Here is a 102,933-nt window from a genome sequence, read left to right as displayed (position 1 = left end):
ATAAAAATTATTAATATAAATATATTTTATATAAATTATTAATTAATTTCATAATAATAATAATAATAAGTTTGAGATGAATTTTAATATTTTAGAGTAAACTATAATTGAATTTGAAATTGATTTAAATATTTATTATATTAATTAAGATTTAGATTTAGGTTTGAATATGTGAATTTTTACAGATATATTATTCATTTACATTCTGATTCATAATCTCTAATTAGTCGATTTAATATTTGATTTTGTAATTATGTTTATCTTTTTGGAGTTTTTAGTGGTCGGTTTAGCATGCTAGACTAAAAGAAATCAGAGGCTGCTTTCTCCCTAGCCCATTGGATATTAGGGCTCTTTGTTTCTGGAGTGGATTTAAGCTTGCTAGGCTCAATCATGCATGGATTTGATATAGGAGGTTGCAATCTATCATCAGAATGTTTCTGGTGGTTGGCTATAATTCAACGTGATTCATCTAAAGGCTTCTGCTTCACCATTTCGCTTTACACCTATTTGCAAAAATTTTAGGAAGGAGGAAAAAAAAAAAAGGAGGAAAATATTTATTTTTCTTTATTTGAAAAGTGATAAAGTGGAAGGAAAATAATTAATCGTTATAAAATTTACTATTGCACCTTTATTATTTATTTTGAGATATATACGTAATTTGAATAAAAAGTACATTTCTTTTTTATTTTCATTTCCTTCTTTATTTTCTCTACACTTCCAAACAAAAAAAAAAAATCTCATTATTTTACTTAATTACTTTTCACATACCTAAACATAGTATTATAGTTTGGCCCCACGAGTTTTGGATTTGATATTTTGAACCTATTGCTTAGTACGATTGAAGTTATCTTTATGACCATACATTTCATCTTTTTACATTTTATTTGAGTGGAGATAAAGTAAAGTATTTTAATATATAATTTTATAAGGTAAAATTTTTATAGTTTTTAAATTTTAATAATTTTTTATTATTTAAAAATAAAAATAAAATATTTAAAAAATTTTTAAGAAAAAATATTTTTAAATCCGCCAATTTAATGGGTTAAAATGAAAGATTTTTAAGAATTTCAAGAAATTTAACTTTAAAAATATTTACTCTCTTAAATACAAGTTCAATATTTTTAAATTTTAATTTTTTTATTATCTTTAAAAATATCGTTCCAAATAGAGTGTTAATTATTTGCATAGTGAGTAATAAAATTTTACAGTTTAGAATATATATATATATATATATATATATATAAATATATATAAATTGTTAAATAAAAAAATTAAATAAGAAAACTATGACATAAAACCATGTAAAATTTGTATTAGGATATTTACATTTATTTAATTTAAACTAGATATCTAAACAACAGGATCGAAATTGACCTCAACTGTGTTTTTTCAAAATTATTTTAATATTAAATTATGAAAAATTTATTATTTAATTTTCATATTATAAAAATATTAATTAATGGATTTTTTATAAATATAAAAAATCATTTAATAATTTTTTTTAAATTATAAGAATTAAATAATAAAATATTTAATATATTTAAAATTAACTGAATGATTTATTAATAAAATTTTAAAAATATTTTAATTTTTTTTAAAATCAAGCGATAATTAATAAATTCATTTATAACATATAGAGATTAAAGGTAAATTTTTTTGAATTATTTTCTCATACAGTACGGCAACGTTTTATTTCTAAAGTTTAGTAGTCACCCGTTACTCTCCGCCCTCTCAAGCCTCTGCTTAACGGACTCTCAGTCTCTTTCTACGTCTTTATCTTATCTTCCTAGGGCCCGGTACCGTTTAATTTCTCCCTCCGCTGTTCTCCGCTTCCGGCCGTTGAACTACAGCTGCGTTACCACCTCACCGGCGAAGAAGCCTCTACACCGACGTCCTTTATTTCCTTCAATACTCTCCATTGCAGAGGTTAACCCTTCCCTCACTTCTCTCTATTCCTATTTTCTCTTAGTGCAGTGTCTAACACACTCAGCTAGTGCTGGAGTATTGTAGCTTAAATGCTGCTTATTGCTTATTTAAATTTTTTCGAGTTCGAACGCGATTCTGATTGGTTTATCTTCACCTTGCTTGAATTGAGGTCGAGCTTGAGCTTTTTCATTTGATTAAGCTAGTCAAATTCAGAATTACTTCAAAATAGTAGAAAATTAATGCAGAAATTTCTACAAACTGAACAATTTTAGCAGACATTCGCTTATAAAGCAGTCCGTTAGTTATTTTTTCCTAATGACGTGTAATTTTAGAAACCATATTATAAATAATACTAGTTTAATTCAAAATAATGTGTTATTTTAATTGGAAGTAAAAAAGAAAAGCAAGTTAATCATCTGTAGTGTAAGTAATTTGTAAATTTATCTATTAATTTCTATAAAGAAATTTATAAAACAAAATTCAAAAAATGAAAAGATAGGTTTTGCTAAGTGTATGACTTCTGTATCTGTATATTTACAATGTACTAGCTTCCAATGGCTATAAAAGGGCTTATTGACAATCCAGAATCAATCTATAAATGAGCTGGTAAGATTAAACAAGGATTACCAACTAGCTTAAATTGCTCCTCTATAAGACTGTTAGAAATACAATTGAGCTTGGATCATTAACATACTGAACAAGTTCAAGTGGGCATTTACAAATAAGCTAAAACAAACAACTTCATTTCGGCTTATTAGCCTTAATAAACAACGTTAGCAAACTGTTATTGAGCTAAGCTCTAAGTGGCTAGCAAGCTGCTCAGCTTACTTGCAGGTTTAAGTGAACCTTGATTCCTTATGTTGTAATGAAGTCTTTGAGAAATGGGAGCAGGTAGTTGTATTTTCTTTCGACTTTATTTTTCTTAGTGTTTATATAATTTCATCACCTTCTCAGGTACAGAAAAGTGTTGATTTATTAGTATCATCTGTATTCAAAGAACAGTTCAGATGATGGTCTATCCAGTTTGTTCAGTTCTCTTACAAGATTGTTTGAAGGACTTCACTCGATTGGCATTCTGGTGAGTTAAAGCGCCAAAATAAATGTTTACATAAGCGTGCAATAAGGATAACAAATATGGATTCTTGCAATACACATTTTAAAAATAGTTATTCCAATTATGATTATAAAATCTGGATCTTTATGTTAAAAGTGTGAAGTTTCTGTCACCATCTATCAGGAGATTGTCTATTTATCCATCCAGCTACCATGTACCAAACCCTGTTTTATTGCCGACTTTGGGTTATGTGGTGGAGTACACAAACTTCGAAGCAAATATTGTTCGGTCAAATTGTCAAACATCAGTTATGAAGAGAGTATGTCCCTCATTTGATTCTTTCAATTCCTTATCAAGAGCTCACCATCCTGGAGCATTGGAAATCAGAGTTAATGTTGAAGAGGCATCAAATTATTTCCATTTTAAACTTAGTCAGGATTCAGCTGAGATTGAAACTTTGAATGAGGAGGTTCTGCTTGACAATTACCCTGACTGTTCCAAAAATCCCAGTGGCAATAAGGAGAGGCAAAAAAGCAGAAAGAGAACACATGGTAATAAGGGGAAGGTACCTTGGAACAGAGGCAGAAAACATACTGCAGGTAACTCCCTTTTGAATGTAAATTAATTAATCACTTGTGTTTGTTATACAGTAAGTTACTTCTGTTTGTAAATTCTATATTGTGCATTATATGGTTATGGTTTTCAATATTTTGTAGAGACACGTGCACTTATCAAGCAGAGAACAATAGGGGCCTTGAGAGATCCCCAGGTGAAGTCATGTAAGAAATAGTTAGTTTTGACTTAGTGTAGGTTCTACATAGGCATGTTTAGAATGATGATGAATTCTACCGTCTGGCATAACTGCATATCTTTTTCCAAATTTAACATATTCATTGATGTAACATGGTCACTGTTATGCCAGCTTTTGAAATAATAAGTGAAAATTTCATCCCATATGTATTAGTTTTTATTACTTATTAGAGAAAATACAAACCTTTCATGTCATTTTCCTGCTTTAATTAATCTTTACTTGCTATGGATTCATAAACACTGTCTTTAGATATCTCTACTCTTTTTATACTTCCTCCAATATCTTCTTAATTTCCTTACTGGACACTTTCAATTGCAGGTTAGAAAGAAAATGTCTGAGCATCCTCATTCCCATAGGTAATCTTTAGATGACCTTGTCACTATCTTCAAAGTTATGTCAAATAGTATTATGAAACACACAGCATTGTTTGTTGAGCATTCAAATTTCAAACCTATAATCATAGTTGGGATAATGGGATCATTCATGCAATAGTTTTACCACCAAGCATAAAATAATTATATTTCAAGTATATAAGCAGCTAGGCACATTATATCAACATGTGCTAGGAAGATACAAGGATATAGACCATGACATGAATATCAGAAAATTATTTCTATTTTTCATGCAAGATTCATTCAGTTGGGAGTTGGTTACAATACATTGGCTTGTTTGGAATTAACTCCAACAGATAATGATAATCAGCAAATAATTTCACATAACCTACTCTTATTATTATTAAGCAAACATTTTCTCGGGTCAATAGAGGATAAATGTTTAATATGAGCCATCTTAGCTATAAGTTTTAGATCTTCAGCCTGAATATTTGAGTTGCGACAGTCATACTAATGTGTCCCAATTTATTTTTGACTCTGAAAATTGCAATTCAAAACACTATTGCAGTGATGAGATCAAATTAAAAATAGGTTCTTCACTTAGACGGATTTGGGCCAAGCGTTTGAAATGGAAAAGGCTAAGAGAGAAGTTCTTCCTGTCATGGAGTAAAAGCATAGCAGAAGCAGCTCGGAAAGGAGGGATTGACCAACAAGAGCTAGATTGGGATAGCTATGACAAGATAAAAGAAGAAGTAACCCTAAAACAGCTTCAGCGTGCCAAAGACAAGGAAAAGGCAAAGGAGCTTGCAAAGATAACAGCTGAGAGAGCAGCACAGGCAAAAGCAGAAAAGATAGCAAAGTTTGCTCAGAAGAGAAAAGAGCGAGAAGAGAAAGCAAAAGCAAGAGAAGCAAAGAAAAAGGCTTCCAGAAGATCAAAGAAAAAAGCACGTAAGCTGTCATTTGTCCAGGAGTTGACACTTAAACAGAGATTAACAAAGGTAACTTAAAGAGTAACACAAATATAAACCCCATCAGTTTTACAAATACCGTGGGTCACTGATTTAAGTGTGTAAATGATTGGAAATGAGTATTGATTTTTAATAACTGTTGACAAAATCACATCTAGAAGTTAGCGTTTTGTTCAATTTAGAGGAGATGTTTCAAGGTCCTTTTTGCAATAGCATACTCTATTAGTGTAAGTATGGATTTAACTAGCATAAGGTTGTCTTCGTTGTATTATAGAAAAAAAAGAAAGAACAAAATTTAATCTGTTGGAGTGAAGAAAAGAAGTCAAAGACTTTTGAACTTCTTCTTTTCTTAAGCCAATCAGGCAATTTGCTTCTTAATATTCTCTTTTATCTGTCTGCAATTGCTTGGTTTAGAATAATTAATGGTGGAAGTCTGAGAAGATGGATTCTTATCTTGGAGCTAGTTCTTGTCAGATTTTTAATAAATCAAACTATCATCATTAGTGCCCTGTTAATTCCTTGTCTTAACCCTCTGTTGTTTCCTGGTGAAAGCAATGATCCAATTGCTAATTCTTGGTTGGTGCATTTGACATGAATGAAGCATTTCATGCATGACAAAGCTGTGCTTAATAAATTCGCAACATCTAGCTGGTTTTATATAAATTTCCTTCTTAGGTCCTTTTCCAATGTTGTTTTGTTGTGACAATGCCTTAAATCGTCTTTTATATAGATTCGCAAAAAGAAATCCATAAATAGTCAGGTGATTACCCAAGGGGAGCTATCAGTTTCTCATAGTCCAGCTTGGAAGAAATTGGATGTGGAACTTATGAAGAAAGGAAAAGTTCAAAAAGAAGTCTCACTTGCAGATCAGATCCAAGCTGCCAAAAACAAAAGAACTGAACCCATGGACAGGGAAGCATTGGAAGAATCATCTACTGATCATTTATTCACATGAAGTCCTGAGTTTCATTATCCATGGCAACATAAAAAATGACAAGTATTGAGGGAAAGGTACAAATTACTTGCTACCTTACTATGGCCGCTTATGCAATTGAACAAATTTTGGATCACAAGCAGTGAATTGAAATGGATGAAACCTTGGACTCTACAATTTTGATATTACCTGAATATATATACATTATCAATTTCTCTCTCGCTCTCTGATGATTTATTCAATTTTGCAATTTCTTAGATAGTCAAATGGACTTTTAGATTTTAAACTTTGCTGTTTGGGGTTCTGAGAAATGCTCAATTGATGAGCTTTTCAAATATATATATATATAGTGACTCAAATGGAGAACAGATAGTAACAAAAGTAGTTTCAGAATTCCAGAGGTAGTGAGGCAAAAAGGAAGAAGAAAAAGAAGAAGAGGAGACGGTTGTAGTTAGATGCATATTGACTTGCTGCCAACAGGCCCCAGGATAATTTTCCATCTACTCCTGTTAGAAATTTTGCAATTTTGAACGGCAGTGACTCAATTGTAGATGCAACTGATGTAGAATAAATTAATTTTAACAACTTGAAATTTCATTATCAACCTGGAAACTAGTGCAGATTTTAGCGAAACTTCAGCGGTCTGTTTATAAATTTTCATTTATTTTGTTATTCTTCTACTTGCTATTTTCTTAATTGTGGAACTGTTATATCTACTTGCAGGCAAAACCAGGCCAGTTGGGAAACATCCCTTTTATGAAATGTTTATATATATGTTCAATTAGTTTGTTATTCTTCCACTTGCTCTTGTCTTAATTGTGGAACTGTCACATCTAATTGCGGGTAAAACCAGGCCAGTTGGGCAACACCCCTATTTTGAAATCAGATTCGAAGTGCCAATAAAGTTCACTAACCATTTTAGAAAATATTTCAAGAAACAAATTTTCAGCAGTTTCATCTGATCTGATCACCAAATGCCTGCAGGGGTGAATTATTGAACAAGTGCGAGACATTGCAGGGAGAGTGGTGGTTTGGAGATGATTGAATTGTTGTATACAGTCAAGTTAGTACCATGCAACTTGGTCCCTGGTTAAAATTTTTTTTCTTTCAAGTTGTGTAATACCTTTGCTCTGCTTCGTCTTAGGCTCGATAGATGTTCTTCAAGCTGTTTAGTGTGCAACACCTTTTCCTGGAAATTTTTACATGTTCACTTGCTAGGCAAATGTTGAAGACCCTGAAAATGAATGTAAATTGGAGCGCTCTGAAGGCAAGGACAATAGAAGCTGTGGAATTTGGGAGATTATTATATGCTTTCAGTGCGGTAGAAATAATGCTCCTTCCATAAAAATGGACCTTTCCTAAATCATAGAAGATGAACTTAAATATGTGAATTCATCTATCCTGACATGGCTTCTTCTGCATGTACTTTTTTATTTACTTTGAAGAGCAACAGTAATAGTGTTTGGTGGGGAGGAAACTTTGATATAGGAAGGAAAGAGGAGTTGGAGACCAACAATGGATTTGCAAACTCTCATCTCGCAACTCATTGTTTTTCTTATTTTAATTAATAGTAGTTTTCATTTTAAGTTTAAAGAATAAGATAAGCTTTTGATTGCAGGTCTCGCGGTACTTAGAATAGCTTGTATTCATGATTGGACATAATTTTTTATTTTTGTTAAAGATAATTTAGCATAAGGAGAAAAATTTTGAGCTTGATTTGATGGTATCTACGGCAGAGACAGTACTGGAAAAACTGAAAGCTGATGGCAAAATGTTGGCATGCACAGTTCAATACATAAAACTCAAAACTCCTCACATGTACTGTTTAAAAGATTTGATCGGATCTCCGTAACCACAAAATTTCAGTTTGCTATCATCTCCAACTTGAGAGATGATATCTTGAATAGTGTGAGATATCTGAAGATGATTGACAAGCAACTAATTACTTGCACCAACATGCAAAGCAAAAGCTGTGGCTTGCTATAATGCTTGTCTAGCTATCTATCGACCATGGACTATTGGCAAGTCTTGTATTGGTAAATTGCTTGCCTAAAAAAAGTCTCCACTAGATGTAGATGTTGACGTTGATGTTGATGAGTGATGATAAAGCCTTGTTTTGTGCGTTCCACCTTCGGCCAATAGGTGTAGTTTTACATTTGATAGTGATGTACTGGGATACTCTTTTTATTTTTTATGTGTGCACGCTGGGCGTGTGTACGCTGGGCGTGTGTAATTAAACAGCTTCTTTCACCCATATGATAACTAAAGAAGAGATCAAAATTGATCACAAAAAATAGGGTAAATTCCAAATTTGAAAAAAGTTCAAAATGTTTGGGCGATTAAACCTTTAATAATACAAATATGATTGCAAAATTTGAGAAAATAAATTTCTCCTTTTGTTGTCAGCTATTTTTTCATTGATATATTTAGTTTTATTTGGAGTAATTCAATTAAAAAATTTTGAATTTTTTTAAAAAATATTAAAATTCTGTCTATTTAATTGATGTATTTTCTTAATTTTTTAGGTAGTGAAAGTTTTTTTTTAGTGTAGGGGAAATAATTTATTTTTTTAACATATTTAAGTTAAGTTGATTACTAAAAAGTGAACCGTCTAGAATATAATTTATTTGAACCAAATAAAATTTTAGCTCGTATATACAGTGAGATTTAGAAAAATTAATTTTTAGAGTATATATATTTATGTGTTCAACGGTTATTTATTTATAATTTCATGTATATGTATAATTTTCTATATAAAATCATGGTGATACAATGTAATTACTTGTTTATAACTTATAGTGAACAATGCTTTGTAAATTGCTAAAATCATGAATTCTCAACCTCATTATTGAATTTTTTATGAGATTAAGAGTTGATGTATATAAACAGTTTCATTACTATTGACATTACCATCGACAGCAAGAGTCAATTACGATAACGGACAATATTATATATTATTTTCAACGAACATAAAAATGATTAATTAAGCTTTTATTACCTTGGATTTTTTTTTCTGTCTGATTTGACTTAATTAGCATTATACTCAACATTTTTTCTATTTTATCATGTTATTTTTCTTCCATGAAATTTAGAGATTTTCTAAGGACACTGCATGGTTTGTAAGTACCATCAGCTACATTCTTTTAAGAAAATTTCCAATTTATATAAAGACTTAGTGTGAATATTTATGGTGAACTTCACTTCATTAATGCGGGAAAAAGCTTAAGACTTCTCGCACATAATGATATTTCCATGCATGTAGTAAAGTTTATACTATATCTTTAGCTCTTCATTAAGAATAGAACACATCCAAAAGAAAGATACATAAAATAGTAATAATAATACAAATGTCATTTCAAGCTTTTCACTAGTTGGATTCTTTTCTCTTTTTTCCCCCCTTAATCACATATGCGATGTTTTGCTCAAATTAAGGTTAAATCCGCAACAAAAACACACTAAAGACAGGTTTAAGGAAGGCCTTATCTATCAAAAACACAATAAAAATTTGTACTTATGTCCCGTCGTGTTCAGTGCACTTCCCAACATGACACGTTACCACCATTCGTTAGCCCATCTTTAAACTCTCATCTCACAAATATAGCAACCACTCTTAGTTACAAAACAATCCACTTTTCCTCTACCTCTACCGATATAGAAACCTCACTTTTTCTTCTTCATTTTCTTTCCATCTTCCATTCTCTTTCCCCTTCAACAAGGTCTATGCACTTCAGCCCTCGTCTCCGATCAGATCTCACCGTGGGTAACTGGAGTTTCGTATCGCTGGGAAGAAAGAAAACATGGGTCGTGGAAAGATCGAGATCAAGAGGATTGAGAACGCTACTAACAGGCAGGTCACCTACTCCAAGCGAAGAAATGGTATTTTCAAGAAAGCACAAGAACTCACTGTTCTTTGTGATGCTAAGGTTTCTCTTATCATGTTCTCTAACACTGGAAAATTCCATGAGTTCATTAGCCCCACCACAACGTACGTAAACAGATAAAGTTTCTTTCTTTTTCTTCTGTGTGTGTGTTGCTGTGCTTGAGAACGTAAGGTTTGAAATTTAAATACTAATGGGGTTGGTGGGTTTTGTTTGTTGATAACCTGCAGGACGAAGAAGGTGTTTGATCAATATCAGGAGACGTTAGGGATAGATCTGTGGAAGACGCATTATGAGGTTGAATCTCTCTTTTATTGCTTGAACTACGAGCTTTATAAAGCTGCTGAATATGGATTATGTGCTTAATGATGAGGAAAATTTGCAGAGAATGCAAGAGCACCTAAGAAAGCTGAGAGAGATCAACAATAAGCTGAGAAGAGACATCAGGTAATCAACTTCAAACAAAAAAAAAAATCAAGATCTTTGCTTCTTTTTGTTTTTCTTAGATTTTTTTTTTTTCAAAAAAAAATTGTTGCCTAGCAGGCAGAGGATGGGTGAGGATTTAGATGATCTGAGCATGGATGAGCTGTTCGTTCTTGAGCAAAGGATGGATTCTGCATTGGAGCTAATACGTGACAGGAAGGTTAGATTTTCTCTGTTTTTAATTGGATCTCCATGTTCTGGTATATCTATCAACATGAAAAACTTCACTTGTGGTATTTTGTAAAATGCTATCAGCATTGTCAACAAAAAAAAAAAAAAAATTAACGAACAAAATTTAAAATTTTTCTAAATTTTGAGTTTTATCTATAAATTGCACCCAATTTCAATATTTGAGATCTCTGATACAAAATTAGAGTTTTTGGTTAAAATTACAGATTACCACAAACATTATGTCAGTTATATTCAATAAGCCTCTGATAGTGAAGTGCTTTTATATTTCTATTTTTTTTAACAAAAAATTCGTATTTTTTAAAACCATTTAAATACTTGAAATTTATTTAATTCAATTTCATCTTAAAAAAAATATAAATTTTTTGAATAAAAGTCGATTCTACAATAAGTTATAACTAAAATAATTTCATATCAAATTTAACAAAGTTTTAAATGAATTTCAAAAAATTTACATTAACAATTTCTTTGGATTAATCAAAATAAATGGAGAGCACAAATTGAGTTGCTATTATTTAATATTTGTATATATGTATAGACAATTATATAATACATTCTATTTTTATTCTAACTTCATAATATTTAAACTTAATGCATTTATAATTAATACATTATATAAATCTGATTTTATTTTATATTTGTTAATAAATTATTAATAAGGTTATATATTTGGTAGTTGCTATAAATGAATTTTTATGCATGAGACTTTTTGAAAGAGTAGAATATTATTATTTAATTTTACTCTTGATAATTTTGAAGATCAGGAATGAATCGCAACATCAAACCAAATATAAAATAGATTCTATTTAATTTAATTCAACTACACAAAATTTTATGAAATGAAATTATCAGAGACTTTATTAAATTGCTTAAATGATATCTTTAAATAATTTTATTAACTCATTATTTTTAAGTTGATTTACAAGTTAAAAAATATATTTTAAATGAAAAAATTAAAAATATTTAGTTACCTCTGTATAATTATGCACTCTAAAAATAAATTTTATATATAGAGAGAGATTGTTTGAACAATATAAATTGTTAATATAAATTTGCATTTTTAATTGTTAATAATAATATTTTTTTTTTAATTATGCAGCATTTTACTTGTTTTTTACTGTTTTTTTTTTCTCAGACGGCTGATTGATTACTTTAATTATTTCAAATCACTAAATTAAAAGATCAAATCAAGAAATTAAAGAGATGCATATCTTCAATTTAAAAGCTCAGTAGTAGAAGCACACACATATTCTTTTAATTGAGCTCAAATTATTAAAAATAAATAAATACTTATTTAAATTGGGTTTACATATTTTTATTATCTGTAATTTTACTGACTATTGAGCATTTCCAGTACCATGTGATCAAAACACAGACAGAAACCTGCAAGAAGAAGGTAAAAAATTTGGAGGAAAGACATGGAGACCTCCTGCTAGAATATGTAAGAATCTACGTTTTTTTTTATTATTATTTATTTAATATCTGTAATTAATTGTGAAATAAAAAGGTAGGTTTATAACATTAATTAATTTTCTGTTTGAAATTTAAGGAGGCAAAATATGAGGATCCACAATATGGGTTAGTGGAGAATGAAGGAGATTATGAGTCTGCAATTGCACTTGCTAATGGGGCATCTAACCTCTATGCTTTCCGCCTGCACCACGGCCATCCGCCGACTAACTTCCACCATGGAGGAGGCTTTGGATCTCATGATCTCCGCCTCGCTTAAATGGTTGTAGGAGCCATTCAATTAATTTCTCGTCATAAACATCTGCTTAATCTAAATCTAAACATGTCCTAAGAAACGCAACCTCTGATTGAATAACATCTTAGCGTTCAAGATTACTTGGTGGAGCATTTTAAGCTAGCTAGATTGATATTGATTAAACTGCTAATTTTTTATAAAAATATTTTTCAATCAAATATATATATTTTTTTACTAATTTTAAATTTTTGTTTTATAAATTTCTATCAGTTCGTTGAATGCTAAACAATTTACAAATACATAGACTTGTTGTCATGGAGAGTCGACCTAGGTGAGCATTCAGTCGGTTCAGTTTAAAATTGAATCGAACCGAATAAATTGAAAATTAAAATTTTAGTATTTATAAAAATCAAACGGAATTGATTTTGGTTAGAAATTAAATCGAATCAAATCGAATTGAATCGGTCTGATTTAATTTGATTTGATTCAATTTGATCGATTTGAATTTTTAATAAATTTTTATTTTTACAATTTATTTTTAGTATTTTAAAATTTAATTAAAATATTTTAATATTAATATAATTTAATCTCTATATTATTAAAAATAATATATTATTATTACTAATCGGTTTGATTTGATTTTTTTAAATATTTTTTATTAAAATTAAATCAAGCCGAAATAAATAAAAACCAAACTGAATTTATAAATTAATTCAATTTAATCGATTTTTTCGATTTAAATCAAATATTGCCAACTCGCGTAATCAAATCAATATAGTGACAGGCGTGTATAATTTTTTAGAATACTAACTTATAAGGTTTAGTGATTATTATATTTACTATAAATATTTAATTTAATAAAAATTTGCATTGAGCTTATATTAGAATTATTTTATATTCAATAATATAATTAGAAAAAATATGTTTTATATTATTAATTAAAAAACACATTTTTCGTATATCCTAAACAATTGAAAACTTCAAAAAAAACATTGAAAACGTTTTTCTTTTTTAGCATCAAAATTAAATAATAAATAATTAAAATATCTAAAAAATGTTTTCTATATATAAAATTCACTCACGTATAAAATTTCTATGTGAAGTGATAGCATTTTTTCTAAAAAAGTAAAACTACTTATTATATTAATAAAATTTCATCAAATAGAGAGACGATAATGTCTAATAGAATTTTTAGTCAAAATATGAGCAGTTAGAGTGGCATGACGATAAACTCATTTAATAGAAATATCAGTTCTAGAGTCTAATAAAGATTTACAATCATTCAAAATCAAACGCAGTTCAGAAATGTCTAAATGTGTAGACTGAATAGCTTGAATTATCTGCAAACAGTCCATAAGCATGCAGCCATTAAAAGGTAAAAATTCCGTCGCAAAGAGCAAATAGTGACGGAGAGCTAAAGTTTCAACAATTACCGGCGCACCATTACCTTCTGAGAAACTAAAAACACCACGTTGAAATATACCCTCAGAGTTTTTCATAACAAAACTGTAGCCAATAAAATCTTAAGCTTGAAATAAAATCCCATCAACTTAACAAAACCAATTGAAATTGTCCATGCTTGAAGATGACACACGAATTGGGAGAGGAATGGCTTCAGGATCACGAGCAGTGTTAGAGGAATAAAACAAGTTTTTGCCTTTATATAAAGTAGCAGTGGTATTTTCATGCAAAGCACCAGCACGTTGAGCAGCTTTCCAATCCAAAATATGATGCATGATGTCTTCCACAAGGTGAGTTGCTAAATTTTGCACCTGGTTCCATAATAATGAGTTCCCTGCTAACTATAATCTCCATGCACAGACCATTATAAAAGTTTTTCGAGCCTTGTCTTGGGACTTCAAAATCTGCAATAAAAATTAAAAAAATTATCATTAGGCTGCAAATCTCTCACTCCCCCTAACCTCCAAACTTCTTTGGACACAGGACAATAAAACAAAATATGATTGACATTTTCAACTTCATGACACCAAGGACATCTAGCATCCACATCCACACCCTTCTGCCTTAAGTTATTATTTGTAGGCAATACATTTCTATAAGCTCTCCAACAGAAATCCTTCACTTTTGAAGGGACCAAAACATTCCACAAACTAGTCTACAACTCACCCCCACATTAAAAGATGATTTTCCTAGCAAGTCCATACATACAAAGTATGCTGACTTTAACGTATACACACCTCTTTTATCAAAGTGTCATAAGAAGGAAACTTCCTTATTGGTAATACTAATAGGAATACTAAAAATAGCCCTGATATCTCTTGAAGAAAAAAGTTCCATTAAAAGAGTAATATTTCAAACCCTCCCATTACTTCAAAAAGATCATAAACACGCAAATGTGGTTCAATAAAATCGGGGCCATCATCCGCAAAAAAGGTATCCTCCTTAGGAATTCAGTGAGCTGAAGCCACTAAAATCTTCTCTCCATTACCCAGCCTCCACCTTGTACCCCTTCAAATCAACTTCTTTGATGCTATCACACTTTTTCAAACAAAACTAGCACCATTACTTACATTGGCGGAAAATAAATCACAATTTGGGAAGTACTTTGCTTTAAACACTCTATAACAAAGAGTATTAGGATTTGTTAAGAATCTCTACAGTTGTTTGCCAAGTAAAGACAAATTAAAATTCCTAAAGTCCCGAAATCCCGTACTCCCTCCTTCTTTCTACTACACATCTTCTCCCACGCTAGCCAATTAATACCTCTCTGCCTTTCTCTTTTATCCCCTCACCAAAAACCATTGACCATTCTATGCATTTCATTCAAAATAATAATGAGAATCAAAAAAATATTCATGCAATATGCAGGTATAGCCTACAATACAGATTTTATGAGAACCTCCCTGCCTGCTCTAGATAGGAATCTGTTGCTCCATTAATTAATCCTCTTCCACATTCTTTCTTTCAGAAAATCAAAAATTGCTTTTTTGTTCCTCCCAATAAGAGAAGGTAACCTCAGATAGGCACTATGACTCAATGGTGAATGAACATATAGGATATTACTGATATTAGACCTTATAGAGGAGACCACATTGGGACTGAAGAAAATGCAAGATTTGTTAAAGTTCACCACTTGACCAGAAGTAGCCGCATAGGTATTGAGAATAGATTTAATACTATTTGCTTCCTCCAATCTAGCATTAAAAAATATCAGAGAATCATCTGCAAAAAATAAATGTGAGATCTTTGGGCATCTAGCACCTGCCCTACAGCCCTGCAACCAGCCCCTAGATTCAACATCTTTAAGTAGTAACGATAAGCCTTCCGCACACACTAAATAGAGATACAGAGAAATAGGATCCCCCTGTCGAAGACCTCTACCAGACACAATAGGACCAATCCAATCACCACTAAAATTGATATTGTAAGAAACTTCCGAAAAGCATATAGTCAACCACCTAATCCATTGAGTAGAAAAACCAAATCGTTCCAGCATGCCTTTTAGAAACTCCCACTTTACCATATCATAAGCCTTAGAAATATCAATTTTAAGTGCACAATTACCATCATTTCTACCCTTATTAATTTTTATATTGTGTATTATTTCAAAGGCAACCATAACATTATTGGTAATCAACCGATGAGGGATAAAGGCAGACTGATTCTCAGAGATAATCATAGGAATGACCCTTTTAAATCTGTTCGCCAAAGCTTTAGCCACAATCTTATATAACACATTACATAACGCAATTGGATGAAAGTTTTTAACAGTTTCAGGGCTATCCAATTTAGGGATCAAAACAATCAATATTTCAGTAAGAGAAGAAGGAAAAAAACTTATTGAAGCCATAGGCGACAACCATCGAAAACATCATTGCCAATCAAGTGCCAAAATCTCTAGTAAAATGCAGGATTTAACCCATCCGGCCCAGGTGCCTTGTCTGGATGCATCTGAAAAATTGCAGCTCTAAATTCCTCATTCGAAAAGGGAGTACAAAGATCAGCATTATCGGCATCACTAATCAAGGGCACACCAACTCAAAAACCCATTTACAATCCACAGAACTACCATAAAAAATAGACTGGAAATAATGCAGAATATGATTTTTAATTTCCTGCTCATCCTCAATCCAGGTACCCGACGACTCCTTTAATTTAGTAATACGGTTCATTCTTTGTCTACCATTAATTTGTGCATGAAAAAATTTTGTATTTCGGTCCCTATTTTTAAGCCAAAAGCACTTTGCCTTCTGTTTAAGTCTAGCTTCTTCCTGCTCAAGGAGACGATTCCAATATTCCTTTAAAGAGGCATGAGAAACAGTACTGTGCCCATTATCCAATAATCTCTGTATAGTCTTCTTCTTTTGCCAAAACTATCTATTTCTACTCCTACCCCCACAACGAAAGAGCAGAAACTAAATCATCACATTTCATCAAAAGGTTGCATGGTATAGAATTAACCCAAACGCCTTTAACAACCTCAGCCAGACCCTCATCACATAACCATGCATTATCAAATCGAAATCTCCTTCTATCTCCCCTATTATCCTTAGGAGCTGTATTAATCACCAACGGTTTGTGATCCGATCTAGGAACATAAACAATTGAGCAGACAATATTAGTGAATTTACGAGCCCAGTTTTCAGTAGCAAGGGCTCTATCAAGCTTCTCTCTAACCAGATTATTCGACTCCCTGCCCTTCTCCCATGTGAAGAAAGAGCCAACAGTGGGTATTTGAACAAGATTACTGTCCTCGAGTGCCTGTTTAAACCCCTACATAAGATAATTTGGCAAAATTGCTCCTCATTCTTTCTCATCTCTCAAGTATAAATCATTAAAGTCTCCCGAACAAAACTACAGAAGAGAGCTTCTACGAGATAAAGCTCGAATAAGGTTCCAAAACTGACGTCGTCGTTGCGATTCTGAAAATCCATAATAACCAGTAAACCTCCATTGGATATTACCTTGCGAAACAACCGAATCAATAAAATTTGAAAAAAAGCCACTCACAGAAACAGACACATGACTCTTCCACATTAACGAAATGTCTCTTCCCAATCATTGTTTATTGACCGAGAAGCAACCATCAAAATGTAAAAACTACGAAAAAATTCCATACGGGAATTAAGAGCTTTTGTTTCCATAAAAAATAAAATGTGTGACTTGTAACTAATAACCAAATCTTTTAATGCATTAACTATCCGAGGATTGCCGAATCCTCGGCAGTTCCATTATAGGACGATCATTGCTTTCGGTTATCATGATTTTTGACAGGATGAGCCACTTCGATAGTCAATTGAAACAGATCGTTTTCCATAGGAAAAAAAAAAAAAAAGAAGTTAAATTTAAGAAGGGGAAAATGAGAGAATATCGAGCCATGTAAGGAAACTTTATAATTTTAAATTACTAATTCTAACATTTATCTATAAATAGATTAAGCTCTTTAAAACCAAAAACACCATTCTTACGTGTGAATTTTTTCTATTTCTTACTAAAATTATCAATCCAAATATCTGAAGCCTCATTTGTGGGCTTGCATTTTCAATGTAATTTTAGAAAGACGACAAAATAGATATTTTCCAGATCCAGCAACTTCTGGTGCTGATGATGTTTTCTTTAAACAGAAGGAAAGAGTTGAACTGAACGCAAAAGCTGGCCCTCTAAACAACTTGTCTTAATTGTAGAGAAATGAAGTGTCTTAAATTTTGGAGTTGGGAAATTAAGCGTCTGAAACTTAGAGTTATTACGTTAATTTTAGTCTCTTTAATAAAAAAAAATTATTTAAATTCAGTTTATTGTAATTTAATTAATTATAAAATATAAATAAATGGAAATAGAATTTATATATTTATATTTTAAAATTAACCGTAATAAATCAAATCATTTAAGAATTTCCTAGAATGAAAAGCCATGCATTAATTTTGGTTTTTATATTTGTCTATCATGCACTTCTCATTTCATTTCAATTATATTCATATCCAATTATCATTAAAGAGAGAGTTGGCAAGTACACCTCACCCCTTAAAAATTTAATAAACTCGTTTTCAGAAAGCTACAAAAGCTTTTGTTTTAGTGGTTTAATTAAAATTATAAAAAATAATTTGTTTTAACTTTGAAATTTCTTTATGCTGTTGAGCTAACCACATCAATTATATTCTCTTTTTTTTTTTAACTTATTGGAGAAAACTGTTTTTGATAAATTTTTTATAGTATAAAAATAAGTTTGCCTAATCTATAGGTTACTCTTTTTTTTTTTAAATTAATTAGAGTATAACTTTTATGCATACAGAAATTTTCCTGAGAAAATGACAAGACTGCAGAAATTTATGTTAGCGAGCGATGATAGAGCTATCTAACAAAAGCACTTAAATGAAGTGTTGAATCAACTAATTATATTAAATTTTTACTATAGCTTTGCTGAATTTTCACAGGGGTGGCATGTGTGGCAGCATTGTTATATCTAAAATGTAGTAAAAGAAAAATTAGTGACATTAATAATTCGGTGAGAGTTTTTTCTATTTTTAATAGAGGATTGGGTATGAAAATTCAAATCGGTTCCATTTATAAAATTTTTAAGTGACGTCATTGTGTTATACCTGAAATGCACCAGATGTTATTAATGATATTACTATTTCACCTAATTTAGTACTTTAATGGATAATTAATTAATTAAAATATATTAATAGAGGTAAATTTATTTACCAATACAGTCAATAATTTTTTTTTAAAAAAAAAGCTTATTTTCAGATTTTTTATCTATTTTTTAAAATTTTATTCACTTTTTTTATAATATAATTAGTGTATAGATTAATTATTATAATCTTATTTAATATTATCTTAATTTCAATACAATCTCTCATTATTTATTATTTTTTTAAATAAAAATAAAAATTATCTTTTAATCTCTATTTATTTATAAAAAATAATTATTTTACATAAAAAAATATTCTTTATATAAAATATTTTAAAATAATTTATTTTTATTGTCTAACTTTTCATAAAATAATTTAATTTTTTATTTTAATAAAAAATATTAATTAATTTTTTGAGTGTTGAAAATATTAAAAATATATAAAAGATATTTTTCTGTAAAATAAACAGAGCCTAATATATTAATATTAATTTAAAAATTTTTTAGAAATTAAATAATAATGTTTTTAATAATGATTTTATTTTTTCAATAAAATTTAATATTTTTATTATATTTAAATATGAATATAATTTGAAGTTATAAGTAAAAATTTATTATTTAACTATAATAATAATTATTATTTTAATATATATAAAAAATAAAATAGAGAAATAATTAGGACCAATGAAATACTAAATTTATATAATGAATTATTTTATAAGAAAAAAAAATTAAATGAATTTTTATAAAATTATTTATGATTTTATTTTTTATATATTATGTTAATTTTTTAATTTAAAAAATTTGAATTTTTTAATTTAAAAAATTTGAATTTTTTAATTTAAAAAATTTGAATTTTTTAATTTAAAAAATTTGAATTTTTTATTTTAAATAAAATTTTTGTAAAACAAAATTTAATTAAATTAAATTTTTATAAAATTTTTTATTTCAAACATAGGATAACGATATTAATAAAAAATTTTAAAATTAAAAAAAAAGATTTTGTTTTATGAGAAAAGAAATATGAAAAATATAAAAATATTTTCAGTTAAATAAATGGATGCTACTGATTCAACATAAACTGCCAAGCTGTTGCTTTATTTGGTGATGGGCCAACTTTCACAAAGTCGACCGTAAAGGCATTTAATGATGCTACCCAACAGTATGGGATAGAGAAAGAAATTAATATAGGATACCAGAGCTATATCTTAACCACTTCCATTGCCTATTTTCATCAGCTACATAACTCAGCTAATTAGCCAGCAATGGATCTGAACATGGTAGACAAAAGTATAGCTGTGCTTAGAGAAACATTCTCAACTGGCAAAACCAGAAGCCTTGCGTGGAGGAAAACGCAGCTCAGGGCCTTGATCAAGCTTGTCCGTGACAACGAAGAGGAAATTTTTAAAGCACTTCATCAAGATCTGGGAAAGCACCCTGTGGAAGCTTACAGGGATGAGGTATGTGTGTTTTTTTTATAAGGAAAATTTTATTATATTGAAAACAAAAGAAGACTTTTAATATGGCAAGACAAACTATATCCCTCCCAAGCCAAAGGAAAGATCCCAACTTAAGCATTACCATGCTCAGACATACATGGAAAACAATAAAGCAAAATCCCAACAAACGGGTTCAAATCAATACAATCCCTATCAACAACCAAACAAGAACTACAGAACCTGGAACCACCAAAACCAAAAGATAAAAAAGGCAACACAAACAAAACAACAAAAAACCTTACCGTAAAATTCTTCGCAAAAAAATCCATGCTTAGCTACTATGTATTGAGAGAATAACTAAGGCCTTGAATTTCTTATGATTTGGTGTGTTTCTGTTGCAGGTTGGAGTGGTGCTAAAATCAGCTGACTATTCTTTGAACCGCGTGCAGAAATGGATGGCTCCTAGGAAGGTTGGCATCTTGTTTTTATAAATATGGGTCTTTATCATATTAAAAAATAAGCAAGAAACAAGAAAGAATCACGCTTTTTCTTTGATAGAACTGAGAAATTTAATATAAAGTTAGATGATTTTGCATAAGCTGTACAAGAACTGACCTGATAAGAGCATGCAAGAACATGAGGTCCTCTGTGTTAATTACTCGAAATCTGCTACGAACAGCTGCAAACCCTGAATCAACGTTTTGTTGTTTATGATATTTTTGGACTATGGCAGGGTGATATACCTCTTCTTTTCTTCCCTGCAAATGGAGAAGTGATGCCAGAGCCATTTGGCGTAGTTCTGATTTTCGTGTCTTGGAATTTCCCTATCTGTGAGTCCAATCTATTGCCTGCCACCACTGTTCTGATTTTTTTTTTTCTCGAAGTAGTTGATTCTTCAAAAAATGGATTCATTCTTATGGCCCCGTATATCCAATACAGGGTATTGTGTGAAAAAATAATCAGTATATTTTAAATATATAAGCTATAAGAACAAGCAGGTGGAAGACACTAAACTGATGCGAATGATCTTTTGATTGCAGCACTCGCATTGGATCCTTTAATAGGAGCAATATCTGCTGGGAACACTGTGATTGTGAAACCTTCAGAGATAGCACAAAACTGCTCTTCTTTTCTGGCTAATACCATCCCAAAATACTTGGATACTGAAGCCATTAAAGTTATTGAGGGTGGAGTAGATGTTTCCGAACAGCTTCTGCAGCAGAAGTGGGACAAGATTTTCTTTACTGGTATCTCTTCCTAATACCTGTAAAGGGATTTTTTTTTTTTTTTTCCGGTACCTTGGAAATTTCTTACATGGGATTTTTATTTAACTGCAATGCATTTTCAGGTAGTCAACGCGTAGGGCGCATTGTATTGACAGCAGCTGCAAAGCATTTAACACCAGTTACTCTGGAGTTGGGCGGGAAATGTCCTGCAATCCTGGACGCCAAGTCCATTTCTTCCGATATGAAGGTTACTTTGATTTACTAGACTCTAAATATTCTAAGGGCTTGTAATATTTGCGACTACATTGACTTGTCCTGATCAAATACATTTTGGATTCAAGGTGGTAGCTAAAAGAATTGCAGGAGGGAAGTGGGGGCCCTGCTGTGGACAGGCATGCATTAGCATAGATTATGTGCTTGTAGAAGACAACTACTCTGAATATTTGGTAACAAAGAAAAAGTTCCCTTGATAAATTTTTACCATATATTTATACAGGAACTATATTGGTCTGACAAAGAAGTCGGGTGACTTTCAGATAGACTCGTTGAGAAGGATTATCAGAAAATTTTATGGTGAAAAACCAGAAGAATCAATAAGCCTAAGCAGAATTGTGAACAGGAACAATTTTGACAGGTTATCCAGACTTATGAGCGATCCTCTTGTTGCAAATTCCATTGTTCATGGCGGTTCAACAAATGAAGAAAAACTGTGAGTTTCTTTCTGATAACCGAACAATAATACTCGAAGCAGTGCCTGATCCTCTCAACCGAAACCTTGCAGGTTCATCGAACCAACGCTCCTGTTAAATCCTCCACTGGATTCAGAGATCATGACAGAAGAAATCTTCGGCCCCTTGCTTCCAATTATCACAGTAATTAAGAATAACCTCCATTACTTTTCTGTCTGATTTCAGAATGAAATAAACTCTTTTACTCTAACCTGCAGTTGAAGAACATTCAAGAAAGCATCGGATTCATAAAATCCAGGCCAAAACCTCTAGTGATTTATGCCTTCACCCAGAATGAAACATTCAAGAAACAAATTTTAACAGAGACATCCTCAGGAGGGGTGGTTTTCAACGACACAATGATTCATGTAATGCACTAATTTCTGTTTATTTATTGTGTTTCCTGTTTAATTACTTGCAGATTCATGAACAGAAAAACAGAGTTTTTATTTCAAACATCTTCTGTGCATTGGCAGTTTATATGTGATGATCTGCCATTTGGAGGCGTTGGGCAAAGTGGATTGGGAAGGTACCATGGGAAGTATTCATTTGAGACTTTCAGCCATGAAAAAGCAGTTCTGCATAGAAGGTTCTTCCCTGAGATAGAGCCAAGGTATCCTCCATGGAATAGTTTTAAGCTTCAATTTCTCAAAGCGGCTTACAGCTTTAACTATTTTGGAATTTTGTTGATGCTGCTTGGACTTAAAAAGGAGAATTAGCGTCACATTCACGGTGCTTTTCTCTACTTTATTTATTACTCGAATGATGTTTCCAAGGAAAAGGAAACGGTGATATTAATGTTTTCATGGTGACAACACTCTTGTTTGGAAAACTCGTGAAGAACGAAATAATGAATATTTTCCTGCTTTATTTTATTTACTTCTTTTTTTAAAAAAAAATTAATTTATAATATATATATATATTTTATCATTCTAATAATAAATAATTCAAACTCTTAAAATTTTATTATAGTAATAAATCATTATTATATTAAAATAATAATTTAATCTTTCAAATTTATTTTTTTATAATAATTTAACTATTTTAATTTTAATAATTTATAATAATTCAATTTTTTTAATTTAATTAGTAGTTGATTATGGTAAAATTAAAGAAACATAAATTAGAAAATATTTTTAAAATTAAAAAAAATTACAAATTTTCGTATTATATATTCTATCAAATTATTTTTTTATAATTTTATTAGATTATTATTAACAATTTTAATATTTTATTTTATTAATTAAATTTATTTCTTTTAAAATACACATTCATTCAATTAATTTATAAAATATAATTTTATTTTATTTTATTATTATAAAAAATATTATTTAATTCTTATAATATTTGTTCAAAAAAAATTCTTATAATATAAAAACAATAATTAATTTTTTAATTTTAAAAAAATATATTAAAATATTTTTAAGATTTTAAACTATCTATTAATTAATCATTTTTATTAATTTTTTTATTATTTAATTTTTATAATATGTTAATCTATTAATTTTATAAATATATCTATTAATTATTCTTTCTATAACAAGTAAATTTAAAATCTTTTTTAAAAAAAATTACTTTTCATTTTTTATAATATTAAAAAATTTATTAATTAATTACTTGATTTTAAAAAATATATTAAAATATTTTTAAAATATTAAATAATATACTAATTAATTTTATTTAATTTATATAAAAAATTATTAATTAATTTTTAAATTTTAGAAAATATCTATTGATTATTTTATCATATTTAATAATTAAAATTAATAAAAAAAATTAATTATTATATTTTTTAAAATTAATTAATAAATAATTAATTTTTTATAGTACATAGATTAAATAATAATTTTTTATTTTAACAACATTTAAATCATTAAATTTAAAATAGAAATTAATTACTAAATTTTTTAAAAATTTAGAAATATATTAATATATTTTTTAAAATCGATAAATTAATCAATAAATTTTATTTATATTATAGGGCCAAATAATATTTTTTATTATAATATTATATATTTTATAAAAATAATTTATTATTCATTTTTATATATAATTATTAATAAAATTATTTATATTTTTATTTATTATTAAAAACGATATTAAAACATATGTTACTGTTTATTTTTATACAAATAATTTTAAGAAAATAATTTTTAAAAAGTAAATGAAAAAAATAAAAAAATATCAAACTCACTCTATATAATTTATGATATTAAAAATGTTTTTGTTTTAATAAACATTGATTTTACTATATTATTTTATCTTATTTTTCATCACTATTAAATTTAACTTTTTGGTTAAATTCAAAAAAGAAAAGAGTAAGAAAAATACTATTCCAAAAATACTAACTCCCATTTTCACTTTTATATATATTAATTATAAATTATAAATACTTATATGTATTGTAATATAGTATTACAAATCAATTATTTTGAATAATATTAATTAAATTAACTATAATATAATATAATTTTGCAGTTAATTTATTAATTTTATAAACAACAGATAGGATTATATTATTTTGTTTATTAATATTATAATAAACAACTTTAAAAATGTCTTTATTTTTTTTTAGTTAAATTTTGCGCACTTTTTCAATATATGGTTTCCTGTTTTCAATTTTTTTTAATATAAAGATTCTTTTTATTATTTTTAAAAAATTATTTATAATTTTCAAACTTATTATTTTATAGAATGAAAATTTTTTTTAACAATATTAAACTATAATTAACTGTCGTAATTACCAACATCGTTTTTCGATAGCCTAAACTCCAAGCTAACCTGACCCCTCTAAATTATGTTTCCTCGTTTTCTATGTTTTTTTAATATAAGGTTTTTTTTTTTATTTTTAGAAATAATTTGTAATTTTCAAACTTACTATTTATAGAATTATTATTTTTATTATAATAATACTAAACTATCAAAAATATCATTCAAAATTCTAATATTCTCCTATTTTAGGTTATAAATAATATTTTAAGCTTTTTATATTTTACCTTTTTATTTTAGATTAGATTAAACTGAAGTTTTAATTTAAATAAATAATTAAAATAAATTAAATGAAATATTTTTAATAAATACAATAATCAAATTAAGTCTTAAGCCTATGGAAATTAGGCCAAGAAGAATCAAACTCATGTCATCTCAGCTTAATTTGGTTCCTAAAGTTGAGTGATTAGGTGGTTAAAGTGTGTTTTTGAAATTTGACAGAAATAAATTGGAGCCTTCATTCTAAAATCCTGATGATCTTTGAAAATTAAGAGATGAAATTCAAGAAAATCTTGGGATCCTGCGTATATAGTGGAGAGTTTGTTCACATAAAATAATAAGGGTGGTGAATTATTTTAGATTATCCAATGATGAGGGCAGACAACACTTCTTTTGTTGGAGAAAGTGAAGACACGTGTGAAGCTTGCAAAAGCCTCAACATCAACATGGACGGACCCTCACCCTACTGCACGGAACCTTTTGCTTATCCCCATTTTTGAGCTTTGTTTTGTCGGAAAATTAGGGTTTATAATACCATAATACTGCATTTGGAATATGTTTTTGCTCTTTCAGACAACATTATTACATTCCCAATTGTCCGTCTTCTCCACTGAAGGCCATTACTTTATTTGGAGAAAGGAAAAAGACCATTTATTGTTTCTTATAAATAGAAAATTCATTTCCTTTGTACAAATTATCATATTATTTTTATAATAATAAAAATAATAATTAACAATATTGAAAAAAGAAAAAGAGACACAAATGCAGCGAAGAATATCACCATGATCCATGATTGAAGAAACAATTAATTAAGAGTCATGGAGAATGGAGCTTGCTTGCTGCTTTATTTATATGGCAATGTGAGAAAAAGCCAAACGTAGCCTGTACCAGGACAATTGCTTGCAGCTTGAAAAAACGAGACTTTATTACCAAAAGGTTGCAAATTTTAAGTTGTGCTTAAGAGAGAGTTATTATCTATACATGGTTAGCTTCTATGGTAGAATTGGACTTTGCACAAAAAGCCTAAAGGTTTGGTTACTGTCAGTATAGAATTATAAGTATCTAGTGTTAGATGTATTTTTTCTTTTCCCCTTTTATCTGTTTAGTGTTCGGATTGATTTAATAACTATCCCAAAAGCTCTTAAGTTAATTTTTGCAATTTTTATTTTTATCAATGAGATATAGCTCATTGGTTATAAAATTATTTCCAAGAATATAACTTCTAAGATCTAAGTTCTAGTCTGAGCAGTTTATTAAAAAAAAAAAAAAATTGGCGAATTCAATTAATGCCTCGACAAGGAGTTTATATTTGTTGATACTTGCCGTGAATCTGACTAGAACTCAATTATCCAAGAGACAGAGAGAGAGAGAACTTGCAGTCTTGCAGGCTTTAAATTTCTAAAATGTAGTTGTAGAGTGAAGGTCAATGCTTCCCAGTAGGCCATACAGTCTGTCTGCTGCTTTCTCACAAGTGGAATAGGGCTCTCTTAACGGTAAAGTTTGAGAAATGGAAAAAAAAAAAAAAAGAGCAATCTTTATCTTTGAGCAGAAGAAGATTTTTCACTAATTGGACTCTTTGTCGTTTGGGACCACACCAGTACTGTAATGCATTATAGTACTGTACACTCCACCTTCTCAAATTTGCCTTAACCATAAACCCTATATTCATTAACAAACCCTACTCTTATATATTCTGTTGCCTTGGTTTACACAAAATTAATCTCTTTTATCTCTCTCCCTCTCTCTCTCTCTCCTGTCTCTGACTGAGTAGCTAGATTGTGGATATCTAGTCCCATTTTTAGCATACTTCCAAATCAGAAACGGCCAAAAGTTATATACATTGCGGTAACCCAATCACTTTTCTCGCTTCTATTCTTGCCCATGTAAGGTCTATAAAGAGTAATGGCAGAACTCCGGTGAAGAAGCAAAACTTCTTGGGTTTCAAAAATGCCAGACCCTTTGTCTATTGCAAGGATGGTAATGTGGTCGTTCTCCCTCTACCCTCTAGTGAATTTTACTTTATTTTCAAGGCATGCTTCCAAAATTCTCTTCACTTCCTTGAATTTTGAGGCAAGCTGGTTTAAATTTCTGCCTTATACATGTTAGATGCATAAGAGATACGGTATATCTTTCATTTGTGTTGATAAAGAAAACATGAGAATCCGAGAAAAGTGGAAGTTCCAGAGGACGGACATTATTTGCATATCAGGTCATTCTCATAATCAACATCTGTGTGAAAGATGTGGGAATATTTTTGGCATTGGGAAAGGGATATGACACCCAAATTCTTAGAGTTTGATTGGTTAGCTTTAGTATATTGGATTTGATTTCTGGCTTTGTACAGCTACGCTGCTGCTATATAAGGGATCCAATAGACATACTTCCTATTCATTTTGAACCCATAAAAAAAAGGGGGAAAAATAAAAGCTATCTATCAATCAAGCATAACTCATCACCATCTCAACATTGTAATTCATTATTGCAATGTGTATCTTTCACACTTCCTGTGGAAAATGACTTGCACTGCAATATTGATTGAGACCTGATGATGGTTGAATTAGGTGAACCAACTTGTTAAATCGTACCTTTTTTTAGTACAATTGATTCCGACTAGACTAGAAGTTGAGACATTACAGTCTCAGATACAACTCTAACACCACTAAACTAAAGCTCATTAGTCAATCATAATCAAAATACAGTAAAAAATAATTTAAGCGATGGATTAATATTTGAATTGTAAGATTAAAAACATTATAAAGTGAACCGACAATTTTCTTGCAATCACTCACAAACCATATGAATTCCCAACCCCAAGAATTAGTCTCAGAACATCTAATCTTTACCAAAAAGACTTTAAGCTTCATGATCCTGTATGCACTTTAAAAATGCAAACTTAGGTTTATTAATAATTTGACCATGCTGCTTACTTTCAAGGATGCTGGCCTTCCATGCCGTGGATATATACCACAGAAAAACGCATCTACATTTTCTAGAAAGTTTTTCTCGAGAATATATGTTTGAGAGACTAAAATACGCTAACCAAGTGGAAGGCATATACTAGAAATAGATAGAGCAAGGAAAATTCTGCATGTGAAGACTATCAACTGAGGATATTATATAAGAAGAAGGGAAAAAAATCCCAATGTCTAAGTAATACAAGCTCCAGATGAAAGGGGGAAAAAAAGAAGAAGAGATTATTCATTGTCATTGTGGTTTTTGCATCAGTTCATCACCATGCTTTGTAGCACTTCGTTTTCTTGTATAAATGCCAAAAAATATAGATGCATATAAACAAATTTAAAAGCAAATTGCATCAAATGATTTTCTTAATGTTGTTATGTTGCATAACATTGATGTTATATGCTAAGACATGCTTCTTGTTTTGTTCTTTTCTAATTCAAACCTTTTTCCTTCCTATGTATCAGGGGGCAGATCAATAATATATTTACTTATTTAATTCAATGGGGCCATGCTGATGGGCTTTACTGAATTTCTACATACTTCTAAATCAAAAAGAGGAAAAAGAGAAAATGTAGAAGATGCCTATTAATGCAGATAAACAGTGCAACCAATAATTTCTCATACCTGACAATCATTATATGAACACTAAAGCTAAAAACACACACCCACACAGACACAAATACACTTGTCCATGAGTGTGTTTTTATTCCTACACAAAACTATGAGACAAACCTCTAAATAACTCAGAAAAAAAAAAAATCATAAGAGACAACACATCTTCACAATCCATCTATTTGTTTTGATAGCAACATTAGCCTTATAGTAGCATAAGTAAGCTCAATTCAGCTTTATGTAAAATTCCAAAACCCTGTCCATTACTTTCCCCCAACATTAATAAGAGAGAACATCTTCTATAGTAGCTATTTTACATTTATCACTAATTGTAATTGTACATGCATTCATTTTAGCAACATTAATCACGTACCATCAAAATTATTAATTTAAACTGAATATTTTCTTGTAAGACTAGATCATTAAGATATGTACGCAAACTTGTCATGCAATGCTTAATACTTTGTTTTTTCCCTAGCTAACTTCATCGTCAGTCTCTACACAAAAACCATCTTCTTTTCTAAAAGTTTTCAGCCCAAGTAAGAATGACAAAAACACTAAGTAGGCAATGTACCATGCTATTTACAGAAAAAACAACAACACTGCACTCTGAATACTTCACACAGCATGAACATTTAAGATAACAAATAGGTGCTTCCAGAAATTTTCCATCGAGAGTATGTTCCACTGAAATTCAAGCTTAGATTACAAATTTACATATAATATTAGAAATTTCATTTCCACTTACAACACCTAGCCAAAATAACTTTGTAATTTATCTTAACTTTCCAAAGGAGGGTAACAAAAAATTTCAAGAGAGCTTATTCTTTTAGTGCTTGTCCTTAAAGAACTTCCCTTGTAGACCCAAAATTACAAAAACTGAACAAATATTTAGCAGATAATTCATAATCAACAGCTAATATCGAACGTATAACACCTCACTTTACATTTGGTATAAAATTGTCTTCCAAGGTTCTTGGAACCATTTCTATTTTATTACCCCAGTTCATCATAACTATTTTTATGCTGATGATTAACATTTAACATCACAAGCCCTTACCATGAGATTATGTGAAGATTTTAGTAAAGCAACTCCTTTCATTAAGAAAGCCTGTAGGATTACATGTGGAAAATGAACGTAGTACATGTATTTTAAATAAATAATTTATTCACTAAAAGTAACATGGCGGTTGCCTATCAAAAAAGGATCCAACTGTATCATTTCCTTATGTTCTTGAGGGAACCAGTTTACTAATTGTCTAGTCTACACAAAAACGAAGAGATCGTAGACTTCTGATTCTTAAATCAAAAGAAAATTTCCATCTAGGTTAGAGATAAAGCTTTTGGTTAATATTTGATCTTAGTTGATGCTGTAGACAAACACTGCAACGTGAAGTTAGATTTAATAGCAAAAGTACAGAACGGCTGCACATAGTCTCATTAGGTGTTGGCATTATTGAAAACAAAGTATTTTCGTCCAAAAACGATGTAGTAGAGGAAACAAGAAACCAATTTTCAGGAACAAATACCTTTTTTTGCTTATTGGGAAGAGAGAAATACTTTTAAGTGCAGAGGGCATATTATGTATGTAGTGATAAAAAGAAGAGGACATGATTTGGCTCAGAAGGTTTTGTACATTAAGGAAAGCTTCTCAATCTTTCAGTTTCTTTCACTTGATCCAAATCATTTGGAAATGATCCTATTTGTGTAAAATATGTAACAGTATGTGTATATATAAATATCTTGCTACAGGTGCATTAAACAATGGAAGCTGATAAGTAAAAATTTTAGGGATGGCAACGGATAGGGTATTTACGGGTACTCGATCCGACCGAACCCTAATAGGACAGGTTTGACCAAATTCTAATAGAATATGTTTGAGTAGTTATAATCAGATTTAGGACGGGTTCGGATTAAAAAAAAATACCCATTACAGGTTTGGATAAAGTTTAGATTTTATATATAGGTACCCACAATCGAACCGGTTTATATAAATAATTAATTTAATATAAAAAAATATATTTTATAATAATATTTATAATTTTTTTATATATATATTTTCATTTAAAAATTAAATTTAAATATTTTTTAGAAATATTAGATTTTTTAAATGAAAATTATTAATGAAAAACATTTTTTATATAAATTATTAATAAAAATATATAAAATTCAGATAATAATAATAATAATGAGGCTCGGAATAGGTTCGAATAGTTTAGATTAAAAATTAATTTTTCGGCGTATACCTTACCCATTTAGTTCCCATAATATATTTCCCATTTTATCTTCGAAGTCACATCTATGCATGTCTAATCTAATTAGAAACTCAGAGAGGAAAAAAAAAGTGATTAATATCACATGAAGATGTTATTATATATGTATGAATATTATATTCCCTTAGCTTTTGAACTTGAATGTTCTCATGCATGGCTGGACAAAGCCCATACCGCGTTAAGAAAAAATGATGTTGTCTTTGTAGTTTGTCCAACCATAGAAGAAACCATTTCAAACCGGCAAAGTTACGGGTAAACAGGGAAAAGGCAGCTTGCAAGTCCAAAGTCGCTAGTGCAATGCAAATTCAATCCCCCCAAGATGAAAATAATATAATAAATAATAACAAGAAACAGCCACATACTGCACTATATGCTACTTGCTGATGCTGAGCATCTTGTACTGACACAACTTTAGATTTCACTGAGAGATCTAAGAAAGGAAAATCTAGAGATCAATAAAAATAAAGAGAAAAAAGAGAGAAAAGAATTACTTAGGCATTTCAAATTTGCAATAAGGACAAGATGTTCCTGATAATTTGCTTTTAGGTCGATCTCTCTTTCTTTTTTTCCTTTTTTTTTTCTTTTCTTTACTCATTTGCTTTCTTTTCATTATTTTCTTCAGTTTAGGTAGTTATACTTCAATGAACTTGTCAAATGAACTTCTCTTCTACAGCATTTATCATCATCAATGTAAACTACTTGCCAATAGACAGTGAAAAAAGGTGGAAATATGGAAGAGACAGAAAGACAATGAAATGGGGTAGTTTCCATTTCATGATCTTGGGTTTGGGAAGAATGGCGTACCAGCAATGTAAGTGTTCAGTGGAGTTGGGTATAGAGAGGAAGGATCAATAAATGCTGCTGCTGCACTTGATGAGGCAGACGTTATGCCTCCACCACCACCGGTGGGAGAGATTACAGCGGAGGCAGTGGCAGCTGTGATTAAGTTGAGCTGTTGAACTCCACCACTAGCATCAGCGGAGGAGGTTTCAGTAGCAGGCATATAGGTGCTTTCAGGACCATGATCATAAAGAATACCCTTGAACAAATGGCCTCCAATGTTGACAGCCGTTTGATAGGCGTATTGATCATCATCTTTCTCCATGCCACTCACTCTTACGCAGCGAAATACAGCAGGAGAGCTAACTTCTGCAGGGAAATTTCCAAGTTCTAACCCTAAACCGTTAGAAGAAAGATCAGCTCAGATTAAACAAGCATTGAGAGAAGAAAAATAGGATTTTTATTAAATTATTTTATGTAATATGAAAGGCCAGACGAAAAGCATAAACACAGATATCCAAAAAAAACCACACTCGCACGCAAAGAGGAGAAAAAATTGTTTCTTCCCTGTCAATCCACTCGTCAGGAATACTAGAAAACAATATCAGGAAAAGTAAAAGGGAAGAAAAAGAAAAGAAAAGCTGATGTTTTTACTATGAAGGTCGATTTCGTTACACGCAATAGATATGGTCTCTAGATACTCTGTTGATGTGCCTCTACATTCTTATAGAGTCAATCACTGAACTTTGAGTTGTTGGAGAAGGAAAATATCTTTTTTAAAAAAAAAAAAAAAAAAAGAGGAAGAAATATATTAAGCAACTTTATGTTGTGTATATACCTGCATCTGAGGCGCTGTTGGGTAAGCGAATGCAGGCAAGTGAGGAAGAACATGGATTCTCACTTAGTCTTTTGGGATTCTCTCCGCGAAGTTGCTGTTGCTGCAAAGCATTGAGTTGCTGCTGCCTTTCTCGGCGTTTGGAAGCAGGAACCCATGTGCTTTTGACATGGGTTGGGCAGTCTAATCCTCGGCTCCTGCAACAAGTCCTACACCGCATGTGTATACAATCTTTCTTGGCTTGGTTGCCACAATCTTGGCAGCTCACGCCTACTCCACTGCTGGACCTCATCATCATGAAGGCTGATCTCGACGAAGACTCATCAGAGACGTTGATTGAGCTCCTGCTTGGGCCTACCCCTAACCCAGCAGCCGAAGAGTAAAGATGTTGCTGTGGATTTTGATGGCGTTGATAGAGAAATTCCTGTTGTTGCCATAGCTCAAAACCCTTGTAAGGAATATCTTCATTTTTGTACCAGTACCAGCTTTCTTGTGGGATTTCAGTTGGTGGGTGGTCATGTTGGTCGTCTTGGTTACTTCCTCTACCTCCTCCTCCTCCACCACCACTACCACCACCTAATGAGAACAGCCCAGCCATTGTTCCTCCTCTAAGCCTGACCCAAACCCCAATTTTGAGAGAAAATCCATATCAGAAGCTACCTCTCTGGTTTTTGGCTTGTGAAAAGAGCCCAGATATGAAATGGTTAGTCTCTTGAATTTTGGGTCTTGAGTGGGAGAGAATTTTTCTTACAATTTGTTTGTGCTTCGTATTTTGCGTCGTATACGTGTATTGCCTCCGTGATTGTCTCTCTCTCCTCACTTTATCTGGTCTGTAAACAGCCGCGTAGCTGGTGATTAGTTTTGTTCTTGTTCTTGTTGTTGAGTAGTTGTTGTTGGTGGCGGTGGAGTGGTGGTTTGGATGGTAATTTCGACAGCCTACGAATAGTAATTCGGCAACTTTTGGAGGATGGAGAGCTGAGGAGAGGAGCAGTGTTAATCGCGCCTTCAATTCCTCCTTTGTTTCCTTCGGTTTGGTTTCCTTTTACTTTTAGTTGACAGTGTTGGAATTGAGAAGACTCATTTAATTCCAAGACACAGAATTACAGCTGCCGCTGCTGCTTCTGCTGCTCTTCTCTCTCTGCAACGCCGCCATAGCCATTCTCTCTCCTCTGCTACTCCAATTTAATTCTCTCACACCATCTCCCTCTCTCTCTCTCTCTCTCTCTCTCTGATTCTTGCAGTGCTGAGCCTTTTAACTTCTCTGAGCAATGCCTCGTGTCTCTATAACAAAACTACTCTCTCTCTCTTCTTCTTCTTCTCTAAACTGTGTCCCTCTCTCCTCATTGGCCATGGACGTCATGATCTCATCTCTCTCTCAATGAGAACGATCTATCTCGTGCTAATCCAACGGTTGATTATGCTTACACGTGGCGCCACACCAGCTTTTGCTCTTCTTTTTCACCGGAAAACCCGCTGCTTTTTTTTCCTTGTGACCTTCCCTTTATATTTTCCCGTTTATTCTATTGTTTTTTCATGTGCACAATTTCCTTACAAATTTAAAAGAAAAGAATTTTGTTTTCATAATTATAATTAGTTTTTTCTTAACCTCATTTAATGACCTGAAAACGTCAAAATAATAATAACATTACTCGCAGGTGTAGCTGTAAAGCATAGTCTCGTCCATTATTTGATATCCATGTGTCTGCATTTAGGGTCACTTTTGTCATTGTGTGTTGCCATGCAAATTTATCCCACGCCAAATTCTTATATATTATATAATTGAGGCAAATAGATTTGGGCAGTGAAAAAGAGGCGTATTCTTATTGATTTTTAAAAATGTTTAAAAATAATAGTTATCACGCCTTGTATGGTCTTGTGCCTGTGCTGGGGGACACAGCGCCACCTCCTCGTACTTTTTAAATATTCTCTAATTTATTTTTTCTGCAAATATTCTTTAATTTAGTTCTATAACTAAGTGCAATAATTTTAAATTTTTTAATTAATTTGACAGACTATTTGTTTATTTGGAGACATTGTTTTTTTTAATTTATAAATTAATACATTGTATAACTGTTTAAAAAAATAAATTTTATATAAAAAATAATAATTTTAAAAGAGCAATTATTAAATAGTAAAATATTTATCAGATAAATAACAACTTTATTTAGGGACATTGTTAACAAATAATATATAATGGATTTGAAAAATTAATATTATAATGAGAGAAACGAAAAACAATAGCAAAAATTTTGTGAATACAATTTTGATAGCCGATGAAGAGTCGGTCTGTTTTCTTTGCTTGTGGATATATAATTCTAAAATATTTGAGGGTTTTTAAGTCTTAATCCTTTTGGAGAGGTTATTGCTTTTAAGATGTGGATATATATATAGAGAGAGAGAATGTTTTAATGACTTTGAGTTTCACTTTTCTTATGGTTGGGCATCAACAGTAAACTATAATAGACTGGAAATACTATAGGCCACGTTGGTGCGACCTTAGAAACTGGATGGTGCTTTTGAGTTTTGTGGTTTCTTTAGGCGTCACAGCTAGATTGTGGGTTATTTGATGGTTTAGGCAGTTTACATGTGGGGTTATAGGTGGTTTTTCTAGCGGTTGAGAGTTGTTGGATGGTTGGACGTGTTCCTTCTCTGGTCTGGCTGTTGTGGATGGTGCAGAGGCGGTGTTGATCGACCTTCCAATTTATTCTAGTGGATGGAGTTGTTGTGTCCTTGTTTGGGTAACCCTGTTCTTCATGCTTGATTATTTGCTCCTTATTAGGCTTGTAATTTTTCCCATTATTATTGGCATTTTAGTTGCAATCTCCTTTGCCTGATTTTTCCCCATACAAAACTCTTTTCACTCATTTTTATCTCTCACTTTTGAAAAGTTTATTTCTTGAAAATCATTTTAATAAGACTAAACAACTATTAACTAATTTCTTTTAATTTTATCTTTATAACTACTTTTACAATTTCCTAAAACATATATTATTATCATTTTTTTTTTTCATCTCATTTAACTATCCCAGTTTTTATTAATAGATCAATATAAAGAGAAATCATTGACATTAGAGTAATTATGTAATATAAAGGGTAATTTAGTCAAATAAATAATTATTTTGCTACGATTTTTTTTTATCACCAAGTAAAAATTTTAAATTACAAATAAAAGTGAATGGATGGAGTATGCATTACCAAAATAAATCTTAAAACTTAATGAAATAATATAAGTGGATGGTATATATTAGTAAAGATAATATAAAATTTATTATTTTTAATTGTATTAATTAATTTTTCTTAATTCAGTAAAAAATATGTAATTTTTTTAAATGATAAAGTATTTAAATTAATAAAATTTATTGTTTCAATATATATCAAAAAAGTAAATTTGATATTAAATAATTTTGATAGTGAACGATGTTTATTTTTCTAGTATTTTTATCTTTGATTGAGAATAAATTGATAAGTAAATTCAATTTAATTTATTTTTTAAATAGTTATATTATTTGAAATAAGAGAATTTAATTCCTTATAATTTAAGATATTTTCAACTTATTAGAAATTTTATATAGTTTTATAAAAATTTATTTGAATAAATCCTATCATATAAAGTATCAAACTTGAGGGAAAAGTGGAGGAATTTTTGAAAATTACAAAAATATAACCAATATTTTGTATGTTATTTTTGAAAATTTAAGGACACAATTATAATTTGTCATTAAAAAACTACTTTCCTTTGTAACATTTTCATTTTATTATACAGGGCTAAAATAAAATTACTTTTTTATCCAATCATAATGCCGTTTTGAGCATCGAGGATTCTTCGTTCTGATCCTAAGCCATTCAATCAAATTATAGAAACTAAAAAAACTCATATTCGATTGTACATGTAAATCCAATTATAATAGTTAATTAATTAGATTAATCTAAATTAAATGTTGCTGTCGGCTGTAGCCTACAGATAACTTGTTGTATGATAAGCTATCAGGTAGGGCCTACGCTCTCGTCCACTACCAAACCTTAGCCACTTTCTCAATCTTGTTAGTTAGTACTTAGTTGGGACCCACTATATTCTTCAGTTTCCTATTTTTATTGAAAATTTTTTACACTCAAGACAATAAATAAATATTAAATAAACTAAAATCACGATAATTTTTACATTTAATTATATCTCAGAAAGACAAGTATTATGATTTTCCTTTATGAAAATCTTACCTGTCATGATATAGATGGATGCTTCACATTTCATCCCATTAAGAAAATAAACTTAAAATATAATATTATTTACCATAATTAAAATGTTTTTTATTTATAAAATTTTTGATTCATTTAAGTCCGCTAATTTTTAGAAAAAAAAAAGCTACTATATTTATCTGGTAGCTTGCAAATAATGAACGGTTTTCTTTTGATATATAGATATATTTATTTATTTTTTTAATTTAATTATGATAGTATATTTGGAGAAAATAGTAAATATACCTGCTATTTGTATTTTTTAAAAAATTAAAATACTTTTAAATAAAAAAGATAATTAATTTCCGCCACACCATTAGAATAAAATATCAACAAATTTTCGTTTCTATCTAAAGACAACTAATTAGAGATTTGGAAGGGTCGTTGACCCCCTTTTAGAAATTTTCAATAATTTTATTTAGAAATTTTAATATTTTTATGATAAGAAATGTTAAACTATTTATGAACATGTATTAATTATTCACGAAAAAAATAAAAAAATAAATCAAAATATTAGAAATTATTTGAACTATTAAAAATACTGAAATATTATTCTTCAAAGTAAACATGTATTAATTATTTAAAAAACATAATTTTTTTATTTATTTCATTAATTGAAAAATTAATAAATGTCGAATTTTATTATGATTTTGGATTGTGATAATTCATTCTATTTAATTTCAAAAAATTAAAATGAAATATAGTTTTAATATTAATTCACATGAGTTTAAGACAACGTATATAAAAATATTATATGGCCACAAAAAACAAAAGTATATCATACTCATGCCAACTCACATCACAAATCAAACAGTAGGCTACGGTTCTGCTGCTTGCTGAATTTTAACTTATAATATTTTAAATTTTCAAAATTACTTATAATTATAATTTATATTATATTAAATTTAACTCATTTTAAAATTTAATTAAAAAAATATTTAAAATATTTATAAAAAAAATATATTTTTTACTTAAACTGATATAAAATTGAATATTATACGTTTAGATTACACTCCTTTACAGGTATTATTGTATTCATCCGTAAAATAAAACGTTTGCAACGAGCATCACAAGATCTGATCGTAATCCATATTTAAATTCAAAATATTATTATTTGAAAATTATTATTAAATTATTCTAAATTTCAAAAAGAATTATTTTCCATTGCAAGGATTTGAAATTTAAAAAAAAAAAAAAAATAGAGAGAGAAGTGAATGGTGCGTGTACGAGTCCCAATAATTGAGTATACTTATCTGTTACTTATGATCTCGAGCCCTGTGTTTGTTCCCATGGTCGACTCACCGCCACCTTTCTGCCTTACTTTATTTCAATTTCTCAATCCATTTTTTTTTCTACAGTGGGAATATTGATGCAAATTCTCTTTATTCATCTCTGCCAATCATAATTACTCATTAACAGTTACTGTTGGTTTCATTTGTTTATTTGAATTGAATTGAAATATGTATATATTTTTTTCATCAAAATTGAAATAGGGTTGTTTAATATTTTTATTTTATTAATTAAAAAACTAATAAATAATTAAATTATGGGAGCATATGATTGCTTTCCTAGAGAGCAGCTTTTAGAGGGAAACGATATTTCATGTAAAAAATATATATAAAACAGGCAGAGATATAAAAAAAAACTATAGAACAAAACCCATAAATGAGAAAGCCACAGATCCCAAAGCTAACGAACTATTTGGGTAGCAATAAGCTGCAGCAATTTCACGCTTTTATCAAACTTCCATTTTGGGCAAACCCACATATACAGCTTATATACAGGTATCCCATCTCAGTTGGTGAATACTGAAGAAAAAAAAAACTCTCTTGGGGATGACAGAAGGTGTTGGTGGTGACAAAAAATATTCTTGATTTGTTTGCATTGTGGCATTGGGAGTAGCCGAGTACGAGTCGAAAGAGAAAAAGGGGGATTTGGGATTGTGAAGTGTGATCTGAATTGAAGAGGCCTGAGGCTGAGAGAGCCTTAAAGTCGCTATCAAAACATTAAATGGGCAGCTGATGGAAACAAGGAAGCATGTGATATGGATATGGAAATGGAAGGCAAGTGAAAAAGCAAAAAGCTTTGGGTTTTGGCCATTGCCGATTCCAACTAAATATAAACAGTAGCTTAATAATTTTGAACCAGAAACGAAGGAGATCCAAAGAGCCATTACAACATTCTTTCAACAAGTAATAGGAGGACTTGGGGGACTCCAACTCCAAGAGAGAGTACCTCTCGCATGCATTCTTGTCTTTTTCTTGGCCCACCATTTCTCGTTTTATATTGAATTTTTTCCCCTAGGGTAGGACCCTTTCTATTTAGGGTTTTGGTCCCATTCATTCTCTATTTTTTTTTTATTTTTTTTATCACTTTCTCAATAAAACTTCATTCACAAACATTTCTCGTATTCAATTATCAAGAAAGGGATGGAAAAAAGGGCAACAGGTTTGATCATTGAAATTGTTTCTGTATGAAATTAGTAAGTTCAATGGTGAAAATATGTGTTTTTTTTAATGAATTATAGAAATAACAGAGCAAGAAATGAGTTCCTTATCTCCATCATCATCTTGTAAGAGAATCGGAAAAATGGAGGAGTTTCTGTTCTATAATTATAAACAAAATTAAAGAGACTGAGAATTTATCAAAAGAAAAAAAAAAGTCAAATTTGCTAATAAATATGAAAAATATAAAATCTGAAAATGACCTTTAATAAATAAATAAATAAAGAGAAAAAGAACGAAAATGACACAAGTAAAGTCCAGTTAAGATCTAATTGGAAATGAGTGACAGATTCCACGATTTGAATTGGGACTCAAACGACAAGACTGGAATATTACACTCTATGATCACTTCCCACAAACCATGCCAAAAGTTTAGCTACTTATTCAACGAATTCTTAAACTAATAATTTTCTATACTTTATGACATCACATTTTTACATTTATAAAACTAATATCTATTTAAAAATTTCAACATTAAATATTAAAAATTCAGCAAAAACTAATTTTTTTTTTTCAAACTTAAATGTGAGTTTGAAAAATGCAATGAGATGAAGGATTATATCTATAGTGACAAGTTTTCACATGAAAGTGTAAAGTTTGCTTTTAAGAAGTGGCTTCTCACTTTCTCTGCTGCCCCTACGTGCTACCACTTTGACATGGAGCTAAGCTAGCAAAGGGGAAGTGTTTTAGGACCACCATTTTTTAACCTAATTTTTCTCAAAAGAAAAAAAAAAAACTTTTAGGCCTAATTTTACTTAATGGGTTATGGTAGTCTACTCAATGCTAATGTCAATTTGCATTTAATTTCGTTGATCATTTAAAATATTATATATCTTTGAGGAAACAAAACAGAAGTCTCTAAGAAGGTAATTCAGTTAAGTTAAATATTTGCTAAATATATTAACGATATATTTACTTATCAATGAAAATATTTTAATATTATTTTTAAAATAAAAAAAATAATTATATTATAAAAAGTGAATAGTAATTTATCCTCGTTATTATCACCCTTTTCACTTGTCTAATTAATTGCTACCTCTCAACTCAATCACCAGTCTTTTCCATACTATAATTTCTCAACCTTTATTATTAAATAAATTTAATTTTAATTCTTCTAAGAAAGTAATTTTAACTAAATAACTCATTTTAAGGGTTCAAAAAACAGAGGAATATTTTTCTAATTTAATTTTAATTAAAATTACAAGAACTGAGATCTAATAAAACTAAACAGAAATTACAGATTATTTTAGCTACAACGTTCTGATTATGCAAATTAAATGCGATTATATTATATGTTGTGATATTATTTTTTTAAACAAATACATTAATTACTGATTTTCTTATCTATTCACCACAAATTCAATGCTTGCCCACTTGTTTCCATATATAATTTAGGAAATTTAATAATCAACTAATAAAATATAAAATTAGACGCGGTTTGTTTTCAAAAATAATTTATATATATAAAAAAATTATATTTTAATATTCGGATTGTAGTGTAAAGAATAAAGAATATTATAGAAAAATTGATAATATTAATAAAAATTTCAAAATTCAAAAAATCATTTTTAGTTAATCACTTTTATATAAAATTCCTCCAAAATAAAAAGATAAAAAAAATATTTTTTTGAAAATAAATGTTTTCCAGCCTCAATCATCTACTCCTTTTGATCTCTTTCAATGATTTCAATTTTTTTATAAAAAAAAAGGAGTATAATCAAAGTTGAGTAAATTTTAATATGCTCTGCTGTTTGAACTTTTAAATTTGTAAAAATAAAATTATATTTACTCTATATATATATATGTATCTGATTGTGAAGAGCTTAGTGCTTCTTGCCGGAAATTGAGAATAACAATCATGTCTACCTCTAATTACCTTAAAGTTAATAAAGTATCATGAAAAGCGACGGACTTAAATTTCATTACTAACAAAAATCCTTTTCTAATGTTCTAAATCTCAATTAAAAGTCATAATTTTGAAGATTGCCTCAATTAGAGAAGCACAACATAAATACCATCCAATTTTTATTTATACAATCTTTCTCGCAGTGGATGGTGAAACTGATGCACCGCCCAAAATGCTAGCATGTTCACATCCTGCTCTTTTTTTTTTTTTTTCTTATATTATATAAAATGCTGAAACAATGCCACCATCAATGTGTCTTCTCATAGCGGAGGGATCAATTATTTATAATGTTCACTAATACTCCATTCTCCATTGTCTATTTTCAATTCACATTTGGAGGACTAAAACTTCACATGAATTGCCGCCAAACTATAAACATATATCCCTCTCTAACCTTTTTGAGGGACAATTTCATCCCTTCTTTATTTATTTATTTTTTTTCTAGAACATTCAGTGTTATTGTTCTTTTCTGCCTTTCTAGAGTAGACAGCCAGATCTTTCTCCCTAATCCAATGTTGGTCTATTCTCTCCATAACCGAATTCAGTGTATAGTTGCATTCCTTTCTTTCTTTTTTTAAATGTTTTGTGGTAGCTGAAGTTTTCATACGATGGTTTTCTACAGCTGCCAACTCTTTGTTGTGGGGTTGATTTCTGCGTTTACTCGTTTAAGTTTTCTGTAAGTTAGCATCCTCTTGATCAAGTCTTCCATTTTTTTTTTGGCAAAATGAGATTGGTGGTAGCTCACGGAGCTGGATCTCCAAAAGTCACCGAAGAGCACATCTCCGCTCACTCTTGCTAACTCCTTTTGATATGGGGCGAGTTTCCTTTAAAGAGTTGATTCTACCATTTTTTCTGCGGACTTCAGTGGGCATTTTAACTCCAACCCTTGGCTGTTTACAGTGAGAGAGTTTTTATCGCCGTGATTGCCACCAATTGTGGTAGCTCGAGCTTCCACAGTTTGGGTACAACATTTCTCTTGCTTTCAAGCAGATCTAAACCATATTTCTGATTTTTAAGGATTTTTTTTTTTTTTTTATGGGCTTATTTTCATCTTATAGCCTAAAGACCCCTTGATGTAGAAACCGCTTCTCGAGGCTTGACCTCCTTTTTCGTGCTCTTGTCAATTAGGGCTTGTAATGTTTGTGGTGTTTAGTGAAATCAATATTATCTAATAAGAAAAAAAAGGACACATTTCTTTCGAATGCAATTAACGGGAAATGGTTCTGTCCGAATTTTGATTGCCTCGGATCACGATAACCCCTTTTGTTTATCTTATATTTTTGGATTCCGCCAAGGATGGTCCTGCCTATCCTTTCAGCTGACAGCCTACGACTCGTTAACAAGAAGTCATTTAGCTTAACAACACATCTTTTTTTGCATAAAAACAAGACGACGGTCCTTTTGAAGACATGGGTGTGTGAGACGCAAATATCCTTCGATAAAATATGAAATTAAAACTTGAGACAGTAAAACGATGAGAGCTCTAACCATGCTTCTCGTATTCCAGACTTTGCGCATTTTGAGAAAGGATCATGCCAAACAGGTGCTCATAAGGCTTCCAATTATGTCTCAAATTCTAATAAGATCTCTCCAAAGGCAACGTCAGAGGCCAACAGAATTTGTATAAGTTTAAATCTAAAAAATCCTAAAAACCATATGAAGCTCAACCCAGAGACTTTCACAATGTTAGTTCCAAAATTTACCATACTATAAAATCCTCTCTGATCTATACATGGTCTAGTAATTTTTTACTCCGATGATCTGAAGTCAACCTCTTCATGCCGCGACTTCCTTCGATGCCGGTTATCATTAATTTCAGAAAAACAGCGAGTATGAATTGCAGTTCTCACCGAGGACCAGATGAAGATCGCGGTTTTCCCTTCATGGAGTTCAAGTGTTGAGTTACAAAGATGACTCCCATCACAATCAGAAGGCAACCAACCAGTGTGCTGAAGAAGAGGGCACCCGGTGTCCTTGTCTGTACAAAGCCATAGACCCCATTGGATGTCACAACAATAAGGTCAGTAAGCCCATCATTTGAGAAGTCTTCACATATCAAGGCATGAGTGGGTGGCGCAGGAAGGTCAATTGATGTTTGGATGCTTCCTCCAGGAGATATCACTACTGCCTCTTGATCTCCTGCTGCAAGAACCATCTGCTGATTGTCATGCAATCGCAAAGAAAATGCCTTAAGCGTGGGGACCACCATGCCACCCTCCATCATCCCTGAAGGAGAAGGAAGATTTGACCATGTAGCGTCTGTCAATAGTTGCCACTGCCAGATAGCATCATGGCCATGTAAGCCAGGAGAGTATGAAGTGACCTGAAAGATGTGGTACCTCAATGAGTCGCTGCAAAGATTAACAGCTACATACAGACAAGGTTGAATCCAACTAACTGCCAATAGGGGCGTCAAATCTCACCCAGTTCAGTCTTTTGCTCTAATTACTGAGGCAGACATGAGAAAATTAGACCAACATTGATCCAATTGGATACCCCATATTAGGAGACAAATTTCCCTTCATGGGAATGACCAGTTTGAAGATCATATTGTTTCTCCAATGATGTAAAAAGAGGAAATTACTGGTTAGCATACGAGCATGCTCTCACTAGAAACAAATTGTTGCAAGAGCCACCCCCAGCACACTAAGTTTCTATGAGCATCACTCCCAACCTAACTAATACTTCCAAACTATAATAACAAACAAATAAAATAATTTTCTTATCAGATTGTAATTTAGCTATAATAAGAAACTAGGCACGGAGTACAGCATACCTCACCGCGATTTGTCAAGAAGACAACATCACCATGACTCCCCTTGCGATGCTTGTGACCGTCAGCTCTTGGGATGAGAATAGGTGTTGCTACCTCTAATGAAGATACATCAGATGTACGACCAAAATTTCTGGAGAACTCTCCATGTTGGAACAAGTTAAATGGGGAATGATGACATATAGATGCATTGAAGAGTTGCTCTCGTACTGGTACACCAGAAGTTGCAACCGCCCAACAAGGTCGCAGCACTTCCATTGATCCACTAACAACAGTCTGCTCAGCTCCATTTCCCCCAACAGCCTGAAGAGAATGATTAGGATTCTATTCCAGTTTAACACCCATTTATAATGTCCCACTAATTAATAACACTATACCCAACACAAATTTACCCGAGGATCAGATTTATCTGCAATAGCCAATTCAGTGTAACAAAACATTTACATGAACATAAAATGTTTAAAAATTAGAAGTGCACAAAAAAGTGAAACTTAAAACAGAAATTACCATGCTTATCAATCGAGGAAAACGAGCTCATGCACTTTGCTCATTCAAGTAAAGTTAGCAATGGACATATCTAAACACATCAACAACCAGCAACATCGACACATGGCAGACGGGCATTATTGCAACATTTCAACCAAAAAAAAGCTAAGATATGGATGCAACAAACATTAAATCAACACCTAGTATAAAGTTCTTGTTACTAGAAATAAGATAAGCATAAAAAAGGAGAGTTGCAAGACCAAACACACCTGGACATGGTCCAGGACACCATCCCCGTTAATGTCAGCATGAAGGCCACCTTCTTGGAGATGAAGCTGATGAAATTAATAATTTTCATTAAACTTGTTAGAAACTATATAACAAATGAAAAGTACATGCATAGCTATAACAATATTCATGAATACAACCCATCCAAATTTCATGTGTGCAAATATGTATCAGCGAGATAAACCCACTTAGAAATAAACATAGATTGAATATACAAAATGAAAAAGAGGCTTCATTCTTCCTGCAACTGAAAAATCTAATTATGGAAGTTAAGGTTGGCAGCTTGAAAAAGAACCACTAAGCAGTTGTACATTTGCCAATTAAACTTTCATAATATAATATACTCTACCTGAAACTTGAAAAAGAACCACTTAACAGCTGCACATTTCCCAATGAAAATTTCCTTTGATATAAAATACTCTACCTGAAACTATGTCATGAGTTCAACATTTACCTTACAAACGGTGCGACCAGATGGCAAGTGAACAGCTTCTATCCCTTCTTTTTGATGAGCAACAACAACATTCGGAACCCACCAAAGCTGAGTGTAGTTTGTTATGGTTGGAATATAAGGTAATGGCTGCATCCACGAAGTGTAATGGACTTGAGAAGAGGATGATGTTTATAAGGTAAACTACCCAGATGAAAAATTTGGTGATGGATACTCTCATGCATGCAAGTTATAAGATCACAAATGCAACAGAAGAAAATAGTACTCATTAGTACAATCCATAAGGGTCTACTCAACTTTTTTACTTTCCTAATGTTTCCTAGTAGGTAATTGATCTAATTGATCGAACAGGTATACATCTCACCAGTTTTATATTATAGGCAATATTCAGCATCCTGCTGTAATATTGGATGCTTAACAATATTCTAGTAAGAAGAGATAAAACAGATGAAGCTCCTCAATTCACAAACTTCAGCCACAAAAACCCAATTCCGCAATGGAAGAGTTAGATCCAGACTTAATATTTAAAAAATTCCACTTGCAATAATGCAACTAATTCAGAAGGATACAAGTAATCTGTCCAAAGAATTTACGACCGGACAGTAGAAAATTTGTAATAGAATACATTTCAAGAAAGTTCAAGTTGATATCCTGTTCACAAATATTTAGAAAAGAAGTCAAAGGTAGTTGAATGTGCAAAGGATTGTCTTATTATGTAAATAATTAAATAAAAAAATATAGAAGTTGGAATGTGCAAAGGGCATAAAGGCATACAATTCTACTTGATTGACATATGATGGAGAAATTGATTAAGTATAGAAGAACCTAGAAACAATAACTCTTCTATGACATCCTCCCTCTTTTGTAAGGTGTTATGGCACCACCATAGAACTTCCATAATATCCCAACTTCATAATATCCACAAACATGAAAATTTTTTTAATTTAGAGTAGGTTATCACTCGTACCTACGTAATTTGCTTTTAAAAGGGGTCAGTTTGCTGCTAGATGCAAAACAAGAATGAAATTGAAGTAAAAAATAAGGAATTCTCAGTTTGGCAAAGATTAGCAGTCACATACAACCATTGAATCAGCAACAGGCCTCACCTTCTTAGACTTTGCTGACCCAGCATAATCCGCTGCTTTTCCAATGATATTAGAAATTCTTTTTGTTGAGTCCTTCCCAGGAGGATGATTTTCCTCAGGCTTGTGAAAAGGATAGTTTGAAGTCTTTCCAGGAACCTTTTTCAAAGCTTTCCTTTTGTGACGCCTGAAATGCGATAACTTCAACCGGGTATCTTCCCTCCTATCCTGATACAAACATAAATATAATATGTGATTTGAGACCCTCCTAAAGAACATCATAAACAAACTATGCAAACAAAAAACATCTAATGAGCTCACCCAGTGATGTGGCATAACTCCAAGAATTGATTCTCGAAATTCCCTGCATTCATACTAAGACACAAGATATTCCTCAGCACGCCAATAGAAAGGGAGTAAAAATTATTTTGGAAATTAAGAAAAGTGAAAGGGAAGAAAATGGGATTTTTCTTTTAAAAAAACATTATTTTTTGGGTTTGTCTTGGTTTGAGGCTTCAAAATTTGTTAACAGAAGCATATTCAGGCTGATTTCAACTTGAAACAATAATGAAAAGTGAAAGGAAAAAAAGGATTTCTTTCAAAGAACATTATTTTGGTTGTGACTTGGTTTGAGGCTTCAGAATTTATTAACAGAAGCATGTTCAGGCCGATTTCAACTTGAAACAATAATGAAAAGTGAAAGGATTAAAGGAAAGAAAATGGGACTTCTCTTTATTTGGGCTTGTCTCGGTATGAGGCTTAAAAATTTGTTAAGAGAAGCATATTCAGGCTGATGTCAACTTGAAACAATAAGTCTGAAAAGCTTAAACTAATGCAATGTCAAAAACTTAACAAGCACAACTGTTCTAATTACTCATTAATTACTTCCCCTGGGAAGGATTATAAGAACAAAAATTAACTCAATGTGCTAGTGTCAAACATCGAATCATGGTTCATATAAGAATTCAGTGATTACAATTCAGAGCAATAAGTTATTCAGAATGGCTCCAGGGCATACCTCTCCAGGATGACGGCTATTCAGAGCATGAACGTCAAGCTTGTAGTTATGTTGGGGAATTAGTTGGGACGCATCTGAAGATTGTGGTTCTATATTCTAAACAAAAAAATGATGACATCATTAATTGAAAAGGGATAATGTACATTATACAAAAGAACCATAGCATAAATACCAATAAGATGTTGTATAAATGATAGTTTGCTAATTAAAATATAAAATTACTATTCAAATTGGTTGTAACTTTACATTTGCCATTTTATCATTACAAAGGAATGGCATAAATAACAAATATATATTTTTTACAAAAAAGGAAGAGAAATTTGATTGGCAGTACAATAAAAATTAAAAGTGCACTGCTCTTCCACTCTAGAAATCATTGCTACAGGAGAACAGAAAAACCCATATCAATGCTCATAGTCATAGGCATTTTCAAGTTTTGTCTTGAGCATTGTAATATAATGCACCATAATTTCTTTTTAAATTATAGTTGACAAAAAAATCCATTTTTCAAAAGTTTGTTGTCAAATAAATTCTCAATGCTTTTAAATCGGAAAGTCCCTGTGCTCAATACACAAAGGAATTAATGCACAAATCTTGAAAAATTTTAAATGTGTTTTCATTCTTAAATTAGAGTTACACATGGGAAGCACATGCATCTTAAAGAAAATTGGATTCTCAATGTGACAAAATCATAGTGCAAAACTTAAATTTAGTTAATTACCAAGGCATGAACTGCACATCTTCCAAAGAGAAGAAAACAAGGACTTAAGAGTCATCATGGCAGTTCGCTATGACAAAAAGACGCAAACTATGATACTAGAAATAACTAAGAAGACATCAATAATTGATAAATAGGTAACCTCATTCTTTCTACTCCATCGAAGCGCACCAGTTCGACCAGCAAATGCATAAAATGCAAAATGGCGCAAATTCATGGACCCAGAGTTCTCTGAAGCCTACAAAGGAAATAAGTCATCAAATATCATCACCCTTGGAATGTTGGCAAACCTTATATCCAAGTCTAATAATTATAGTAATAGTATGGTTGACAAATAATTAGTCTACTCACAAAATTGAGTAAATCCCATATACATAATAACCAATGAATAGAAAGAAAACGAGTATTTAATGTATGTCCATGCATACCTCCTTCTCACTAGCACTTCTTCTATGTTGCTCGGCATTTCTCTCGGCAATCCCAATTTCTTCAAAAGGATCCAAGTACATCTGGATATATGGTAATTAAAGATGCCACATGAGAACATTGAACATATAATATTATTTAGTTCAAACAAGGATCCATATAGCCGATCCCAACCACTTAGATCAAGGCTTAGTTTTTGTTGTTGCATTAATTCAAACAATAGTATAGCATCTCTGTGAAACTATGCAACGCTAGCTAGTTAACAAGTTTATAGGAAGTGTCTCCAACTTATATCTGGACAAATTATAAAGGTAAAGAATTATGATCTGAAAGCAAAGCTTGCATGAATGCATAGAAAATTGAAAATTGAAGCAGCAAGAATCACTGAAGAAAGTAAGCACAAACTCAGAGAAAATGGAAAAAAATGATAAAGCGACTCCAACAGTGGAACATATTTCAGACTTGTACAAGGGAACACAAGATTACATCAGAATTCCAGATCCAATTTCTTTATTATTTAAGGTTCTAACCTGTAAAAAAAGATATCAGTTTCGGTATACAACGGATAGCCCCAGTTGAAGTAATAAAAGTGAGCAGGCTACAAATGCCCATGTCTAAACTCTGAGTTTAATGCTTGAAGAACTACCCCTTGCCTCCCATCCAAAAAAGTTTGTTTTTAAAAAAAAAAAAAACTACCTACCTAACCAACCCCTGTAAACAAAGTCGCAATAAGGAAAAACACAAACAAAAAACTGTTGCCTAAAATTACAACATACATGTGGCTGCATTTCCATCCTTCCACCAACAATAACCAATCCTGTATCCCCATGCTTCACAGTATAATTACTTATCGAGATTGCTATCTCCCTGTGGTGAGCATTATGTGGAAAATCTTCCTGTGAAAAAAAAAAAAAGCAAAGTATTTGTAAACTAGAAAGTACGAATAACAAAAGCACAACAAAGTTGCAAACCTGCAGGTTCGTTTCCCATAGCTTTTTTAGGTTGTGATCAAAGCACATAACTGACCACCCGGAAGTAACCACCACCAACACCTGCTTCAGTGGTTGGCCCTGCTTGTAAGTTTTGTCAATAACACCAGAAGCCATAGCTACTGCCCTCCTACCAGATGCAACACGAATTTTGTCAGGCAATAGGGAGACCTCCGCAAGCACTCTGGCTTCACTGAACCCCTCGTCCACCCGCCTAGAATGGGGCTCCAATACCTAATACAAAATCACATCACACAATCAAATCTACCAAAATCCACAAATCCTCCACTGCCAAGGTCAGGGAAAATTAGAGAGCAGAGTCTTCAATACGGGAGCATAAGAACCTGAATTTTCGCATCATGAGTAGCGACAAGTACTTCCTTCTTGCCGTCACCGTTTAGATCGGCGACAACAGGCGGTGGAAGACGATCAGCTTCGTATTTAATAGGGTATTCATCGGAAAGATGAAACCATGCCTCTCTAAACGAGAAATCACCCTCATGCTACAAAACAATTATTAATTACAAAGATCACCATAAAAATCAACTGGAATGTACAAAAACCAAAAAAGATTAGAAAAGCAGCAGAAAGGAAAAGAAGTTTAGGGTTTTGCGATTACCTGAAGTGAGAAGAATATAGCGAAAGCAGAGAGCATCAGAATGGCCAAATCTCGCTTCCTCATGTTGCTTTCAGATCACCTTCCCAGCATTCAATATTTTCCAATAGCTCGCAATACCACTAGCTATTGCTCTCTCTCCCGCAACCTTATATTTCACTTGGGTCATTACAACGCTGTTACTCAACCCTGTACGATTCACCTCATGCCTTTAATCTATTTATTTTATTATTACTCTAATTACTCATTTAGTTTTTACTCTATTTATTCATATAATTTTTAGTTATAAATAATTTAATTTCATAATCATTATTTACTCGTATTATATAAATTAAATTATTTTACATGTTAAAAATTAAAAATGTATTATGCTATTTTGGTATTGTAGATATTATTTTATTTATATTTTAAAAATTAATTAAATCAATAAGATAAATTTTTTTAAAAAGGTTTTTTAATTTTTTTATAAAATGATTAAAAAGAAAACTATACATTCTAATTCAAATAAACTAATAAACTAATAAATTAAATTTAATAATTTTTTGAGAATTATATAATTTAATTCTATAAATATTTTTTAAATATATTTTCACTGTATTATTTTATTAGAAATGAAACAATTTATATCTTTAAAATATTTTTCAATTTATTAAATTTTATTAATTGATATATATTATTTTATAAGAGAGAACATCTGCAAATTAAGATAAATAAATAAAATGGAACAAAAGGAGTATCCATTACTATTAACTTTGACTTCAGATATATTTATAAGACCATCAAGAAAAAAATACACCCAGAGCAATGAATGGAGTACTTGTAGGTATATGATTGGACCAAATTTTAATAGAATGAATTGAAATAATTATAATTGAATTAGATTGATAGTTATAATCGAATTAGAATAAATTTAAATTTTTTAAAAAATAGTGTTATAAATTTGAATCAAATTCGAATTTTAAATAATTAATTTAATATAAAAATATATTTTATAATAATATTTATAATTTTTTTATATATTTTTACTTAAAAATTAAAATTTAAATATCTTTTAAAAATATTAAATTGTTTTAAATGAAAATTATTAATAAAAAAAAATTTTTTATATAAATTATTAATTAAAATATATAAAATTAAATGAATTCAAATTTTATTCAAATAATAACAAGATAAATTCGAATAGTTTAAATTAATTTTTAATTAAATTTAAAATAAATTTAAATATTATTGATATTAAATCGAATTTAAATAATTTAATTTTCACAATTAATCAGTCATTTAAAATTAGAAACAGTACTATATTTATGAAAATTATTCCATTAAAATTTTGAATCTTAAATAATAATTTAATATGAATTTTATTATTTTAAATATTAAAGTAACTATTTTTTTGTATTTTAACAAATAATTTACATAAACAAATATTTTTATTAGTACTTTAAATTTTAAAAATTAAATAATTTTATTAAATGTTTAAGTTTCATTTATTTAAAATTAATAATATAAAAAATTGTAGATATAATAGAAAACTACGTTTGATTATTTGTAATCAAATTTAGAATATAATTCAATGTAAATTTAATATGAATATCATTTTTAAAGTTTAATTCACTAAAAATTTAATTATTTTGATTTTAATCCACCTAATATATTTTTAAGCACATAAGAGGAACCATAAAGATTAAAAAAACAACGCAGAAGACAAAAAAAGTAATTTGTTTTGATTAACAATAAAATGCAAAGCAGACATTTTCAAAGCAAAAATTATCTTCATACCGGAAAGACACAAAAGCATAAAAAGCTATAAAAACGGTAGAGCGAAATTGTAATTAGCTAACTGAAGTATAGGATGAAAGTGCAACAATTATATAATTAAAGGGTAAGTCGATAAAAGCACACCAATTGCCATTGGAATTTCAATTTCACTGTTGAAGGCAACCTCCTTTTATTATATGGCTGTTAATTAGATAAGAGTATCAATCCTTTGCTAACCATACCCAATGTGAATATGTCCCCTGATGGGCCGTGCCACATGGAAACACGTTGAATGTTTTTATGTAATTAGGATTATGCTGTATTAATTTTTTTTTTTTGTATTGTCGTTTGTTGTTTACCGAGTACTTTTGTTGTTTCTATACATTGGAGCGGCCAAAACCACCGTCATATCTCTCTCACATACTAGAAAAGTAGGTACCAACTAACCAACTGAACTTGACCTATTTCCACAAAAGATTAACTGTTAAAAGTTTCTGATAACAGGAGTTGGAAGTTCTCTAATAATAATATAACTATTTCAAACTCGATTTTTTTAGTTAGTGATTCTTGTAAGATCATCAGTTCGGCGTTGTTTGTAGCTTGCCCACCTCAAGGCGTAAAGATTAGCATTATGAAACTTTCTCAGTTTGTCGTTTCGTCATCTTTTGCTTCCTTTTAGTCTCCAAGTGCGCAGCAAGTTGAGCGCGCTTCCTCTTTTCCTGCTCCAACTCCCTCTCTAATTCAGTTACCTAATTATTTGACCATCAATCACACAATCGTATCTCATCATTATCTTGAACATTTAGCAAATTTTGCTAAAGCTCATAGTTGTTAGCTTCAAGATACATACCATTTGTTTTAACTCCATCTCCTTCTGCCTGAATTCCTCACACCTGTAGAAGATAGTAATCAATACACTTCAGCAATAACAGCCTAATAACAAGCAAACCAACCTTCATAAAAAATAAAATAAAATAAATTCAGCCAGCAAAAAGAAATAATACAAAATCATAGGAGATGTCAGTACGGCATAAAGTGAAAAGAAAGGTTTAAACCTCTCAACCTGCCATTCTATATTTGTATCTAAAACATGAACAAGGAAAAATAATTTGATCAGCATCTACTGACAATAATACGAGGTAGGAGCATAAGCAAATTAGCCTGATGGCCACAATACGAATTAACATGTCCTTTCATTTCATTGAACCAAAAGCCAAACTTGAAGCCAAGGGGGTAGGGGGGAAAGAAAAAGAAAAAAAAAAATTCTTACTCTCAGGCTTCTCAGTAAATTTGTTGACACTCACAATTCAGATATTTTAGTTTCACAGAAAGAAAAAACAAATTGAAATGTTTTCTGCAATTTTGACTTTTGAAAAGCTCATTGGTCAATGATAAATATTTGCCTGCCCAAAGTAGCTTCCACTTCCCAAAACAAGAAAACATTTTTCCAAACTCAACACAATATTGATCCCCAAAATATTCCTGGTTATCCTTGGCTGTCATTGAATGACAGCTTGTTTCTCTCTTCTTTTCCCTTCACTCTGCTCCTAGTTCTCCTTTCCTTAGTTGCAAAGGTTACTGTTCAACAGAGCTACTGTAGCTTCCAAGTTCTTCTCTTTTCTAAAAAACCCTTAACCTATTTCAATCAATTTCTAATACTAAACTCCCTTGTTCCTTGAACTTATCAATTACATGAGCTGTGCCCACCATAAAAGAATTTGTAGGCTGGTGCATTAAACTGTCTTACTCAGATACCTAAAACTGTCTTACAACAATTCAATTTTTTTTCCATTCTCAACAAACTATTCCTCTTTCACAAAATTTAAAAAAATCCCAGATAGTCAATTAGTCCCAACTATCTGATACTGATCCTGCACTACACTCTGCCATTCCTTTGCCGCTGCTGCCTGAGTGCAAAAACGTTTCTCTTCCTTCTAAAACAGGCACATTAAACTTTTGAACTGGAACATTGCTAGAACAGAAGTTCCACAAACAAGCACACAAATTCTAGTAATTATAAAGAGAGAACAACAAATGGACAATAATTTAGAACCACAACATTGAAAATGAAAAATAGTATACCTCATAAAAAGTTGTATATTCTCTTCACAAATCTGATCAACAGATATTGCCTCTTGACCATCTTCGTTTACAACTTCATTATGTGCCTACAAAAAGAAAAGGCTTTCAGCCATGGTTTTTAATTAGTAATATCATTTACAGAATACAGATACAAAGGTGAAGCAGCAGTATTTCTCATCCATAAAAATATCAACATTGATGTTTGTAAAAAAAACAAAAAGAAGGCACCATCAAAATATTGAAATACAGAGAACAGGCATTTTGATTCCTATAGGCATAGCTCAAGTTGTAATTATGAGTTTGCCACCAAGCCTGTCTAAGAGAGATAAACTCACATCTATAGTTCTTTGTTTAGCTATTATGGTAATAGGAGATCGATCTAGTATGTAATTTTATTTTCCTGTAGTGTTGTTACTTGTTATGCAATTTTCTGTTCTCCTTTTCTTTATAAGGCCGTAACATCTGAACAGCCAAACTTGGTTTTTGACATTCTAGATGTGGGAAACCGGCTTCTACATCTCAGTTTCTGCCTATGAAGTATGAACCATAAATGCTTCAATTTATATTCTAGTCCCATTAACTTCTGGTTTAACTTTTAGCTAGTCTCACAACATAGTAGCTTGTCAATATACTCATTTTTCATAGAACTTCTGCTTCAACCTTATGCTAGTATCAGGTTGCTATCTAGGGTCTCCACACTCATCCAATATAGCTATGCCTCTGGCAGAGATTTTGAGGATTAGAATTAGACTCAATAACTGCAGCTGGCTCATGACTGAAGGATCAAATTGGCTCAAATGCAATAAGAAAGGAAAGCTTGTATCACTTACATCTGCAAAACCAGTAGTTGGAATTTCCACAGGCAAATTAAATCGGCCACCATTTCCAAGTAGTCCATTGTTCGTATGTGGTAAGCAAGTATGAGGATCATTAACATGTTGATCTAGATGCACTTCTTCTTCAGGCATCTGCTTCTGTGATTTAGCACTATCTTTCTTTTCTGTGTTTTGCGCTCTAAAACCAGGAGGTTGATAGCCAACTAAATGGCAGTGGTGGTTCCTGTCAAAAAGAGTAATATACTTTAGCTTCAAAAAGCTAGATATGCATTCATAACAGTTCATAAGAACTGCATTAAGCATCCTATATTTTATAATTGGCAATAAAATGAATAGTTATAATTAAAAAAACAAAAACAATATACTATGCTTAAACAGTACACTAACTGTAACAATGCAAAGTGTTGAATAAAGCTAAACAGAAAAATAACCATGACAACTTCCTATCATCCAAGAATGTCCACAATTTCCATCTATTTAGTTATTATCATGCTTGTATATTTGAATCAGTGGTAATAATAGCAAATGCTAAAATTGCATTGCACATCTGGTGTCACTTAAGGCATTCTGCTGAGAGATTTATGGTATTGAGTCACCAATTTAACATAGTAAACAATGTCAACTTTAGCTAAAGAGAAAAGCACAGTAAAGAAGGAAAAATAGCAGGTTGTTAAGCAAATTCCATAGAATTAAGCTTAAATGAAGAGTAGAAAAAAAAAAACTCTTATCACTAAGAAGAAAATACAGATTAGAGAATATGCACAAACATAAAACTCTACAAAAAAATAAAATAAAATAAAAAATCCAAATCAAAACTTGAAAAAAGCATGCCAAATAGTAACGGACCAGTAATCCACGAGTATTTGTTTCAGCTTAGCTTCCAGTCGGATAAAAAGTGAAGACCTCTCAAAATCTTGCTTATCATGTGCTGGTTCTATAAAATTTGCTTCAAGAACTCCTGCGAAATATCAGTGAAGTTCTAATCACTGAGATTCAAGGAATATTATACAGTATAACTATAGAGGAAAGTAGAAATACCAACAACACCATTCCCTTTAGAAGAACCTTCAGCAGTAACTTTCCAGAAGGGCTACAAAAATGCAAACCCAATAGTTAGTCATAGAACAATGTGCTATTCTCTGCAAAAAAGGTATATTTAACTTTCTAACTGACCATAGTGGTTTTAAATCAAATTTTAAACAAAATGCATTGGCTGTAACACACAAGTTAAATTCTATGCATGGATATCAAAAGGCATGAAAGGAAATATTAAATTTTACCATTGCATACCCTGATAAGCCGATTTTTATGATATACATTGAATCCACAAACTCCAAGAGCAGGTGACTCTTTTATGAAACCAATAGTTGTTTCAACAGCAGCAACCTAAAACCGACCAAATCCCCGTTAAAACATACAATAATAACTTTACAAGAGTGCCAAAGGCACATGCTGTTTAATCAAATAATCCAGTAAAGATCCGCCCTCCCAGAAAAAACCCTACTAAATGGTCATGATTTATCTAAAAGCTGCACTTTCAAACCTACAAACTAATCATCATCCAAAAAGAAATTCATGAGTTGGTAGCTTTAGATATAAATTACTACCCTTCTTTTCATTGCTTTCCACATGGATCTAAAGCTTCATCACTTTCTCACAGGCCTAATTTTGTCATTATTGGAGGTCACCAGTTTCAGATCCGCTAATCTTGTTAGACATGAGATCTAATACATATATATTTTTCCTTCTTTTCGATAAGGAAATCAATTTCAACCTGACAATTTGGCTTTTCATTTTTCTTTTCCTTTTTGGATCAGCATTAGGCAAGCAACTACAAATATCACAAACACTTTGTAAATTGACTTATCATGAATTTATTTAATGGCAACCATGCAAGTTTCGCCAAAAGGAAAAGCGCTATAGTTGGAACATGATTTGGAGAACTCTTGATGTAGAAGGGAGAGAGTAGTTATAATTGTTTGAAAGCACTCGTTACATAATGGTTGGGTTTGCTATAGTGACAACTGACAAGGATTAATGGTGATGAAGGAGATGAAAGAAACAGTATCATTTGGTAGTTGATACAGGTGAGATGTGAGAAAAAGAGAAATAGAAGGCAAAAGTTTTGACTCGTTTCTTAGACCTAAAAGCATAAACTATGAACTAGTTTTTGGTTTGTTGAACAGACCCTGAAGGATACATATTGCTTGACATTTGCTCTTATAATGTAGTCGTACATGATAGAATGTATGAATTTTAGGAACAAATTGTTAAGTGATCATTCACAATAACATTTATTTTCATAGGCAAGTTTCCACAAGAAAAATTTTGCACAAGTCTATAAACTAGCTGGCTTTAGGGTCCAAATAAGCTGAGATCACCCAGTTCAAGTTCACTTGTGTATTACTTGAACTTGCTTATTCAATGCCATAATAAGCATATGACAAGAAACCCAAGAAAAATAAAATTAGAAGACTCAAGGAAACTTAGAATTAGGGTCAAGACAAGAACTATAAATGTCAAATTGGGTTTATTTGCAATATTATATAACACTTTCTAGTCCTTCTATATTCTTATTTATATGTCTATTTGAATAAAGTAGCTGCTGGTCCAATACTTTAAATCTCAGATAATTTGCAAAATTCCAGATTTGCCAGAAAATCTGCCGAGATGTCTTTAGGCGTTTACATTGTCATTTTATAGAACTAATTTAAGTCCTTAAGATGATACCATTCCTTCTATTTTTCATTCTGAGTTACAAACCCTTGGATGCCTCAGGCTAGTTTTCCAGTCCTTTACCTTAAGGTTTACAATTATTTTGAGTTGATAAATAAGTATAATTTTAGATCTTAATATTCAATATTCAGTATATAAAAAAGTACTAGCAAAATGCATCCTCAAATTGTGTTACGCCCAAGTATAGTTGTGAAGCCTTGTATCCTATAATTTTACTGCTCATACAAACTAACTGGCACTGCAAATAGCCCCACATCATTTTTGTTTAATTCTGCTTCTCAAACCTATTCCTCTACAAGCCATATTATCCACCTGAATTCCAACTCATTCTGAGAAATAAATCCCAAGTCTACCATCAATAATAAGCCCAGCAAACTGTTATATGTCAACTAATCACTTAAAGGCTTTGAGGGAACTTCTAGTAGATTTAGTCTTACCTCAAGATATTCTTAGTTCAATACAACAAGCCTTTTTCTTTTAAATCCCATCATAACCAATAACAATTCCTATATTGTGTTTGAGAGTATAGCTAGTGCCATACGAAATGGTTTTTGTTTCATTGAACAGTTTCCAGCCATCAGGTTAGCAAATTAAGCTGCAAATGCATGTTGTTAGTCAAGCCATAAACAACTATTCTCTCAACAAAGGTGAAGACATGTTTGGACGTTAACCTTTTCTTTTCTTGTTGTTTTTAATCAGTTGATCCTTTTCAGGCACATTAGTCCCTCCCAACTGATTACTTTTCATCTATTATCTTTCAGCTATTCATTTCAAATAATTTCATTTATTTTTTATATTTTGTTTTTCTTGCAATTTGTCATTTTTTTATTTTCCATTTTAAAAGTAACTGCTTTGTGTCACTGAAATTATTTGGGCTTGACCCCAATTTTGCACTTCTAGTTTAATGTGAATTATGGCAAGTTTTGATCCTTCATTTTTCTAGCATGATTGGATCAAGTTAAAAATTGACACCACCATTGACAAGGGAACTTGAGTTCGCTAAACATGCATGAGGAATAGTTCAAGCTGGGACAAATGGCCATAATCACGTAAATCTTCCAAGGAACCCAAGATGTAATGCAGATTTTAAAGGAACCCAAGATGTAATGCAGATTTTAACATAAACAATGTGGCAAAGATGCTACAGGAAAAATAATGACAATGACAACGATTCTAACAATAAAATGTTCATGTGTTCCTTTTGACCAAACTATCATACATAATACCTCTTTTGATGCCATTATTCCCATCTGAGGCCTGTATGTCACTGTTTTCAAGTATTTCAACTCATCCGCAATATTGAACTGTTGTAAAGGCTTGCCCCTTAAAAGAATGCTGAAGTTTGTGAACTTTCTAAGGTATAAAATTGAAGCATAAGCCTATGAGGAAGAAAGAACAGTCAGCACATGTCAAAAATGTAATAATGAAAAATGGAAGCAAAATAGACAAATTTTTGGAAGCCCACCCTCAACGAATAGCGAATGCGATAAGAAATATGAGATTGAAGTTCCACAATTTTTTTTTGTAGTTTTGTTTGACCTCCACGATTAGCTTCATCCCTCAACCGTATATCCTTCATTAAAAATCAAAAGGGATAACAAATACTTCTGAAATAAACTTACACCTAATTTTCTAGAACATGAGTCATAAAATATAAGAGGGTAGTAACACCAGTGAAGTTTTAACTTGCAACAAAATTTGTATAAGAGCGCTTCAAGACTAATTTTTTGCAACCAAGTGCTTAAATGAATTAATATTTCTAATCGAGTGCATTAGTAGCATCCCTCACCAAAATTTTCATATAACATTATATATATGAATTTTATGAATAAAATGTTTGAAGGAGAATAATTGTATTTTTATTAGAAAAATAGATATGTCCTTGTGTAATACTGTTATAACTTTTTCTTCAAACTCCAGCCAAATGCACTTCAATATTCAGCTTGTTTAGACACTAAATTGCAAAAAGGTCAGTGTTCTTTGCGTCCCATCCTAAATAGAAAACACAAATAACTGGTTTTCATATTAATAAAGTCCCTTTACTAAGGATCTTCCATAATTGCCAGTCTTGCCAAGAGAAACAAATTGACATCACTAGCTAAACATTGATTGAGATCCACATCCAAATAGTTTGCAGTCATCAATCTACCATGTAGTTAAGATTACTACAATTATCTTTCAATCAAACAGTGCCACATGAAGGGCAGAACCTCATATTAAAAAGAAAAAGCATCTAAGAACATACGAAGAAATTCATTTCATCAACAAATTACAAAAATATGGAACAATTTCTTTTTTTTTTCAGCAAAATGAAAAATTCTTCCACAAGCCTTTTATGTCATCAATCTACTGGGAAATGTTTTAAGATCATGGAGAATAAAATTTATTCAAACAATTCAAAAGAAGGGCACAGCCTCATGTGCTTAAAGTGCATAGAAAAGAACCATTCATTAAACTTCATTTCAGAAATAAAATTACAAAATATTGGACAAAGTAACTATTTTAAATAAATTATGACAACTAAATTCACTTATGTCTCTCTCAAAATAATCCAAAAAGCCACAAGTAGTTTGGAATTTATTTGCTCAAATTGAAAGAAGTCAATTAATGGCCTCTCCTGCCCCTTTTTTGCACATTAAGGCTCCGTTTGGGATTGAGTTTGACGGAGCAAAAAAGCAGGTTTAGTTTAAAATGCAGTTATTGAATCAGTTTGGTTAATGTGAAAAGGGAGGTTTATGTCATTTCAAACCAAGGTTTTGAAAAAGCACCAAATAGATGCTTTTTTAAAACAGCTGAAACACAATGGCCAGACAGCAGTTTTTTCAATCTCCCGTGTACAAAAATATCCTTAATGATTTAAAATAACTACCAGAATGCCAATATAAAATATTTAACTTTTGTCCTTCATCTTGATTTCTTGTTTAAAATATATTAGCTCAAAAAATTGGTTTTCCTCTATTTATTATTTATTATTGACCACCTGTAGTAAGTAATAACTCTTTATACTTGGTAGCTCAAAAACAATTATATGAATAATCAGATTCATATCACGTAATAATTAATTTTCTTAAATGTTTACACCTTAATTAATATCATGTAATAATGAATTTTGTTATATATATTCAATATAATTATATAAAACTCTTAGAAAACAAATGGTTAATTATTCATAAAATTAAAATAGTCTATTTATAGTAATGCCCTTTTGGTCATTCTACCCTTAAGAGCAATATAAACAACAATTTTAACCAAACATATAATCAGCAACTTTTTTACTTAACAGCAGTTCGTATTTATTACCAAACAACTCAACTGCTTTTCAAAACAACAATTTTGTAATAAGCACTTTTCAAATCAGCAAGGCAGAATTCAACAGCAATGCCAAACAGGCCCTAAGAACCTTCTTCACAATATGAACACATAACAAGTAACTATGATTAAGTTTCGCACTTCAATATGTCAAGCAAATACACTTAGTTGCAAGACGTTGCATATTTGTCAAAGAATAAGTCATTAAGAAAACATATTTGTTTTCTGAAGTCCATCATAAGTTAGATCCTTACAATTCTAGAGGAGCAAGGGTTTCTTATCAAGCAAAGTCAGAATGCTTAGCAAAAAAAAGCCAACTAAATAGATGTTGCCAAAAATGGAAAATGACAACATGTTTGATACAAGGTTGACACTGCATTTAAATGCAATATGTTCTGTAAAATCAATATCATACCAGGCAGACTATTTTGCAAAAATACTGAAAACACATTAAAATGGGAAAAAAAACACAATTTACCTCATCATCATCATCAAAACTCAATTCGTATATGCCTTCATCATTCAGCCATAAGTTGTATATTATTATTTTTGTACCATGCCGCCCAATATCCTCAAACTAGAGAACAAGAACAAATTAGTGAGCAAATAAGCATGTAATGTAAAGATCAAAACAAGCAACTATCTAGTTGTTCTAAAGTGTTCTATTTTAAACTAGTTGTTGCATGCATGAAGCATTATGGTGGTATAAAGGCATGATTCTTTAGTCAAAGGTTCAACAAGTTATAAGATAAAACTGTCTGGCGAAAGGCAGTGATGCGACCAAGTCAGAGGCCTTTGCAATTATGTAAAGTCAAACACACCCAAAAAGTTACAAATAGGAAACTGAGAAGGATATTCTGACTCAATTCCAAGAGCAGTTATCCATCATATATTGATTTGCACCAAACTAGGAAATATCCAAGGAGTATGTATGTGTAAGTACTGTGGGAAACTGTTACGGGGTCAAATCAGCAACACAGGCCCAGCATCAGCCCCTCTAAGTGTCTACTATAGGAAAAATATCAGAGACAAGAAGAAGGATGCAGGGGAATAGAAGATTCCAAGGGGAGGACACCTGGCAGGGAATATGAGACCATTTTACTGTTGGAGAAATTCTTGCTGATAGGGAATCTCCAATGATTGAATGATCTTTTGTGTATAAATAATAGGTTGATAGGAGGAAAGAGATATGCTTGTTTTATTAATTCACTTGTCAGCCATAGCTGGGCTCTGTTTTGGAGTCGGGAGAAATTCCTGGAATTATTTCTGTGAGCAGTTGTAATAGTTTCTTTATCAGTAATCACAAAACTTTCCTTCCACTATCTTGTTATAGCCCTAACTCTATCAGAAACATGCCCACACTATTTTCTCCTTTAAGAATTTTTAATGATACTAGTAATAACAAAAAGAATGCAACATGATAGAATATCAAAAAGTAATTTAGTTAAGTTAATAAGGTTATTATTGTCACACCAAGGGAAGAATATAACATAACATAACATAACAGAATGGTAAAAATTGTAAACATTTGAAGTTAGAAAAGTTCTTATTGTCATGCCAAGTGTCTCACTAGTGTTTTTAATATATGGTATAAGTAAAAGCCACCAACAGGAAAATCCATTCCTAAGTAACAATTCTACTATTGCATCCAAAACAACATGTTCTAGCTTTTTCAAGAAAATGGGATGGTGGAATGACAAATTGACAATATTAATAATGATATGGTCAAAATAAAAAAATTACAGCAAGTATTTTATGAAAATAAAGGATAAAATGATTCAAATTGATATCAATCTAACTGGTTATGCAATAGGTTAGTAGTTATATTCAAAAAATAACTGTTCAATAAAACAAGGTACAAAATAATTATAAGGTAATTTGTAAAACATGAGATATAATTTGAATGGATTGACAACACTTCAGTTAAAGAAAAGAAAAAGAGCTGAAAGAACCAGCCTGGACAGGGCTTCAAAGAATGACCCAATATTATGATAGAAGGCACAATTAGAATAATTTTAATAGGAAAGTTGAAAGATGTCACTGCAAGATAGATTTTACAGCAGGTCTCAAGTTCTTGTTCACCATTTCAAGTGGCCATATCCAGTTATTACTATTGTCCACTTGTGGTTTTGGAGAAAGTATCATCCTTGCCTCCTTGGTGTTACTTCAAGAGTCACCAAACAATTTACTCGGGACTAGTTCAACAAACCTGTTCCAAAAGCCTGTCCTTCGATGTAAAAGGAGACCATTCAAGGATAGTTGTCAAGTTGGCAGACCAATCATCATGTGAGCTATAAATTATTGGTTCTGCCCAATGGCCAGAAATGTCAAAATCAATCTGAAATATAAGTAAACCAGAAATTGTAAGGTCAGAATTGATGCTATAACAACTTAAGACATGCTTTAAACAAAAGTTACACATTATGAATAGGAAGAATTACCATAGGAACAATAACATCATCCTGCGCAGTTTTCCGCAAAAAAGTATAGGATAAAAGGCCAACACTCTGAGTAGCCTTGCTAGAAGACACAAGTACAAAAGAAATTCAGCCTTTAAAAATCAAAACTTGGATTTCACTAGTAGCACACAGTGTGCTCTTTTTTCCTTAAATGTGATATTTAATCCATGATAATGAAACTGTGGGCAAGGTTTCTGAAACAAAGCATATTTTACAGCACATAAATGCTTGTCAAGAAAGGAAAAATGTGCATGGCCGTAAATTGGATGTGCTCAAATTCCCTTGAATTAATAAGAGTGTCCAAGAAACCAAATTTCCAATTACATTATGCTTTTCGCACAAAAATGCTGCTGAAAGAGGTCTGTCATGAAAGCTCATCTGCTTATCCATGTACACAAGTATTTGTATGGTTGTGTGTGTGTATGTAAGTGTGTGTAAAGCAACAGTAGTTAAGGCAGTAATATTTACAAGTCATTTTGATTAAATTCTTAATTGTAGTAATTTAAAATTTTCATCAAATTTTTCTATTTAGAAATATTAATACAACTTCCTATTTAGGAAATGTCGGGTTTATTATTATTTAGGAAAATATAATTTTCATTAGGAAATTTCTTAGTCAAGAATTAATTTGCTTCTTATTTTTTGAGTACAGAGATGGTATAAGAAGCCATAATCCTTGTAAAACAAGGGAAAAATGCATAAATGTCACCTTTTTCCTAGATAGAAGTAGGCATTTGACAATGGAATTATGAGTATTTTGATTTGGAAATCACAAATGCATGGCATGTTTCCCCTTTTCTCCTCTTCTTCTTTTGTTTCATTCATAATAACAAAGCTACAGTCCCACATGAGGGTACACTGTCAGCAACACTTCTTTCTCTAACTACAACAAGCTCTAACTAAACTTCCAACCTTAAATTCCCTTTTTTACATCTAAAAACCCAATCCCAGCAAATTAAATGATGTTTGTCCACCACAAAAGCATCAGTAAGAAGATTTCTCGACCTCCTATATCACAGATCCTATCAAAAGAAGAAGGCTTTAGGGCATAACGAAAAAAGATATTCCAGAAAAAAAGAGAAGCAAAGGAAAAACAAGCAATAAAACAGTAAAAAACATATAAATTCAGCTGAAATATGAAGCATATTCACAAGAAAAAGAGGGGTAAACAAAACAGTACCTTGCACGAGATGCACGACTGAAAACAATAACATCAGCACCTAATCGCATGGTACTTGTCTTGAATCCATTACCATCTGGAAGCATATAAGGCCTTCATAAATGCTAAGGAAAGGAAATGAATGCAAGCAAAATGGAATAGACGACCTTGTGAAATCACAGTAAACATCCCAAGAAAATACATCAGCAATTTTGCATCACTATCTTAACTGCCACCTTAATCTACATAATGGCTTTTTGCTTATAAAAAGATAAATAAAAGCCTATATTCATAAAGCCAAAATGATTTCTTTCATTTTCATATGTGCTCCTGAGGTGGGAATGATGTAATAAAATAACTAATTTAAAAGACCCTAATCAAGCTTTTCTCGTTCATCTGCTGAAGAAGTTAATTGGTTGGCACAGTATTATTTCACATTTCTGTAGCCTATCACTGTTCATACCACTGCAGCAGTTTTAAAATCAGGGTTATTAATTTCTTTTCTTTTCTTTTTTGTTATTTTATTTGGTCAGCTAAGATCAGACTTCATTTAGATGGACCAAGATCTAATTCAATTAGAATTCAAGTTCTAGAACTAATCCTACAAGATTATAGGTTATACACATTACACAAGACTAAATATCTAGTTTGGAAGCAGGTTTCCTAAGAAAGAAGCAGTTCACTTGTAGTTAATTTCCTAGTTGTGTAGCCAGAAAATTCAACCTCTTTTAATCTCTTTATTTGCTGCCTTCAGAATTTCTTGTCCACTAAGCAATATAGTCAGGGTTAGGGTTTGCTAGCTATACAACTAATGCTCATGGAGGAAACTAAAGGGTTTAGGAGCAAATCAAATAACCAAATGGTCTCCATGAGCACCCCAATATCCAAACTATCCCACAACATGTAGAAGTAAAATCAAATATAGTTTCATGAAGGCATACCGCTACTATCACAAGTCTCCAAATGCAACCATAAAGACTTCACAGTTCTTCAGTCCTTCCATTTCAACCCTAGCATCAACCCCATATGTTTCTCACACCACCTTCCTAAGATTACTACACAAAAGGCTGCCTCTGAAAAATATAGGTCCCAACTCCTTGCCTACATTAGATTTGAACTTCAGTATATCTGTGTATTGGAAGTTTGGCACATTAAAGACTTAAAACACACTCAAATAAGCTCAGATATTTTCAGATTCAACCTTAGATCTAAGACTGCCCAACTGAATTCAAGGCCGACCAGATACTGTGAGTTTCAGAGTTTTAAGCATCAATATTTCATTGGAAATTTACCATCAGTATATTTGGTCCAAGAAATCATGCCAAACATGTATGTATATACAAGAAGTCCTTCTCAAACATAATTGGGGGGACAAAGCCAAAATGCAAAAATACCACTAGAGAGAGAGAAAGCATAAGAGAGGATAATCACATAAGGTGGAAGAATCAAGCAAAATGCTAACTACATCCTCAAGGAACATTCAAGAACTAGATAAATACCAACTTCAGATTTTTAAGCGTCAGCCATAAATATCCTTATGGAAATTGATAATTGCACATTTGGTCCAAGAAACATGCTAAGTATTCATGAGGATGCAAGCAGTCCTATCTCAACCATACACGTGTATACATATATATAGTGGGGGTGGTCAAAAACATCACAAAAGAAAGAAAGAGAAAATAAATCATATATTGTGGAAGAATCATGCAGAACACAGTGAAAAAGATATACTATTTAGTATCAGTTACATTGTCCAATTGTCTTGTTAGATTTCTTTGAAGAGTAACCCAAGCTCATGCATTTCCGGATAGAATCAGGATCCATTCCACCACCATCATCTGTAAAGAACTTCAGAGATTATGGCTTCCATAATAATAAAAGCAACAGCATGGAAACACATCCAATAATCAAATAGTAGCAGTTGACAACACATATGGATACATGCCTTGGAAAAGTAAAGCAGGAGAGTTGTCCTTCATGATATCAATTTTATCAACCTTCACAAAGGTTGCACCATTATGAATCTGAAAGCACAGGCAGAGGCATGAATGCAGTTTACACAATTAAACTGTCAGAATAACTTGTAGGATTCGTTCATCTAATTCATAGCCGAAATACATTGTTCCCTAAAGAAAGTTGTCCAACACCCTCAGCTAGACAGCACAGAAAGACATAGGCCATCCATTCCAACAGAAACAAAACAGGAGTGGGGGACATGAAAAATTATATGATAATAAAAATTCTGCTGCCTCTTTCCTCCTACAAAGACTTACTAAAGATGCATCATCCTTCCCTTAACGATAATACATATGCTCTTTTCTTTCATGTGTTCAACTTTTTTCCCAAAAATTATTACTCCAATGGGAATTTGGCACAGTTGCAATCATGCCAATTATATAGCTTAACAATCTTTCAACTATTTCATCTTTTTTCCTTAAACATAAACCAAAAACCGAAACAACTAAGAAGCATCTAAGAAGACAATGAACAACAAACAACTGAAAACAAAAGCAACAAATAAAATAATGCAGCTCACAGGCAACTATGGCGAACATTACTAAAAAGCTAGATTGCAAAATGAAAACAATAGCTATCATATAAAGCATCTCAAGCTTGGATATATAAATCAAAAAGTCCACTTGTCCAAGACAGTGACGAAACTCAATCCCACTTGCAACAACTGTAAAAAGTTGAAACGTCTACACTATTAATAACCAAGAGAGAGAGCACCATTACAAAAGAGACGAAAGGAAAAAAGGAGCAAAGGTATAGAACCTTCAGTTATGCAAGATCTAAATCTTCATAGAAGGGACTAAATTGTGGCACAAGAATACCTTTAAAAGTCCTAGTGCTCTCCCTCAAAAACAGTCCCAAAATTGGGTTCCAATATTTGATTATTAGCTAACATATGTACAATTACTAAACTTTTTGCTCAGCAGTCCTATAGGCCTATACTCCTCCACAAAAGGCAAAAACTTAACCAACAACAAACTTAAGCTAGGTAGTTGCATTTCAACTTGGAAAACCGATTTGCAACAGATTTCCAAAAAATCAACAAAGAATCTTAACTGTATCATAACAATATTATTATTAACTAGTAAAACACTAATGAGACTTGACTTGAATGATACCTCGTCAACAGCATTATCCAGTAGCTCAGCAATTGCTGTAAAAATAATAATAATAATAAATAAGTACAGAAAAGGACAAACAATCACAGAAAATACATGATATCGATCAATATTTGTGTTATAGAGCAATTTATACATGCATATATATTGAGAAAAGCGAGTGTGTGCACCATAAGTGGGTCAAATAAATACTATAAAATCTTTCACATCTTCTACCCGATTTCTTTCATAGCAATAACTTCTCACTGGAAACGTTTTCCAGTAAAATGAATTATTTTCACTGTTAGGCTGTAAGACTAAAAGTCAACTAGACATCTTTTAATCTGTTTGGAACACATGAAGGTAAAAGCATGATGTCCAGCAACTAGCATTGGCCAACGGCAACTAGCAGTTATGGTGAACAATGGTACCATGGTAGTCAATGAATTAGTGGACAAGTGCCTAAATAGTTTTCTCAAAAGTTCTCTTCTTTGTGAGTTTGCAGAAGACTAAACATTGACTTGTAATTTCGACCTAGTTTTCTCTTTGATAACTAAATATTTTCTGTAAACTAAATTTCCTATGTGCTTCAAATGCCCCCAAAAGAAGGGGGAAAAGGAGAAAAATTTTCCAATCAAATATTTTCAGCAAGACAAATGAAGAATCAGACCTTGAAATTTATACAGGTCGAAATCAAAATCTAATTTTCATGTACTTCATTGTTGGTACTCTTTATGTCATCTTAATTCACAAACAAGTGTAGTTCACACTGTCATTGTTCTAGGAGATTTTTGCCTTCACAACCAAGGTAGCCCAAAGTAACCTAAATAGCACCTTCATACATGTCTCAAGCTAATAGTAATTGAAGCTAAGCCTAGCCAAGGAACGGTTCAACTGAGAACCGGAATTTGCCAGTTGATTCCAGGCTAACAGATCTGTTTTATTATTGCGTTTAAAAAATGCATATCATTAGATTTGATCCAAAAAGACCAGAACCATAGGGCCTGTGATTAGGGTTAACCTGAATCTTAAAATCGAAACTGCCAGTTCCAGACCAGTCGGCCATTGGCAGGCACACTTGAAACTCATTACAAACCTGTTTCTAAAGCATTTTCTTCCTAGGTTAAATTATATTCAATTGAATCAACGATGCATAATAAACAAATAAAATTAAGCTATGTTCTTCTATTTCATCAACTAAATAAGTAGTAATAACAATAGGAAGAAGAAGAAGAAGAAGAAGAAGAATTACCTCCAAACGCCCATTTATGCGAAGTTGCATTTGAATGGAGAAACTTCGGATGAACCCGTGCATGCTCTAACTCACCTGTAAATTAAGTGGAGAAAGAAAAACACTGATTCTACATAATCAATAAGCGAAGTAAAACAATATATATATTGAGGACAAAGCGTGTGACCTGGAGGAGGAGCGGTTCTGGCTGTGGGGCCCACAACACAAGCCCCAGCTTTCCAGAAACTGCGGCACTCAAGAGTTTGAAGGTTCGGCGTCGGTTGTGTTAGTCCGATTGCTTCAGGGCTCCGGTTCTGGTTCTGTTGTGGCTGTGCTTTTGGTTTTGGTTTTGTATCTGACGATGACGACCTTTTACTCGGGGCGACAACCGTTGCGCCTTCTTCCTCATCGTCACTACTGTCAATTTCGACCACATTGATCGGTTGCTGTCCTCTATTAGGGGGTTGCCGTCTAGACATTTTCTCTCACGACTGAAATTGTTTTTTTGTTTTTAGGGATTAGGGATATACCAATTCACTAAGTTGCGTGTCGCCGTCGGTAACAGCAAGACAGGTCGAGAAACTATACGGTACAGCGAAATAGTAAGTTTAATGAACAACAGAGGTGCACAGTATGCCTCGGTTTCAGTTTGTCGGTTTTGAGCAGAATGCTAAACTCTGTCGTTTCAACGCATATTAAAACAGTTTTTTTTTTTTCCAAATATTAAAAACAATTTAATCAATTATTTCATTAATTACTAATTACACTTTAAATTTTATTAATTTTATTTTAAATATTTTATAAAATGATAAAAATTATACTTAAAAATATAAATAATTTTATTATTTAAAAAAATAGACCACAATAGTACAGATTTAAAGTACATTTAATAATAGTGAAATTACATAATTTTTTAATAAATTATAAGTAACAAAGTTAATTTACATATAGAAATTTTATAAATTCATGCTCATAATTGAGTATTAGCTAACATGTTTAAATATATATAATGCCGATCTGTTACATATTGGTGCTTATGCCAAGTGACTCACTGTCAAGATTTGGAGTATGTCAGTTCAATATGATTGATGTAAAAAGCTCTGCAAAGAAAAAATACAGAAACTTTTCCCGAAATGCAAAGTTGTTGCATGGTAATATATTTATCTATATATAAACTCTTTGACAAAAAAAATATATAAGCTTGGCAGTCAAGGGTGTTTATTTATAATCATAATATAGGAGGGGAAGGATTCGAATCCAAACACCATGTTACTAATTTATGATATAAAAATGATAATACAAGAAATAAGAACAGAATATAAAATTCGAACACTTGGTGGCTTTCTCTGACTCTCAAGGGGCAACCGCATATTTAATAGCTCATGCTTCGACTCTTTCTTTTAACATCTGAGTCTGCTTCAATGGCTGAACTGGGTTCAGCACCCGCCAACAGGATGTGTGTGGTGCCTGAGCGCACCAAACTGCAAATAGCCATGACGATCTTTCAGTTTGGTTATGCAGGGAACCATGTTATTTTGAGGGCTGCACTTAACATGGGTATAAGCAAGCTTGTTTTCCCTGTTTATAGGAATATCATTGCAGTGCTTCTGCTGGCTCCCGTTGCCTATTTCCTGGAGAAGTATGTGGTCAAGCAAAATTGTAAGTGTTTTCGTGAAATTTTCATTGCATTTTTATGTTGTTTTTTTTTTTTTATGCAGGAAAGACAGGCCAGCCCTGAATGCTACTTTTCTTATACAATTCTTCATTCTTGGATTTGTTGGGTACGATCTGTTAATTAAACGCAAATTGATTAGCATACGAGGAAGATAGATAACGTTTAGCTTTTCAAATTTCCTTTTCCTATTGTGTTTCTTGCAGAATAGCATCAAATCAAAGTTTCTACCTATTAGGTTTGGATAATACCTCACCCACATTCGCTTCTGCTACAGAGAATGCTGTGCCTGCTGTGACCTTTATCTTGGCTACCTTACTCAGGCAGACTAATATAGCTAAACATCCATCTTCTATTAGCTTAAGCCCTGAACTTGAAGTGAAATTGGTTTTATTTTGTCTTACAGATTAGAGCAAGTTCACTTGCGCAGGAAAGATGGTATAGCTAAGGTACTTGGCACTTTAACTTCCTTTGTTGGAGCTTCAGTCATAACCCTTTACAAGGGACCATCCATATACAGGCCAAATTCCTCTCCAGACCAAGCAAAGTTATTTTTCTCATTAGGAGATGCCAATGTAAAGAATTGGACTTTGGGTTGTATATCTTGCTTTGGCCATTGCTTGTGTTGGTCCAGCTGGATAGTGTTGCAAGCAATATTCTTGAAGAAATACCCTGCTCCATTCTCAGTTTATTCGTTTACTTGCTTCTTTGGTACCCTGCAATTATTGGCCATTGCAGCCTATATTGAGAGAGATCCTCAGACATGGCAGGTTCACTCTGGTGGTGAACTCTTCAGCATTCTCTATTCGGTTAGCAACCCAAACTGATAGAATAATTCATTTTGTTGAGAATTTGCTATCACTGTAAGACTAAGAGAGCATATTTGGGGCTCGATGCAGGGAATGATTGTTTCAGGTGTTGGATTTGCAATACAAATATGGGTCATACAGAGGGGTGGTCCAGTGTTTGTTTCAGGCTATCTGCCTCTGCAGACTATGCTCGTAGCTATAATGGCCTCCATTGCTTTAGGTGAAGAATTCTACTTGGGAGGGTGAGTTTCATGATCATTCTACCAACTAATTTGGTTGTCTCTTTCAATTTTGTCCTCTGCTGAATTGGCCAATCTTCTGTTAAGAGGGCAATATGAACCTAGTAAATGGGAACGTATTAGAGAAGAAAGAATCTTGCTAAGCTTGAAGCCAGTTAATCCTATACATTCTATACTATTATAACATTTCCTTCATGAAGGCAAGCAGGAAAGGTTGCCTGATAACTCAGTCTTGTACTCTTATTGTTATTGCTTGAATTCCCTTGCAGACTTATTGGAGCTACGCTAATTATTGCCGGGTTGTATCTGGTCGTTTGGGGGAAAAGTGAGGAGAGCAAGTTTGCTACCACTAAAGTTGCCACTTCCTTTATGTCCGAGAACAATCAGGCAGATGGTACAGGCAAATCCTCTCTGCTTCAAGCATTACTTCCTGGCTCCAGTGAATAATAAATTGAGAAGATGTATAAAAAGAATAAAACTTGTTAAGATAAGGAATTCTTGAGAGTATGAACAGAAGCTTGCAGCTCTACACTCAAATAGGTCAAATTTTAAGTGACCAGATTAAGAGCAGATTCTGCAAATGAAAGTAAGTTTGGATATTTCCCGGATAAAATGAGATAGAAGGAAAAAGTGGTACCAAAGCATATCTATCACTGTGAATGGCAGAAGTAGCTTCATCGTTAACAAGAAAAGCAAAGAGATCCTCACAGTTGGCAAGGATTTGACAACGTTGTAAGTTGTACTATACTTCAATACTCATCTCCTGTCTAACTTTCATGGACAAGCTACTGAAATTTCAATGATTTAGCCCTTTATTTTTTCGTATAGCATAATTTGAAATGAACTTGAGCTTTACGATTGGACTGTCCCTTGTGTACGCAATTAGTTTATCCATTTTTACATTACCCTCATGCGAGTCGAATTTGAGATTTTCTTTCTTAGCTAAAGCACAGAATGTTGCTGCAATGAGGTATAACCACTGTTTTAAGGTATTATCTGAAATTTTATGTTGCTTGATGCAAAAATCTGCCAATGGTCAACACCATAGAAGAGACAATTAGCCAAGTGAATCCGCCTAGTTCAATCAAAGAAGTTTGCAGATTCCATTCATTTTGGATTTTCCAATGGCCCCTTAAAGACAAAGGCTTTATATTGGGATTACAAGAAGCAAAATGAAAGCTCTTTTCTAGAACCTAAAAGACCAAGACTGACTATTCCTATCAAAACCAGAAGCTCTTAAACCATGTAGGAAGCAGAACTGTGCTCTTCTTCTGGATACCAATAACGGTTGTAAATCCAGAGTGAATCAGCTGCAACTGGCTCATTGTCATGGTTACGATGCCAAGTATAATAAGCATGAGTCCGATTCTTAATCTCAAGACTGGCATGTCCGAAACTTGCCTCCCTGAAGGCAGAGTAACTGGGTTGTGGTTCAGTAAACCTGCAGAAATAAATTATTAACATCAGTGCTAAACCATGTCTACAAAAATTGATGACTATTTGATAAGGAAATTAAAGATCCGTACCGATAAGCAGGGCCTTCAATGTTTCCACCATCTCCAATAGTTATATATATTGGTGCTGAAGGGTCCTTGATTGGGGTGCTCATTCCATTTGTTATGTTGTACCTCACATTTGATATTCGGTACTAACATACACAGAAAACAAAGCTTCTCATCTTAACCAATTTCCAGGAAATGCTATACATTTCTAACCATTCTTCTTTGCATAGTTGTTTTCAATTTACTATTTAGCATAGCAACTTAAAATGTAATGAAATATAAGTGTCTTACAACTTACTGTGCGTTCGTATGAATGGACATGACCAGCAAGGACAAGATCGACTTTGTTTTCGACAACCCATGATTCAAACATCACTCTCATGGTTTCTCCTTCCATGTAGTGGTAGTTGTTGCTATTATACCATGGAGAGTGAACCAGAACAATGAGCCATGGAGTCTCAGATCTATTAACCTTTGGGAATTCTTGTTTAAGCCAATCGTATTGTGGAGTATACTTGCCTACGCAAGCAACAAACATCAGTTAGCTCATTTTGTTCAAAGGCCACAAAATTTCAGTGCATAAAAGTATTTCACTTCCATACCATATGCTGAGTAAGAAGAAAGGACAATAATGTAAGCAGATGCACGCTTGACAGAATACCAAAGGGGAGATGTGCTATGTGATGCTCTGTAAGGTACATGGTATCTATGCATGTATGGTTTAAAAGGAGTGTGTTCGTCCTGAAATAACATGAACATAATATCATTAGCCATGTTTGGTAGGATGTGCAATGGAAAATATAAAACTGCAGAAAGGGTGTTACAATTTCAGGAGCATAATCAATTTCATGGTTGCCAGCAGCCCAAATCCAAGGCTGATACGCAGTACTCTTTTCCACGAAACGGCCCCATGTGTCCCACTTTACATTATCATGCAATGGATGATCATCCGCATAAGAAAGGTCTCCAACAAACAACATAGTTTGTGCTTTCTTATTGGATACGTAATGTGTCAATGTCACATTAGAATCATATGTTTGTCCCAAGTCACCTGTAGAAAATACAAAATAATAATTATAATAGAATGCTGTGATCTTAGTGCACCAAACTCCCAAAAACAAGATTATTCTTCTACTCTTACATACCCATAATGCCAAATGTGTAGGGCACGTCAGGTCCTACTTGTGGAGGAGTGGCAAAGGAAAACCTGCGAGTGGATCCGTGTCTCCCAAGTTCATAGATGTATCGAGTATTGTACTAGAGAAAAAAAATCATAAGTGTAAGAACGACGCCGACACAAATAGTAGTGCATAATGGAAAATTTTGAGTAATAACCTTTAATTTATTAAGGGTGGCATGGTGAATGTAGCCAGAAGTGTAATTATAGTATCTGTAAAATGTGGTTACTGCACGAGCTTGGCGCTTGTGATGGTGCTTTTTCCCTGTTGGCCAATATGTTACAGTATTTGGGAATCGATCCTTTGGTGTCACCCATGAAATTATAACACTTCTTCCTATAAGATCGCCTTGAGTTATATGAACCTGTATATCGTATATAAATTATTTTTCAATCATAAAAATGAATAGTTTAATGATCTGAGTACGAATTCAGTAACCCATTTGAATACCTGCTCAGGGGCATTATCACCCTCAGGTGGAGGAAAGGCCTCAACTGGCATGTCGATGGAGGCTTCAGTTTTTCTAACGTAAGGGCTAGTGATCCCTCCATGGCATGACCTAGCAATACTCAGCAATAGCAACAGAAAGCACACTATTGAAGCCATTGAAGAAGCAAGTGGCGTGATTGAAGAATGGTAGAGAAAGAGGAAGTCCTATATAAGGAGAGAGGGCGAGAGAGATTTGCTGCTAATTAAAGCTTTCAGTTTAGATACATGCTGATACGTGAAAGGAAGATTTCAAACTCTAGGAATATTCTTATTATACTGTTAGATATTCTATCTTATTCTATATATATCTTTTGTTTTAAAAAAAAAAAGTAATCTTTCTATATATAATTTATTTTTATTTTTAAAAACAAAAAGTATTTTTATAATATAATAGCTCAAGGTACAATAAAATTATCAAGATGTGAAAATTATGAAGTAAATATTTATATTATTTTAATAAAAAAGTTACATTTATTATTTTTATAAATAATAGAATATTATTATTATATTTTTTATTGATATTTAATTAATTAATAATATAACATATATTTTTAATTATTTTCATTTCGATTAAATTTAATTTTTCAGTTTGATTAATATTTAAAAATTGATAAAACTTTAATTAGTTAAAATTTAAATTCGATTCGGTCCAGGTAACGGAATGCTCACTTAGTCACTTTCAATGATGGGTTAGACGTGGAGATTGGCCTAGGGGTGAGCATTCGGTCGGTTCGGTTCAAAACCGAACCGAACCGAATAAACCGAAAACCGAAATTTTAGTTTTTATGAAAACCGAACCGAACCGATTTTGGTTAGAAATCGAATCGAACCGAACCGGTCTGATTCGGTTCGATTCGGTTCGGTTTGATCGGTTTCGATTTTTAATATTTTTTTAATTTTTTACACTTTATTTTTAGTATTTTAAAATTTAATTAAAATATTTTAATTTTAATATAATTTAATTTCTCTATATTATTGAAAAAATATATTATTATTCCTAATCGGTTCGGTTTGGTTTTTTCGGTTTTTTTCTGATCAAAATCGAACCAAACCGAAATAACCAAAATTTTTAAAATTTAAAACCGAACCGAACCGAAATATATAAAAAACCGAACCAAAATTTTAAATCGATTCGATTCGATCGATTTTTTCAATTTGAACCGAATTCTGCTCACCCCTAGAGATTGCTCCTCTCATTTGACACGAGTCCAAGACAATATAAATTATTATTTTATTAAAAAAATCTTAGGTTTTTTTTTTTTTTAAATGGTAAAAAAAATCTTAGGTTAAAAAAAGAATTTAACAATATTTTAATATTATATATATTTGTAATATTTATGTATTTGAATATATAAATTAATTAATTTTTTAAATAAAAATATAGCAATTATTATCGAAACCGCAAGACGTGCCCATTGTTCGGAGCTGGGGATAAATTGATCAAGAAGGGGTCATAACAAATTGTCATCACTATTCAAAATTGAAAATAATTAACATTATCATTAAATTATATATATATTGTTAAAACAATCAAACCTAATGGGTTGCTAAGAGTGAACATTCGATTAATTTTATTGAAATTTCAACAAACTAAAAATTTAATCAGTTCTTAAAATATTAATCAAATTGAAAGAAAATTAAACTTAACCAAAATCAAAATAATTAGTTTGATGTTAATTATAGCTTTTGGTATCTCATAGATTTTTCTGACATATATTTTTTTCTTTTGGTATCTATTTACTTTGTTCTTAATTAAGCATTTGTCGTTTATAAGGAGATGGGGACACAAGAACTTGGGTGATCGGCAAGAGGAGAAGATTTTTGGTTGCATCCAACCCCCCGTGTCGGCCCACGCCCTTCGTGCATTTTAAATACAAGACAATCCCCAATCGTACCTTCTTCAATACTGCCCTCTGGAGGTTGAACAAGTTTGCATTCCACCCTTAACCCAAATACTCCTTGTGTAGTTCTTGTGGTGGTTGATTTTAATGCTTCATGGAGCTGTACAAAATGTTACCATCCTGAAGGTGGACGTGCTTGAATTTAAGATTGTGTAGGATTAGATTTATTAGGCATAGATTGTTCACTGAAATCTTCAATAAATACTGATATTGTTGCTTGCAGACGGTTACTCAGAATTGGGCTCTTTTAAATTTCAGCAAGAATGATTCTGCACATAAAACAATGGGCATACTAGGATCCACTCGCAAAATGAACAAATTTGGGGTTTGATTTTAACCCCTTTATTACAAACATAATATCAATTCACCTCTTTTCTCAGTACCCACTTCCAGTTAAAAGGGCTGGGGCCTGGGGCATTAAATTCACCTGAGTCCCTAAATTGCAGAAACCCAGGGATTTTTCCAACTCCCCTATCTAACAACCACAAATTTACACCAGCACATTTACCCAATTAAATGAAGAGCTAATTGAGTACCACACACATCTACCCACAGCTTTTCTGACTTTTGAAAGCTATGGCATTACACTTATCTAATTAAAAAGCTTTTTTTCTATAGACTTTCCCCTAGTATGCAGCTTCCTTGCTTCTCTTGCAGGTAATGTGTAAAATTACTGGATCAATATAAATTAGCAGTTTCTCAATTTTATTTCTCTAATTAACCCCTCCAATTTGTTGGAGCACAGACAGCTTCAACTGACAGCCGCTTCAAAACATTTGGACATGGATCTTGGCCAAAGTTGCTGTTGGATATAGTGACTGTGCATCTCTGCTTCCCTATGCATTTCTGTGAAGAAGAAACAGAACATGGTGAAAAAGCTATGCTTGCTTACAGATTGTGCATGTAAGAGAGTAAGGTTAAAACTACCTTCTCAACGATATCATATGAAGTGGAAGCATGGCAAGGTCCTTGCTGGTAACTCCCACAAGTTCCCAAAGGAGTTCCAAAACTTGCAAATTTAATGGAAGAAATTGATTGGCCTGGACTACACCGAAGGTGAACCTTGGGTCTGGGTAACTCTTCTGCTCTTCCATAGCTCTCAATGTGCCAATTCTTAATAGTTGGATGAACTTCAGCAACCTCAGCGCACACACTTGTCATTGATCTTTTCACAAGAGAAATTCTAGAAGGATTCCCTCCAAGTTCCTCAAAAACTACCAAAAGATTTTGGGTTGGCTTCAACCACGAACGAGGCACGTGGTACCTGCAAATTGAATCATCATCACTCAATGAATCTTTTTTTTTTCTCTGGCAATGTTGCAGCATAGTACCATCTTTTGAGTAGTTACCATCGCTGAGTCGGTTGGCCACACCCGAGCTGACACTTCGGAGGATGGAATGTTCCTGCATAGCTGCATCTGTTGCAATTACCAGTAGCATATGCAGTCCAATATCTCCCTAAACTCTGGCCGTTAATCCATATTTGACCCTTTCCCATACCCTCCATGTCCAAAGCCAATGGCTCATCCCCATCGGGTGCATTGAAATAGGCCTACAAATTTAAAGAGATATAGTTGGAATCTTCTGCACACGTGGTGTTTTGCTACAACAACCTGAAATTATACTGTTTCTTAATTTCATACCTTATGCCATGTTAATGGTTGCTGTCTTTTTGCAACTAATGATGCTTCCATCCAACCAACAGATGAAACACTATTTGGAGAAACTAGGTTCATGGCTTCCCCTTTCAGCCCAACCTGTTTAAATACATAGCAATAATCAGGGAAAATTTTATTCAATGGAAAATAAATTAATGAGAGGAAGAGGGCTGAATCCGCAACCTGGTATGTCCATTTTTGCCAGGACAAATCCCATTTTCCCTGGTCAAGTCCATGCAGTGCAACTGGACCTACGATTCCTGTGTTCCAGGTCTCAAAGTGTCCGCCCACATTCTTCATATGAACAAGATACATTCATTAGGAATTCAACACGAAGTGGACATGACTATCAATTACCAAAATTAGAAGTAAATGGGTCACGCTATTGGAATTTAAACATCCTAAAATGAATCATACTCATTGGAATTTCAACATGGAACTAGTTTTCTCTTTTGTGTTTTCTTAGCTAGTTATTACTGAGAATCAAATCACAATTATATGTACATTTTTTTGGTAATCTGTATGGTATATTCTCATGCGAAAGCATATATCAATAAGAGCATCTGTCAATAGGTGCTTTGAGACTCCCTTACTGTTCACTTAGTATCCAAGTCAGTTGTACATACAGCTAAATCTTACAATAGGACATATTTCTAATATTACAAATAAAGCAGCTGCAAATAATAAAGGCAGGCAAGGAAACTAACCTGCAATCCAACAGTGACACTCAGCAATGCAATTTTGTTTTTTCCAGCACGCAAATTGACCTTTCCAGTATATGTGAACCTTCTATTCTTCCTTGTCCCAAAGGCAGAACCTAGAATGATAGACGCTTGATAAGCTTAAAAGGTGATCTGTAAACAATGCAAGTTAAATGCACGTTTATATACCTGAAAGCTCTCCATTAATGAAGATATGCACAGCATGGCCTGCTGATCGAACAATGAGAGTAGGAAGTTCCCCTCCATGTAAAAAGGACTCAGATGAACCAATATCAACACTGTAGACACATTAAGAAGCATGAGATAAAAGATAACCATTTATATCTTTCTGTGACTCTTAAGAGTTAGAAGACATGAGAAAAATTGGGACTTAATATTGTTTAATGCAAAAGAAAAGCACAGGAAACAATCAACAATTAGTACATGCTAAATTTCCAGGCGAGACTACATCAGATAATGGGAGAGATACTGAGGCAGTCAAGTCTCACCTAGTGATGTACCACAAGTAATCAGTAGCATCTCTTGTGACATTTATCTGCTCCAAGAGACCAAAAGCAGTGAATGTTGAACTGTCATCCGTAGAAGAAATATCTTCATCATAACTTTCCCATGGAAGCATCTCAGCATTTGCCGGCAACATTTCCATCTGAGATGTTTGAACTCCCACCTATACAGGAACAGAACCAAAACTGAGGTGAAGAAATAATTGTCCCCTTGAACTTGTTTTCTTTGTTGCATGCATGAGTCTTTACTTGAAGTAGCAATAGCAAATAATTGTGTCACTACACTTGGTGATAAAAGATTGCACACCTTTGCAGTATTAAAGACCACATTTCTGCAATCAGGAAGGATGCTAATGGACCAAGGAGGCAAGTTATAATGCATGTTATTGAACAACACCCTTGCAGCAGATTGCGTATCATAGTTTGCAAGAAAAGCTGCACAATCTCGTGATTCTGAAGAGTACAAATGTGCCTGGAAAGTAACAGAAATTTACTGAAATAAGTAACAGAACTGAATTACATAATATCCTGAACAAAATGCATGTCAAATGAGTAGGAAAAACCTGTTGAGAGCTTCCTAATTCTGTCACAATAGGATCAGTTGACACTAAAGCTCGCTCGCACATCTTAATAGATCTATGAAGCTCTTTTAAATGACCATACTTTGGTTGCCTGATCAAACCTGTCAAATACATGCAGTAGAAGCAATTAGCTAAATTCAATCAAGTAGGACTAATGTGATGAACAAATGGCAACATGCTCAAATTTCAAAAGTGAATCTCATAAAACTTTTAATTGTGCATGCCAGATTCTCATCAATGTCTTATGGAGGACATCTGAGACATCTCCCACACCTAGCGTTGTCTCTTTTAGGACAATAGTAAGTAACCAACTTATCAACTGGGATACCTATCTATCTATTTGGTTTGCTTCAGTGGATTAGAATGTAATCAAAATTATGAAGTAACAAATTCTTACCATATTCATCTATTGGAGCATCATAATCATAACTGGTAGTAATGAAAGGACCCCCAGCACTGCGACCAAAATTAGTCCCACCATGATACTGTTTACATGACACAGGAAATCAGTTCTACTAAAAAAGGAGTTAATAGCAACTTTTCTCCATTCTTAGAATGAAAAGGAACTGACCATGTAGTAATTAACAAAGGATCCTCCTTTCTGTACGAATCGAGCAACTGCAAATGCCAAATCCTGAACTGGACGCTGGTGAATTGGACCACCAAATTCCGTGAACCTTCACAAGTGAACATAAAACAAGAAAGATAAGGTAAAACTAAATTCATGGTAAATTATTTAATTTGAAATAACCAATCAAAAAGGTGCAAAAGCATACCATCCACTCCAAGCCTCAGTCCAAATTGTGGGCTTGTATGGTTTGTTGGGGGAGAATGAATCACAATAAAATCCATTGCATGTATTTATCTATCAATTAAAAGAAAATGTAAAGGACTCATGTTATTCAGTAGGATTAACTCTAAAAGAAACTGAATCTACATCATCAATAGTTGAAAATGTCAAATTGCTTACAATTGGATCTGGGGCATCTTCTTCTTTGCACATCACCCAGGGGACCCCAGTTCCCGTTTGAACAGCCATATTTGCCGCCCAAGTCATGTAATTATAACCAGCAGCACCAAGTAACTTACTTTGTGACCCATACTCATTCTCAATCTGCACATTCGCAGCAAAGGTTGAGATAAAAGAATTAATGGATTAGTAGTTGCAACATAATAAATCTAAAGTATTAATGGATTTCTTCAGTGTTAGTGTCTGAACTTGTGGAGACAGTTGAGTAAATCAGCAACGGAACATGCCCCAAAATTGGACATAAGAACCCATACCTGAGAGAGTATAATGGGGCCACCCTGGGACTCGAACAAGTTTTCACTCTTCATCAAGCTCACAATCTTCTCAGTGAACCCTTGCATTGCTCTCTATAACAGCATAATGAAGGTCTTTATTACAACTATATTACTTATTGGAAAATCCAAGATGTTGCTTAAACTGCACTCATTCTGCTCTGACTAATTGCGTAATTCAATTGAGAGGAAGCATAAATAAACTAATAAACAAATATAACGGGAAACAGAAAAACAAAACCTTGAAAGGCTCATTGTCTGTTCTAAAGCTGATGCCTGGGACATACTTTAACCAAACAGGAAACCCTCTGCAAATAAAAATAATCTATTAGCAACAATTTTACGCTGTTAAACAGAAATTAAGAAAGACGGAAAGCAAGGGAAAGAAAAACGGATACACAAACCCCACAAGTTGAAAACAGAAACCCAATTGCGAAGTAAGAAAGAGAGGCAGCTAGATTCAGAGAAAGGGGAAATGGTAGGTACCCAAAGTTCCACTCTGCACAAACGTAAGGTCCAATGCGAAGATGAGCATAGAGGCCTGCTTTGTGTATTGTCTTTATGAATCTCACCAGATCATATCTCCCTTCAAAATCGTACTATAATCCAACAAACAGGCACAAATTAGAAGAAAATAAACTAAGAAAAATAAACCCAAGAAAAGGAAAAACAGTGAATAAAAGTAAATAGAGAAACAGAGGAAGCAAATATAAGTACATTTCCCTGAGTAGGCTCATGCACATTCCAGAAGACATAGGTCTCAATCACATCCACTCCCCCATCTTTAGCCTTCTGTATCAGATCTTCCCACATCTGCAGAGTCCCCATTTGTCAAGATATAAGCACTGAAAATGAACATGTTAAGGAGAAGCTAAAAAAAGAAGAAATGGGAAAATTTTAGCGTACATCAGGTGTGCTTCTGGGATAATGAATGGAACCAGAGAAGAGGATTCTCCTTTGGCCATTAATCACAATTGCCTTCCTATCGTAGCTCACACTACAGTTTATCAGCTGAAACATCGCCAAGCATATCAAACTCAACAACTTGACAACTGAGCTAGTTCCCATTCTTGATTCCTCCCTTCACTTCCTCTCTTTAGCTGTGAAATGAAAGCAGAAAAAGAGAAGAGAATTCTTGGTTTTGGTTTAGTTGACCTATTGTTGATCAAGAATAGGTTCCATTGCCACTTTGGACTCCACAATTTCACAGGTTTCAGACTGTGAGGCTGGCAGAGCAACACACACACACACACATATAAAAGAAATGTGTATGCAGCTATTCACTCACAGTTCACAAGTGTCAAGAGTCATCATTGCGTGGCTGTGAACTACTAAAGCTACGATAATAAAACTAAAAATCTGACATTACAAGGGAAAAAGGGAATTGCAACAGTAAATGTAACAAGCTTTCCTTTTTCTCCTCCACCTTTATTCTTCAATCTTAAAAAACTGTCTTGTACATTATAATATGACGTTTGCATGATTAAAAATTTTATATAAAATCTTAGAAATATAAAATTAGTATTAATTTTTTAAGGTTTAGTACAATTCTTTTTAACGCTTAGCGGAAAGTTAAGTAATAAATCTGGTGAAGGAAAGAGCGAAGTGCGTTTACTCGATTTGGAGTGAGTGATTGGGGAGTGAACTGGCACTGACGATCCCCGCTGGTAAAGACAGGGCGGGGTTTGACCTGTTATTGTGAAGGTTGACCAGGGGTATGCTGGTAATTAAATTATTAAACCCTGATTGCCTAAATTTGCTGCTTTTGTCGGACTTTGATTTTTATTTTAGTAAATTCCTTAATAGTCCCTAACTTTTAGTACATGGACATTTTCATCACCCGTGGCCGTGTTCCAAAATTAACAATTTTTAATCCACAAAATTTATTAATGACTTCGGTTTTAAAAAAATAGATTCTAATTTATAAAATTTTAAAATCTAATTAATATATTATTACTTTATTATTTTGAGAAGGATAGACGGCCCACAATGAAGGAAGGTGTCCATGTGAACAAGGAAATCTCCCATAAACCAACCTCTTTGATATTTTATTTTATTTTATTTTAGGGAAAGCTTGTGGTTCCAACGTGATGCAATCCATTGGCTTGCCAACTTTCCTGTCTGAAATCTTTCTTTGGAGAAGATCTCTTATCTCTATTCAAAGAACTCAACCCATTGCCTGTCATTCAAGATCAAGTTGAAAAACATTATTCATTTTCCTTCATTTCTTTGTCCTTCTAACACGTACGAATCAAGTGCCGGTTCCACCGAATCTATCCACCAAATGGGTGCCTTAAAATCAGCATGGTCTCTCGATACTCTTTTTATTATTTTATTTTCCAAATATAAAAAAAAAAAAAGCGTTCATGGCATTTGCACTTAGATGCTAGCCAAATTTCTATTTAAAGGGCAAGAAATTAGAAAACTACTTATTGTGATGGTCACGATTCAACTTTGTCCTTCTAACCGTCACGATTCAACTCTCCCTAATTTGCACTTACGGATTAACACGAGGATAAATGTATTTAATTAACTTTAAAAGATTACAGGTTTTAATCATCGTTCCTTTGAAAAAAATTACAACGTGATCCAAAGTGGATATGGACCTAAATGCCTTCTTTTACATTATTAAAATGGAAGCCAGCAATTATTATGTTATCACCTTCTTGTGCTTTAATTACAGATTTTTTTTCAATATATTAATAATTTAAAAATCACTCAATACAGAAATTATCTAGAATAAATTAGGTGGGTTAATTAGAAAAAACTAAGGGTGATTAGATGAGATCCAAACACCACGTGTGATGGGCATATGCAATTCTAAATTATAATCAAATACAAGAAATTAACGTAGTTCAAAAGCTTTGTATGTTTGTTGGATTCTTGAATTTGGTGTTTATTCTTGAATACCTTTTAAGTTGAATCCTATTCAATGGCGAGAAGAACGGAGCACAGTGTGGGAAAACCCTAAAACACTGGGACCTTGCTCTCGTAATTAACGGAATATTTAGCCTTTTTTCCAAAAAAAAAAAAAAAAGCTAATTAGGTCAAATACACTGTATCCAAAAACCACAAAGGGTGCACACTTAATTTGCCAGGCTGACATGCTTTTTACCCCTTTTAGTTCATTACAAACTCAGAACCAATACTTGATTCTGCAATTAGAGATTATGCAATCATACCCTAACTTCCCCACATTTCATTTTTATCAGAAAATTAATTAATTACTATGCTAAATCAATTTGGCATCCACTATTTACATCATGGAATTATTATCTTTGGAAATATATAAATCTCACATAAATGGGAGAACTGTTAAGAGTCTCCTTATGCATATGTATGGTTTAGGTGAGTAGCCACGTATATATATTGACTTAAAATTAAGACAAATATGACCATGGTTACCAAATTAGCTTGACTATTGCTTCCAAGCCTTTTCTTTTTTTTTTTTTTTTGGAAAGAATGTTAAATGGTGAACTTAAATAATGTAAAATGAGATGTCGTTTTCAAATTTTCCGTTGCTAAAATATCAAAGATGGTAGTAAATTAGGGACCTAGAATAAAAAAGGACAAAAAATGCTAGTTAATGAAGAACCTCTCTATATATTAAACTTGTAGGCCCCTTTTATAGGTAAATGGGATGTGTAGGATTATTGTGATGTGTCCTACTACACCTAACATTAATGTCATCCAGTGACAACACATCAGAGATAAAAGGAAAAAAAATAAATTAAAAAGAAAGTATTGGTTCAATATGGCCACATTACCATACATAAGATTTTTTTTTTTTTTAACTCTTCTAAAATTTAAAACTATCACTATCAAATCTAAAATGCTAGCTTGTCCATTAGCTGAAGTGATGATATTTTCTAATCTATCAAAAAATGGATTACTGTTGAGCATTCTCTTTTAATTGGATTATGGATTGTAGTGAACAATGAAATATCCCATTGGGTCATTGATTAGTGCCTGCACCAGTCTTATCACTTTATAAAATTTTTACATTTAAAATTAAAAAATAAAAAATAAAAAATAAAAAAACCCCAACCTCATTCCTCCTCTATCTCATTTATTTTTAAATTTTAGTACTGATTTATTATAAAAACAACATTTTTTACAATGAAAATTTAATTGATTTACACAATTTTTACGTTTTTATAGAATTGTATTAAATAAAATTAACAATTACATCATTCTTTCAATTATATTAAAATTCACCGACTACAACGGTAAAAACATTTTTCATAACATTTTTCAATTATATTAAAATTCACCGACTACAACGGTAAAAACAAATTAGGGGAAAGAAAACAGAGAGAGAGACGTTGAGGAGTTGAAGAACAAGAAGAGAAAGCTGTCGATCAACGGAAGGATCATGAAAGGTACACGAGGCACGCGACCGTTTAATTTGCCGGCCGTGAGCCGACGTGGCAGCTGCTGTGGTCCACCATTAAAATGCGTCGGTGCTCGTGTTCTGCGTGATTGCAATCTGCCAATCTGGAACCAAAAGAACCCGAAAAGTAGTAATATTAACACGCCTAACCAAACCGTTATTCACCGTCAATAAACAAGGCTTGTGATCTGCCTGATTGGCTGAGAGCCGTCTAAGATTTTCCTAGATCATCCCTCCGTTAACGTCGGTGGTCCTATTTCCGTTACCTTACCATTCTTTCATTGGAGGGAATATTCCCACGAGGAATACGTGGCACGTGGAGAAGAATTTAGAAGAACCACTCAGGATCTTTGTTCGATAGTCAGGAGTACCCATTTATTTTTCTGCCACGTGGTGGCTTCTTGTGCCGTTGACTTTGTCAATGCTCTTATTTTTTTGTCCTTTTTAAATAAAAAATAATAAACATATTTACTACCTCGTAATCTGTTTAATTATACTGTTATTTTGTTTCTTTAATTACAATTTACAAGGACTGTATCTTATAGGCGACCCATCATACCAAGCAATTTTTAGAATTTCGAAATAAAATAAAAAATAAAAAAATTTATTTTTTATTTTCAATATTTAAAATGGATGTATTAGGAATTTTTAATACTAATAAAAATTACTATTATTTTGATTTGTATTTAATTACTATTTGTACTTGTGAATTTTATTTTTTTAAAAAATATTTTTCTTTTTAAAATCCAATTTAAACTGATAATAAGTCTCAAGCTTTGCGGCTAATTTCTCTACAGTAACTTCAATTTTTTTATAACTATTAAGTGAAGTATCAAATTTTTTTATTAATGATAAATGGCAAAATACATAAAAAAATTATTTTGTTATTCGAGGAAATCAAACTCAAATGAAGTGTTTTTTCTTTTATATGATTTACAAGAAATTTAAAGTATGAATATATAATGGGCAATAAATGAGCCCAATTAAGGAAAATAATATTTTATCCGAGTTGAGCATTTTTGCGAATTAAAACGTTCAATCCAATGAATCTATTACCTATCGAATAATTAATTAGAATATAAGTAAACTATTAATTACTCAAGAGCTGTTTTTTTGGATTGATGTGGATTGTATTATTTCCATCTTTGTGTTTAAAATCTTTTAGAATGATACTTAAAGTTGACACTATAAAAAAAATGAATTTTATACGATTAAAAATGAATATCGTATTATTTTTGCATTAAAATTGAATTAATTAAATATAGACACTTCTTCTTCTCCAATGTGAACAGTATTTGACAATTGTATAAATTTTCAATTACACTAAAAAATTTAAATATTTGCCTTCTGGGTATCTTATCCACTTGAGACTTTCTTCATCAGCATTCAGCTTTTGTTCCTCCTTGTTGCTTTCGATGTAATCAATCAGAGAGTTTTGTTCATTCATGCCGGGAGCATCTAACATTGTTCCTACTTGTTACTTTTGATGTGATCAATTAGAGAGTTTTGTTCATTCATGCCGAAATTGCTTAATGGTTAATAGGATCTGATTGACATGTGGATTGAATTGAGTTATCACGATCTCTGAAAATAGTTTCAAGGATTGATACATGGGTGTTCATGACTGTATTCAACGAATGAATTATGTCTAATAGTGCAAGTATGTTATCAATTCTGGTGCAATCAAAATGAACTTCTCTTTAATAAAAAAGAATGAAATCGGGCTACCATAAGTTGTCGTGCTAGGTCGCTGCATGCTGAATTTCACCACCTTCATTGAGTGGATATGGAAGCATATGTTGAGCCTCCAATACTTCCAATTGATAGGTGGGTCTCTCCTCATGAAGAGTTAGTAAAGATGAATGTGGACATGGAGGTTGTGGTGGGAACGGTTTGGTGGATTTTGGAGTGGTATTTCTAGATTTTCCGAAAAAAATCCTGGCATATGCTTTTACTGTGTTGATGGTATGTGGGAGTCTGCTTACTATTTGTGAGGGCGTTGCTTTAGAGTTATATTTCTTTCGTATAATTGTTGAATCGAATTTAAAAAATATTATAAATTATTTATTATTAGGCTTTTTTTTATAATAATGCTCTAGGATATGTCTTATAGGATTTTCTTCCTTGAACTTCGTAGTTTAGATGGTCCATTATTAAGCGAGCCGAAAATGATCTGCTCATGCATTAACTTATTTGCTTTCCGTTACTAATCAAAGTCTGTGTTTAGATTGAGGAGGCCTCTACTTGATTCATTTTCTTAATATACTCATTGATTATTAGAAAAAAAAAAAGTTATGTCAATTTTAAATACCACAAAAGGGAAAGAAAGAAAATGAATTGCTGGATATGCAGCACACTCAACGGCTCAAAATTCGGCAATAATGGGTTATTCAGCATAATCATCATCCTTATACAACGTGTATACGGAAGAAAAGCAAAAGCGAAAGCAAATTAAAAATAATGATGGATTAGCACATGCAGATCTCTAATTAATTAAAAAAAAAAACAAATGAAGAAAAACTAACCAGAAAGAGAAAGAGCTATTGTGTAGTGATAAGTGACACTGCACGCAATGCCCATTCCTTGGTTTGGAAGGGTTGCTCATATCGTTAGGGCACTTTTTGGAGGGGCATCCTTATCTGCAGGATCCTTCCCTTCACACTTTGGTGTTTCCTCTTTATTATATTCTACTCTTATTAGGGTTTCATTTTCTATGGGCAAAGCTTCTCTTTCAAAAGGAAGCATGGTAATGGCAAAGTCCACTTGGATTCCTTTTTACTTTTTTTCTTTTTTCCTTTTGGTTTGGCGGATTTACAACTGAAAAATCTTAAACACCATTGCTTAAAAAAGTTCTTGTCCCATTAGAGCACATTAGAAGAATATATTTCTTAAAAATCACATTAATTATTGATTTTCATAGTTTAAAATTTACATCCTAATGTCTTATGAAACATATATTCAATTATTACTAATCACAAGACATACATGATGTATAAAAATAATAAGAATAAATAAGTAAATCCCCTGCACACCCAATGAATAAGAAACCATTGATATAAATTGCAAAAAAAAAAAAAACACATTAATTAAAGCCTTGTGATGATGAACTTGGTTACATAGTATTAAGACAGTTAAGTGTAGCTATCATTATAAGCAAACATCAATTGGCAAAGTAATTAACAATAATTAAACTGGGTACTTGCTTATCTCATGTCATGCCTGTCTTCTTTCATGTCCCAATTTAGACATTAACAACATCCATAATTCTGCTCCAACTCCAACCAACCACTATTCCAATGATATCTATGGAGGCCCATATCTTCTATTCTATTCTTTTTTTTTAAAAAAAAAAAAAGGTTAGAAAACAATAAAAATAAAAAAATCTTCTCAACTATAGGTTATAAATTTGCTTCTTGTGTGTTGGGTACCGAGGGTCCTAAAGTTCTATTATATTTCAATAAATGTATCTTGGCCCAATCCATTATGATTATCCTAAAACTATATGAAAGGCTTTTTCTTATTTTAGGCCCAAATCTTCAGCCAATAATACAAAATGGCCCAAAAGAATCCCTTCCTAATTTCCAATCATTTAGGCGGTCTTTCTTTCTCACTCTTTTTTTTCCTTTACTTTTTTAATACATAAATCAAACAAAAATCAATTTCAAATTAGCAAAGGTAGAAATAAGGATGAAAACGGATTGAATATTTTTTATATCCAATCCGATTGAATTTTTATTTAGATGGTTATAATCAGTTTTGAGATAGATTCAAATTTTAAAAAATAATACCAATTACAGATTTTATATATAGATATTTACCACTTGAATTTATTTATATAAATAGTTAATTTAATATATAAAAATATTTTTTATAATAATATTTATAATTTTTTAATATATTTTTATTTAAAAATTAAAATTTAAATATTTTTTAAAAATATTTAATTTTTTAAATAAAAATTATTAATGAAAAATATTTTTTATATAAATTATTAATTAAAATATATAAATTTAAATAGATTTAGATTTTATTCTGATAATAATTAAATTTGAGAAAGATTTAAGTAATTTAAATTAATTTTTAATTGAATTTAAAATTAATTTAAATATTAGTAATATAAATTAGATTGAAGTTGGATAATTTAATTGTTACGGATATTTTACGACCCTAGAGACTAAAGTCACAAAACTCAGAGAGAAGATTCGTTTTGGCGGTTTGGGTATTTGAGTGGAAACTGTCCAATGGTCATTTTCTTCACAGCCACCACGTGATTTCCCTCCGCGTCACCATTGAACCACCTGATTCTGTCACATGCAATATGAGTCTGACGGCTCTGATATCTCTACAGAGATGTGGTGATCCTCGTGGATGTTCAGGATTGCTCACACCTCGTACGTCACTTGCTCCACTGGATTCTTAACAATGAAAAGTTAGTATCATGGGACTCCTCGTCATCCATCCACATCCACCCACATCCACGTATGCAACTAGATATCCTTTAAATTATCCATAATTTTATGGTAATTAAGATGGGATTTAAAAAATCCATGGGTTGTAAAATGAGATGAGATATATCAAAAGGACACTCAACAGACAGAATTAGTAACAGTTTTGAGGTGGTTGGGAATATTGAATGATATTTTGTTGAGCATTAAAGGTAAAACAGATCACATGGAATATTCAAACAAACAGAGCACTGTAACGTAAGAGGCCATCGACCAAAAAACACAAGCTATAAAGAAGAAAAAAAACAACTTCTTCAAACTGAAATTAATTATTACATTTTAAAAAAAAGTATTTAACCATCTCCTAACTTCAATTTTCTAATAAATTAAATTATTTGAATATTTTGTAAAAATTTGTGAGAGAAACCAAATTGATTGCAGTCTACATCAAGTAGGTATAAGTGTTACCCATGGCATTGCTAGGGATCATCATGGACACTGAACCACATGATTGACTTCAACAGTCATCAACTTTTAACAGTAATTTTCATTATCATCACCATTAAATTCTTTTTTCTTCTTTCAAGTATATTTTCATGTTAAGAACGAAAATAAATAAAATTTAGGAATTAACCTCACAATTGAATTTGTTTTAACTATATTAACCTAATTTTTTAATTTTTCGGATCAACAGTCAATGAAATTTCCACGTAATATTTAGTGTTGTTAAACAAGCGGTGGTTGAATTTGTGTTATTATCACAGGTCCCAACAATGGCAGCACCATTAGGCATCAACCAAGTGACCCATGCACTGGTTAGTCGACGTATGCATAAACCCTGATGGCCACATCCCTCACCATCCACCATGCAAAAGTTAAACTCAAGCTTTTAAAGCTCTGAAACAGCATATGGCTCTTCATGCTTACGCCATTTTATTTGTATTATTTTACTCTGCCAATTAAAGAAATAGTAACAATATTTTTCTTAATGGTCATTAGCAAAAGTGACTTCAAAAAAAAAAAAGGCTGCAATAGTTAAAGATGGCTTGCTTTGAGCATTGTACTAAGCGGAAGACAATGTAACTTTTCAAATCCCAACAGCCACGGCAGAGGGAAACTATTGAAAATTCAAACTTTTTTGGTCATCAAAATTTTTAATCTCCATTATGATATTTTATAAAGTATAACTCTATTTTTATTACAATACAAATAAAAAATAATTGTAAATATTTATAAATAAAAATAGTCTATTAATTACATTAATAACTCAATCACTCATGTTTCCTTTGAGAAACTTCCTAAAACGTACTTTCTCTATTTTCAATTTTACTTAAAATGGAATTTTTTTTTCCCATTAATGCAAAACTTTGTCGTCGGAAATTTCACAAGCTTCCGTACCTTCTGTTTCTTCCACCATTTCCTATTACTTCTGCCAAATGAATTCCGTATTTACTTTATTAAAATTGACTATTATTCCATCCACTTTTATATGCCATTTAATATTTTTCTATATTATTACAAATAATAAAATAACATTTAATTTTATTAAATTACACTTTATATCACATAATTATTTAAAAATTTTGACTTTTTCCTTTTCATTTATCTAATAATAGAAAAACGAAATAATTAAGAGAAAAATAAAAAAAGAAAATTATAATATAGATTTTAACCTATAGTAAGAAATAATTATTGTGTTTAAAGATAATAACGCAATTTTAAAAAATAATTACTACTTTTTATTATTTTCAAAAAACAAATAATTTCGAGCAAATCCACTTTTAAAAAATAATAAAAAGAAATTGACGGAAATAGTATATTACTCCAACTTACCAAATGTAGTTACTATTATATTATTATTATAAATTATTTAAGACATTCCTTATTTAAAAATAAAGCAACTTAGATTATTAATTTATTTTAATAACTAATCGATTTTATTTATAATACATTTTCAGTAAAAATACTTTAAATTAACAAAGAAATAATAATTAATTTTTATTTGGATAATTTATAAATTTGATTATTTTATTTTTAAGAATACATTAGTTAATTTATATTATTTCAAAATTTGAATCTTAGTTCTATTAACGAATCTATGTAATTTTAAAATATAATTATTTAGTAATATCCAACTATTCATTTGTTATAATTTTAAAATTATAACAATTTAATCCTTCATTAGTTAATAATAAAAATATATAAATATATGATTTTTTTTAAAGAATAGATATGAATTAATTATTTGTATTAAACTATATGAGCTAAATAATGTTTTTTTTATAAATAAATCACCTATAATTTAAGACAAATAAAAACTAATTATATTTATAGAAAAAAAAAGGAAAAATAAAAATGAATTTCTTCTTCGCCACATATTTTGAATCTCTTCAATTGATAGAGAAAACAAAAACAAATTGAGAAAAGTAAAAGAAATACACAATCCTCTTTTTTTTTTTTAATTTCATCCATATAAAATAAATATAAATAAATGATGAAATATATATATATAATTTTATACACACTCATATATTTTATTTATAATAAAATGAAAATAATAAATTTAAAAGTATTTAATTTTTTCATAACATGAATTGATAAAAAAAAGGTACTATTGTATTGTTTTTTTTTCCCAATGGGACCTTATAAATTTATTTACAATTGAATGCAATATTTATACTGTAAGAATAAAATGTGATTAATTATTTTTAATTAAGTAATAATAATAATTTATTTTTAAAATATAAAATTTTAAATTTAAATTTAAATTTGAACCCACGCGATAGACGATAAGAGCATTGAATTTTCAAGAGATGAGAGGAGGGAAAGGAGACATGATTAGTATTATGTGATTTCAAATTTTAAAAATTTTTAAAATTCTTTAAAAAAAAAAAACGGTGCACACTTGTGGATGAACGTCACTTGTCAGGGCCTGCTCCAATAGTTAGAAAACACGTAGTCAAACGACCAGGGGCGGCCGAAAACGACATGGAGCCAGCCGGCTCTTGTATGCGTTTTTCTTTCTTTACCTGGTAAAAAAACCGTCCACTTTGGGAATCTGCGATACGTATGCAACTTCCATCCACATCACCATCTAATATACTTCTATTAAAATACTCCCTTCATCTTCTGACCAAAATGCCCCTATTCTTTGGCGATTCTTACAACTATGCCCACAGGAAATCACGTGCTAGGCGACACGCATTTTAAATGCTAAGAGATTTGCTACCATATAAAGATATATAAATAACATTTTTTTACCAAATATTTATAAATTTAAAAAAACTTAATGATTAAGAATATAAATAAAAGAAATATAAAAATAATATCCATATATGGCAAAAAATTAACATGTAAGTTGGATAAAAAGTTGTCCAGATAATGAAAAGTTAATAGAGAGAAATGATTTGAGTAGGTGGGTGAATGGAGACAAAAAGCCAGAATGGGTCTCTGTAATTTACATCCTTTGCTTAGAAGGCATGTCTTGTCCCAACTCCCAAACGATGCTCTTATTCTCTCTATATTTGGAAATTTTTTGGATTGAATTAAATGGGATGAGAGTTGGCATTTCCAATTTCTACAATAAAATAAAATAAAAGTTTTTTAGTATGGTGAAAATAAAATAATATTTTATATAGAACTAACAAATTACCAAAAATAAATTTAATTGCCTTATATGGAAGAGGGTATATCCCCAGTGAGAATAATTTAAAAAAATGAAAAAGGAAAAAAAGCTGGAGCGAATGGCAACAAAAAGAAACAATAATAACAATAAAAAAAGCGAAAGTGGTTACTGAGATTTTATTGCACAGCTTTGGAAGGAAAGGAAAATAGAAAAGAAGAAGCGGGAAAGGAAGGAAGAAGAAAATAGCATAAAAAAAAAAGAGGATAATTAGTCAAAAGCAGTGGCCCCAAATTTCTTCCTACTCATCAACAAAAGTAAAAGCTGCACTGAAAAGTGGCAGTTTCCTAGGTCTTCACCAACACGGGTTTTAATAAGCCCGACAACACCGTATCATTATCAACCATCAATTAACTTCAAAATTTTCAATTAAATTTTTATATTACTTTTTTAATCAAATTTAATTGTGACAAAAAAATTTAACTATAACAAAAAAATAAATAACAAATAAATGTAATGAATTCATTCACAACATACTAATTGAGGCTTGCCCGTCTTTATTAAAACCCGAAACCATAATGAATTTTTATTGGTATTTATAATATTATAATTATAAATTTTAATGATTTCGCGTCTTACTTGCTATCAATAGCCAGAAATTAGAAGATCCTCATTAAAACCCTTAATGAAAATAAAATTACTTTCGATACTTATACTATTATTATAGTTTAATATCTTACTATGAATTTAAAGAGATTCAGAAATCATCATTAAAGATAATAGAACTACTCTCACTAATTTTAACATAATTCTTTTTTTCGCTGATGTGAGTAAAAAAGGAAAACGGCACTAGGTTATATGAGCACCGAGAATCCCAGCAACGTCTTGAGCAATCAACAAAATGAGAGCACTGGGAGGTGAATCTAACACCTACAAAGTTTTCTTGCTTCTCGAAGCTAATTTTGCTAATTGATTCGCGCACTGGTTTGCTTCATGATAGATCTAAAACAAGTTGAACCTTGAATTGGGGTGAGCATAAGATACGAATGTTATTGACAATAGGAAGGCATTATGTGGGAATGAGCAATGTGCTATTGATATACTCAACTACACTAAAATTGTTGCTTTCTGCTATAATGTGACTGAAGCCTAAGATTTATCGATCATTAACCCCACGAGATAGCCTCTAACTCGACTGCTACCACAAGGGTTTCACTAAAAGGTGGCAATAAAGCCCTTCATCCAACTACTCGACTGTTAAATTAACTATAATCAAGTTGCACATATTTGGCGCATAGAACCTTTACAATGTTATTTGTTTGCATTTGTGCACCCTATGATAATTTTAGAAGGAAATTCAAATATCCTTATTAAAACTCTTAACAATATTGTGGCTTCTCTCAATACTTATAATATTATTATGACATCAGTGATTTGATATCTCATTTATTATATATCGAGGGAAATTTAGACATGCTCTTTAAAGCCCATAATAGCAGTGAGGCTCCTCTTGATACTCGTACTATTATTATTTATAAAAAGAGATTCAAAAATCATCACTAAAACTCTTAACAGTAATAAGGCTACTATCAATAATCCCACCATGATCATTGACATTAAGAATTTAGTATCTCACTTGCTCTTTGTCAACTATTTGACAGGTAAAATAAATCTTTCCGTCTCTCTCTAAGTTTTATAGAATGACTTTTCTCTAGTTTTGGATTTTTTCTATGAGGCATAAGACCTCTTGTTTTCATAGGATCTGTAGTCGCCTTTACCGTTACCAACAAGGGGAGCTCTCTCTATCTTGATCGGAGTGGGTTTCTTGCACTAGCTACCACTTTGGTGATGGTGTAAATAGCTTTTGTAGATGTGTTTTTAGAGGTTGAGACTGAAGCTTCTTCTATGACAATCGATAACAATTGTGACTCGTGGGTTTTAGATAGTCGCTTCCTTTTCTATTTTGCTGGTTGTTGTTGTTGAGGTCCTCCTTCTTTATTCGAGCAATGGGAGTTATAGTTGATTAGAGAAGTTGTGCCTTCTATTTCGCTAATGTTTGACATTCATCGTCCCATTTTATTTCAGTGTTACATGTACTTTCTTATTGATTGTGTGAAGTTATGATGATCCTGAATGGCTTTGGCTATTTGTCGCTCGATTGGATCCATCTCCTTCATTCTTTCAGTTTGTTCTATATAGCTTAGGCTGTTATTGTTGGAGTTTTTTAGTAGTCTCAGTTGACAAAAGGCGACTAGAGTCACAAGGATGGATCAAGTTTAGTTAGCTAGATCTTTAAAGAGATTGAGAAATCATCATTAAAGCTAATAGAACTATTCTCACTAATCCCAACATAATTCTTTTTTTTTTTTTGTGAGCAAAAGAGGAAACATGACACTAGGTTATATGAGCACTAAGAATCCCAGCAACGTCTTGAGCAAGCAGCAGAGTGAGAGCACTAGGAGGTGAATCTAACACCTATAAAGTTTTCTTGCTTCTCAAAGCTAATTTTTCTAACTAATCCGCACACTAGTTCGCTTCATGATAGATCTAAAAAAAATTGAACCTTGAATTGGGGTGAGCATAAGATACGAATATCATTGACAAGAGGAAGGCATTATGTGGGAATGAGCCATGTGCCATTGATATACTCAACTACAGTGAGATTGTCGCTTTCTGCTATAATGTGACTGAAGCCTAAGACTTACCGATCATTAACCTTACGAGATAGCTTCTAACTCAATTGCTACCACAGAGGTCTCACCAAAGGTGGCAATAAAGCCCTTCATCCAACTATTAGACAGTTAAATTAACTATAATCAAGTCGCACATATTTGGTGCATATAACCTTTACAATGTTATTTGTTTGCATTTGTGCACCCCATGATAATTTTAGAAGGAAATTTAAATATTCTTATTAAAACTCTCTCAATACTTATAATTTTATTATGACATCAATGATTTGATATCTCATTTACTATATATCGAGGGAAATTTAGACATACTCTTTAAAGCTCATAATAGCAGTGAGGCTCCTCTCAATACTCGTACTATTATTATGATTTGGTATCTTGTTATTTATAAAAAGAGATTCAAAAATCATCACTAAAACTCTTAACAGTAATAACGCCACTATCAATAATCCCACCATGATCATTGACATTAAGAATTTAGTATCTCACTTGCTCTTTGTCAACTATTCGACAAGTAAAATAAATCTTTTCGTCTCTTTTTAAGTTTTAGAGAAATACTTTTATCTAGTTTTGGATTTTTTCTGCGAGGCACAAGACCTCTTGTTTTCATAGGATCTGTAGTCACCCTTACCCTTACCAACAAGGGGAGCTCTCTCCATCTTGATCGGAATGGGTTTCTTGCACTAGCTACCACTTTGGTGAGGGTGTAAATAGCTTTTGTAGTTGTGTTTTTGGAAGTTGAGACTGAAGCTTCTTCTCTGACAATCGACAACAATTGTGACTTATAGGTTTTCGATAGTCGTTTCCTTTTCTATTCTGCTAGTTGTTGTTGTTGAAGTCCTCCTTTATTCGAGTAATGGGAGTTGTAGTTGATTAGAGAAGTTGTGCCTTCTACTTCGCTAATGTTTGACATTCATCGTCCCATCTTATTTCAGTGTTGCATGTACTTTCTTATTGGTAGTGTTAAGTTATGATGATCCTGAATGGTTTTGGCTATTTGTCGTTCGATTGGATCCATCTCCTTCATTCTTTCAGTTTGTTTTATATAGCTTAGGCTATTATTGTTGGAGTTTTTTAGTAGTCTCAGTTGACAAAAGGCGACTAGAGTCACAAGAATGGATCAAATTTAGTTGGATCTTAAGGTTTTGCTAGATCACGGGTTTTTTTTGGGCCTTAAGACCTTTATTTCTTTGTGTAAAAAGCCTAGGTTTATTGGCATATATCTGTTGGGCCTCTAGAGCCCTTTTTAGTGGATATATCCTTTATCTTTGAGGGAAAAAAATTAACCTATTTGATAGTTAAATTTGCTATAATCAGTCGATGCATAGAACTTTCTATAATGTTAGTTATTTGCAGTTGTATATCCTATGATAAATTTAGAGGAAATCTAGAGATCCTTATTAAAACACTTAAATAAAATGAGATTTTTCTAATTGTAATCAAGGTGAATATTTGGTGCAAGGAACCTTTTATAATATTTTATATTTCTAGTTTTGTACCTCATGATAATTTTAGAAGAAAATTAAGAGATCGTTATTAAAACTTTTAGCCATAGTAAGACTCCTCCTAATACTTATAATATTATTGATGCTACATAACAATTGCAAAAAATGAGCCATGAACTGTCATCACAATATAAGTCCATGTGGCAAAGCGAGTAGGAGATGCAGTTCATCTTGAGAAAGGAAGATTTGGACACTTTATACATGGGTTATCACCAAAAGACTCGCTCTTCCTTCAACAAGGCAAGTTTCGACACAAAGTTACCGTTATCAAACACGACTTGGCATATCTCCATTATACCTGTGATCGTGGAATTTCCACCTAAATAGCTGGCAATACCCTGTATCAAGCAGACGGCCGAATTACCGCTAGATTATTAGAGAAATATCATACTCATCATAATCTCTTACAATATAAAGGGAGAAGAACTAGAGAGACAAATGTACACTCTTCTCAAATACTAAAACTCTAAATAATTCTTTATACTTTCTCTACTTATCTAGGTATTAACTTGAGCATCATAGTGGGTGTCCACCTCACATTGTCTCCTTTGCAAGTTTTAGCCAATAGCAGTGTAGTTCTATTCTGACCACATCATCAGTTTAATCTCAACAATATCAATTATTATTGATATCAACGATTTGGTATCTCACTTACTATTTATCGAGGGAAATTCAAAGATCCTCGTTAAAGCATTAACAACAGTGAGGCTCCACTTGATACTCATAATATTATTATGATTTAGTATCTTACTTGGTATCTATCAAAAGATTCAAAGGTTATCATTAGAGCTCTTAACAGTATAATAATGTCACTCTCAATAATCCCAACATAATTTTTGACATTGATAATTTGATATCTCACTTCCTTTTTGTCAACTATTCGATAGTTTAGTTAACTGTAATCGAGTTGCACCTCATTTATTACCTCATTTACTATCTATAGTGAGAGATTCAGAGATTATTATTAAAGTTCTTGATAGTAATAAGACCGCTCGCGATAATTCCAATGTAATAATTGACATTAAGAATTTTATCATCTCACTTACTATCTATCGGGAGATTCAGAGATCTTCATTAAATCTCTTAACGATAATAATGTTACTCTCAATAATCCCAACATAACATCTCACTTGCTTTTAGTCAATTACTGAACAATAACCGAGCTACAAATACTTGACACATAAAACTTTATAATGTTCTTTTATTTGTAGTTGTATATCTCATTAAAACTCTTAATGTTAGTAAGTCTCCTCAATAGTCGGTAATATTATTCTTGACATTAAGGATTTAGTATCTCGTTTGGTCTTTATCAGCTATTCCACAGTTAAATTAACTGTAATTGAACAACACATATTTAGCGCGTATGTAATACCCGGCTAGAGTCTGGCATCGAAATTCCTGTAGTCCAGTGGAATCTCGGATGTCGGCACCCTCTAGAAGGGTATAGACATGGGTTTTTAAGTGTTTTGCTATATTTTACTGTGTTAAGTATAAAGGAAATGAGTTTATTTGGAGGAGATCGTAAGGTTGCATGGAGTCCCAGTGTCTATAGTGTCAGACAGAGGACCTCAGTTCACCTCTAGATTTTGGCGGAGTATGCAGAGTGCTATGGGCACAAGGTTGGAGTTTAGCACTGCTTTCCATCCACAGACTGACGGACAGTCAGAGAGGACCATCCAGACCATAGAGGATATGCTCAGAATGTGTGTGTTAGATTTTGGCGGTTCTTGGAGGTAGCATCTACCTTTGGTGGAGTTTGCTTACAATAACAGTCATCATGCTAGCATCGGGATGGCCCCTTATGAAGTTTTGTATGGACGGAAGTGCAGATCACCTGTTTGCTGGGAAGAAGTAGGAGAGGCGGCTCTTGCAGGGCCGGAGTTAGTTGAGATCACCAGCAAAGTGGTGCCCATGATCAGAGAGAGGATCAAGACTGCTCAGAGCAGACAGAAAAGCTATGCAGATATCCGTAGAAAGCAGATAGAGTTTCAGGAAGGTGATATGGTATTGCTAAAGGTGTCTCCAATGAAAGGAGTGATTCGGTTTGGGAAGAAAGGTAAGCTAGCCTCACGGTACATTGGACCCTTTGAAATCTTGCAGAGGATCGGAAATGTGTCGTACAAGCTAGATTTACCTGCTTCTATGGAAAGAATTCACCCGGTGTTCCATGTTTCTATGCTACGGAAGTTCGTGTCAGATCCGAGTAAGGTTCTTAGTGAGCCTGAAGTAGAGATCCTGTATGCCTGGCCGGGCCAGGCATACTGACACAGGAGGGAGTTTTAGTGGTCATGTCCATCCGTGATATGAAATATTTTTGATGTGATGCATTTCATGAGAGCATGCAATTAATGAACTGTTTTCAGTGTTTCTACTCACTGGGCTTTATAGCTCACCCCTCTCCCCTACCCTAGTTTTGCAGGTTCAGTGTGCAGGGGAGTCTAGCAGGATACAGGAAGAGAAAGAGTAAGAGATGTTTAATAGCCTAGTGTGGACATGTAATGATGTAAAGAAGAGTAATGATGTAAAGAGATGTAATAGTATTGTGCTTGTCCCAAATGTAATGTGAATCCCTTTTTGTTTACATGGTCTGTTTTATGGATATGTCTAGTTGGTGAGAGTGGATGACCAAGTTTAACATATACTGTGTGGACTCAGCTAGGGCTTTAATGAGTGCTCTGGCAAGGGAGTCTGTGTACAGAGTTAGCGCATGTACAGGTTGAACCATGGGACAGGGTTGAGTTTTCAATGTTTACAGGTTATGTTTGATCATGTGTGGGATTTTACAGGTACCCAGAGAGTATAGCAGGCTTGCTACGGGTCTCGGCGGCCTTAAGCCGATCTGGATCCTAGCGCCGGTAGCAGTCCAGATTTCCGGGTCGTTACAGCGTAAAACTTTAATGTTGTTTTATTTGCAGTTGTGCACCTTATTAAAGCTTTTAACGGTAGTAAGACTCCTCTTGATAGTTGCAACATTATTCTTGAGATTAGGTATATGGTATTTCACTTGCTCTCTATCAATTATATGGTAATTAAATTAATTATGATCGAGCTCTATATATTTAGAGTGTAAAACTTTTTATAATATTATTTTATTTTATATTTGTGTACCTTATTAAAGCTTTTATTAGTAATAAGGCTCCTCTTGATTGTGAGTGTATTATTATTGACATAATGGATTTGTTATCTCACTTGCTTTCTACTAACTGATGTTGTAGAGATTAGATTGATGATGTGGCCGAAAAAGAGCTGTGCTGTGATTAGCTAAACCTGCAAGAAAGAGATTGTGAGATGGTGGTAAGTGCCCATGGTAGCTACTCCAACACTCAAGTTAGTATACTGAAAGAGAGAGAGAATGCAATGAGCTGCTTAGAGTTTTTGTGTAAGAGAATATCTTACCTTTGCTTTTGTGATTATAAGAAGGTTGGAGACGAATATAGCATTTTTCGATAATCCAGCGATGATGTGGCCGACTAATTGATAAGGGATATCGTCAACTAATAGGTTGGTGATCCTGCGATTACATCCATAACAAGGATATGTCGAACTGTTCCTGTTTAATAGTACTTTTGAGCTGAGTCTCATCCTCTCGAGCGGAGGGCGAGCTTTGATGATATATGCATAAAGAGAATATGCTGGACTCTCCCTATTTAATGGTCATGTCATGCCGAGTCTCATCCTCTCTAGGCGAGAGTGAGTATTGATGATGAAGCGAGTGTTAAGATATCTGGATTTTCTTTTCTTCGGTCTAGACCATGTTTCCCACTTATCATATCTTGCCACGTACCTCTGTCTTGTAGTGACAACTCATGACTTATTTTGAACGATTGTTATATAGTATCACTAACTATTCGATAGTTAAATTTTATTACGATCGAGTTACACATATTTTAACGCGTAAAAAATTTCATAATATTATTTATTTTATATGTAGTTATCCACTCCATAAAACTTTTAACAGTATGGCTCCTATCGCACTCACAGAGTTAATATGGTGGTAAGTGCATCTAAGTAGATCTGAGAGATCTCAGATTCTACTCTCCCAATCCCCAATTTCCAGTTCAAAAAAAAAATAGTATGCCTCCTATCGACATCTGCAAGCTTACTGTCTACTAACTATCTAATAGTTAAATTAATTATAATCGAGTTGCATATATTTGGCGCGTAAAACTTTAACTATTCGATAGTTAATATTCATTACAATCCAACTGCACATATTTTGGTACATAAAAAATTTCATAATATTATTTATTTTATATGTAATTATCCACTTCATGAAACTCTTAACCGTATAACTTATTTCGACATCTGTAAACAGTATAGCTCCTCTCGATATCTGTAAACTTACTCTCTATTGACTATATGACAGTTAAATTAATTATAATCGAGATGCTGTACATATTTGACGCGTAAAACTTTAATAGTTAAAATTTATTACAATCTAGTTGTTCATATTTTGACGCATAAAAAATTTCATAATATAGTTATCTACTTCATATAATATGATTTCTCTCGATATTTGTAAATATTATTATCAACATCAAGAATATGATCTCACTTGCTTTTTACAAATGTAGTTAAATATAATTGTAATTCAACTCTAAATATTTTATTCAAATTGAATTACACATATTTTCGTAATGCATTGTAACTAAGCTTTATATAGGGCATTTTGGCCATTTAAGCTTATTCCATACAAATTTAAAAGAAAAAAAAAGTTTTTTTTTAGTATAAATAAGTTCGATATGCACATTGTTTCTATAATATCAAAGAGGTAATGTTTTACAGTAAAAAGAGTAAAAATTAATTAAATTACACAAATTTAGAACCTTTTTGCATATCCT

The 102,933-nt window shown here is 32.0% G+C and overlaps 9 protein-coding genes across 21 annotated transcripts; 4 read left to right on the top strand and 5 right to left on the bottom strand.

Moving 5' to 3' along the window:
- Positions 1-1,717: 1,717 nt before the first annotated feature.
- Positions 1,718-7,644, top strand: LOC110605190 (stress response protein nst1). 6 transcript variants are annotated; one of them, XM_021743611.2, is made up of 9 exons: positions 1,718-1,926; positions 2,881-3,004; positions 3,164-3,299; positions 3,417-3,579; positions 3,697-3,749; positions 4,110-4,147; positions 4,692-5,121; positions 5,822-6,102; positions 6,869-7,644. In XM_021743611.2, the coding sequence occupies exons 2-8, from the start codon at positions 2,934-2,936 to the stop codon at positions 6,044-6,046; spliced, it is 1,116 nt and encodes a 371-aa protein (XP_021599303.1). In that variant the 5' UTR covers positions 1,718-1,926; positions 2,881-2,933; the 3' UTR covers positions 6,047-6,102; positions 6,869-7,644. The 6 variants fall into 6 exon arrangements, with proteins under 6 accessions (XP_021599303.1, XP_043810400.1, XP_021599271.1 ...); XM_043954465.1 differs by having other exon boundaries at positions 3,164-3,579; positions 7,010-7,088; positions 7,170-7,644; XM_021743579.2 differs by having other exon boundaries at positions 3,164-3,579; positions 6,869-7,088; positions 7,170-7,644.
- Positions 7,645-9,650: 2,006 nt separating this feature from the next.
- Positions 9,651-12,419, top strand: LOC110610028 (agamous-like MADS-box protein TM6). Its single transcript, XM_021749897.2, has 6 exons — positions 9,651-10,010; positions 10,134-10,200; positions 10,289-10,350; positions 10,447-10,546; positions 11,930-12,016; positions 12,125-12,419. Exons 1-6 carry the CDS (start codon positions 9,823-9,825, stop codon positions 12,302-12,304), a joined length of 684 nt encoding a protein of 227 aa, XP_021605589.1. The 5' UTR covers positions 9,651-9,822; the 3' UTR covers positions 12,305-12,419.
- A 7,637-nt stretch (positions 12,420-20,056) lies between these two features.
- LOC110607120 (aldehyde dehydrogenase family 3 member F1) lies at positions 20,057-23,140 on the top strand. The gene is made up of 10 exons (XM_021746190.2): positions 20,057-20,332; positions 20,713-20,781; positions 21,045-21,141; positions 21,352-21,558; positions 21,660-21,784; positions 21,879-21,983; positions 22,074-22,246; positions 22,319-22,409; positions 22,484-22,633; positions 22,742-23,140. The coding sequence occupies exons 1-10, from the start codon at positions 20,138-20,140 to the stop codon at positions 22,982-22,984; spliced, it is 1,455 nt and encodes a 484-aa protein (XP_021601882.1). The 5' UTR covers positions 20,057-20,137; the 3' UTR covers positions 22,985-23,140.
- Positions 23,141-31,403: 8,263 nt separating this feature from the next.
- LOC110607631 (protein SHI RELATED SEQUENCE 1) lies at positions 31,404-34,174 on the bottom strand. 3 transcript variants are annotated; one of them, XM_021746800.2, is made up of 2 exons: positions 32,718-34,174; positions 31,404-32,248 (listed from the first exon to the last, which is right to left on the bottom strand). In XM_021746800.2, the coding sequence occupies exons 1-2, from the start codon at positions 33,310-33,312 to the stop codon at positions 31,872-31,874; spliced, it is 972 nt and encodes a 323-aa protein (XP_021602492.1). In that variant the 5' UTR covers positions 33,313-34,174; the 3' UTR covers positions 31,404-31,871. The 3 variants fall into 3 exon arrangements, with proteins under 3 accessions (XP_021602492.1, XP_021602481.1, XP_021602487.1); XM_021746789.2 differs by having other exon boundaries at positions 31,404-32,275; positions 32,718-34,173; XM_021746795.2 differs by having other exon boundaries at positions 31,404-32,269; positions 32,718-34,173.
- Positions 34,175-43,043: 8,869 nt separating this feature from the next.
- Positions 43,044-50,389, bottom strand: LOC110609062. Of its 2 annotated transcripts, none has more exons than XM_021748379.1 (13): positions 50,208-50,389; positions 49,933-50,091; positions 49,571-49,822; positions 49,376-49,495; positions 48,602-48,682; positions 48,316-48,411; positions 47,456-47,551; positions 46,759-46,812; positions 46,462-46,665; positions 45,359-45,484; positions 44,886-44,951; positions 44,134-44,433; positions 43,044-43,680 (listed from the first exon to the last, which is right to left on the bottom strand). In XM_021748379.1, the coding sequence occupies exons 1-13, from the start codon at positions 50,268-50,270 to the stop codon at positions 43,204-43,206; spliced, it is 2,094 nt and encodes a 697-aa protein (XP_021604071.1). In that variant the 5' UTR covers positions 50,271-50,389; the 3' UTR covers positions 43,044-43,203. The 2 variants fall into 2 exon arrangements, with proteins under 2 accessions (XP_021604071.1, XP_043810023.1); XM_043954088.1 differs by having other exon boundaries at positions 44,134-44,406.
- Positions 50,390-52,271: 1,882 nt separating this feature from the next.
- LOC110608183 (protein MICRORCHIDIA 2) lies at positions 52,272-69,518 on the bottom strand. 4 transcript variants are annotated; one of them, XM_021747398.2, is made up of 18 exons: positions 69,069-69,516; positions 68,903-68,977; positions 67,672-67,706; positions 66,486-66,564; positions 66,289-66,378; positions 64,562-64,637; positions 63,364-63,442; positions 63,132-63,260; positions 61,401-61,499; positions 59,079-59,186; positions 58,840-58,992; positions 56,168-56,263; positions 55,916-55,967; positions 55,724-55,835; positions 54,872-55,100; positions 54,042-54,127; positions 52,810-52,852; positions 52,272-52,708 (listed from the first exon to the last, which is right to left on the bottom strand). In XM_021747398.2, exons 1-18 carry the CDS (start codon positions 69,358-69,360, stop codon positions 52,589-52,591), a joined length of 1,953 nt encoding a protein of 650 aa, XP_021603090.1. In that variant the 5' UTR covers positions 69,361-69,516; the 3' UTR covers positions 52,272-52,588. The 4 variants fall into 4 exon arrangements, 2 of the variants coding, with proteins under 2 accessions (XP_021603090.1, XP_021603097.1); XR_002486837.2 differs by having other exon boundaries at positions 52,628-52,708; positions 52,810-52,892; positions 54,042-54,143; positions 69,069-69,518; XR_006349992.1 differs by having other exon boundaries at positions 52,628-52,708; positions 54,042-54,143; positions 69,069-69,518.
- A 681-nt stretch (positions 69,519-70,199) lies between these two features.
- On the top strand, positions 70,200-72,512 carry LOC110609295 (protein WALLS ARE THIN 1). 2 transcript variants are annotated; one of them, XM_021748772.2, is made up of 6 exons: positions 70,200-70,520; positions 70,600-70,662; positions 70,760-70,876; positions 70,960-71,362; positions 71,453-71,604; positions 71,871-72,512. In XM_021748772.2, exons 1-6 carry the CDS (start codon positions 70,264-70,266, stop codon positions 72,046-72,048), a joined length of 1,170 nt encoding a protein of 389 aa, XP_021604464.1. In that variant the 5' UTR covers positions 70,200-70,263; the 3' UTR covers positions 72,049-72,512. The 2 variants fall into 2 exon arrangements, with proteins under 2 accessions (XP_021604464.1, XP_043808794.1); XM_043952859.1 differs by lacking the exon at positions 70,760-70,876 and having other exon boundaries at positions 70,220-70,520.
- Positions 72,513-72,584: 72 nt separating this feature from the next.
- On the bottom strand, positions 72,585-74,973 carry LOC110609294 (purple acid phosphatase 5). The gene is made up of 8 exons (XM_021748771.2): positions 74,732-74,973; positions 74,439-74,645; positions 74,249-74,360; positions 73,928-74,154; positions 73,706-73,844; positions 73,402-73,622; positions 73,128-73,249; positions 72,585-73,042 (listed from the first exon to the last, which is right to left on the bottom strand). Exons 1-8 carry the CDS (start codon positions 74,885-74,887, stop codon positions 72,838-72,840), a joined length of 1,389 nt encoding a protein of 462 aa, XP_021604463.1. The 5' UTR covers positions 74,888-74,973; the 3' UTR covers positions 72,585-72,837.
- Positions 74,974-76,982: 2,009 nt separating this feature from the next.
- LOC110609293 (beta-galactosidase 3) lies at positions 76,983-82,933 on the bottom strand. The gene is made up of 19 exons (XM_021748770.2): positions 82,344-82,933; positions 82,155-82,250; positions 81,924-82,036; positions 81,679-81,745; positions 81,420-81,512; positions 81,106-81,249; positions 80,912-81,000; positions 80,707-80,812; positions 80,533-80,620; positions 80,118-80,236; positions 79,862-80,026; positions 79,540-79,718; positions 79,220-79,329; positions 79,037-79,146; positions 78,513-78,623; positions 78,315-78,428; positions 78,021-78,223; positions 77,599-77,935; positions 76,983-77,517 (listed from the first exon to the last, which is right to left on the bottom strand). Exons 1-19 carry the CDS (start codon positions 82,503-82,505, stop codon positions 77,389-77,391), a joined length of 2,535 nt encoding a protein of 844 aa, XP_021604462.1. The 5' UTR covers positions 82,506-82,933; the 3' UTR covers positions 76,983-77,388.
- Between the last annotated feature and the right edge of the window lie 20,000 nt (positions 82,934-102,933).

Source organism: Manihot esculenta, chromosome 2 (assembly GCF_001659605.2).
Source record: "Manihot esculenta cultivar AM560-2 chromosome 2, M.esculenta_v8, whole genome shotgun sequence".
NCBI classification, from domain to species: Eukaryota; Viridiplantae; Streptophyta; class Magnoliopsida; order Malpighiales; family Euphorbiaceae; genus Manihot; species Manihot esculenta.
Note: the sequence above shows the minus strand (reverse complement) of the source record. Positions and strands in the feature narration are given on the sequence as shown.

Bases quoted from the DNA above. Each gene is read 5' to 3' on its own strand.
- LOC110605190 (XM_043954465.1), top strand. From the start codon at position 2,934: ATGATGGTCTATCCAGTTTGTTCAGTTCTCTTACAAGATTGTTTGAAG. The intron at 3,005-3,163 runs GTGAGTTAAAGC...ACCATCTATCAG, and splicing joins TTCACTCGATTGGCATTCTG to GAGATTGTCTATTTATCCAT. The intron at 3,750-4,109 runs GTGAAGTCATGT...TTTCAATTGCAG, and splicing joins GGGCCTTGAGAGATCCCCAG to GTTAGAAAGAAAATGTCTGA.
- LOC110610028 (XM_021749897.2), top strand. From the start codon at position 9,823: ATGGGTCGTGGAAAGATCGAGATCAAGAGGATTGAGAACGCTACTAAC. The intron at 10,011-10,133 runs GTACGTAAACAG...GATAACCTGCAG, and splicing joins TTCATTAGCCCCACCACAAC to GACGAAGAAGGTGTTTGATC. The intron at 10,351-10,446 runs GTAATCAACTTC...GTTGCCTAGCAG, and splicing joins AAGCTGAGAAGAGACATCAG to GCAGAGGATGGGTGAGGATT.
- LOC110607120 (XM_021746190.2), top strand. From the start codon at position 20,138: ATGGATCTGAACATGGTAGACAAAAGTATAGCTGTGCTTAGAGAAACA. The intron at 20,782-21,044 runs GTTGGCATCTTG...GGACTATGGCAG, and splicing joins AATGGATGGCTCCTAGGAAG to GGTGATATACCTCTTCTTTT. The intron at 21,984-22,073 runs GTAACAAAGAAA...GGTGACTTTCAG, and splicing joins ACAACTACTCTGAATATTTG to ATAGACTCGTTGAGAAGGAT.
- LOC110607631 (XM_021746789.2), bottom strand. From the start codon at position 33,312: ATGGCTGGGCTGTTCTCATTAGGTGGTGGTAGTGGTGGTGGAGGAGGA. The intron at 32,276-32,717 runs GTATATACACAA...CTAACGGTTTAG, and splicing joins CAACAGCGCCTCAGATGCAG to GGTTAGAACTTGGAAATTTC.
- LOC110609062 (XM_021748379.1), bottom strand. From the start codon at position 50,270: ATGAGGAAGCGAGATTTGGCCATTCTGATGCTCTCTGCTTTCGCTATA. The intron at 46,813-47,455 runs GTATGCCCTGGA...CTTGTGTCTTAG, and splicing joins ATAGCCGTCATCCTGGAGAG to TATGAATGCAGGGAATTTCG. The intron at 43,681-44,133 runs GTATGCTGTACT...CACATCTTTCAG, and splicing joins TCTTGACAAATCGCGGTGAG to GTCACTTCATACTCTCCTGG.
- LOC110608183 (XM_021747398.2), bottom strand. From the start codon at position 69,360: ATGTCTAGACGGCAACCCCCTAATAGAGGACAGCAACCGATCAATGTG. The intron at 66,565-67,671 runs GTATCATTCAAG...CTGTGCTTTCAG, and splicing joins TGGATAATGCTGTTGACGAG to ATTCATAATGGTGCAACCTT. The intron at 55,968-56,167 runs GTATGCAATGGT...GCATTTTTGTAG, and splicing joins ATAAAAATCGGCTTATCAGG to CCCTTCTGGAAAGTTACTGC.
- LOC110609295 (XM_021748772.2), top strand. From the start codon at position 70,264: ATGCTTCGACTCTTTCTTTTAACATCTGAGTCTGCTTCAATGGCTGAA. The intron at 70,521-70,599 runs GTATGTGGTCAA...TTTTTTATGCAG, and splicing joins GTTGCCTATTTCCTGGAGAA to GAAAGACAGGCCAGCCCTGA. The intron at 70,663-70,759 runs GTACGATCTGTT...TGTTTCTTGCAG, and splicing joins TTCATTCTTGGATTTGTTGG to AATAGCATCAAATCAAAGTT.
- LOC110609294 (XM_021748771.2), bottom strand. From the start codon at position 74,887: ATGGCTTCAATAGTGTGCTTTCTGTTGCTATTGCTGAGTATTGCTAGG. The intron at 74,361-74,438 runs GTTATTACTCAA...TTTTTTCTCTAG, and splicing joins CCACCCTTAATAAATTAAAG to TACAATACTCGATACATCTA. The intron at 73,250-73,401 runs GTAAGTTGTAAG...TGTGTATGTTAG, and splicing joins TCCATTCATACGAACGCACA to TACCGAATATCAAATGTGAG.
- LOC110609293 (XM_021748770.2), bottom strand. From the start codon at position 82,505: ATGGGAACTAGCTCAGTTGTCAAGTTGTTGAGTTTGATATGCTTGGCG. The intron at 81,746-81,923 runs GTACCTACCATT...TTTTATTTGCAG, and splicing joins TGTGCAGAGTGGAACTTTGG to AGGGTTTCCTGTTTGGTTAA. The intron at 78,624-79,036 runs GTTAGTTTCCTT...GTTCATATGAAG, and splicing joins GTGTCACTGTTGGATTGCAG to AATGTGGGCGGACACTTTGA.